The sequence below is a fragment of the Pseudopipra pipra genome, chromosome 17 (genome assembly GCF_036250125.1).
Source record: "Pseudopipra pipra isolate bDixPip1 chromosome 17, bDixPip1.hap1, whole genome shotgun sequence".
NCBI lineage: Eukaryota > Metazoa > Chordata > Aves > Passeriformes > Pipridae > Pseudopipra > Pseudopipra pipra.
The window spans coordinates 1172313-1295079 of record NC_087565.1 but is presented as its reverse complement, the minus strand read 5'-3'; the positions used below and the strand labels follow the sequence as shown (position 1 = coordinate 1295079).

The window sequence follows — 122767 nt, the reverse complement described above, 5'->3', positions numbered from 1 at the left end:
CCCTCCTGGGGTCCCTGCCCGGGACAGAGCCAGCAGGGGATGAGTGCCTGTGCTCCCGGTGTCCGCAGGGAGCCGGGCACATTTCCAAGGGCCGCTTTTGCACCAACACACTTTTCCTTGCTGACAGGGAGAGGCACAGCATGCTCCAGCCTGGGACATCAGGCTGGCCTCACACCTCCAGGCCCGGCCAGGGCACTCTGCCATGCCCAGGGAGAAAGCGGATCTGCCAGCAGCGACGCCGGGGTGGAAGATCCCTTCTGTGGGAGCACATCCCTGCCCATTCCATTCAACATTTCCCTGCTCAGCGGTGCACGGTATGGGAATTTAATTCGGCCAGGTCTGACTGAGGCTGTATAAATAGAAAGGATATTTTTACAGGCTGCATTGTTCCAGGCACGGGCAGGTCGGGAGCACAATGAGCCCCTTTCCCTCTCCGCTGGCATTTTCTCGGCTGCACCTTGGAAAGGCCCCAGAGAGTAAACGGCGCTGCTGCCAAACGCGAGTTTGAGCAGCCACAACAAAGCGCCTCAAAGATCGCAGCGGGCAGCAGGAAGCCCGGCTCGGGGCTGGCTGCCCAGAGGCTCCTCAGCTGGCTCAGCCACACTCGGGGCTTTGGGAGCCCACCCCCAGCACTGGGGTCACAGGGAGGTCCTTGTGGAGGAGCCAGGGATCTGCTCCAGGATCCTAAAGGACACCAGGCCTGGGCTGCTCTCAATGCCAAGGAGATGGAATCATCCCTCAGCCTCACTGTCCATGTCCTTGCCCAGCCTCTTGCCCTTCCCAGCCACGTGCCTCACTGAGGATCTGGCTACAGGACCACACAACCGACCACCGAGCCCCCGTGACACCACACAGGCAGCAGTGAGAGCTACCTGAGAAACAAGGGCAGCTTTGGCAGCTGTGGAAAGCATCATCCCTTCCCAGAGCCACAGCCAGGTGATGCCTTTCAGATCCCTGGCATCATAAACCCACACTGTTCTCAACAAAACCCTGATGAAGACACAACTCCTGGGTCACTGCCAACCCACCTGGCCCTTGCCCTGGCCTCAGCATCCTCTGCTGCACAAGGTGCCCAGCCCATCACCTCCTCCAGCACAGCAGCCACGGGGACCTCACAGCCCAGGGCTGGAGGTGAAAGAACACACAGACACCAACACTCAGTTAAGTTGTAGGAATTTATTTTAAATAACCTACAGTTGATTAAAAGGGAATTCATGATAAAAATAGAAGATACTTGTTGAGGAAAGGCTGCAGGAAATGGTCTTGCACACACACTAAGCTAACAATGCCTCTAAGACTAATGATTATAGCAAAAAAAGGTTTCACATTAAAATTCTGCCTTTTTAAATTTTTTAAAATTTTTTTACACAATTACAAAAGAAAAAAATAAAAGCCCTAAAATCTTGATTATTTTCCTTTTTGGACCAATGCTCATTTCCCTCGAAATTCATTGACCTGTGAAACTTCTTTTTACACAATAAAATCTTTCAAGTAAAAGAGGGGAGTGGGGCTTAGAAAAAAAGGGGGGAAAAAGGTAAAACAGTCTGACAAACCTAAAAAGTAGATAATTCTGGAAGTGTACAGAGCATGTTCAGAACAAAGGGTGATGGGAATGTCATTTGTTTCCAATTTCACTTGTCCTCAAATTCCACACACATCTCCCCATCACACGGCCCCCTCCCCCCACCCACTCCCCAAATCTACACGATCTTTAAGATCAAGAAAGAAAGAAAACTGTTTAAATATTTTAAAATAATTAAAAGAAATAAAAATTCACATTTAAAAAAAGGAACACTCAAGTCAGGAGGCCGATTTCCCATCACAATTTGCTCTGAACAAATGCAGTGGATATTTGTAATCCATGTTCCAATGCCACGACTGTTTCAAGTGACAAATTGAAAAAGATCTGGGTATTTCCATGACTATAGTGACAGCTGTAACAGGTGCGTTGGGTTCCTTAAATTTTGTTTATTTGTTAAAGTCTGAAATGGGGCGGGAGGGGGAGGGGAAGGGCAGGGGTTAAGGAGTCCATTTTCTATTAAAATATAGAAGTTATTGCAAAACCCTAACTGTAAAAACGCACCAATATAATTGGATTTTGTATACAGTAGCTAAAGATTCCCACGCTCTCAGTGTGATGGTGAATTTGCCTGGCGGAAGGTTGACAAATCCCCCATCCACTTGCCCTGCCTCAAGAGAAAAACCACACAAACCAGACAGCTAGAATTTGGATCTCTGAAACATTTTTAAATAAGTTGTCCATAGGACAACTGGCTCAGCTCCTTTAGGATATTTCCAGGTTATGCTTTCTGCAAGATGTTGGCTGTGTTATCTGATGCTCACTTGCCCCTTTCCTCCCCCTTCCCCAGCATCCAAGGACAAGTAAGGCTCACAGTTTATCAATCTCCCTAAAAACCAGGCTACTCCCTTTTCCCATAAAATTCAGCTCAATAAAAACAGGTTAAAACTCATAGTCTTCCTCTGCCATGTCGATAGCCCAGGCAAATTTCTCTCGTTGGGTTTTGTTATAAATCTTCTCTATAGGAATTCCCCACTTCTTACACCTGCAGGAGAGGAGATGCTGTCAGAGCTGGAGATGGAAGGGAAGGCCAGAGACACTGCCCTTGGCCACAGCCCTCCCCTGCCACGTGAGGGACACGACAGAGGTGAAGGGGTGGAGGGGATCACCCCAGCACAGCCCAGGCAGGTGCTTACCAAGCAACAGAGATCCTGGGGTCCAGATAGTTGAGTTTGGAGGTGCCCAAAGCAATCTGCTTGTTCTCCTCCCTATCTGTAGCCTGAACCTCCAGCTTCATCAGTTGCTCCTCAATCCTCTGCACTGCTTTCTTCTTGCTCTCCACCGACCTGGGGTGGGAAAGAACAAATCATTGAGTTCCTAATGCCCTGCCAGCCAGCACTGTGGGAACCCAAAGGGACTCTGCTCAAGGTAAGCAATGCCACCAGCCACACGGGGCAGCCGTGTCAGCACAGATGGTGACACAAAACACTCAGCACATGCAATTAAGAACTGACATTTTCGAAGAGGTAGAGCAGGAATCTTAAGCAGCAGTTTTGTTTTAAAAGGTTGGAAGCAACAGCCTGAACTGTTCTGATGCTACACCCACTCCCAAAGCAGCCCATCTATCCCTCAGGAACAGTCACGCTGTGATCCTGCTTTCAGAGCTCCCATAACTCAGCACCCCTGGGGCTGCTCTGCAGAGCCCACACGGAGCCCGAGCACATCGGCTGCTCCGTGGGCTTCCCACGGGGAGAGCGGGACTCGGGGAGGTGCCTGTGCATTAACTGTGTAACTCCTGGCTCCCCAGCCAGGCAGCAGCACTGCACAGGGGTCACTGGGCAGCTCTGGGGTGGGTGAGCTCTCTGAGGGTCAGTTCAGAGGGCTGGGCACGAGTGACCACGGCAGGACCTGCAGTGTCAGACCAGCCCCTGGGTGGCCATTTCTTCATGCACAGAAGAAAGAGGGGAAAAGATGGCCTTCCCAAATCACAGGCCAGGAAAATGGATGCAGGGAGAAGGACCCCTTCTGGGAGCATTGCAAAGCCCGGGAACACCAGCCTTACTTTTTAGATTTCTCATCCCTCCGGACCTTGGCATCAGCTTTGGCGCTTTTCAGTTCCCTCCTGGCATCAGCTAATTGCTCCTTCTTGGCATCAATCTAGGAGAGGCAAAACCAGACAGCAGCACTGTGAACAAGCTGCTGACAGCTGTGGCAGACACCCCTGGGCAGCATGACCAGGGAGTGAGTTTGTGACTGTGTTCAGAATGCACCAGGAGTCAGACCCAGCCCTGCAGAACAGCGAGGCCGTTGGCCCTTCACTGCTGCACAGCCCAGTGTGGGGAGAGATCCCCCAGGGCCCCACTCACTGCCCAAGACAAGGTGGTGCTGGGAGCTTTCTAACACAGCTACAACCAAGCAGGCAAAGGAATTGGCTTGGTCTGGCCTGGCCAACAGCCCCTCCAGGCAGCTTGTCTGCCTTCACTGTATCCTGCCAGTACCTCTCATGGAAACACAGAAGGACGATCCCTGTTCCCTCAGCAGGAATCAGCCCCAAATCCTACACACTGAAAGGTGTTAAGGCTTCAGGCAGTTCTTCCCCAGTAAGTTTAGGATTCAGGGAGATTTAGCATTTTGCAGCCCCTGTTCAACCATTCCCCAAGCTCTGGGATCTAGGGGGGAGGCAGCCAGGTTAGGTGTTATGGAAGCAGGGGACACTGCAGTGCCAAACCAGAACTCCTTATTGTGAAGGTTATTCTAAAGCCAGACCAGGAACAGACCTAACCCCTTTGGACCTCATGGCCTTCACCAGAAACAATCTGCAAAGGAAGAGGTTAAGTCAGAGGGGCATAATGTACTATGTGCACACTGACAGCGGCCTGAGATTCACACAACAGGGGTGGATGCCCACAGCAGGTTCTTTAGTGGACACAGATCAGAGCTAGAGCTGCTGCTTTGGAGTTTCAATGGCAGCAGAACACACAGCTATGGGATGAAGGGCAGAAAAAGGGTCTGGTCTTGTTCTTTACAAATAAAAGACAACTCACACAGTCCCTTCCAGCTCACTGCTCCTCTCCAAGCAGGCCCATCTCTGATGCAGCACTACCCAAATCCTGATAGGGAAAAGCAGGCTCTGCTTCCATTTCACCCCAAGTGAAAGGAATCCTAACTCCCAAGACACAGGACTTGGAGCCCTGCCCCGAGCCCAGAGCTGGGCAGGGGGGAGGTACCTTGCTCTGCAGGTTCATCATGGACTTCTCGAAGGTTTTGGGCGGAGCTCTCTGGTGGTTGCACAGGATGGCCACCGCTCTGTTGGCACGGTTATAGGAGAGGATCTTCGCTGGGATGTTGTCGTCCGCTGGCAAGGACAGCAAAGTGGTGAATGTGGGGGCTCTGCAGGGTGTGCAGCCCCAGCCCCTGCCCCACTGCCTGCAGAACCGACCCGACCCTCCCCTGCCACGGGCCAGGCTCAACATCATGCTCCAATTACATCCCTGGAGCCTGACCACATCCATCCCAGGCCCAAACTCCTTCTGGCAGGTTCTTTATTCATCACCATCGACACCATCTGTCAGCTCAAGAGAGGGGAAGCACAGCCATGCTCAGAGCAGGGGACAGCAGGCCCATACTGCCCAGGACACCACTGGGCTTGACAATCTGCTTTGGTAAGGGACAGGCATAACCTAGCAGGAACACCCTGGTGTGCTCACAAGTCAGCTCTTCCCTGCCCCAGTGACGGGCTGCTCAGCTGCCCCAAAAGACTATGTGGTAGCAGATTTTTGATCAGACCTCAGCTGGGTCCCAGCTGCACTGGGAGAAATGCAATGAGGAAGTGGTGAACAGATATATGACTTGTGGCCCAGGCAAGGAAGCCAGGTCTGTATTGCAGGGTAAGATCTGTTCCGCTCGCAGTTTCAGGGACAAGACTTACGGTTAGTGAGCTCCTTGAGCTGCTGCTGTAGCGTGATGGAGGCGTTGTAAGTACGGAATACCTTGGCTGTCAGTCCCTCCATAAGGTCTTGAAGGTGTTTATTTAAGATACTGGTCTAAAGAAGCAGAAAGGAGATGACAGTCAGCACCAGAACTGACCACAGCCTTTGTAAAATCTCTGGACCCACAGCTCACGACTGGAGCCTGCTGTGCTCAGACCTGACCACAACAGAATAGCCACAACATTACTGAAACCACAGGAAAAGTGAACAAAGAACCAACAAGTATTAGATTGGTAACAAGTACCACAAGTGGCCAAAAAAGATTTCTTTGGTGTGGAAGCCTTGGTTTCCAGTAACTCTAAATGTGCCCGAACCACCACACTGCTCCCAGAGAGCCAAGTGTGCAGATGGGGATGGCATCTGAAAATCTGTCACCTCACACATTCATCATCTCTGAACCCTGAAAAACCTCCCCAGGTCAGAGCCAGGCTCGCCAGGACCAAGGCCCATTGCTTTGGGAACCTGTGGGCACAGTGGACAATAGAGACACCAGACTGAGACAGTCTCTCACTGCTTTTAGGCTGCTCTGGAAGAAAACTTCCACTGAACCCACTGCTGGAACAGAGCAGCTGTTACTGCCTGGGGCAGAGCAAGCCTGTTCAATGTGCTCCAACCCCCTCCCCATGAACTGTGTGCTTACATTGAGGCGGTCAAAGAGGTCGTCCTCAGGCTGCTTGTTCTCCATGAACAGCTGAAGATTCTTAAACACCTGCAGGAAAAGAAAACCAGGAACTTCAGGCACACACAGCAGACAGTGCTGGGCAGCAGTAAGATGTATGGAAGCAATACTGCCAGGGAGCCAGTCAAACTGTTTTCAGGGCACAGTGATGATCTTGGATGTTAGTTCCCAGCAGGCAAACCCCACCTCTCAGTGCAATGCTTGTGTCACAGGTTCCTCCCCAGCACAGGAGTCCTGAGCATTCAATGCCCTTATCCTCCTCCTTTAGATCAAAACTGCAGGAGACCTGACTCTGCTCTGGCTGAGCTGCCTAACAGAGAGAGAGACCCCCAGAGAAAGAAAAGCTACTGCCCTTTCCTTACTCTCCATCTTTACTCCAGCCAAAGAGACCCCATGGCTATTTCCCATGGAGTCCAGCTATCAGAAACCAACCCTTCTCATTGCTGCATTGTCTCACAGTTTCATCCCAAACAAGTCTCACTGGGGTAGGGAGAATAATCAAAGCATCTTCAGTTATAAAACAGACCACAAATCCCAGCTCTGCATGCTCCAAATCCCCAGCTTCTCAACAACACACGTTCTTCTACAGACACCCAATATACAAAGATTTCTAGTTCCACAATAATCAATTCCCCATTGTAAGCACTGAGGAGACATCGAGAGATGCCAACACCAATAAATTTAAACAGCAAAAATTGTTTTTCCTTTAAACAAGGAAGTAAGAATTCCAGCACGTTAATTTCTAGAGGAGCCATAGTTTGATTTTTTTCAGTTGTTTTGCTCCTCAAGAGCCCAACACTTACTGCTGACTGTTGTTAAAATTACCACAGCATTTCACATGGGGCACCTAATACATTGTGCTCACTGCAGAGCTGTGGGCCAGATGCAGAGCTGTTACACCCACAAAAATAAAAGTCTTTTTGGATAGTTATCTCCAGGTTCACACTGCTGGATGGGGATTTATTCTGGAATGAGGCCAAGCTCACAGCAAATATGAAATTGGTGGATGACAAAGAGATGAAAGAAGGGACATGGTATAAGAAGTAAGTCCTGGCTGGTAGATATCCAGGTTCAGAGGCCAGAGGTACCAGTACACCCACTCCATAGGCTCTGGAGCACCCAAGATCAAGACCTACCTCCCTGAGGGCTCAGCTCCAACATGAACCCAACCACTGAGACAGAGAAATGTGTATCATCGAGGCCCAAGGCAAACTGCTGCTCTAAGAGTGCTGGCACATGGTATTTCAGAACCTGTTATGCTGTTATTACATTATACATTATATATATATTATATGTATTTCATATTATATGGGCCTACAACTCTACCATCTCCAGGTGACAAAACTAACTCTGCTGACCAGAATGGGACCCAAGAAACTCTTCTAACAGGGCTGGCACGGTCATGTTATGCCAACTCTTTACACTGAGACCAGAAGGAAGAGCAGTAAGATGTTCAAACATCTTGGCTGCTGGGCTATGTCACCTTCCACAGCCCTGACAATACAGAGGTGGAACACTAATGGACTTATTGTCTGGCTGGGTATCTGACCAGGGACAAAGCAACCTGTTACTGGCATCAAAACTGTGCTGGCCCCACTTGTGTGCAGCTGAGGCTGTGGAGGTGCTTGTGGAGGTGCCTCACCCTCTTCTCCACAGGGACTTTGTTGTAGTATCGGATGGAGTCTTTTCCGAGGAAGTCGAACTCAACCACGTATTCCTGCCCATCCAGCTCCGGGTGCAGCTTGATGTGTTCTACTCTCAAAGAGCAGCAGCCCACGGTGTCAGCTGTCTCTCCTTCTTCTTTTTCATTACCAGCTCTCAGGGCAAGCTACATTGATGTCAAGACAAAAGAGGTTAAGGAACTCAAACCATCCCCAGAACACAGATGCTGCAAACTTTCAGACTCTGGCCTAGAATCAGCAGTGTCCAGAGGAGAAGATCTCCTTTCTTAAAGAGTTCAAGCCAAGATGTTTTACCAGCTTTTGCTCATTAAGGAATTCAAACTGTGAGACAGTTCTGACTAATGGAAATTCGTTTCAGAAAATATGGTATTTTTTAAAAATCAAATTGACTTCCATGTGAACTCTGCTTGAGACAAATCATACAGTTCAGTTCTTCATCTTCTGTGAGCTTACTTATTCACTGCACACTAAATATACTTCAAATAGCATAAAGGTTATGTAAATTATCTCGAGGCTACACTTGGTTGTGTAAAAACATGTATTTTAACAGGACTGGCTAAAGCCATTTCTAATTTTTGGAAAAAAAAATCTTCAGTGTTCATATGAAACCACAAGTATTCACATCAGAGCTCCCTGGTTTACATCAAACCATTTTGAACAAAACCTGTTAATTTAGTTGGTCAAGACACCATATGCTACCAGGGAACAGCTCTCTGGGAACTGGTTGTATGTTGCTTTAAATGCATCAACACAACTGCAGTTTTCTTTACGCTGTGGTGAAAAACTCAGCATAATTACAAACCCTCACAACTGCAACCTCCTACTAAAGAGGTGACAAACCAGCAGAAATTCCCAGCAGGAAAACTGAAACAGCTGGAGACAAAGGGCCCACACAAACTTCCCAGTAATCCAACTGGGCGATTCTGGAACCGGGCCGTGAATTTGGCCTGAACTAAACAATGCTGCCTGAAATAGCCCCGTTCAGCACAATGGGTTATTGCTCTGGATTCCAGGTACTGGGAAGGAAAAGGAGATGGGAGCCTGCCCTCCAGGAAGTCTCAGGATACCTTAGTAACTGGGCTCAATCCTGCCTTGGAGACAAGCACACAGCAATCCCAAGTAGCCTGGGCAGGACAGGGAAGGCCGGGCTGTGCTGGGGAGCAGCCTCACCTTGTCAATGAAGTACAGTGCCACCGCCCGCTGCCGCACTTTCATCTCTTTGGATTTCCAGTCTTCTCGGTACTGATTTCGGATTTTATCTACACACTTCTTCAACCTCCGGGCTGTCTCGTACTTCTGCCAGTCCTTCTCACCCTGCAGGGAGCGTTGGAGCAGAGTCAGCTCGGGAGAGCAGGCAAAGCACCAGTCCCAGTCTGCACCTCCAGGCTCTGCAAGCCCGGGTGTGCAAACGGTCTCACTGCACAGAGCAGGGAGCTGGTGCTGCTGAGCAGCTCAGCTTCACACTGTGCTGCCACACAGCTGTAGGTCATTCAGACTGCCATGATATTAAATGCTTCCACGGAAGCAACTGCAGACACACAAAAGATATGTCTTCCCTGCCTCTCAACATATAAATGGTTTCCTCTGCTTTGTTCAGATGACACTTATGTTCTTTCAGCTGTGTAATTAAACACCCATAGAAGGTAAAAGCAACATCAACAGTTCAGCATCGTTATTATATATTCAAGCCATGGCAAAAAGAGGGCAGGAATTCACAAGGAACAGAGATTCTTCCCCCTCCTCCCCCCACCCCCTACTTGTAGGACAAACTCTTTGTTTCCAATTCAGGAAAAAATCTCTTGAAAAAGAGTTGATGAGAACAGCTGAAATCCTTGCTTTTATGGACTTGTTATTTGTTATGGGCTGGTTATTTGCTCTCACAGCAGGTTTTGTTTTCCTTCAGTCAGGAGCTCCTTACCAGCCTTCTCAGCCAGGAGCCTGGCCAGGTTTTTAATTTTACAACCAACCAATTAACAATCCATGGTTATAACTTCACTACATGAACAGGCAGGGGAAGTTAAGGCCAAAAGTAGGTAAAATATCCACCAGAGCAAGTCTGTTCTTGGATAAATTTCTTCCTTTTAGGTTTACACTGGTTAAAGCATTCCTTCTAGGAATGACACAATGATGCTTTGCAAGAGACATTTTCCAGATTTCACCTGCTCTGTTGGGCAGTAACTGTATTTCTCTTTGTGAGAAGGAACAGAAGCACAGAAGCTTTCCTTATGTATTTCCATCACTGTAGGATGACACAGCAAGGCAGCTTTACCTCCTATCTCTCTCCTAACCCAGAGCCACATTTGCTTCTTGGAGACATGACCGAGAAGATTGTTTTGGCTTTTTATTTTTAACTAGATCTTTACCTTAATTCTTGAGCTAGGGTTCAACATGATGTATTTGATAGAGCCTTGGATGTTCTCAGTCCATGACACCAGCCAGGTAACCTTGTTATCATGCCGGACCTCCTTCCATTTGTGTCCTGGTGGAGGGGCAGGGATCTTGGAATCCCTACACAGAATTAGAAAACAGAAAATAAAAACTTTTTAAAGCAACTCCCACCAGCATCAAAACAGAAAAAGAATAGCATCACACAAAGAAAGTGCAGGGAAAGAAACTGAGGCAACGTAAGTACATATTTCCACCACCAGGAAACCAAGTGAATCAAAATGAACAATCAAAGATCAGGAATGTAACTGCTACCAACATGTACCTGCTGAAGAATTATACTAGAGGTGGGACCCACTTTGCTAGGACCAGCTTTGATTTGTGCACACATCGTGTGGACACTTATCAGGACTAGAGACTGAAGAGAAGCCCACCAAACCTTAGCCTCCAACATCAAGGAAGACAAAGTAGGACAACCTATCTAGAAGAAAATTAATTTCTGGAAATACTAGCAGGAAAGACAGCTTAAGCAGATGTAGGCTGTGGGCGTGAGGAAGAAAATATGTTGACAAAGTTCTACGTGAAACCCATGATTGCCTTGCTCAGTCTTTGCTCGTATCACTCCGTTTCTTATCCATATAAGAACAAATAAGCAGCATCCCTATTTCTGCCTGCTTGTCTATCAACCTACATAGGGTTTTAAACATAAGCTCTCCTATCTAGGAAGCAAAGCTGAGGTGTGAAGCCCCCAGTGCCCACTTGCTGCAGTTGATGATGATGTCCTCTGGCATGATGCGTCTCTTCAACATGCCCATCTTGGGGTGGTTCCCACGACCTCGGAAGAGACCTGGGGGTTCGATCTTGAAGTTGGCAATCCTCTCCTTGTGGTTGTCCATCACACAGTAACCATATTCCTTCAGTAGCCGCTCGTTCTCCTCTTTGATTTTCTGGAACAAGCCAAAAGCAAAGGTAAGGCACACACAGCACCACACGCACTTTTAAATGCCAGAACTTAAAGGATTTCTACAGTTGCACCGCAGTAATGGTGGAGACCCGACCCAAAACCAGATCCCCATCATGGCAAGTGTACCAGACTGGCCACAGAGCAGCAGATTGGCCAGAAAAGCATTAATAAAATGCCAGCAATACAAACAAATGGAAAAAGAGAAAGAACATGTGAAAACTCACTGAAAACTCGTATTTAAGGGAAACAGATGAGAGCTGGTGAAGGCAACTAGAATTCTGCCACAACAGAGGCATGCACCTCTACCCACATAGCACAGCTACAGGGGCAGTCCCAGCACAGTACTGTTGCTTTATATTCTGTATGGAGCATTTGGCATCCACCAGACTTCACATCTTGCTGTTTATGTATAAAAACTGTGTGTATAAAAGACTTCTGTGTTTGAACTGTGCATCGGAAAGCAGGCAAAGGAATGTCTCCAGGCTGCTGCATGTCAAGCCTGTGTCAGCAAATGGTCTCATAAGCAGAACACAGTCTCCTAAGAAAGAATGTGCTGAGATTTCACTGCATACTTCTGTGCCTGAACTCTAATTATACAGAAGGAAAAATAAAAACATTACAGCTCAAAATAAAACATCTGACCCATAGACAGCACTGCTGCGCCAGCTAAGAAACCAACAGAAAAAGCCACTTCTGCTTCATTGTAAGAGGGCTAACCCACATTTCTCAAATGGAAAAAGCAGTAAGACATGGGTTCTCTATTCTGGTGGAACCCCTCCAACCCCAAAGGCCATAATTCCAAGCTACCAGGGCTCTCATTCAAAGGAAAATTACTAGAGTGTCGCAAAAGATAATAATTCTCTCCCTACCAGCCACTATAGCCATGCTACTGGATAACAAAGTTCATTTGTTATTAAAAAAACCCAGCATTAACTGATGTTTAAGATTTCTTCTCTCATTTTATTCACTACTGGCATTACTGCATTTCTTCCACCATCCTTATCTATCCTTAACTGAGTATCCACTGCTCATTATTGTCCAGGGACCAATGAACCCACGGAGGCAGCAGCTCTGCTTCTCATTATTTACTTAAGCAGTTACTTAACTTTACTTAAGCAGTTACTTACTTAACTTTATTTACCTAAGCAGGATCAGCCCTATCAGTATATCATTTCAAATCAGGATGAGGATTCAGCTGTAAACACAGTGCTCTGCTCCACCTGAGGTGCACAGCACAGACTCCTACAGTTAACACAAAAGCAATAATCTGAAAGCAAGTGAGAACACTGATGTATGAAAGCAAGGCAGGCAGAGGAATGATTACACCAAGATGTTTACAAGCCAGCTAAGGATCACGAAGTCTCCTAGAATTCCCTCTGGTACCTGTTTCTCCTCCTTGGACATCTGTTTCCTAGCTTCTGTCTGAGCTTTGAAATACTGGCTCATGTGGGTGAAATCACACTTGCTGAGGCTGGTGATAGTGCTCTTCTCTTCAGAGGTCATTTCCTTGCAGAAAGAAAGCAGTGCTGTAAGTTTTCATACACAGTGAGTTCTGCACAGCTCACCCTGCCCCAGGCAGCTCAAACAGGACCAGCAGACAGGTTCTCACAGTAACCCCCAGAGAACCCCCAAATTCTTGCACAGGCTCACTCCAGCTGAGGTCAAAGAGGAAAGGGCAAGAAGCAGAGCCTATGGAGTCTCTGGAAGTGCTGGGCAATGCTGGACCATTTTCCAAATCTCTCTTACATCCAGCAGGCTGGGACTGCTGAGGGAGAAAAATCCAGAAACCCAGCCAGGAAAATGGCATCAAACTGATCCACAGGTTTGCTCTTATGGCAGATGACTGAGCTGAAGTCCTGAGTTTTAGGTCTTTGGAAGGTGTTTCCTTCTAATATTAAGCTGGCTCTTCCACAAGGCACATAACAGCCAGATCAGCTACCCCCCATCATGCTACAACAGACATATTTGGTTGGGAAAGCTGACCTTGTTGGTTTAGGAAGGTATTTATGATAGGTGAAACTACAGGATAAACAGGAAACTTCACAGCTAAGATCTGAAGCAGCTTTTAGTTGCCTCAAGACAACTTTTGTGTGCATGGAACAGCAGCCCCTTTTCACTGCCCAGTGCTGAGGAGACACTGGCCATGCCCACAGCCACTGCAGCCAGGAACATGCATACCTTCCTCCAGTCCTTGAAAAAGTTTTTCCTGAAGATCTCCTTTGTAGTGTACTCATGATCAAGCATTTTTGCAAAGAATGTGGCAACTTCTTCTGCTTTGGTACTCAGCTTCATGACTTTACCTACAAAGAAAGGTTTTCTTTTTAAAGAAAATGGTAAACAGGAATCAAAGCCAGAAAGAGGCCACAGTAACTAACTTAAAGGATTATATTTTTACCACGGAGAAGTTTTTCTTAAAAATGTTACATAATACAGCAAATTGAATGGATGAAGGAAACAGAAGATCACAACTGCATGACTTTCATCACAAACATTTTGAAAAAAGTTTCCTCTGGAATCTAAACATTAAAAAAAGCAACAGCAGTCTGATGTGAGACAGGTCTGAGGCACAGGGCAGGAAAGGGAAAAGGCCTTGCTGCAGGAAACCCTCCACTGAGCCACCCCCATGCTGGGTACACTCCTGGGGAGGCACTGCTGTTTGAAGTCAAACAGGCAAGGGGATTTTATTAAATCTCCTGTTCCAGCACTCAGACATATGGGAAATACAGTCCCTGTATTCCTCTTCAACCCACGGAGAGTCTCTGCCTTGGAACACCCCTTCCAGCCTTCAGCTATTTCTAGGCAGGAAGAGCCCTTCCTATGGATCCACTACAAACAGGCTGGAAAGCAATGCCAAATATTGAACTCTCCTCCATGGCAGGGAAACGTCTCAGGATGCTGCTAATTGTTCCCTCAGCTGTGGGAATGCACTCCTGCATCTCCACATCAGGCTCAAAGAGCCAGTCATTTTTAAGAAAGCCTGAGCTGTCGGGGAATGGAGGGGTCACATTCCAGCTCCTCTGCACGACTGCAGCACAAAATGAAACTGCTGCAAGGGAAGAGCAAAACACAGGGGAAAAGAGGCTGCTGCAACATCCAGGCTGTGGCTCCGACATCCAACGTTCCCACTGAGCATCTTTTTGTCCAGATTTCATTCCTGATGAAACATGGGGTGCCAGGGATCCCTGTGAAGGGTTTTGCATGCAGCTCACATCTCCAGCTAGTTGCAAGAAATATTCAAAGTTCCAATGGGCTGGCAGGCAGTCAATACCTGGGGATTTTTTAACAACCGTTTTACTGCATAAAAGTGAGCACAAGAAAATGTTCAGTCTATGCTCCTGGAAAAAAACCACCACGCTTTTGATTTACTACATATTTTCAAGAGTTGCATCATCTCCAAAATTAAAGCATGGGAGTCAGCTAGAAAGCCTTAAGATCTATAAACCCTCGTAAAACAGGACTTAGCAAAAGGTCCTCCCAATGATCTGAGAATATTCCACAATTAAATTAAACCAACAGTAACTCTGCCAATTTTTAAGCTGTAACCTAAAATACCACATTTGTTTGCTTATAACAGGAAATGGGGGAAGGGACAGACAGCAAGGGAAGCTGTTTTTCCAGGCTGAAATTTTAGCTTGAAAGAGGCTATCGAGTTAGTAACATGTTATGGGGCTAAAATGAATGGTATTTTTCCCAAATAGCTGAAGGCTCAGTCACCTTTATCTAATCACTTCAGAATATATTTCACTGGACTCAATTGCCTCCTTTTTACAAAGGTTTGAAAAGACTCTCAGTGACACAGCTGGACATTTGAAGGAAAAAGGGATTTATTCCAGAGGCATGAATATTTAAAAAACTGCAAACCAGAGAGCAATCAGGGGTCATAACGAGCAGGAGAGACCAAATGGCCATGACTGAAATGCAACTGCCACCACCTATACTCTTGTCTTGCCCCATCTACAGAAAAATACGCAAGTTTGAGCCACCTCTGGGCTACGAGCTTGTTAACTCACAGTACTAAAAAAAGATGGCTTTAGCATTTCAAGCTCCTTCCCCTTATCACAGGCACTAACAACAGCCCCAGCAGTCCTTATGAGACAAAAACAGGCAGTGTCTCCCAGGCCAGGGACAGATTCCTCCAGTGTGAGCCCACAGCCACAGCCTCATTATTGGGCTCCACAAATCATCCTGGGATCATCCTGAAATTAGACAATGCCTTGTGAGCACAGACAGCAGCTCTCAGCAGCTGCTCTGCAAATCTAACTTCTGATTTCTCGCCTAGTTTCTCAAGGAAGACTTATGTGATGTCTTTATTTTCCAGACATCCCCTGCCCACTCCACGACCGTTGAGCTTATTGATGAATTTCTGCGATGACAAGAGGCAGAGGTTCCAAAAATCCCTGCAGAGGTTCCACGAAATAGATGGCTGGAGAGACGAGGAGCTTATTGCTGCCTGCACCAAGGGAGAGCTACAGTGCAATCTGCCCCTCCCCTTCTCTAGACAGCAGGAGAGATCATGCATTTTTCAACAGAGCAGAACAATTTCCATCTTCTTGTTAAGTTCTTATCAAACCCCAAGAAAGAAGTGTGCAGACTTCCTTGATCGCTGTGCTACTTGCTTGGAGCTGGTCTTTAATAGGCTGCAGTATGTTTATCTCCCTACAATGATGTCACCTATTCCTCTGTATTTAAAAACACTGTGTCACCTCACATGAAAACAGCACGTTGCTCCTGGAAGAGTTCCATGTGCAGATGTCCCCTTCACCAAAAATTACATTTTCATCCATTTAAATACCTCCCACTTAATTCAATCCTGGGTTAATTTGATCCTTCATTTAACATGATCACAGGACTAAAAGGAAACACACGGGTCATCAAGTCCAGGCTCCAGCAGGCATCACATCATATAATCCCTTCCACATGAGCCTCTAACAACCAGTCAGCCCAGGATATTAGAATCCCACATCAATTAGTTCTACCACACGCAGTGGTCAGAGAGTGGGACCATGACTTACACCAGAGGGCTGTGTCCTTGAGGCCAGGGTCATCCCATTCACTCCTACAAGATCCTAATCATCTGTATCAAAATTCAATTGTCTTCTATTCTGCTCATGTCACCAAACGATCATGAATTTCATCACAGATGATGGAAGCTGCAATTCTTAAGGTTAAAGAAAACAGAGCAAGCCTAAAGGTGAGCAGTGATGAGGCAGCTACAATTACATACTCCACTGGTCAGACACTGCTGCTCTGAGGCATCAGACACTCACTCTGGAGAGTAACCTGAGAGATTCACCACCACAAGGGAGTGAGAACAAGTTCATCCCTGTGTCACCTCGGTGAGCAGAATTCAGCAGGCTCACTTTACTTCCACAGACTGTTCCTGTACTTTGCTGCTGAGGAGCTGCTTTTAAGCAAACCACTAAAACAAAACCACCTCCTCAGCACTCCAGTCCCCCGAAGAATGCCACGATACCCTGAGATGTTTATTTCTCTTCCTAGCAAGTGGAAACACAGATTAACTCACCATCATAATAAAACTTGACATTTTCAGGCAGAGGTTCATATGGTGGAGCAAATACAGGACCTTTGTGCTCTAGGAACTTCCATTTAATGCCTTCAGGGTAGCGCTCTTCTTCCCACCTTCAAGAGAGAAATATGAACCAATACAATTTTAAGCTCCTAATCTTCATTTTATTACTGTGTGGGTATGAGAGTATGCTAAAGAAAATCAGCAGGCAATCAGTGCTTTGCCAGGTACAGGCAAGAACAAATACTCAATGCAATGTCACTATTTAATTCCTTTTTTTTTTCCCCTCCCATTTTTTTTCAAAAAGAACAATCATGTCCATGAACAGAACACCTTGGGTCACAGGTTATCTGATGACACCATATTCCTCACCTCCCACTTGCTCCTCTTCTTGCAAAATCACAGAGCTGAAAATGCTTAGATCTTAAGAAAATGAAGAATTTGGCCCTGTAAAGCAGCTGGGATCGTGCCAAATTAGAGTCAGCTGTGATCTAACATCAGGTCCAGGATGCCTGCTCAGCAAAGTCAAACAATTGTGGTATATTGTGCAGCTGCTTTCAGATGTGGACAATATGCCATTAAGGGCAGAGATAAAGAAACAGATGTTCATTTATGACCTAAATGAGAACAAAGCTGCTTGGACAAGAAAGACTAAAACCTGCTCTGATATTTTAAATTCACTCCAATTCTCTGGGTAAGAAAAGCACACTTGAAGAAGAACAGAGCAGCACAGAAAACTGCACGTTTGCCTTAAAGGACCCCTATAAAAACACTTTGCAAATGATACTTTTGGTATCATAACACAGCAAGGTGGGCACCACCAATCCCACATTCCAGCTGGACAGGGTCAGCAATTCACCTGCAGAGAAAAGGGTCCCACCAGTATGGTCCCTCTGGCTCCCGGTTCCCTGTGCCTGAGCCACTGCCTCCACACTCCTCCCCTCCCTGCTCCTTCCACGATTACCTCAACATTACTGCCACATGCTGCTGGCATAGGATTCCCTGCTGGGAAAGGCTATTTCACCTTAGTGATCAATCAACTGGAAGACCATTAACCTGTCACAGCTTTCAGTCTCTGAATTGCCCAGACAACTTTGTTGAGCAGCCATGACAATAATAAAAAAAAAAAAAAAGAGTTTAAAGCTTCCATCTAATGTCAGCCCTATGGAGCAGCAGCCCCATTTCAGGTGCCACAGCAGAAGAGGAAGGATGTGCATGTACCACCTGCCTCTCAGGAGCTGTGATGCACAAATACAGATTGCTTCATCCCTACCGAGATAAAAGTCACTGCACAGAAGATAAACACTGCACGGGGACAAGAGTTTCTGCCAGAAGACACTCAAAATGCTTCTCTGGTGTCTGTACATCAGTAATTTAGGAACAGCATTGTGTGGCACACAGCAGTGGGTTACAGTTAGAAAGGTACCGTCTTTGACCACAGCACTGGACATGATGTTTTCTGATGAGAAGCACAGAAACATCTTTAACAGCAAAGTGCCCCATCCCAGCTCTCAGCACTGAACTGCATGTCAGACTTCACTCCCCGGCTGGAAAGAAGGCCTGAGTAAACTATGTTGATATAACAAACCGATATTGACACAGATTCCAAATATTTACATTCCTAATGATTGTTGTGTTTGGGTTTTTTATGTTATTATTTTTATTAATTAGAAGCTACAAATCCAAATGTTTTGTCAAACAAAGACTTAGGTTCTCCCACTCAGCAGCTCCTTTCAGCAAAATAAATCTAAAGCATCCACCTCTCTTCCCAGTCAGCATAAGTTTATTCTCTCTGACAATGAGTAATTTTATTCCAGTAAGAACAGAGTAAGGGGATCATTCACAGTAGTTACTACTTCTCAGGTCAGGTTTGTCATTCTTGCTTTTTAAAATTTATTCCTCTGGTACTTACTTGATGAGAAATTCTGTACCTCTATCCCTTCCTGTTCTTTTATGAAGGACATGTGTAAATGGAGTACTAGAAAGGCAGCAGTTTAAACAGACAGCTGAAGCACACTGTGCCTTTTGGGAAGTCTACAAATGAGGTGGTTTCTAAGCCCCAAACTCCCAAAAAGTGTGCCACAAAAAGACCACAAACCATTGCCATTCCCAACGTCACCTCCCTAAACCTCATATATAAGCATTAAGACAAAAGGTAAAAGTGAGCCTCTGGAGTTCAGCCAATTTTTCATCCTCATTTAGTATCAAACAGAAAAAGTGTAACAGCACCACTGCCCTTGTCAGCTTCTGGTTCTAAAGCAACATTCCACAAATGATTTTGTGGGAGCAAGAAGAATGCTGCTTATTAAGAAAGCTGCCTTACTGCTGAATTCAGCAACAACTGTGCTCATCACTCATAGAGGTTCCCTGATTCAATCCCATATTCCCATATCAAACCTGCCTGAAAATGCCAGGGTGGCTCAGGAAGGTAGAGCTGGGGAAGATTTTTCAAGTGGAATGAAAAGAGAGAAGATTCATAGGAAAGGACAGAATATACCTCAGGGATATGTTATTTCAAGGAAATGTACTTGCTGTAGCACAAGGTGGGAGAAGTGCTCACGAGGGGCACTCCTGGCTCTCACACTCCTCACTCCTGGCTCTCACACTCCTCACTCCTGGCTCTCACACTCCTCACTCCTGGATCTCACACTCCTCACTCCTGGATCTCACACTCCTCACACCTTGATGGGGCGTGAGAAGGAGCTGAAGGAGCTGCACACGGTGAGGAACGAGGGCAAGGCCTTGGGCTCATCCAGCATCAAGGATGCACAGAAGGGGGGGAGGAGAGTGCTCCAGGCAGCAAACACTTGAGGAAGCAGCCAAAAAAAGGTATCAGGCGTTCAGAAAATTGACTCAGATGGAACATAAAATGCCCTTAAGAGACACAAGTGAAGTGCAGATGAAACCCTGTCCAGTGAAGACACGCTATACAAAGCTGCAGATGGATGACAGGAGCATCAGCAGAAGGATGCAGCTTCCTAGTGCCAAATTTTGCAAAACATGCTTTCCAAGGCAGTTTTCCTCAGCAGAAAGCACAAACTGCAGAGCTTAACACAGCTCCCAGGCAGGTGAGGGGGGAACAGCACAGCTCTCAGTAAAGGTTTGCTGCTCAAGGAGACAGAGCTGGGATAACAGAATATTAAGTTAGACAGAACCAGCAAGGGCAGCTGAGACAAAGCCAAAAAGACAACGGATCATTAAGGCTTAAAGAGACCTTCTGTAGCTTCCCACTGCTTCATGTTCCTGTCGTTTGTTAAAGCACATTAAAAATATGCTGTCAAAGGGACTGAGAAAAAAATGGGATTGCTCAGGAAAAAAACAAACAAACAGGGAACTTCTGGGGAGGGCTTGAACCCCAAATTTCTAACAGAGTATACAAATATGAAAAAGATGCAAGGACTGATGTTCTGAGGAAGCTGTGACAATAAAAGAGAAATATGCAAAACTACAGACACCACAGAAGATTCTTTTCTTTTTAAAGATGAAGCGATAAGAGTGACAAGAAAGGGGTAACAGACTGAACCTGAAAGGATTGAAGAAAATTGTAAAGACATTTCCCAGCACCATAGATCTGTTAAAAACAGCCCAATGATCTGAGAAAAGAAAATGCTCAAGGAAACATCATCCCCAAAAGGTCATAAAAATACAATACAGGAGTGCAGAAAACACACATGCTTTTGGGAACTACATATGCATTCAACTGAGGGAAGTACTAAAGCTGAAACTTCAAAACACACAAGTAATAGCTCCTCAAATCCAGCAATAACAGCTCAAATGACTGTGGAGAGTTAAAAAAATCCAGCAGGTTTCTTACACAGAGCACTACTGATGCAGCACAGGTCTGTCTTCCAAATGAACCACAAAGTTTAGATTTATTTTACATAGTTTCTAAAAAATAAATTTAAAAGTGGGCAAAAGCACAACTTCAGTGATGTTACTTTAGGATACTGGGCAAGACAAGGAGTGTTTTCCACTGAAAACTTATTTTCAGGATTCATTTGCCAAACAGCCTGAGCTTAACTGGTCACTTGACTGACTTTCATTTGTGTGCCAGCAGCAGGAGCAGTTTTGAGGGGCACAGTTGACACCAGGCTAGAACAAAAAGGTGGGCACCCACTCATGCTGTACCCTCTATAAAACACAGACAAATTCTACCAGAATACTAGTTAATATATTTGCACCTATTAATATATTCCTGCTGACATCCCCAAGCCTACAAACTTTCATACTGCCCTGAAGAGTGTCAGCACGGAGCAGGTTCTGGGCACAAGAATATTGGTATCTGATCATTATAGGCAACCTCTACATGACACAGATAGGGAAAAAAAGCCATGAACAACCCCACAGAAAACTGACTTCCTCTTTTAGGGATATCAAAAAAGGTATTTCACTTCTACTTCAGAGGATGAACATAGTGAATGAGATATTTATTTAGAGCTTACCAGAACGTAAGCCAATTATTCAGAACAAATCCCCATGAATCAACAGAAGAGAAAGCCAGATGTGCTTACTCAGCCAGCATGGGAGGTACAGGGAGGTGCAGGTGCAGGGGGAGCCTACAGCACTGACATATAGTTACCATTTCCATTTCTGCTCCTCTTCTTTTTTCGGCTTCTTTCTCTTGTCCGCATCAGGGACTTTCTTATCTTTGCTTTTAATTTTCTTTGCTTTGCTGTCCTGCAAAATGCATAAGAATCTGTTAGTACGAGCTACTGTCTTTCCCCACTCCCTGAAAAGATGTGTTAAAACTAAAAGACTGTCTCTTGGGCTACATAAGTACTGAATTCCTGTGGCTTCACTGCATAAACGTGCTCTTAGATCATCCCATTAAGTCAGTGTGCTGATGTCCCACTTCAGCTTTAAGCCAAATTCTTTTACTTTACACTTGGGACATGCTAAGTGCACACAGCCAGTTTTTCTTTCCCACCTGATAAGGGGCAAGTCTGGGCCATGGTAACAGGATAGCTCAGTTACAGAACCTCCCTCCCTGGCCTGCACTGGTGTGTCTGGTCTGGCAAACGCCAGGCACACTGTGAGGTGGCTTCTGGGATTATACTGGTGTCTGCTCAGTGTAGAGACACCTCCTCTGAAGGGAAGGGAAGGTGCCAGGAGGTGCTCTACCATGTGCCTCCAAGGGTGTCTTTGCTAGACGTGGAGTGCAGTTTTTAGTCTCAAATCATTGCTAACCTGTCTTTTGCAAGTCCCTCTCCAAAGAAATTTCTTTATGCATCCTTCTAATCTCTGTTTCATCTCCTCTGCCTCTGAACTGTGCCACATCACCAGTGCAATCACCACATTGTCAGTGAGGTTCCTCTGTCCTCTGACAGCTGCTTAACAGAAGGACTGTGAATTGCCTGGAACAGGCTGGAAGTTCATATCCAGGAGGCATCTTCTCCAGCTCTTGTTTTAAGAGTAGGAAAGAAAGTTTCCCTGACTTTTTGTACATTTTGTACATTATGGTTCATCTGCCCCATAGGTGGGGATCTACCACATGCAGCTGTCCCAAATGAAATTCCCCCTGCTCTGTATAATTCTACACCAAATAGCCTGGCTTTTCTTGATCATAAACTCATCTTTCATATTACCTCTTCTTCCTCTTGTTTCCTTTTCTTTGCTTTCTTGATGTCTTCTGTTTTGATTTTCTTGGGTTTGTAGTCAGCACTAAGAACAAAAAGACTTGCTGATAAAAGCAATCCATTTCCCAGTACAAATAATAAAGAGAAGTCATACATATACAAAGTTTGTGTGCACAAGTTCTCAGTATTTCTAGCATGCATAATTTCTAAAGAAAATCATTTCATGTCCCACTCTCTCAGAAGACTCAATAATCCCCATCCAGTACAACAGCCTACAAAACCTAAATCCATGAGCTGTTACTGTCAATACCTCTCCATAAGTTTCAGATGCTGAAGCAAACACTGTCCTTGATAAAGAATCAACTCAAAAGCATTATCAGCCACCCAGTGACTACATGGGATGGGATAAATGGGTAAAACCTTAGTGGCATGATTTATCCCAATTCTTTTTCCAGTCATCGGTGTGGGATCTACCCACAAGGCTCACCTTTTGCATCCCCCACTAGTTCAAACAATAGCAAAACTGACTACTGGCAGATTACATCATCACAGAAACACAACCTAATTTCCAATTACATTGGAAAAGACTTCTGAGAGCACTGAGTCCAACCCATGACCAAACCTTGTCAACCAGGCTTGGCTGTTGCTTGGGAGAAGAGCCTGACCCCTACCTGGCTCCACCCTCCTGTCAGAGAGCTGTAGAGGGGGACAAGGTCACCCTGGAGCCTCCTCTTCTCCAGGCTAAACAACCCCAGCTCCCTCAGCCATTCCTCACAGGACTTGTGCTCCAGATCCAGCTTCCTTACCAGCTGCAACAGGAAGTTCTCTTCCTCACACTCCAGGAACCTCCTAGACTGGCTCCTCTCTGCTGTCTTGTGTTTCCAGCAGATACCCAGCAGCTTAAAGTCTTCCACAAGAACAAGGGCTGATGAAACATCAGTCAGCTGCTTATGGAATAGTTCATCCACCTCTTCATCCTCGTTGGGAGGTCTATAACAGACTCCCCCCAGGATATCTGCCTTACAAACCTTCCCCCTGGTTCTCACCCATAGGCACTCGACCTTATTGTCACTTTCCAAGAGCTCTATACACTGAAATCTCTCCCTAATGCACAGAGCCACCCCAATGCTTAATCTTTCCATTGCAGACATGAGATGGGAGGACACAAAACTAAACAGAAGGCATCAAATGATTACACAAAAGGAAAGATGTCCCACCCATCTCTCTTGGAAACTGAGACACACCACATAGGGACAGAATGCCACCATGGTTAAACCCTTCCCACCCTTTAATCCCTCACTGCTAATAAAGTCAAACTATCTGAAGAGCTGGCTGGACACAGTGACAGATCACAGCAAGATGTAAATGGGCCTGTATTTCACTGGGTAGGTTCCTGTATCAGGCAAACATCATGTGTGCTTTTCTTTTGATTTAGAGATAACAATTCTCACCATAACCCATGACATATTCAGACTTCAGGCAAACCACGCCAAGAAGTGCAGGCAAACCTCCCCCCACCTCCAAACAGGCTGACAATGCATTTTCTGCCTCTTGTGCAGTTATTTCCTTGCCCAACAGAAACCACTGCAGCCACTTAGCTACACTAACACCTCACTTGCCCACATTTCTGTTTTACAATCTTCATCGCTGTCCTTATCTGCCTTCTGGGTTTCTTCTTTTTTATTTACTAGTTCTGCAACATTTCCCAGCACCATCTGCAGAAGCAGGTAATGGCTTTTTGCCTTGCACACCACAAATACCATCCCTGCCCTGCTCAGATAACCTGTAACAGCATAAGGAGTCTGGTCTCAGACCTGCAGTCACCCAACTGAACAAGTTCATGCTGCTGACCTGAAATCTCACCTGCTGCCTCAGTGTTCTCTTTTTGAAACTAAACAAACATCCAAGTCACCATCACCCATGACTTACTCATCATCTTCTCGAGGTCTCTTCAGGGGTTTGGAGTCCTCTTTAGGAGATGCATAAAACCCATCATCATCTGGTTCATCTTTAATACGTGGTGGACTACAGGGAGAAACAAACAAACATGGTTCTAACTTCAAAGAGGATGTTTCTTGGAAACCAGCAACAACTCAGTTTTTAAGAAATAATCTTCTGCAAAATGGGCATGTCTTCCATGGAATGTGCTGCCATCTTAAGACCCCAAGGACCTGGGAGGTGTCATTCTCTGAATACTCACAGGCACTGTAAAGAGTTATTCAATAGCTATTGAATTGCCATTTCTAAAGCAACATCAATTTCCACAGCTCAGAGTTCAGTTTGTTTCTTTGAGGTTTTCAGTAAAAGCAACTGTAGCTTCCAGCACTTTCAAATACACTTCAAACCAAAATGCGTGTGTGCAGTCAAATATAGGATGCTACTTAGTTTCAACTCAGTATCTTTACTGAGCCTTCTAAGAGAGAAAAATACTACTGCCTAAACAAAGGCTTGAAAGCTATTCCCTGGGATATTTTCGCAACTAAATATTGAGGCATGTGAAAACCAGAAAAGGAAACAAAGATTTGGCAAAGTTCAATTGATCAGTCTCTCTTTACTGTCCAAACTGTGGGAAGCAAACAATCCTGTCCCTTTCAACAGACCACAAAGTTAGGCTCAATGTTTTCAGCCATAAGGTCCCAAGACATTAGTAAAACAAGAAAAAAAAGCAGAGTATGAGTGCAAGAGAGACTACTCCCTTAGACAAACTCATTATTTCTAAATTTCACAGAAGCATTGCACTGATCTTCATAAAGAAAAAGATGTCTCAAAGAGTCCAAAATTACATCTTGAAGCACTTAGTGCCATGTTGGGCTTCCTTACTCATGTTCCATCATCAATTTCTATATCAAATGGACTCTGCTTCCAAGTCAACATGCGGATTTTGCAACTGGATGGAGTGGGAGAAAAAAGCAGCAGCATTTTCTGCTTCACAGACCACAGGCAGCAAGAGGCATTCTGGAGTTTCATGTCAGCTGGCAACGTGTCCACGAAGCAGAACAAGGCAGTTTGCTCCTGCAGAGCTCTAAAGCCTCTGCAGTGCTGGAAGCTGCAGCCCAGGGGAGAGAGACACAAACTGCTCTCAGAAACCATCTCTGTTGCATCGCCTGTAATTAGCTCAGACACGAGTCTGCAGCACGGAGACAGCTGCAAAACATCCATGGAAAAAGAGGTGTTTGTCCCATTTAATGTATTCTCCCTTCCAGGCAGAAATGTAGAACTACTGTGTGTAAAGTTGCCAGGAATTTTATCTAGTCTATTTTAACACTGAAATACTTTGCAACATTCTGTAATGGGGGAAAATAAAATTCTGTGAAAAGAAAGGAGATGTATGACCAAGCTGAACCTTGCCTTGCATTGTTTCCAAGGCTGTAACATTGCTCATCATACCAAGTCCTAAGGAAGAAAATCAAAACCATGTGAGTGAGGACATTTTTTTTTCTGGAGAACTTGTAAAAGAACATTTGGGCAGAAAAAAAAAGAAAACAAATACTTTAATCTTAGCCAGCATTTGGCCCTGAAGAAGGCACAATTGTGATGGCTCCTCCAGGCTTTTCTCAAACACATGAAAAATTGCTCTGGGACCTAAAGAGGAATCAGTTACCTTGATAAGGGAACATCCAATGTCCCCGGTGATACTGGCACAATTGTGCAATTCTGCTGAACAGCAAAGGCTAGAAAGCCATTAACTGTCTGCTACACCATGAAACACCTAAATGTCATCACATGCACTTCCAGAGTATCCCCCCAAGGGCCTGGAGATGGCGCCTCTTCCCTGTGCCAAGCCCAACTCCTTCCTTTGCATTTTTAAATAGGAGCAGGGAAACGAAACAGATGGAGGAACTCATGTCAAAAGGGCACGTTCAGAACACAAAGAATAACTAACAGGCTTGGACCAGACAGGTGTCTTCTCCCCACCTCTCTGCATCCACAGAACATGCTAAGACTGGAAGGATTTTGTTTGTTTTGAAATTTTTTAAAGTGATTAATAAAACTAGACACGTGACTGAAAGCTTTTCCTGACTAGCAAATCTGGATGTCTGCACCCACCATACCACTGACATTCAGTTAGTCAGTGGACTGGATACAGCACCTTAAAAATTACCAGTGGCTGCATTTAAACAAGTCACAAAGATCTTGGTCAACTATCAAGAAAAAAGTACTCTTCTATCAATTACTTACTTCAGGTTTTTAATAAGACTACTTAGTATTGACTGATAGAACACCAAAGTCCAGGAGACTATTGCAGGAATTTAGTACTAGAGTAGGACATCTGTGCATTTCCTGAGGTACTTCTGATTTTACACATCAGTCCTTCCTCCTCACTCCTTGCAAAGGCTTTACAAGGCAGTCCCGTGCAGCAGAGGCAGTCTGGACTGGCTGTGCTGGGCCCTGTCTCCAGCAGACTGCCTGCAGGGGTCAAGTCCAAATTTCACCAGAAGTTCTTTCAAATCCAGCTACCAATATTCCCACAGTTCAGTCTGTCCTTGGCTGGGAATTCAGCTCCTTAACACTCAGACAAACCCAGCATGCGTGGGCAGACACCAGGTACCCCCCAGCTCCCACCTCCAGGTACTGGGTGAGCAGATCTACCAAGTCCCATAATTGAGAAGAACATACATATCTTCTGAAGGGGTTAAAAGTGTTCCAATTTTTTCCCAGGACCAAGTGAGAGGAGTCAAACACTGAGCATCTAAGAAAAGTCAAACTGCAGCTTTCTGCAGATCACAGGCCTGATTTCTTACCTGGAGAAACCATTTTCCTTTTCCTTCTTTATTTTTATATCACCTGAAGATGATTTCATCTGAAAAACACAAGAAGTAGAAGCTGATTAGCATTGCCCAGAGCACTTTATGTTTTTCCAACATACAACACAGGCAGGGTATTTAATCTGCAGAAGGAACCAAAGGGCACTGTGACCGTGTTCATCCCCTGTAGTCCGTAGTGACCTACATGGACAGACCAAAAAGGCAACATTTTCTGCAAGTTTTAGTCAATTTAGTATATTTTGGCCCTCCAGTTTCTACAGCAGATTGGAGTTAAGTATATAGTTTGTCCTTCCATGGACTGAATGTGATCTAAGATTTTTCTGCCTTGTCTCTGAACCAAAGCTTGGCAAAGTGAAAAGTAAGAGGGGAAAAAATGTGGAGCCAGCAGACACAGCTCCACTGTGGAACTGTTTCCACTCACAATACCTGCAGTAAAGCCCTTACGAGTTCATATCTAGCACTCCACAAAACAAGGGTCTGGGTAAGCACTGGGATAATTCTCTCCAGGCTGATAAAAACTTGGAAGTATAAGCTACATCTAACCCACCGAGTCTGTACCACTCAGCAGCTTAAGCCAGACCCATCCTCTTGTCTCTCCCACAGGAGACACCCACCTTCTCTTCCTTTCTCTTCTCCTTGTCTTTATCTTTGTGTTTGTCTTTGTGTTTCTCTGAGCTGCCATCTTTGTGTTTGGTTTTCTCCTTGTCTTTGTGTTTCTTTTCCGAGGAATCTTTGTGCTCACTGCAAGACAAGAGAGCATGTTTGCAGAGGGGAACACAAGGAGATTTGACTAATACAGGCAATTTCCAGCGGTAAAGAGTCACGGGTTTTGATGATTACAAACCCTAGAAAACAAGGGATTGCCTTAACAGGAAGATCCACCACAGTCTCCTGTCACCCATCATCCACTCTCCTTGGGAGAAGGGGAACAGGAGAGGAACATACCACAAAACCACAGCTGCCAAGCCTCTGCTCTGGAAAACCCCCATCAGCCTGGACTGCTGAGGAAATCCACAGCTGCAACACTTAAAGCTCAACACTTTAGGATGAATTCCCACTGCCTCTGCTTTCCCCCTTTCTCCTGCTCCATGTAAAAGGTCACTGGAACAGAGCTGCCAGTCCCGGCAGTGCCCGTGTCAGCTTTTGCTCAGACAACAGTTTGTCATTGTAGCAGCTCTCATCTCTGGAACTTGAAGAGAAAACCGCTGATCTCTATTATTCCCAAACAGATGGGAAAACCAGAGCAAACAGGATATGTGATGTCCTTGTGTTTATGCAAAGTCAAACAGAAAAGGCAGGAATAATGCTGCAGTCCTCAGCCGGAGCTCTTCCATCAGCTGTGCTCAACACCACGGCCAGCCCAGCTCTGCCTGGCTGAGACAGCCCCATCCTCGTGGCAAGAGCCCAACAAAGGTGTTTCCAACTGAGAACTGGTCTGCTGCTACTCTGGTGTTATGGATAACAGCACTGAGAGTTTAAATGCCTCAATTCTTTAGTCAGAATAGAGGAAAAAACGCCCCCAAGGAGAAGAAAATCAACCTTTACTATTTTGCTTCTACCCCCTTCTGATTTTTGAGACATGGGGGTAAATTTGCATCACATTTCCAAGCTTTTCTTATCAACCAGAAAGACACATACATGGTTGTTTTCAAACAAAAGTGAGGTTTCTCACAGGATGACTTTGACCCTTGAAGCCAGAAAATGAGGAAACGCTCTCAGGAGACTCCAGATAGAGACGTCAAGAACTGGCCACAGGGATTAGCAGCAGTGGTGTGGATGCCAAGCAGCAAGCCTGGCACTTCTACAGGCCTTCAATACACACTTATAAGGTTGTGTGGACTTGTGAGGTCACTCTGGGCTTTAGCAAGCCAAAGGCATGGTGTGAATCAGCGTGGACAGGCACCAAGCAAGCTGCCTTCCTCACGTGGGCTGCTCACAGTCTCCCTCCTCAGCACCTGACTCCCATCACTACAGTTCCCTGGGACTCCCTGCTTCTCCTCCGGACCACACAGAGCTGTACAAAGCTTTACTAGAAAAAGGTAGTTTCCTTGTTTCAGTTATTTTAACGCTCAAGTGCAAATCCAAACCAATCTGGGTGAGCACAGCCCTGAAAAATAGCAGGCCTGGAACACCGAGTAAGAGCATGATTTTTAAAATTATACAGTCTTTGAGACTTCGTTCTCTCATAAAAAACAGACTGCAAAGGGTTGGATGTTCAAGGGCTACAGAGAACAAGTAGCACATTACCCTGCTCTTGTAAAGCCTGAGTGTGATTAAGAGCAAGGGAATCACAGTCACAAACACACCGACCCACACCCAGCTGTGCAGCTGCAGAGTGAAGTCCTATGTGGATGAATGGACCTGCCAAAGGTTTAAATAATTCAAGCTCAGAGTAGCTTGAATAATAACACTCCAATAAATATACACTGAATAAATTGATAAACCCACTGCAATAAATACACACGGGCCTTCCAAGGCCATGCAGTGAAAGCACGAAAATCCATCTCTGAAGGAAATCAGTACATTCACATACTGTATCACATTAAGAGATCAGCAGGAGGAGAAACCAGCTTCATTTTAACTCTCTAGCACTCTCTTCATACAAGACCGTGAAAAAATATCTAAACATCAACTGACACTCCAGAAATTCTTGCAGACAGACACACAGCACCACATGTTGCCTGTGAGCAAAGACTCAACAACTGCAGACTATTCTTGCCCAGCAGATCGTGTTGGGCACAGTGTGCTCAGGACATGTGGGGACATACACAGAACATCCTGACACTGAGCTGGGAAATCCACGCTGTGCCTGCTCACATTTGTCATCCCGGTTTCTGTATCCTGTTAATTCATCAGTATGTCAAGCTCAAGACACCTATTTAATTTTCTTTTGCTCCAACTAGATTCACTGACTGTCTGAAAGCACAAACCTCACAGGCTACTAATAATTTTTAAACTTAGGAAGGTCTGGAAATGCTGAGCTGGTATCTCTATATTAGGTACCTCATTTGCCAAAGATTTCAGTTTAACTACTGAAGAGGTACTTCTCAACCTTCTCATATATCAATCAATATTCATAATAATAATATTCAATGCCAATAATCATCCAGCCTTCGTGTATCAATCCAAGGTGTGGCTGCCCCATCTCTGGGAGTGTCCAAGGCCAGGCTGGACAGGGTTATGAGCAACCTGGTCTACTGGATGTATCCCTGCTTATGGCAGGGGGTGGAACAAGATGAGCTTTAAGTCCCTTCCAGCCCAAACTGTTCTATGATTCTGACATATGTGAAAAATCATAGCAAACACACACACTCAAGGCTCAGGCCCATTTTGTTCTCTGTAAGTCTGCTTGTGTTTATTTTCTGACTCTTTCTTGTTCTTATTTGATATTTAAATCCTACCTGAAATAACATGTTTAACTCAGACACTAATTTGCATCTTCAAAGCACGGTACAGGTACACACTGCAATCACTGGAGTTGGTGCTTTAGGGTAAAGTTCATGGCAGTGGCTGTTGCTTGGAAGTTCAGAAGAGTAAAAAAAAAAAAAAAAAAAAAAAGACAGACAAACGTTTAGCTTTTCCAAAGAACTGTACTCTTTCTCAATAGCAGCCAAAAGCTCTACCTTTCAGTATGTGAGCCCTGGGATGTACAGAAAGCATGATTAAAAGCAAATTAATAGATGACAATCTACATCTGCAAAGCTAAGATTGAAACAAAGAGACAATCGCATTGGCCTACAGAAGCAGAGACACTTTTTGTGTGTGCTGAATGCTTACAGACTACAGCTGGAATAAAAAAGTGCTAAAACCTTCAAAACCTCAGGGTTGCTTAAGCAGATGCTCAAATAACATCCCTCTTGAGAGTGAGTAAGTGGCCACCATCGAAAAGCTGTCATGTAATCTAATCTAAAGCTCAGATTTTTCAGCATCAGAGCCAGAATCAAGAAGTCTGGATTCCTGACTCAGTCTTGGTTTTTGGTTTTATTTTGGTTTTAATCACAAGACTATCTTTCCCCTTTGCTCTGCAGTGAGCAGTAAATTTCTCACCCAAGCAATGTGGGCTCAGATAACCCAAGGAAACTCTGTCTCCAGTTTCACTCTGCAGCTTCGTTTTCCAAAGATCAGCACTGGCCTGGCCCTGAGGTCCTGCTGCTGCTGCTCCTGGTGCCTGGAAGAAATTCCCTAGATAAAAATCTGATTTTGTGTACTACTAGCTACAATGTTAAGAAAGAGCACAAATTTCTCTCCCTTATTTGTCAGCAGCCTGGCTTGTCAGTCCTACATGTTTTGAGACACTGGACCACAGCTCTGACTTCAACAGCTCAGTCCCAAACTTGGACGTTGTGCATCAAGGCTTGTGCTCCTCCTCCCTTGGAGGGCTGGAAATCTGCATCTCCCAGAAAAGCTCACTTGGAAATGAGCTGATAAAGGCCTGGAGCAACAATCCTGAGAAGAGAAACTTCTTTCCTCTCCTGCAGCAAGTTGCTCAGATATTGACTTCAGTCAAGCTGAGCTGCTTTGGTCTTTCATTTGGCTCAGATACGTATGTGAGCCTCCAGGAACACAATTTAACCACCACACTAATCTCAAAAGAAAAGGGAAGGCAACAGCATGCCAACCTTACCCTGAAGAAGGAGTTTCAGCCTTCTATCAGAAAGCTATTTCCAGAAACCCCAAAGCTATTATTAGGAGGGACTGGGAACAATTTAAAGACCACAAGTCTGTCTTCCTGGTCAATTCGAAGCTGGGGGAAAAAAATCACTTTTCTTTAAAGAAACCAAGCAAAATGGTCTCAAGACTGCATGCACACTGCTAATTTCATCTTCATTCATTTTTCAGGGCACTGTGGATCCTTTGTTACCTTTCCTGCACATACCTCCCTGCCAACAAACCAGTTTGGAGTCATGGAAGTAGGACAGCAAAACCCCCATAAGATAGAGGGAAGCTTCATGGGGAGTTAGCCTGAAAAGAGGACAACTGGATCATAGCAATTGCTCATTCCCAGCCCTGCTGACAAAATATCTTCCTTGTCCCCCAGACCATTGCAGTTGAACCACTGTAACAGTGCTCAAGAGTTTTGTACCTCTTGAAGGTGTTTAATGCTGACAAACCTGCACTGTTTGGGTTTTTTTAAGGTAACAAAGTATAGCAGGAGATCATATTAACACAGGCAGAACCAGGGATTACATCATCTACAGAGGTACTGTAGTAATGGCTTAGTTCAGACAAAGGGCAGGTGAGTAGAAACCATCTCCTGAAGCACTCCATCCTTTCTGCCAGCTTGCTTACTGCCTTCCATTTCGAGGCTTAGTGTGAGCAGGGACACCCAAAGGCTGTGAGGAGCTCAGGCTGAGGTGCATGAAGCAGTAACATATCAGAAGCAGCTATTTGCCTCGTAAGCATGGATCTATTTTCCACTGAGGGAGCCTGCAGGAGGGAGGAGAGGGAGAGGAAGGGAGCCCAGGCACCTGGCAGCAGCTGCTCAGGCTGCGGTCACATGGGAAAGTCACAAGTGGAAAGTGTTTCCAAGGAATGGCAGATGTGCAGATCACAGCTTCCTCCTCCAAGCTGCAACAGCTTTGCAGTAATTTAACACTGCATTCTTCAGGTGCCATTTATGCACGTTAATAATCCCTTCCCAGGCCCTTTCCATTCCAGCTTCAAAACCACAAGCTGGGAAGGATGCTTTATCTGAAGTGTCTCTTATTTCCTCTCTCGGCTGTAATTAGCTCGTGACTGGGAATCTGCTACGAGCCAGCTCCGCGGCACTGAGCCCACTCGGGGGCTGCTGCAGCACAACTGAGGCGTAAAATAAGGGAGCTGTGATTTCAGTGAAACCCAAAAACACAATGGGGACAGAGCACGGGCTACGCAGCCCATGCCTCGTTTGACGTAACGCAGCATTAATGGAAACCCGGGATCGCGGCCAGGCCAACGCGCACCAAGGGAGGGCTGCCCGCGCAGGGAGCACCTCCCGGGCAGAAGCATCCCAGGAAAGGACATGTTTTCAGCTGGCTTGCAGGATTTGATGTTGTTAGAGGGTTATCAGCTGGTATTACAGGGAACCAAGATGTGAGCGCCAATGGTTCTGCCGGGATTCCGGCAACACAACAGAACAACCTGAAACCATCGTTCCCCGCTGCGCAGAGGAGGCTCTGCACCAGTTTTCACAGATCGAGCCTTCAGCAAGAGGAACAAGATAAAAAGCTGGACTAATCAACAGATAAAAATTTTAGAAAGCAGAACAATCTTTGTACATTGAGACAAGGATCATGCTTAGCACATGCTCTCTATGGCCGTGTGATAATCAAGTACACTACTAAATAAAAATTCTTACTACTGGAAAGCAGTGTCACATTAGAAAGCTGATCAGGATGAACTGTGCACTCAAATGGGGTATAAAAACAAACCCACCCACGCTAGGGAACAGCAGGTGCTCAAGTCTTTTTATAAAATTGCCTTTTCTCCTACGTCAGGTATCCCTGCCTCTTCCTGCCCCCAACACACATCATTCCAAGCAGTTCAGCATCACATAATAAACCAGAGGAGGTGTACAAGAAGTCTGAGCGGAAATTTATCTTTATCCATGACTAGCAAATGCCTGAAATCTGTGTTTTTCCTAGCGAAACCATAAATCCTACAAGATGCCAGTGACGATCGAGTCTGTGAATCCCTTATGTGCTCCATGCCTCGGTTCATCTCAAGCTGTGATCACAAGAGATTTAGTAAATGGAGGAAATATGCAACGTGACAGAAGATTTTCTTCCTGCAGCTCGGATGCCTGTCCTGCTGACAGCACGGATCAGCTCCCATTCCCTGTCACAGCCATCCCTGCTCTCCTCAGGCTCCTGGCAGCCCACGCTCCCTGCTCGGAGCCCAGGACACCTGGCAGACAGACACCTGTTCCTGCCAACACTCCTGACCCCAGCCCTAACAAGTCTTGCCTTCAAAGGACCCATTATTCCATCATCTTACATGGTCTACTTGTCTGAAATACTCAGCTCTCACTGATCACAAACCTATTGCCACACGGGATTTGTTTCATTTTATTTTTTTAACCACTGACATTTATATTTAATGGATGTGTGTTAGATTTGTTAGGAGATTGGGAAGCACAGGGCTGAGAAAAGGAGCAAAACCACCCACTCTGCTATCAAGCAATCTCAATCAAGCAAAGGGGGATTATTCTTTGATACGGATTTTTCTCAAGTGGTCTTTGCATTTTCTTTCCTTGAGGGGTGACAGGGAAGATCTGAGGCACACAAATGTTCTCTCCCAGTTTACTACAGCTGTAAATGAGTGGTTAAGACACAGAAATGTCATCTTGTGAGTGGGAGCAGAGGAAAGCAAGAACCAAAATTAAGAAGTTCCACATACCACTCCACACACTTCTGTCATATGAAATCAAAATTGTCTATTTTAGGTATTTTGGAGACTTATCTTGGCAGTTTAGATCCTTCAAAGACTGGATACAGGAAACATTTATTCTCCTGCATTGGAGTGGTTCTGCCTTCTTGATGCAGGTTTTATTTTAAAAGCCTTTTTAAAGTACAGGACAGGAAATGAAACTGTCAAAGTATTACAGACAGATACAAAAATGATCTGCTTCAAACACAACCACACACTGCTCTTCACTGTGCACAGGGTGCACTGTGCTTCTCAGAATGCAATCAGGGACTCTTCACACATAGAAAATGTCACAGAGGTACAAATTCAAGTCTCCCAGAAAACAATGGCTTGGATTTCTGCTAAAGCACCACTCAATCTCTTTGAGAACCACCAAAGATATAGCACAGCTTTTGCAGTAACATAGTAGCTTTTCTGAAATACAGAATGGATTTTCTGAAGATTTACATGCAATTCTATAAATCCAAGATAAACTTTTCTAAAGGATTAATTCACAGCCTTTTATCAGGTGCTTTCAAAATTTCCCATACAGGTAAAAGCCATTGCAAAAACCCACATTCTTGTTACCTTGAGAATTTTTTCTTCAATTTCTAACAGATTAATGGCTATTTTTCCACTTGTTTTTCACTGTCAAAGGAGAAACTTCAGTACAAACAGGCAGGTTTTTTCCCTCCACACAATGGTCTCTTAAAATCTGATCCTCAGAAATTACTTACATTTATGGAATTACAGAATGACATTACAGGACGAATCAAGGGATTTAGTGAAGAAATGTTTACATTTCAATTATTTCTATGAAGTTTGTGTTAAAAGTCAGCTGGTTTTACACAGCAAGCAGCTGGGTATGACCTGTGCACGACTGAGCATGAAGGAGGCAGTGAAGACTTTGGAGCACTGCTGAAGGAGTGATCCAAACAGAGGACCCGTGTGTCCACGTATGTTATCTTCCCTGAGAACCACCTCAAGATCTAATGATTCAGCACTGTAATACACTCATTTTTAAGGTGGCAGTTTTGAAAGGCAGAAACACTACAGAAAACCATGACAAGGGCATGCTCGGTGGGGGGGGTGAAGTCCTACCTTGTGTAGGGGCCTGAGGGGCAAAGCATTATTAGGTGATCTCTCCCCAAAAACACGCCTTGAACAAAACCCCTGCAAGGAAGGCACCTAGTCACCCCACCTCTGAGGGGACCTGCTTTGGGACCCAAGGAGGCAGCATATGCTGTGCTCACAGGACAAATGAACACTCAATGGAGGCATGAAAACAACCTGGAGCATCAGGCACAGTGCCCAGAAGACATGAAGTCCTTCTCACAGGGATTGCAAGACAACACTGCAGGGAGGAAGGAAGGACTTCAAGATAAAGCACGTTTGTATATCACTTCCTGAGCTACACCTCACAAAACATCACAGCCATTCCATCTTCTTTCCACTCTGTTGGCATCTACTGTTTACAAAATCAGCTTCATGTTATGACCCATAATTAGTTCTTCCAGTTAAAAACACACTGACCGTTTTCAACTCCTACACAAATGAAGTCAAATCATTAACAAGTTTGGAAATTTAAAGACGGTGCTTACATTACTCCTTACAAAAGAATGCACTCTGCTAAGACTGCAGGGGAATGGTTTTTCAGTGAAGCAATGAACTTGTGGAAATACCAGGCAGTTAGTTTTGGGGTGCATGCCTGATGATCACGAAAATGAAAACCAGAAATCAATGTAATATAGATGTGTGAGCAAAGAAGAGAGCAAAGAATGTGTCCAAACATTTCATCCTTCTTGTGTAAGCCAGGAAATGCAAGTTATTTGGCCTAGATTTTTCCCCCATCAATCATTTACTTTAAAAAAGAAAAAAAAAAAAAGAAGACACATTATGGAACAGTAGGCTTGTGTAACTTCTCAAAAGGTCACAGAAAATTCAAATCAAGTGCGACCCCAATAAAACAAACCCACTGCTCAGCACAGACTCCCTCCTCCTTTCCAAGTTTCATTGTTAACACAAGCTTTTTTGTTCCTTTTTGGATGGTGTTATCACAGTTGCACAGCAATTGGTTAATACACTTGCTTGCCCACAGCATAAACACTCCCTGTCATTCACCAAGTGTCACACCAGACACTCACCCTCTGGGGACAGTTTTTCCAAGTTTTGGTCAGAATGGAGGCTCTGTGGCACTTGTGTGTCAGGACTTAGAAGGAGGAAAACTCCTCTGAGTAACATCCTGTTTGTGACAGACTTGCCTTGTGCTCCACCACACCAAACCATTCCAGCCAGACCTGCACATCCTGGTTCCTGCAGCTCACAGCCCAGGCCAGGACAGCAGCTGGACCATGGAATTCACCAACTCCAGAGCCATGGGCCATCCCAGAGTAACTTAGTGTTCATGTTCAGTGTGGGTGCCATGGTGAGGGACTGGCATCAAACACCCTCCCCACACAGTGGCAGGGCAGTGTATAAACCACACAGGACAGCACAGCACACCATCCTTTAAAATTCACCTGTGACCCAGCACAAGTTCACAGCACTCCCTCACTGAGTGCAGACAATCAGCCACTGTGGTGGCAGGCCAGGACATCACCACCCTTCTGGGGGATCATCTTTCCACACAATTCTAATTATAAGAAGACATAGTAGCCACCTGGGGTTCACTGTGGTACAGCAGTGGGGTTTATACCAACTTGTAAAGACCTGCACACTCCTGACAAACAACTGGAACCACACACAGAACTGATCACTCTGCAGGAAGGTGGGGTTTAACTAGTTTTCACCACCTTTGACAACACTAAGCTACAATAATCTCTCATATATTAATATTGGCTCACATTTACAGATACACTGCTTCAGTCACCCATATAAAAATGCAGGCAATGACAAAAATCAGGCTTAAAGCACCTACACTCACATAAACCCCACTCAAAAGGTAACAATTCTGTACACATTATTGGAATTCTTCTGCACATGCAAGACTGCATGTGCAATGCTGTTATTTAGCCTATGAGGACTTCATCAACTTTTTCCTTACCTGTTACTGTGCTTGGACTTTTCCCGGTCTTTTTCCTTGTCCTTCTTGTGCTCTTTGTGCCGGTGTTCTCGGTCTTTGTGTTTATCTTTGTGTTTGTGAGAATCTGTAAGCAGAGAAGAAGACAAAAGAAATTAAATTGAGGGAAAACTCCACACCTCCCCTGTGAATATCTAGATTTTTCCTCACCCTATACTAGTACTGCTGTGATTCAAAATTTGCAACAAAAATCTCAGTTTCAGAGGTCCTAAATGGATTCATTGTTCCTGCAACACAAGTTAATTCATCTTGGCAACAGCTGCATTTGCATGGTCTTTAGTTCAACGACCCTTAAATGCTTTACAGACCTGAAGAAATGCAACCCTTCCATTCACTAGGTACGTGTGGCTACAGCAAATTCAACCTTATTTGGCAGATGAGCAGCCTGGCCTCCTATGCCTCTAAGTATTTCATCCCAAATACAGGATAAGGACACTAGAACAGAGCATAAAGCTGAAGTGTTAGGTCTGCTCAATCCCAGAATTTAGCTGTTACTTCCACAAGTATTTAGTCTAGACAAAGCATCCCTCCCCTCTCCCCACTCGGAATAAAAACCATTTTATTCTTATCCCCAAGAGCACATGACATGACAGGCAGACAGCAAGGAAAGCAGGGAGTAAAGGAGGAAGATGAAAAGAAAGGGTGGAAAGAAAAGAGGACTAGGAATTCTCTCTTCCCCTTCTGCAGGAGACACCTCCCCCTGAAAACATCCCCAGCCTGACAGCAGTAATGAGTTGAGTTGGTGGTCACCCACCTACACAGGTTAGGGCTGGTCCCCACTGTGTGACAGGTCAGAAATGGGAGTTGGCACTCAAGTGAATCTGCCTGAACACAGTAATTTTATTGCTACCAGTTTCTACTGTGAGTGACATTTCCCATCCTCAGTGACAAACGCACTGTTCAATAAAGGCCTTTAAAGCACCAAGGAAGCGGATTCAGGACAGAAAGAGCAACGCAGCTGAACTGTAAATAAACCAATTTACAGGCATTTTTAGGCCCTTAAATGTTCTTCATAAGCAGATTAAAAAGCAGATGAGGCTAAACTAGGACCTCAAACCCACCTCAAGAGGCACTGCCATTTACAGTCAAGGTCAGTGTGATATTGGGGGTAATGTGTGCACACCCAAAGACTCACTCCAAGTTTTGTTTTGAACATGCTTCTCAAAGCAACCAAAATTAAGTAAGCCCCTCAGAAACACTGTGCTGGCTTTGCCATCTGTTTTGAGATACTACACCAGAATTTCCACCAGATACCTTGGATGTAAGGCAGTAATGCTTAATTAATTGTAAAGATGTCATGCCTCTGAAAAAGCTCCTATGCCTGCACTAAGAATAGGAAACTGCAACAAAAGGATTTTGTGACTTTCACAGGCACATGGGAAATGCACCACGGAGCCAGGAACAAGCCTCATCCTCCTGCCTCCAAGTGTTTCGCCACAAATTCATTTTTGTCCTTATCTGACAGCAGCTCTCGTAACTCCAAACATTCACATGGATTTAGTGGAAACAGACCCACAGTCACATTTCCACAGAACATGCTTTTAGCCTTTGGCTTTCTGTAACTTCAGGTATTGCTTTCAGACACCTGCAGTAAGACAACACAAACCTCCACGGGAGTGCTGACACTGCAGCCTCCAAGTTGCTTTCTGCACCTTCCCTCCACCCTCCCAAACCCGGCGACACTTCAAGAGCTTTGGTGCCCACAGTGCACACACTTAAAGCACAAGATTTAGTTTGCTGTATTTTGATATATAGGCACATGGCAGGTTATGTGAAACATCTGGTGTTCCAGCAGACAGCACCTGAGAGTTTTCAAGCCCCTAAAGAGCAAAATCTCTTCCACGGCAGGCAGGGTTTGCTGGCATCTCTGGCAAACTGTGTGGGGACCCGACACCCACCTGCTCTGAACTGCTAAGCAGCAATTTCTCCAAACCCTTCTTCCCACCAGGACAACACACATTTCACGGGCAAAAATGTTTCTGCAGTGCATTTCACACTTGTGATTCTTCAGTTCAGCCAGGAGCTGGAAGCTCTGGCTGTTTGCAAACTGCCTGGGGTTTATTCCACAGAGAGTTTACTCACTGATTCCTGCAGCGAACAGCCAGCTATTTACACTTGATGAATAGGTAAATTGCGAGAGAAATCATCCTGATGCTATACATAGAACTGGGTACAGGCACTGTATAACACACTGGCTTTTGAGGGAGGCACATACCAACACAGAATCAATTTTTTTTCTACCAACCAATCAATGGAAAACGTGTGTGACTGTGCTCAATGCTGTTCTCTTTAGAGCTTAGAGCCACATGATGACTTGTCACAAAAAAAAAAAAAAGAGAGCAGAAAACAGCACATTTACCTTGATCACCATATTCCCTTCCAGCTGAGTTGTGCTTTACAGCCGAAATTAATATTTGCTCTTGCAAAGCAGCTCCAGAACTATACCCTGGAAGTGCTGGAGTCAGACATTTATTTCCTCAATCCTTGGCTCTGCTTACAATGATTTGGTATTTTCAGGAAAACGAAGCAGCAAAAAAAGTGCCTGACCAGTTAAACTAGCTCTGCATGCTGGGATTTGTCATGGGACAGCTTTCCTACCACAGGATTTCTAGCAGGAAAGTGTTTCTAGCACAGAGGTGTTCTGGCTCAAAGATGGCCACAGTGCCTGGGGAACAGGAGGTTGTGCACATGGTCTCAAAAGAAGAAGGGAAAAGACATCAAGGTAGGGGTATTTGGTGTCTCTCACACTGGACAACGCTTTAAATTTAGTACTTCCATGGAAGTCTACCTCCCAGGCATGTCTCCTAAGGGTTAAATTAGTCTGAAATATTTGCCTAGAATTCAGACTCCATGATGTTGCTTTCTGACACAATGCCATGAGGTTGGTTAAGAATGAAGACTTCAAAAGACCTTATTAAATAGTCTTGAACTGACATATGTATGTCCTCAGAAGGCATTACAGCTCTTGGTCTTTTTTTGCTGAGGGTGGAGCTGGATAAAGTTCAGGAGACAGGCTCATTAAAAAGGACAGAATTCCTTTTTTTTTTTGGCATTCTACACAAAAAGCTTTGTCAGACTGGCTTTATCTAGGAGTGGAAGCTGATGGTTACTTGGTGGCTGACATGAAACAAGTTTGGCCAGTTCACTCCCATTTGTGTATCCACTTCCCAGGAACTGATGCAGCATCACCTCTGACTGAACTCCAACAGCCGCCTGCATTGGGAACGGGGCCACCAAGCCTCATCAGCACAGCAGCAATCAACGGGAAGTGCTCCTGTCTGTAATGTATCTTCCTCGATATATTTAGCGTATTGATTCCTAGAAGAATCTTCCAGCCTCCAGTAACTCTCTCCCAGCTTGCAGCTGATTAGCAGTTGACTACGTCCAGCCTCACATCAGCTACAGAAAGAGCTCTGACATTATCACACATCCAGACTTGTTTCCTGCCTTTTATGTCTTCCATTAAGCATGTCTGTTCCCTTCAACACTAAACAAGTAGATAAATACTACTCCTTCTCCAAGAACGTTAGCAAAATCCACTGCCTACTGTGAGCAAAGTTCAACACCTCAGAAGCTCGTGTGACATTTAAACATTTCAGAAAATGCAAAGTCTCTCTTCAGCACCAAGGTTACAGCGGGGACAGGGGTTATGCTCACTGGGCGAGGATCCATTACCCCTGAGGCTTTCCCTTCAGTATCCTCTAACCCAAACAGAGCTTTTGGCATCTCTTCTGTTCTAGAAAGCTTGATGTCTCTGGCACTGGATCTCTGTCTGCTAATGCTGAGCCTGGTACATCTCCAAAAGATTACCGCAGTCCCTGTACTATTCCTGCCATTCCCCTGCACCTCCAACCATCACGAGCAGCTCTGCATTTTTGTACATTGATTCATCCTTTAACTCTGCTAGATGAGAAGGACGCTGATTTAAGGATGGGAAATTGTAAGCACTGCTGGTCTGTGGCTCTGTGCTGTTCCCCCGCCCTCGCTCCAGCGCTGAGCCCCCGGGGAGGGCTGAGTCATAACCCTATTTGCAATACTTGTGTGTACGGAGGACTGAGCAGGGCAGTTTTACTCTTTATCCAGGAACGGAGCTCTAAAAGGTCAGGCAGCTCTAACTGCAGCGTGGCAAGAACAGGGAGGAAATCAAAGAAAGCCTTTTCCAGCAGGGAGTTGTCACCTGGAGAGGAAGAGTCCCAAGGGACAGCAAAGGTGAGCGGGTCCCCTTTCATAAGGAGAACAACCCCTGGTTTAATTAGTCTGGTGACAAAACAATTATGTGGGATTGTGCTGTTTTATTCATGAGCCAAATTCATTTGCTTTAAAAACATTTTGAACACCCGTCTCTGCCCACCTCCCAAAATACTATTTACATGTCACAGTCGAGGGAAGTCGGGCTACTTCCTACATTAATATTTCAGTTTTGACAGCAACTTTTCTAACAAAATACTGAAATCAGAGAGGGGTTTAAGTTCTTTTATGCCCAATCAGTACAGCTGTCAAGAGAGTATTGCTGGCACATGGTAAAGGATGCTACAGATGCCATTTTATTCCACTCCATCATTTTGCATTGGGGGAAAAAAAGGATGTGAGCACAATCTGGTTCCTTCTCATTTCTCCAAAATTAAGCGAGATAGCTGTCAAATTAACACCTGGTAACCCCAATTTCTGGTCAACAGTAGCTTTTCCAGACAAATATTAGCCTTCCAGATTTGCTGCCTTTTGGTTCACCCTTTAAGTTTTTGTGGGTACAATTTGAATAGCTCATTAATCTGCTTAGAGAGAGGTTTATTTGTTCTTTTGAAATGTTTTACTACATTCTGGGGACAAGTACTTTTTGTATTTTCCTTCTGGTTTCAGCAACATCTCAATTTCTTCTCCTCTCATTAGATAGCCTAGAAATGCCTCACTGCTGTGTATGCTGGTGTTTTATCTGTTCGAAGCTTCATCTCAATACTTCTCTACGCTGATGTCCAGAAAGGCTATTTAAGCTTTCTGGATTCTTGGGAACAAAATCTGTGCCCAAATCTGAGGGCACAGCATGAAAAATTCATCACATTACCAACTAAGGAAAAAAATTTTAACTTCTTGTTGCTGCAGTAATGCTTCTGCTTCAGGTGAGGGGCTGAAATTTCTGCCCTGAGTTAAGTCCAACGCCTCAATGTTAGTTATGTGTTACATGAGAAGCAAAGCAGCTCTCAAGGCTCTCAGGCTCACTGGTGTGTACAAGTATTGTGCTCTCCCTCCTACTCGACTGGAAGCACGAGCAAGAAAGCCCTTTGCTATCAGCACAGGGGACATGAAGGATGAAACCAGCAGGGTCTTTTCAGCCTCTCCTCTGGAAAGGAGAAGAGTCTTAAAAAAGACTTCTCCAGTTCCACTGCTAAATTATGCAGCTGAAAGGGAGGTAATTCTGTACTGCTGGATTAGGTTCAAAAGCTGGCCAAGTTCAAAAACTCCTGTCCCTGGAGGAATGGTCAGTCCCTTCTCTGCTGAAACACCATCTCCTTCTTACACCATGTACTCCACAACAGCCTTTTTACTATTTAGGTTGATTTCCTTCTCACCAGTTGCAATGCAAGAGTAAGCAATGGAAAAAGTCACTATATGGCCTAAATGAAACAATTTTAGTGATTTTTTTTCCTACCCCACAGGCTCTCCTCGTAAGCAGTCATCTTAAAATTCAGATTATCAGAAAAAGGCTTCTTACTTTCAAGTTACTTAAATCTTATAATTTCTTTACCATTTTGCCAAATCATATTACTTTTAGAGTTTTAACTTCTTATATGTTGGATATAAAGACTACTATTAAAATTATCACAGTTCAGTTGCTGAAATGATGCCAGGAAGGGCTACAAATGTTCAAACAAGTGAATGTAGTTCAAGGTGTCTAAAATATTATTCATATTCCTGGCAAAGAACATGTACTTTTGCCCTTGGCATCTGATCAGAATGATTTAGTTCTGTGCTAACTTCTACAATTCACAGATCCCAGCAAGTAGAAGGAGCGTAACATTCAGTCCTTATCCAAGATCTTTAACACAGATAGTGACAGGGTTACAGCAGATTACCTAAACAGGCAACAGTAATCCCATGTGAAAAGGTCACTCTATGAGTTCTGGTCGATTTATAAATCTCACCTGAGAAAGCAACTGCTATGCTGAGATAAAAAAGCCCCTTTGCAGACCCCACATGGCTCGGAACAAGCCCCATGTGGAGAACGTGGCATGGTCTGAGGCACAGGGGATCAGGACCCTCACTGTCAGACAGGTGATAACTCTGCATGAGTCACCTGACTTTACACGTTTTGATTGAACAATTTTAAAAGGATGTACAATAAATCCCACCTAACTAGCCTGGAAGAGGTTTAAACCTTTCTAAAATACTTGTATTCCAGTTAGAGGAAGTCATGTTATGATTGTGGTGTTCCAGCAATTGATTACACAACATTTCTGGAATTTATTTAAACATTTTATTTATTTAAAGACTGACATTGCTGTAGCCCAGAGAAGAGGGAGGAAAAGCTACTGGAGAGAAAACAGAGCTGCATTCAGATATAGGTGACAAGTCCTGTCCCTATACAGCAGGGCAGACAAAGAAAACAGAACTGTATGTATGAAAGCTACACAAACTGAGAAACCTCTGTAGGCAGCTACAAGTGTCAAAAGCAGAAAACCATAGCCAGAAGGCATTGTTAGGAGAGATGATGGTATTGTGGATGATACACTGGAGCAGAAAACCATAATCTAAAATAAACTTCCCATGTGACACGGGATGTGTCACTTACTGGCCCTATTTACACAACTACAGAATACACATAAAACATTTACCCTGGGAAGGGATTGCAGGTCTGTTTGCTGTGCTGGTTTATTTCCACAATAACTCACTGCAAAACATTTGGATTCCTGAAATGAGAGAGACTGAAACAGCGAGGCCATGATTTGAGTGCCCCATAACCTAAGCCTGAAATTCAATAGCAGAAGAAGGATCTTGGTTTTCAGTCAAGAAGGGAAAGAAAGTACAATGAAACTGGAGCAAGACTGTCTGGCTTCTGCTTCCTCATTTAATAATGCCACATTTAATGCACACATATACATTTCAAAAGCAACTTGACACAAACCCCTTTATCAGTGTTTCTTAAGACAGCTCCACAATCAACACTGCTACAGAAATCTAAATCCTTAAAATCCTTCTTGAACTCAAATTCAAATGAAATAAATTACTGTGCTATCACAAGCTTATTTCACTTCAGGTGCCTTGCTGGGTCAGATGCAGCAGTTCACACACTTCAGCAGCGCCCACTGTTTCTGTCCATAAAGCAGATAAAATCTGAGTTTTATATTTAATGAAAAACAGCTAAACTAACTTTGCCTGAAAACAAGGGGAAGGAATACTCTTGTTTGTGAAGTAGCTCTTGGTTGCGAAGCTTAGATCTGCAGTCATTCATTTTCTAATTATCCAAGGGAAGAAATGGGGGGGAAAATGGTGTGAATGTTCAAAAAGGGAGCCTGGGGAAGTACAGCAGAGCAACCAAACAGTTTTTCCTTTCTAAGGCAGGAACTTTATTACTAAAAGTAAAACTCCACCAGAGTGCATTCTTCCTTTTTCTAAGAGCTCAAATGAAGAAATATAGCATCACTGAATAGATTTGAGTCCATTTATTTTCCATATTTACTCTGAGAGAAAACCTGTTCTGGCCTGAGTCAGAATCGACCACACCACACGGTAACCAATTGTGGCAAAGCTTGAAAACCCAGTACTTTTGATAGAAACAGAGTAAAACCAATGACCTCACAGCCCCTCTCCACACTTCAGCAGTTACTTTAGGCCAAAGATACTACAGGGCCAGACATATTATGTCTTTTTCCTTAAAAGGACTGCTCTGGGAAACTTGGCTACAGAACAAGACAGACCCCTTAGTTACTGCATTCTTCATTAATTTTGTAATTTAAAGGCCCAGTATTCTTTGCTTTTGAACACAGAGAAACCTGTGGAATGACTTGGTGATGAATCCTGACAGGAGAATAGATGGATATAGAGAACAGGACTGTCTCCAGCCATGCTCTGTCCTTTAGAACAGCTCCACCAACTCCTCAAGGAGTTCCACTTATGCTCCAGAAAAGTTTTAGTATGCAAGCAAGGATATTACACTGCTTTTTAAAAACATGAAGTTTGCAAAACCAGCTCAATGCACCTTTTGCTCCCCGGAAAGCCCGGGGCACCTGCAGTCTGAGGAGGAGGTGACACAATGTGACAGCTCTGCCAACAGGGAGAGAGCGCAGCGGGCACAGCACCAAGGCAAGCTGGGCCACAGCTGCTTCACCCACCCCAGTGGGTAAAAACTTACCATGGAGAGGTTTGGGAGGCCAGAAAGAACCCTGACTGATCACTCCTATCTTGTGTGACCGAAGCCTTTGGGATATGAAGTTAACCTGAAGCAAATGTCACTGCTGGCATTTCATCCATCTCACCCAGCCTGCAGAGGCTGGGGGGTAAATCAAGACGTGCTGCAACAGCCTCTTCAGGAAGAGGACAGACACTCTTAGCCCTTCTTTGAATTTTTTTCAGCCACACTGGATTAATTGTTTATTTTCTGTGCACCTCATTTTTTCACCTGATGGGGAAGTAGCTAAAACTCTGTGGGTAATTAATGCTCAAGTAATTGAGATAGCTGGGTGGTACAAAGGGATGCTGACCTAAAGAAACTGCTACACTCCAAGCATTTTGCAGCAAAACAACGAATGGTGTAGACAGCAGCAGCAAGTTTAATGACTTGTCAGCACCTTTTAACAGCCTCTTCTCAAAGAGGTGGCACGTTCACATATGCCTGTTCCACAGCAGATCTTATTTGCTGTGTAACAAATGCATAAAATCACTGCAAGTAAAATTGCAGTAGACAATATTACACAAATGACAAGTCCAAGGAAGCCTTATAAAGCATGAAAATACATGTTTGATCAGCAAAGAAAGGCTAAATTAATAGCTGCTTCTTACACATGCCAAAGGGCTCCCAACCGAGAGGCAACAATGAAGTTTCAATCCATTATTTGCATTCAAAACCAAAAAAGTTCCATGTGAACAAAAACATGTGTTTCCAGGGATTCCCAAGATGTAAAACATTCTCTTGTAATTGTATAAATAAGAGTCAGAGACTGAAACCCATTAGTATGTTTCCACTAACAAAGCAGAATAAAACAGAACAGCAAATTAAAACTTCAGGGAAATGACCGGCGTCAGTGAACAGCTTAAAATGCTGCTGTGCTGGCATGAGAGAGAGGAGAGGCCAGAGTAGCCTCTAAGGAAATAAGAGCAAACCCACTCCTGTCCCAAGTGATATTTATTCTTATAAGGCTACACTTGCACGAGCAGAAGTACTTATTTTCCATCGCCTCCACCATTCAGAAATTGAATTCCATGCCTTCCCTTACTGGAGTAGAAATAGTTTCAACAATTTTTCCTATTGCTTTATGAGTCTACACCCACAAGAATAAACAGAGGTCTGAGCTGCATGTCCATTTTTAAAGAAGCAGCAAAACTGAAGATACACTTTTACCTCCAGTTTTAACAGCCATGGCCCATCACTTCTGCACATCAGGAGGCCAGGACGAGGCAGAGAGCAGGATCCAGGGAAAATGAGCTTGCTCATAGTTACCTCTTAGGTTTCAAAAGCCTTACACTTATTGCAGCTCCAGCTGCACTTCCATTTGTTAATAAACATGTACAGAGGACTGAGATCCTGGAGGACTAACAGGGATGTGTAAGGACCTGCAGTGAACGCGGCTGAGGAGAAACGGCTGTTACAAATCAACTCACAGAAAAGAGTTTTGATAATGAAGTAGTTACAGGCAGGTTCCTTGTGGATTTTAGATCTACTAATACTAAAAAACTTCTACTACACCATCTCACCTCAGGCTTTTCCAAATTCTCACCCGTTTCTTCCCTATTGCTCAAAAGGCAGTGAACTCAACCAGCACGGACGGACTCGCTGGGAAGGCCTGGACAGTTGTTCACAAACCAGCCTGGCATCCGGGGGTGTAAAACTAGTTTAAAATGATGAAAGAAGGTAAAACTTCAGAGCATTCAAATAGATAATGCAAGGGGGACTAATCCTATTTTCAGAGTCAGAAAGGAACCAACCTTTAGCACAGATCCACAGCTTAGCGCAGAAACTGTCACGCGGTGCTGTCACACAAAATCTTTTCTCAGGAAGAGACAAAGGGAGGGATGTACCCACTGCACTGAGGGGTGTATGTGCTGGAGACAGAGACAAAAAGAACTGCTCAGGGTCACCCACGAGTCGCTCAGCAGAAAGAACCAGGGGCACTCGCCTCTGGAGACCCAGGGCAGGAGGGGAGCAAACAGGGCAACCCCAGCATTTACAGCCCTGTTTAGACTTCGGAGCTATCAGGGACTGCAAGAGATAACCTATCCTTTACTTCAACGTTATCTAAAGTAAAATGGTTCACTTAACCCTTACTTTTCTGGTCTGCAGGACTCCTTTTCCTTCTGGCTAACAGATGGGCCCCAAGATTTTGGGGACAACACACTGCTCTTCATCAATCCCCTCTCACAAAGGATGTGCAAGCCAGGGTGGACTGAAACATCAAGTGAATGGACACCAGAGACACCTTCGCTCTTTGGCTGCTTCTGAGCTCTGAGAACCCCAGCTTGTGCTCAGCTGCAGCACAAGAACCAACCCCAGTTCTCAGGCGAGCCTGGCAGCGGCTGTTGCAGACACAGGCAGGTTCTGAATCACCTCCGGGAGATTTGCCCCAGGAACAGCTCAGTTACTTCAGCAGAGTGGGTCAAGAGCAAAGAAAATCCTTTGGTGCAATCTGTCACAACTTCACACTGCAGAGAACTTCATGTTCTGTCCTCCATCCTCAGACTGAGTCAGTGCCCCCAGCGCAAGCTCCTTCCGCCTCCAAATGCTCTTTATACCATCATTAGACTAGAAAGGTGCAAACAGCACAATTTGTCATGTAAAGTCAACAGCTGATTACTGAATGCAAACTTACAAGGTGAACCAGGAGAAAATAGAGACAAACAACTGTAATTCTTAGTCCTTAGGGAGGATAAGAGAAACTTCAGCCATGTTAAAAAATAGGTTGATATTTTGGGGCGTGAGATTTTAAATTGTAATGATTTTAAAACCTGCACTAAACAGGAAAACTGCTGTGCTGTCAGGAGTAATTACACTGCGATGATGTCAACTATAAAAACATTTTCCCTTGCTGGCTGCATAAGTCACCACTGCTCTTGGATTCACTGGAAAGAAGGTTTTTGTAATGACTACCTGAAATCCTGACAATTCCTCAGCACAGGAGTGATGAGCCAACAGAGGCTCACACAGAGCCTGTATTCACACCAACATCACACGAGGACAGGGCTGTTGTGTTTGACTGTCCTGGGTCTGACCCACAACAAGGCTCCCCCCAGGCAAAAATTTCACACAAGATCAAAAAATAGGCAGTTGCACTGAAGTGCCTCTCTGGCAGCAGTGGATGCCCAGGCTCTGTCAGCAGCCAGGCTCACTCAGTTTATACACATGGGAGTGGTGCTCAGCGTCCTCAGGGGAGAGGCTCTAATGGCATTTGCTCAAAGTCTTTTATTAACCATCCCTTGACACCACAGTGTGGCCAGAGCTGGTCTCCTGCTTGTTGTAGGGAGGAAAGGCTTAAGAGGCAGCACCCTCGAGAACCCTCTGTAATGGGTTCAGAGTGTAAATAAATTGAATCTGCAAGACAAAAAAGTGGTTGGTAGAAGCTTTAAATCACCTCTGCCAAGCTTTACACGCTGCAGTCAGATAATTCTCCTACTCCTCGTTTAATATAATCTCTATGAAGTTGAACTGATGGGGTAATCGTGGCCAAAGTCCTAGAAAAAGTTTGTTTCAGAAGACCAAGCACCTATTTTTAAACACGCTCAAGCTGGTTCCTCACTGTAGGAGCAACTCCCACACTGATCCCAGCTGGGTTTTGTTTGTTTATTTTTTTCCTAATTACAATGATTTCTTTCAAGTATAGGGCTGCACTGGATGGACACAGCCCGATTTCACCTCTGTCCCCATTGTGGGTGAGTTAAATGATCCCTCACCCACAGCAGGCCGATCCCAACAGTGTCTGCAAACACCTCATCAGCAGGGCCTGCCCTGCCACGAGCACCATCCAGGGAGGGGATGCAATTAGCACACAGGAAGAAACCTGACTCCAGATAAAACACTACAGAAAGTAAACACAAGGTAAATGTTTAAGGACAGTTGAGATTTTTGCACTTGCAACTGTACTCACAACTGTGTCTTCTGAAAGGAAGGGAAAGAGGACTAGAAAGAGGCATCAGCACAGCAGTGTAGGACACTAGCTTTAAAATAAGACTATGATTGCTATACTTTAGTAAGTACAGCTCCTAGCTATGGTGCACTAAATTCCACTGAAGTATTCAATTTACACCAGCAGACACAAAATGTTACTTCCAGTCACTGATTTTAATCTCTTCATGCGGCTGTAATCTGTTTATTTTGTTAAATCCAGGCCAAATCTCACTGGCTGGCAACTGTTAAATCACACCAATAGGTACCTGAATACAAAATGTAACCTACTGACAGAGGATAAAAGGCTGTGGTTACATTATTATGCATAATACACTCCCAATTTCTTCAATTAAAAAGCTCCATGCAATATATTACCAGTTTGGTGAGGCTCTTCGTTGGGTTCTGTTTGTTTGTGTGGGTTTGTTTTTTGTTTGTTTGTTTTTTCAACTAGTGGCTGGAATCCTTGGATGGAACGTAGAGCCAACATTTTCAGATTCCACCTTACACAAAAATCAAATCTGCCTCGAACGCGACATGAAGGGGAGAAAACATTTCTGTAATTTATTTCACATCTAAAGTCTATCAAGAGAAAGCAAGCACAGTCCTTAAAAATGGAACTGAATCAATTGCTTCTGGTTACCTTGTTCCTCCATTTTAAGAATACTCCTTTCTTTACCTATGCAGAAATAAGTATGTGTGAAAACAGCTTTCCCTTTTCAGCTTTCAAATGTCCTCCCCTGCCCCAGTCACTAAAAGAGCTGTTTGAACCAAAGGAAATGTGCAGAGTGCCATCAAAGGTTCATTTATCACTGCACTTCAAGTGCTTCACTAATGACTCCCATCATATCAGAGGTTCTGCTTTACAACTACTGTAACATGATCACATTCTCTACTTTTCAAGTTTCTGAACATGAAACCTAATATTATTTAAATAATTTTAACAGGTTGATTGGTGAGAGGGTTAGAAACATGCTCAAAAAACTATTAGAGCTACAGAAGCAACCACAGAGATTTAAGACTGTTATTCCTCTTTAATATAACCCACAGTAAGAAAACCAAGTTATAAAGCTTGTTTTCAGGGGTATTCCAATGGAAAAATTAAGAAATACTTATTGTTTCCTCTTGATTATTTGACAGCAGAAATAGGCAAAGGAAACAAGATGAACATCTAAGACTATTTACAATCTCCTCATTTATTCCTGAATGATTCAGCTATAAGGCTGGAAAATATTTTTAAGTTTCTTGGCTGCCAGTTTTATATACATCAAGACAAAATTAAATCAATGCATCTGTTAAAATTTATTATCAATTTTACATGAAGGACTAACACCACCCTGAAAGCTGCAGCCACTCCAGCTGATTTAGCAGTTTGCTGCTCCACAAAGAGCCCAGAGCAGCAGCTGCACAGTTCCCTCCTATCCTCCTCTTCCAAGTGTTTCAAGCCTGTGCCTGACAAAACCACTTCTGGGAGTGAAAGCACCATCCATGTACCCAGCAGAGCAAGTTCAGCTTTAACCAGGACTGCACAGCAGCCCCAGCAGTTTCCAAAACTGCAATAACTCAAACAGCTTAAATGTATTTGGGTTTCATGCACCTCAGCAACATTGTTTTGCAAGTTTTAAAGTGTACCAAGTTATTTTTGAACTAGCAATTACTTTACTTCCTGTACTCCAGTCCCTAGCAGACCAGGAAAAACTCCCTCTCTCTCCTGTGGTCACAACTGTGACCTGTGATCACCTTTTACTTGATCCTACCAGATGCAAAAAGGCACCAACAGTGAAACCCCAGAGCCCTAAGCTTTCATTAATGACTGTGGTAGTACTAAGCAAAGCCTGTAAGTGAGAAAACTACATGAGGAGTAGCCCTAATACCATCAGAAAAAGTTAATATGAATAACCTACTCTGAAAATCAGCAAATTATATGATATACTTAATTTCAAATGCTCCTCCCAAAACTAAGCAGCCCCATGGACAGATCAAGATACTCCTGGAGAAAGAGGTTTAATAAAATTGAAAACTAAGCAACAGCTTGTAACAGGAATACTTTTATTCTAATGATGGTGCACTAAATACTTTGTCTCCAGCAAATTTGGAGTAAGTTCAACCTGGTTTCCTAAGGACATCTGTTTGCCTCTCAGAGATGAAGCAGTTCAGTAGTCTCTGCTCAAGGAAGGATCTATGACCAGAGAAAGAGTTCAGCACAGGTTTTCACAACAAGAGACTGAGTATGAGTTACTTGAGATTAAAATATAAAACAAGACACTTTCTGTCACTACAGTCTCTGAGACAAGTACTGGAACCCTGTCTGCCAGCACTTCACAGTGAGACAGCTACCCTGAGACAGAAACTAAAATTTCCCTTTTTAAGTGAAAGCCATAAGCACAGACAAATAAAACAAGGAGACAATTTGCTAATACCGAGCATCATATGTTAAAAAATAAAAATCTAACTTCCCTACAGTGAGAAGTGTGCAGTTAAGGTCGAGTGCAGCATTTGTTCCATCAGAAGGTGCTTTATGAACTACGTGCACGTCTGATGTACAAGGGTAATTCTGGCTGGATTAAGCACAAGGGAAAACTGCAGTGACCTACAGGGAGGAAACATCATCTGACTCTGGGAGTACAAAGACACCTGACAACATTAAGTCTGAGGCCTTTTTGGAGCACCAATCTCCTCCAGCAATTTGATCTGAATCTAAAGCTGCATGTAAATAAAGCCACCGGGATGACAGGATTTGGGAAATCACATCCTGCAGTTAGCAAAGCACTAACCACACCAGGCAGCAGAACAGGTACTGTGTGGACACCTGGTAGTGATGGGCAGGAGACAGCCAAGATTTAAGCAAGAGCTCATGGGGTGAGGAACTGAGCAAGTGTCAGTGACACTTCCTGACCAAATGACACCAACTTCAGAACATGGAAATAACAAACCAGTGAGAAACTCAGAAACGACACAAATCTGCACCAAGTTTTAAGCCTTCAAATACTTCACGGATGCTTAGAAGAAAGCCCTTCAACATCAGATCTTTCCAGAACTGAAAACTGGTGGAAAACTTACCTTTCCAGCCTCTCAAGCTACTATGATAAAAATTACCATTATACTTGTTTGTAGTCCACATACTACAATATTTTTTAAATACTTCTTCAAGTACTGAGGAAAAACAACTAAAGAGAGGGCTTGTTTGACTCTGGCCACCTATAGAGCTAATTGTCAATGAATAATTCCAGAGCTCTGCTGAGATTAAACTGTTAACATACAGAAAAAGACAGTATATAAACTCATCTTAGAAAAAAAAAAAAAGAAAAATCACACAGTAACAAATTCCCTTTGGGATTCAAGTTTTCTTATTCTGGATTAGAGTCTGAGCACGAGGCTTCTGTGCCTAGGTGAATGGATGGGGTATTTACACAAATGGAGAAAAAAACACAAAAACTTAAATTAAAACCAAACTAATTCTGCCGTTAATAAGTGAGGTTCACATCTGTTTTGAACACTGTTTCATGTTATTGTGAAATACAGCTACAGGGGATTTATTTCACAAAACAATGCTCCACAGCTTCATTCCCCACAAAGGAAAGCATTTAAAAATACACACTAAGTTCAGCACACAAAGACTCAGCAAACCTCCCGATCCCTCCAAAACATGGCCACGGTGTCAGCACCGTTCCCCACCCTCACCAAGGGCACTGAGCAGTGATGGGCAAAGCCCAAGCACAGAGTAGCTCCCAGGAGATCCCAGGAGATCCCAAGAGATCCAGCCCCCCTCCTGAACTCCCTGTCCCTGCTGGCAGCACCAGTGCACCCAGCTTGCTCATGTGCACCCAGACCACGTTCAGTCAGTGTGCAAAGACAACACCGTCACTTTGAAGGAAAATTCTATCAGATTCCCCAAAGAGGTAAATACAGGGCTGCAAGAGAGGCCCACGGGCACAGAGAAGGAATATTTTAACTCAGGCTATGGTTCAATAGTAAAATCACCTTCTCCTGTACACAAGCAGCTCACGCTTTGACAGTGATGCAGAGTAAAACCATAACTGAGTATCCTGCATCAGGGCACAGGAGTCTCAACAACAGGGCTGGGCAGGAGGGAAGGGGCAAACGTGTCAGACACAAGGCAATGCTTCAAGAACAACAGCTTTACACCTTCATTTGGGAAACAAAAAAAAAAACTAGACTCACAAATTCAACTGCTTCTGCCTTTTGCCCATTGATGCAATTTAAGAATTAAATTACTGGGATAGCCAGTTTATTGCCAGCTGCAGCCTCCATCCCCTGCAAGACAAGCTACAGACTGGGGCAAACAAAACTCCACCGTGCTGGGCTCTCCCAAGACCACATGCTGACAACTAAAGCTGCCAAGCATAGAGCATCAAGGGCTAAGCTGTACTTTATTTAAAAAGTACAGTCTTTTATATAAAAAGAACAGTCTAAAACCCAGAAAGCAGCTTCCTTTAGACACAGGTGATGCTGAATAAGCCTACTTGATGATAAAAGAAAAACACTGTTTATGACAGCTACCAAACTCCAGAGAGCAGCATATTTTAAATTAGAAGACTGTATCGACTCATAAAAACAGGTATTTCAAGGACAGCTTGCCTGTGTTCCCTAATGAAGTGCAGGTGACATACACAGCTATGACAACATGACTCAGACAAGATGCTGGCTCTTCTGGGAGTCTTCTTGATTTTGGAGTAGGAAGGAGACAGGAGGACATAAGAAAGCAAAAGTGTAAAAGGCTTTTGAAAAAACGCATGTTCTCCACGTTCACTTCCAAAGGTATCCTGGACAGATGGAGAGATGTTCCATGTGATGGAGTAAGACAAAGTAACCCAAACACCTACACAGCTCCAGGATGACAACTTGCAAGTATCAGAGTTATCAGCACTGACACTCAGACTCTGATTTGTGCCAGTGTTTGCTTACGAACAAGATGGATGGAAAGGACACCTATGACAGGATGGGGCAACACTGCCCAAGTTAATTAAGGTCACTGTTGTTATGAGTTCATCTCTTGCCCTGCACTCGAGTTCACATGAACCTCCTGCCTCTGGATCTGGCCATTCACACCGTGCACTGGAACACAACTTGCACCGTGGTTTTTCTACTGCAGAAAGCACTTCACCCCTGAGGTGCACTGTGACCACACTGAAGGAATCTCATCCTCAGCTAAAACCCAGGCTAAAAGCCAAGTGTTGAGGGGAAAGCTAACTCTGATCCACATATCAAGGGCTTTGCTGTGCACAAGCAGCATTACCACAGATACAGCACATTTTAACGGCCTCAGTGACATTCCTGGTCCTCAAAAGAAAAGCAGGCGGCCCTTTATTCCCCATCTGGTGGTCATTAACTCTAGAGAACAAACCTCAGAGTACGTCACTAGTACTACTCCATCCCTCCATTTTGTACATGCTGCTTGTGTTGCAATGAATCATCCCCTCACATGGATCTCCAAAGAGTTCCAGTTTCCAGTTTCCCAAACGGCTACATTAAACTGGAGAGTGCTCGTCTAACTTGTAAGGTGCCTTCCTAAGGCAAGTTTAAACCAGTTCCTGCCCATCCCAGCTATTTTATCTCTCCAAAAACTGATCTTACTCACACATTTGCCAGCATTCACAAACTGGCAGAAGGCGTAATTTGCTCTTCCTATTGCTCCAGGCCCATTTAGGAGACACTCATACCAAGGTATGGTGCAAGAGAGACTGAACTACCTGATACCAGAACCCTGCACACAGACCAGGAAACCACTGTCTCCCTACTGTAAATCCAGTGATTTCATAAATTGCAAAACCCAGCACGCAACATTTGTAATTTGTATTGTATCATATGACCTCATAAAGTAATGCACACCTTAGCTCCCAGATGAGATCTGCATATGAGAAAAAATGACAACGTATGTTAAAACTGCAGAAGCTCCTTTTTTTTGTGCTGCCCTTTGCTAAGCACCTCAGTCTTCAGCTGGAGCGGGAATTAAAAATCAGAAACAAATGTCCAAGATGGAACTGAATCTCAGTCCTAGCCAGACAGCTTTGTATCTATTTCTGTGCTGGAAGAAATCATTCCCACCACGTTCTGGTTTCTCCAGCTCTGAGAAGAACACAGTACTCCCTCTTCCCCCACTGTGCTGCCTATTTAAACAATATGGCCTTAGGACAGGATAACAATGTATAGCACAAAGGACCTTAATCCCAGACACAGCATCCATGAGTAACAGAATGTCCCTCCCCAATGCTTCCTGCCCTCCGCTTCAAAAGTCTCTCTTCGCATTCAACCCTTCATCCCCACATGTCCTGAGCAGAGCACCAGGCACTACAAATGATGCTGACAAGGCAGCACTGCACAAAACCAGAAGCCAGAATAGGAATTGCCAGCTTACCAGCTACTAACCTCCCCAAGGACAGAACAAACTCCATCCACCTGCACCCACTGCAGAGCAGGTGAAGGAAGACAGCCCTCCCACTTGGCTATCAAGTCTCCAAACCACCTCATGTCACAAGCTCTGTAACAGGGTGTCTGTCCCCTGCCACCACCTGTACTTCCCCAATCCTAAAACTCTGCTTACAGCCCACAAAAAGACAAGTGTTTTAGTTGTGCTACCCAACTCCAGAAACCTCTGCATTTCAGCTCCAGCTACTGAAAAATCTGCAACAGACACTTAGTGTAGTTCAAATGGAAAAACCCACAGAAGTCAAAGAGCCTTCTCTCCTGAAAGGTCTTTATAGGCCACCTCTCCAAAACAAGAAAGTGCAGCCTCAGAGGAAGAGGAGCAGCTGTTTTGACAAGTCTGGCCTCTGTTCAAGGACTGAAATAAGACTTGAGTAGTAATACATTGCCATCAATAAGAAGTTCAACTGAAGTACACTGCCCTGGCCCTAAAGCCCAGGTCATCTATTCCACGTTACACACGCAGGAAAAACTACCAGGATGCCGTTCCATTGGGAATGTGTCCAGAAGAGAAGTGACCAATCAAAGAAAAAGTGTTCTAGAGAACACAAGTTCATGCTCTCATGTGTCAGAAGCAGTGTTAGGCAATAGAGCAGAGTAAGTGACAATTGCCAGGAAAAAATTAAAAAGCTATCTGTACTTGGGGATTGCTCCATCCCCAGGAATTATTTTCTTGGCTTTTTAACCATGAAGCCCCGTCTCCGGTCAATGCCTAAAAAAATTATTCTTAAAAATTCTTAAGATTATTCTATTTAGATACTGCCACACATCATCTAGCTGCAGCAAGCTGACAAGACACTTAGATGGAAACAAGACAACTTCCCATCCCCTGCACTATACACTGAGTAGTGGAATGAGCCAAACACTTTGAAAATTACAAAGCACTTGGTAAAACTCATTCCAGAGCAGCCATGCAAACAGTGCTCAAGCAGTGGGTTTCAGACAGGACAACATGTATGCAGCCCTATCCATGTTCAACATGAGACCTCATATTTCATTTGTTCTTATCATTTATTCCCAAGCACAGCAAAACAGTCATTACTGAGATCATAGATGCTTGCTGCAAAAATTAATAGGATTGTGCAAATCAATGACTGGGATTACAAAATGAGCAGCAAGTAGTAAAAGTCACCAGGGCCTTATTTTTAGAAAATCAATGAAAAATAGCATTATGGGAGAAAAATGGACATTTTGAAGAATCAGAACTATGCCTTCATTGAGAATCTAGGAGTGTTTCTTCCCTAAATAAAGCTGCACTATCTGCTGAATACTCCGTGTGTGTAAGAGACTGTCAGCTGTACAGTGCAGCTGATGAGACCTAACAGGCACTTAGCTAGTTGTCTAAACAACTAAAACATCAGTGTCTTACCAACATTATTCTCATACTAAGTCCAAAACACAGCACTGTACCAGCTACTACAAAGACACTTAACTCTACTCCAGCCGAAACCAAGACACCAGCACAGAGCACGTGTTTAAGGGACACTGCCAAACATGGGTCACACAGACTGATCAAAACATTTCAGGGAAGCTACAAGTACACTCCAAGCTTTCCTGAGGCAGAGATCAGTCTCTCTACAGTCATGGAAAGATACAGCCAGCTGCAGAATTACTCTGCTGCAGCACTGAATTCCATGAATGTCCATCTGTCTCTAACACAGAACAGTCTATGCTGGGCAGAACCACGAAGAAAAACCTTCATCTTTTGGTGGGCACTATGAAGCTCTGCAATCCTGAGACAGAAGGGAGCCATTGTCTTGATAACATTCCCTAAAAAGCTCCTTCGCTGACGAAGGTATGAGATAAAAATACATACAGGGACACCCACACAGCTCACAACTGCACAAAGCTTATGGCAAGATTGTGAACACGGACAAATAACTCACGTCAAAGATATCGATAAGGAATCCAAGAAGATCTACTCATCGGAAGCTTTGTGGGAAGCAACTTTTGTCTCTTTAAGACTGACAGAAGCCTCCTAATAAAACCATTTCCTAGCAGCCTGATGCTGTCCCTCTTTACTCTGCTCTCATCCCAATCTCAGAAGTCACCGCCTTCAAACTTACAAAGGAGTTTAAGGGATTTAAGTGCTTCGGGTGGAGGCACAGGCTGTTTTTTTGAGGAGGCACTGTCTGCCGAGGCTTAATGACAAGCACCTACACTAACCTTCCTGCTGTGCCTCCCGTGAGCCTGCACTGCCCCCATCCCATCAAGATAAGCACTTCAGACTTTTTCCAGCCCCCACCTCCAAAGCTTCCCAAGACAGGAGTAAGGAATGATCGACGCTGTCTGTCCTTGTGACCCCTTCACTTTGGAAATTGGCACATTCAAAACAGAGCAGCTGCCAGTGCAAGTCAATCGTCCAGACTGACCCTCTACTGTGACCACCTTCCAGAGAAACTGTTGGGATTCAAACAGCCACGAACAGAGAGACTTTTCCCAGGGTGAAGCAACAGCTTCAACAAATGTTGTATTCAGCAGGGCTGTCTGGCCATGCCTTCTTTTTTTGTGCAGAGTATTTATTCTAGAGGAGAAACAGCCCCTGAGATGATGGAAAACATCACCAGAACTCTGCGATAACACCAGCAAATTTGTGAGGCAATTCTTGTTTGAACCACTGTCTCTCTTCTACTCATCCTTCCTCATTACAGGACTCCATCTCTATTAATAGGGAACTAATTGCCAAGGTCTCCCACTTCCCCACAAGCATCAAGTCTGATCTCCACCAGCTGTGTTGGAGGATCTCCCAGAACACTGTTTGTTGCAAGGACTGCCACAAAACTGTATTTCCTATCACCGCTCCTGCTGACACAGGCTGAGGTTTAACAAAATCCTGCTTTTAATATCAACAATTCTCAGACTTCTCTGAGATAAGTATGTGTAACAAAAGAACAGGTTCCAGGAAGACTGCCTGCAGCTCCATATTCTCCTCTTTCATTCCCACGTCTGGAGCGCTCGCTTGTTCATCAGCTGAGTGGCTACAGAAGTCAAAATTAGAAACCGAATTTCAACTTGAAAATACGTACGTATGCTCATCTTTCTAAAGCCAGCAGCAATTTTCTACCACTCTTTATACCTTGCAGGTCACAAGAATCCAAAATTAACTTCGCCCTTTCTTTTCATGTCACCTTCCAAATGTCCTAACTCTCTCACTGTGACACCAGCAGGTATCACTGCAGCTGACTAAGATCATTAGTTTAAAAAGCAAACATTCAAGGCAAAAATATTTCTAACTATAAACCTCATTAAATCCACAGGAGCTATTTAGTATTTATGTCAGCCAGGACATTTTGAACAAATGCTGTGCTAAAAATACTGTAGTGTCGTACACACCGGGAAACCACCACTACAGTGTGTTGAGCTGAGCTAGGGAATAGCAGGAGCCTGCAGCAGAAAAGGCTCTCTCTGCTCTGCCCAGAACAAACAGCACTTCCACACCGTAGTAATTCCAGCGCTCAGCCAGTGAGGGACAGTGGGAACCAGAGCACACGTGGTGGGAGCTCCCTGGATCGGACACAATGGCAGAGTAAGGACAGCAGGAACTGGGAATGCTGTTCAAACAGAATGATCCCACTGTAGCCACAAATGGGGTTTTGAATTGATTTTGTTTGTTTGTTTGTTTTTTCAGAAGACCAGCAGCACACTCACTGCTGAAACGACAGCAAGCCCATACCCTTCTCCTGTTCTCTTAACAGGAGGAGCCACTCTGGAATCCAATGATATCCACATTTTGATGATCTGTATTTAAACACTGGCAGTGCTAAACGGCTCAGAATGAGAGTCCTGCAGGGAGAAGGTACAGCCAGGCAGATCTGTCACCTGCTCTGTCAGAAGGGACAGTCCCAGGAAAGCAAGTTGATAAACACTGATTTCTGCATCAAATATCCTCTCTCAGATTTGCAAAGCTAAGACACAGTCCTTCAGGACCCCAGGCAGGACAGAACACACAACACTAAATAGATTTTGCTCCCATGTTTCAGTGTGTGAGGTTTTCTGTAAAATGTGGGGCAGTTTCTATAAAACTGGCAGCTGCAAAGCCAATTCAATTTAATAAGCCAATAAATATTCGTGAATGACTGCATGTCTTACAAGGAATTGAGAAGTTACATCAGCATAACCAGCTCGAGCAGACTCGAAAGAGAAACTGCTCCATCTTGAAAAGCCATAGGAAAAAAAAATCTGCACTGATTTCCTAGGTTAAATTGTATTTTTCTTAAATAGTCACTGTGACATTAAAGCTCATCCCTGAAGTCCAATAACAAAAAAAAGATACACTGTCAGCGCTCCGCTGATTTTAGCAGAACTACAGCAACTTAAAACACCAGGAACAATCTGAACTGGAGCCTCCCTCTAACAGGGCAGTGGCTTGTGCTATTTCAGCAGGTATTACTTTAACAGGAATCCAGTGAAATCATTAACAGAGGAATTTGAGTCAATGAGATGTTAAGTACTTGCTATAATTACATATTATTGCAGTTTCTGCTGACAGTTGCAGAAACCTTCAGGAGGTTGGAATTCAATGAACTATCTAACTAATATCTGAAGTCACACTTGTAAATGAAATTAAATCTGAATTGTGCTCAATCTCGTTTATGAGCTGTGTGTCTAATTTATGTGAAGCCATGCAAAAAAAGCACACTTCCACGTTGGTCCCCGGTTAAAAAATGTCATGTTTTACAAAGTAAACAAAGTAGTCCTGACAACACTCTAATAACAGCAGAGTGATTAACACTATAGCAAAAGGAAAAACATCTTAAGAAAACTTGCTAGAAGAAGGAAGCACACGGGCCATTAACCCCCAAAACACATCTTCCAGCACATTTAAGTAATTCTGCTGAGTTTTAACAAAAACACAAGTTGGCCGAAGCTCACAGAAGGGCACTCAACTCCCCACTCCCACAAGACACCCATTAAGTTTTAACCTGAATGCTGAATGTGTCAGAACAATTAACACAACAGACCTCAAGGTCTCTAGCAAAGCCCTTCTGAGGCTTCTGCTGGGAAAACAGAGGCAACCAACTCATGTAGCACATGATAGTTAAGAGCAGTTTACCAACAGTACGTCTATTTACATTTCTGAGAAGCGTCACGAATGATCGATTTGTCAGAGTATTCTCACTTATAACAATCTGAAGATTATCTGTTATATCCTACAAGCCCTGCGGGATTGCTGTGAACATACTGAAAATCATTGCAAAAAAACAAAACTAAGAAATTTGGTAGAGATTGGTGTCTGACGTGAAACACTTCTAAAATAAAAAAAAAAAAAAAGCTAAGTGGTTACAGACTTAAAACTACCCAAGCATTGTTCTGGGGCTGTGGGCAGCACTTCCCACAATGCAGGCTCATCACCAGAGCCGCAGTCTGGAGCAAAGGCAGGGAGCAAAGCAAGGAAGGAACAGGCTCCATTCTTCAGGATTCACATCTCCAAGTACCACAGAAAAGGCAAAGGACATTTTCAGCAGAGATATCAATCTGCACCTAAACACCATTAACTACCTTTTGTATTTGGGACCTCTTGCCAAGCACTTGACATTTAAAGCACTGGTGAGACGTGCTCCCAAGGAACTTTAGACAGACCTCCCTGACGTGTGACACACAGAACAGCACAGGCAGTGCCTTCAAGCTTCCTAAATCCGTGCAGTTTGTTTAGTACAGGGGCTCCAACAGCAGCGCTAAGGTACACACAGCCCTGTGCCAGAAGTGGCCCTGCTCTCCTTCAAAAAACGCTCACCCACCCAGAAGGCACCAGCAAAGCAGCAGCAAGGAAGCACAAATCTGGTCCTCAACAGACTGTTTCACAAGCACTGAGAAATCCTAAGGATCTCCGTTATGTTCCTTTTCAGTTTGTTAGCATTTAAATCACCCACACCTCTTACTGCACAGCTCTGGCACACATGAAACATGAACTTAATGCAAAACACAAAACGTGCTGAAATTCCTTAACTTGTAAGGCATTTGGCTGGGCACTCTTGTTGTTTAATTTAATTTCCCTCCTGTGTGTTCCCCTTCATGTTGTCACCCTGATAAATACAGAGGTGCCACATGAGCGCTCAGGCCAACATAAAAAACCTGCCAGCTCCTGATAAGATGCTGCAGCTGCAAGGGCTTCTTTTTTCCCCAAAAAAATAGTCAGTGTTAAAGAAGGCCCTCCTTCAAGCATGTTTGAATTCCAGAAGCCACCTCTGTGACGTATGACAAATTCACACTCGACTCCTGTTCATACACTGTAATGGTTCCTACAGTGATGCTGACCTCAAATTGCATCTTAACTTCATTGGTCAAATCAACCAGAGGCAAAAAGCACTGCTTGGGGTGATGTCCTCAGCTTCCACCCAGAGCAATTCTGGATTCTACACAAGTTCTGAACACAGGCTGCTGAACAGCCAAGACACTAATAGCTGTTAGTGGAATTTAGTAGCTTTGGAATGCAATTTGATTATTTTGCAAACAAAAGTCATTTTTATCTACTGAGCTCTGCAAACACAATGGGAGAGCTGAAAGTCAAGATAAATTGCTTTTAGTCTCAACATTGTCCTCAGTAGTAAAAGGTTGTTACATCCAACGTTACTAACAAAGCTCTTAAAGGCAAAACTCAACAGAATCCAAATCTGTGGAGAAAGGGTCATTTTCAATGTCCAAGCTGTACTTGGAAATGACAGCTTTGGACTCCATTTCCCTTCTACAACGGTGAAGACTCTGAGAATGCCACCTGTAGAAAAGGCTCTCTTTTTCAGCACAGTATGGTTCTCAGGATGGTCTGATAACAGGCACTGCTGGGACTGAACACAGGGAATTCTTTGAAAAGCGTACGGATACTAAAAATACAGCTAAGGTGAAAAAAATACCCACTACAGCCAAACAGGAGGGGGAACCTGGATATCTACACAGAATGCAATTACCCAAGTTGGAATTTGCCCAGGACACTCTTGCTTAGAGTGATCTGGCTACTTAATGACAAGAAATAGCCAGGAACACATATTTCCTGCTGGCACCCTCTCTCACACCTAACGCTACCCTGCCATCAATGAAACAGGCGTGTAACCAGATCCAAGCTCCCAGTTACAACCAGGGTGCTCCCTGGTGACCTGCCATGGGCAGATCCACCCACCTTACTGCAGCTGCAACAACTTGTGTGACCACAACCCGAGGTAGTGTGTCCACTGACCCAGATAGGAACATTAATAACAACAGGAAGCTTCAAAGTGCTTAAACTGCTCTAAGACTGATACACTATCCAAGAGTCACCTAAAACATTCTTTATTAACAAAAATGTTTACTGTTGGTACACTCAATATTTAGAATGAGTCAGTACCAGCCCTCAGAAAAGCTTCTCTTCCCGAAATGAAAAGCACAGGAGGCCCAAGAGAACACTTTGGCTCCACTGTGGAGTGCTGCCTGACAATAATCAAAGTACAAACCAATTCTAAACATCTGGAGGGGGGGGGGAAAGTACTTGAGATTCCTACAACCCACTCCTAATCTTTGCCACCAAATAGGATCAAAACAAGAAAATAAGAGCTGGAGCCTCACTGTTCTGCTAAACGAGAACCGCTGATCTCGGATCCGCGCGCGACAATTCCCGAGTGCACAGAACTCCTGCGTGGAGGAAACAAGACTGGGAGCAAGCAGAGCTGACAGGTTTTCAGGGAGATCAGTGGTGGTCACAAGGTCAGAGTGGACACTGTCTATTCAGCATTATTCCCTGAACAAGACTAACAAGGTTACACGCACCTTTCAGCGCTGAAAAGGATTTCGAGTTTTTCAGTCACAATGATGTTACGTGACTGCCATCAGTAATGACAACAGGAGGGAAAGGTGCTGATGCCTACACTGGTATGGAGCTGTTGGGTGTGCTTGATTTACCAGGAATTCAGTTTGTCCATCAAGGTGTCTTTGAATTTCTGTATTGAATTCCTCCAACACATGGTAGAAATAAAAACCGCAGGAGTCTTTAAGTGCTGTATGTCTAAAACTCTTAAAAGAATAAAACAGCACATGGTCACAATAGAGGAGAAAAATCCCTCTAAAAGGCTCATTGGAAGCTGGAGTGGAAAGGTCAAATATACATCAATTCCCCTATGTAAATCACTATATAACTAAAGCTGACCTGGGAGTGCTTTTCCCCAAAAAAAGATGATCCTTAAGCAAGTATTTCCCAGCATAAGAAGGTTACAAGTATTCAACTGTATGCTTATATTTATGTCGCTTTGAGAGTTACTCCTGTACTTCTTGGGAAATCCACTGCATCCTTTCTTTTAAGAATTATTCATAGAGCCCTGCTATAGATTCAGAATGGAAATGAAAGTTCAAAAACTGCATATTTGCTACTGCCTGCTCCTACTGAACACACACAATCACATTCCAATGAACTCATAGAAAGAAAGGTGCTCACAAACGTAGATCTGTAAATATTTACATGCAGTAGCTTACAAAGCACCCAGGCACGTGGACATCACGCAGAAAAGCATTCTAAAAATCAGTGTAACTAAGTCAAGCAGATATTTTCAACCACTTTTTTTCTCCTCTACCACCTCAGCAGTCAGAGGACAGCTCAGAGCTCCTCACACATCCCAAACAGTGACAGGAACACACACACACACAAAGGTTGATTGTACGTCCTCAACTCCCCTTCACCCTGCTTAAGCCCTTCAATTTGACACCTATCAGGTGAGAGGGGGCTTGCAATTAGCTTGCTACCTAGAAAAATGAATAAACAATCCAAAAAAGTTAGCAGCCATCAGGCTGACTAGAAAAGATAATAATGTATGTATATATACAAATATAAATATAAATAGACATGTAAGTGTAATCATACATAAATATATACACATAAAATTCATATATAAAATATATACATATATGAAATTACAGGACTGCTATAAATATTTCTGAATAAAATGAAGTTAGCTTGTAAACTCCCTGAAGTGATGCTGTCTACCTTTCTGGAATTGTCTACGCTATGGTGTGTTGTTTATTTTTAAAGTGGATTTTCATTCTAATTAAAAAGAACCCACCCAACAAGATAAAGTCACATCAATTAAACAGCAAGACAAGCAACGAGGCTGATCTTAAAAGGGATACAACAGATTCTTTTAAAGAGCAACATGTTGCAATCACCCTTCATTTTAGGGGAAGGGAGGGATTCCCTGAAAGGAACAGAGCCGGGGAGCAGAGTGGGGGGAGGGAGGCTGGCGATTTAAAAAAAAAAAAAAAAAAAAAAAAAAAAAGACTTGGGGGATTTTTAATTTTTTTTTTTTTTTTAAGCTAAAAACTTTGTTTTCCCCTGGGTTGGAAGGGGCTGGTGCCGGGGATGGCGGCCCCGGCGCCTCTGCAGAGGCGGCTCGGCGGCTGCTCGGGGAGGAGGAGAAGGAGAGAAAAGCCACAGAGAGAGGAGAGAAAAAGAAAATGGCGCAGAGACTAAGTCCCGACCGTCGACAAGGCGACTTTCCAGGGAGGAATCGGGGCCCAAAGGCGACCCGGGCAGGCCCGCAGCGCTCGGATCGGGGGCCTGCGGTGCCCCCACTCGGGGCGGCGGGGGCCGGGGGGGCCCGATCCCGGCGGGAAAGGGGCGCTCGGGGCGGCTCGATGGGAACAATGGGGCCGGTGAGCGCGGAGCCGGGACTTAGTCTCTGGGACGCCATGTCTGGTGCGAGGGGCGCGCCGGGGCCGCACTCACCGTTCGCTCGGAAATCCGCCTCGATCTGCGGGGAGAGCAACACAGGGACACACGGTCAGCACGGCCGGCCCCGCGGGGCTGGGGACCGCCGCACCCCCCGCCCGCCCGGCCCCGCTTTTACGGGAATTAAATACCGAATGGGAACAGCCCGGCGCGATGCGGAAGGTGATGGGGGGGTGGGGGAATCGCTCCCCCGGCGCCCGCACGGCCCACGGGGGGACCCCCCGAAGGGGAGCGAGCCCGGGGAGCGCGGCAGCCGCCCCCTCCCCGTGTCCGCCCGGGCAGGGGGTCACACCGCTCCCCGCTCCCACCGCCCCCGCCGCGGCGGGGGGACACCGCGCTGGCAGGGCTGTCCGCAGGGACACGCCGGGCAGGGCACGGCGCCCTCGCCGGGGTTACGGGGGTGTCCGGCCGGCGCGGCCGGGGCCGGCGCGGGGGGATGCGAGCACGGCGGCGGGGGTCCCGCGGGAGCGCGCCCCGCGGGCGGGCTCGCGGCGCTCACCTGGGAATCGTTGTGCAGCTGGTCGCCGCTCATGCCGGAGGCGCGGGAGCCGGGCGGGGCGGCGGGAGCGGGCAGAGCGGCGGGCAGAGGGGCGCCGGGCGCAGCGGGACCGGGAGCGCGGCGCGCTTGTGTAACAGACTAAGTCCCGTTTTCGGCGCTGTGCGCAGGCGCGCCGCATTTTATACCGGCGGGGCGGGGCCGGCCGGCGGGAGGGCGGGAAATGGTCGCGCATGGATTTGCATCCGAGCCACGCCCCCCGCGGAGCCGGCAATATTTGCATACGAGCCACGCCCCTCCCGCGTGCTCGCTCCCACCGCCACCCCGGCTCGCTGCTTTACATATCCGGTCACGCCCCTTCCTCCCGTTCCTCCAATGGCGCGGCAGAACCCGGCCCGTATTTACATGCGCGGCCCCGCCCCCTCCGCGCGCCGCCGGGCCCGGTGCATTGTGTAAGACCCGTGCCCCGCTGCGCGCGCAGCGCGCATGAGCCACCGACTATTTGCATACAGGCCCCGCCCCCGCGGCGCAGGCCCCGCCCCCGGGCCGCATGGCGGCGGGGAGGGGGCGGCTGTGCGGGAGGTGATCGCGGTCCGTCCCCGGGACAACCCGCACGGCCGCACCGCCCGCACCCCGCGAGACCCCCCAGCCCCTGGGCAGGACCTCTCAAGGCAAGCCCTGAAGGCCCGCTCCTCCAGACCCCCCATAGGCGCCAGCTGGTGGGCAGTTTCCAAGGGAGGCAGGATGCTCCTGTGGCAGGAGAGGAGCCGGGCGGGGTGTGGGACCTGTGCCACAGACCCCTCCTTATCAGCCTGTTACGTGTGTGGCTGAGCCCTCGTTATAGCCCCTGCACTCCACTGCACCAGGCGGGAGCACAGAGCCCACGGGAACCACGTGGAGATGCCACTGCCCTGCACCCAGCTGAACGTGATGCTCGGGGGGGATGCAGATCCGGCAGCTTCGGGCTCACTCGGCTTGTTAAAGTCAAGGACAGCAGTGGTGCATTGCATAAAAGAGCTTCAAAAAGGGGATCAGACAGCAAGGTTTTTCTTCTGGCATAAACAGGGCCTTTAATTTCTTTCACAAGGAAATGGAGGGTAAAAAGGAACAAAAGGTTTATTTTCTTTTAGCAAATGTGATAATGAATCACATAGCCCACCAGATAAACACATCCCTGCCCCAATTGAAATCTGGAGACATTTATGTCTGTTCTGCAGCAGCTCTTATAAACGGGTTTTCTTCCCGTTGTGCTAAATGGCAGGTTTAGTATGCATGGCTGGTACATGTCTCACAGGACTGCCTCCAGTCTTCTTGGAGCTTCCATCCTCTGCTGCAACACAGACTGTACCTTTCCTCAGCTTCTTTACACAACCAGAGCTTTGATTTGACACTAAAATAACCTGGCGCTGCCAGGCTATCTGAAGAGATACATCAAAATGTAAGCAGCGACAGCAGCCACCTATTTGCACTGCATATTTATATCCTGCAAAGGGAAAACTCTGTCACTTGCTTACAGTCTTCAGAAGAGGATCTGAGGACTTCCTTTTTTTACCAAGAGCAGGCAAATATTTCTGGCTCTAGAGCTGTTTATTATGCAAACTGCTTTAGTCACTGTTAGATTTTTAAATATAAACATAATGAAAAGGCTGTTTCAGACACCAGGAAGAGGTGTGTGCCCCTGGCTCACAAGAATGAGATGAAAAGGGGCTTTGCTCTGGGTTTGAGCCCCTCCTTGCTGCCATCCAGGGATGTGGAGGCCGTGCCTGTTGTAGGACAGCCTGGAAGTGGTCTGGCACCTCCAGCTTCCAACATTAGAAATTCCTGTGAGCGCTTTATTCGAAACAGCATTTTCACTTTAAACCTCACATCTCTGTGTCCCCAGGAAGCCCTGCTCAGGTGACTCTGCCACAAGGAAGGGACCTGACACTGCCCCCCACCACGCTGCATCTGCAGCCAGCCCTGCCCAGGGGAAGGGAGGGCGGCCTCTGCCAGGCCCTGCCATCCTCACAGGCGTCTGCAAACGCATCTGGTGGCAAAACAGAGCCCCCAAAACTGGTACAGGAGAGCTCAGTGCTGTGCTGCCTGCAGGAGCCTGCTGACAGCTGTCTGGGAGAGCTCTGGAGGAACAGGGAGCCTGGTTTGGTATCTCAGGGCTAATGATGACCACTCCCATGGCAGCAGTGCCAGGTCCATCAGTGACAAGGAAAACCTTGTGCCACTGCTGTCAAACACCACTGATACCAGGAAGGAAACATCCAGCTGAGACAGCTGAGCTGGAGCCAGGGTGAGCTGTCTCCCGGGAATCAGTTCCCATCTGCTACAGGGAGTCTCTGGAGATATTCAAAACCCACCTGGACACAAACCTGTGCAACCTGCTGTAGGTGAACCTGCTTCAGCAGGGGGCTGGACTGGATGGTCTCCAGAGGTCCCTCCCAAACCCAGCCATTCTGTGTGATCCGTTTGGTCTCCAGTCTCCATAGGGCTGTCCTGGGGCCTGCAGGGAGCCTCTGCTCTGCTGTTAGAAGCAAAGGGGCAGGGAAAAACACAACTTGTTCAAAAGCACATTAGACGGTTGTTACCACCCGCCCCAGAAAAAGGGAGGGGGGATAACCCAGTTTTTTATCAATAATTCCCTTGGGGTGGATTAGAGTGAAACAACACTGAATAATCGGTGTTTGAAAACATAAACTGACAAGGTTTATTTTAACAGTTCTGTATCAACAAGCATGCTAACAGTTTGGGTGTTGTCATAAAACAATGCAACATAGAGATAACTTGGGGGGGGGAGAAACTGTTTAGGGAAGAGGAAAACCAGGATGAGAGTAAGGGAAAAGAGAAGCTGAGAGTACAAAAGAAATGGACATAGTCACCGGCCACTGGATCCAGTGATGCTTGAGAGCGATGGTCTTGATTCGCAGGCGGTGGGGGAGAAGGAGAACCCAAATTCTCAAAGTCACCACTCAGTTTATATACCCTCAGCATGCTTTTGCACCTCCCTGGCATGAGGAGTTGTTTGCCTTTTAGGGCTTAGCACTGGAGGGAGGGATGGGCCCAATTGGCCACCTGAGGTACCTTCTTGCCTTTTTAGGGCTTAAGTCAAAGCCTGCAAACTCCTGGAATGCATAAATCATTAACTATTTCAGTCTCTGACAACAGTAACACCTGCACGGCCCCCCATGTGTTGCAAAGAACTGTGTGATAAAAAAAGCCTGATCTCCAAACCCATAACCTGCACCACCACCCTCCAGGAGTCTGCACCTCCCACGCTGGCATCCCTTAGGACATGGAAGTCTCTGCCAAAGGAAGGGGAAGGTCCAGTAGAACCCAGGGCAGTGGTCACAGCACCAAGCCTGACAGAGTTAGAGAAGCGTTTGGACAACACTCTCAGGCACACGGTGGGGTCCTGGGGTTGTCCTGCACAGGAGCTGGACTCGATGATCCTTGTGGGTCCCTGCCAACTCAGGAGACTCTAAGCAGCCCTTTCCGCAGCAGAGGCTGGCAGTGAAGGGGTTAACGTGCTCGGACCTGCCGGCCCGGCAAGGCCGTGCACACCCCAGCAAGATAAATGGGGGGAATTCACACCTCTGAGTGCTGAGCGCTCTCTCCGGGGCTCCCCGGGACTGCAGTCCGTCACCATCGTTAATGCAGCCGAGGTGATTGCTTGCAAAAAGAAACGGCTGGAAACTACGTGTTTAAATTAAATCATAAATCGTCCGGGATATAAAACCAGTAGAAAACCCTCCAGTTCTTGATCCTGGTGAATTGTGAGATTTGATTTATCTGGTGCAATCGAGGCTTCATGCTGTGCTCAGGATGCCTGTTTTGGGAGAGGGAGGGGGGTGCTGTATTCCTGACCAGCTTTGCAGTGCTGTGTCAGGATGGGATCCCACACACCTTGCTCCAGCCGGAGTTCCCACTCCTGTGCATGGACCAACACAAGGTAGGAAACTTCTACACCCAAACCCCAATTCCCCCCTAGCTCTCCTTCCAAGCCACTGCCTTGTTTTTAGCCTCAGGCAAAGCCATCCACATCCACATGTTCCTCCAGTTAATTCTCTTCTATATTTAACTTTATTATATGATGCATTTCAAGTTTGAAAATGAAACAGATTTGGTAATTAAATACACACATATCTTGATATTTTTGATTACAATGTCAAAAGTTCAGGCCTTAGACCCTCTTTCAGAGTGCAGGAGGAAGAACACAACATTGCAAACTCATTAAATTTTATTAGCAGTCCCACAGATTCAAGTTCACTTGTTTTGTTTTCCTTTATATCATTTTGTAAGAACCTACTTTTGTCAGAGGCAGCAAACAGTTTCTGATACTTATGTTTTAGGAGGAAAAAACCCCAAACCAACAAAAGCACCCATCTGAATATAACACAAGTGCATTCTGCTAGTGAAGAGGTAACAAAGGATCAGCTACAAACTAGACTTAAATCCAAAAATCTAATTTTTAAAAGCCTGTCATGATTTTTGAGTCTCAGCTCATTTGTAAGAGCTATGGTTTGGATACTTCTATCACTAGTCTACATTTCTTTCCACAGCCAGAGACCTGCCTGATGCGCAGGATTCCCAGCTGGTGTAATCCTGTAAACCTGCTGTCGCCAGAACAAAGTAACAGTGGTACAAAATAGGAACAGTCAGATACACGACTCCCCACTCATTTTTCATTAGCACGACCTGCTCAAAACACTCATACCTATTACGTACTGTCGGATATATTGAAACTAAATGATCTCAGTGCTTTGAAAGCTCTTTATTTTCCACTTTAATAAACTGCAGCAATTATTCACAGCTTTATATGTAAGACAGGGGAGCACATTAAGCAGAACCAGCAGATACCCTTGTAAGTGGGAGCTTTCAAAGGTCAGTCTTAATTACTGAGTTTCACCTGGGATGGGAGAAGCTTGCAGAAGTCCTGGGAAATTATTAGTCAGAAAACAATAGCTGATATCACTTGAACTTTATGATGTCCTCATTTGCCGTGGTTAAGGGAGCCATCGGGGGTAGCGAGGTTGGTGTAATGGGAAGAACATTTGGGTCATGATCTAAAGAGCACATAACTGCATTTTCTCGTGGAGCCACCCAACATCCACAAGCCCATCTGCTGCGATGGTGTGTGGCCATTGCACAGCACTGAACACAGCCAGGGACATAAATCCCACTGTTCCACAGTGCCTCCCTGCTCCCGGCATTGAAAAGCCACTGTCCTGCTTGGGAAAGCAAGGAGGGATCACAAACAGCACCTTGCTTCAGCCTGGCCTCCTAATTGTCCTGTGCAGAGCAGTCAGGGCCCTGTGTTTGGAGATTGCCCCACCCTGGGGCTCCAGCAGCAGTGTGGGCGCCTCGGGAGCCCCGGAGCACGTGAGAACAGCCACCCTTGCATAACGTGGCAGGCGTAGGAGGCAATAGGATGGCTCTTTCTGAGCATTCACATGTTGCAAATACAGCTGAGATAAGGAGCCATTTCATATAATCTGTGCCCCTGCTATGAATTTCTCATGGATTTAGGCTATTTGGTTTCTCTTTTTTTTTTCCCCCCTCCTGTAGTTGATTTCAGTTGCTGTTTCTCACAAAGTGACATAATTCTGTGAAGCAGATTCCTGACATTGCAAGGAAAGGGTCCAAACATTTCTCTTCACATCAGAACTGCTATTAAAAAATACCCAGAGTTAAATTTGGTACCCATAGTTAATAAATGGCTCTCCTTCCCAGTACAATAAGATAATATTTCCCCTGTCTCTAGTGTTTTCCATCAAAAGGAGAGAAGAATCCCCATTTTGGGAAAGAAACTGCTCACTTGGAATGTTTCCATTTCTGGAGTTGGACCACGTGAAGAATGCTGGGCCCAACTCCAGGAGATCTGAGGAGCCTAAACCCATCCAAAATCCATGGGAGCTCTGATACTTGTCACTCCAAATGCCAGTCCAGACGTATTCCAGAGACTGTCCCTGCTGAACCCAAGAGCACTTCAGAAACAGAGCCTTTAAAAACTCTGCTCAAGTCAGTGGCAAGCAGTGAAAATTCAGCAGAGACTCCTGGCACAGCTTCCATCCTCATGCCAGTCTGCCACCCCGCTGCTGCCCCACACCAAAACCCACTTCAGCCCGAGGGCTTTGAGACAGCCTAAGCTCAGCCTAGCCTGGAAAACTCAGGGGAAATGAGCCCCCAAACCACGGGGAACTGACCTTTAGCTGCCTTGCCTTGCAGGCTGGAGGGGAGCCTGGCCAAATTCGGGTGCATTCCGCCTGGAGAGCCTGAGTGAGGTGTGAGTTGCTCACGCCTCAGTCAGGAGGTGACATGTGGCCCCATTAATGGCTTTATTAGCTTTGGTGGCCCCATGCTGCTGGGAGGGCACTTCCCAGCGGGAAGGAAAGCCCCGTGCTCCCAGGGCTTTGAGGGCTGCTTGGTCCCTGCTCTGGCACAGGCTTTCCTTGGTGTCCGTGCTCACTGAACTGCTGAACAGCAGGGATGGCCACAACAGTGCTGCACCCTGCTTGGAGAACAGCCTGTCTGGGGCATCCCATCCTGCACCCCTTCCAGCACAGTCCTTGGATAGCCATCCTGGCATGGGCAGCTCTTACCAGGTGCCTCAGCTCTCAGCAGGGACTCCAAGGATTCCTGCCAGGCAGGTACAGCCTCTTCTCTGGCTCTTCCCAGGCTCTGGGTAGACTTGGTTCCCTTTCAGCACAAGAAGAAAATAAAATAGGTGGTCTGTTGCAAGTTGACACTTGGTAAAGTTGAGATAGAGACCAAGCCTACTTTGGGGGCTGCAAACCCCCAACACTGAGAAGGGTCTGCTAGAGGTTATCCTGTTTTTCAGGTCTCTGTGCATCAACACATCACCTGGCAAATGAGGCTCGTGGCCCCTCCCTCCAGCACGGGTGATGGGCTGTGAAATGCGGGCGGGGTCCTCTGCTGATCAGGTGAGAGCCACTCAAAGGAGAGGCGGCATTTTCAGATCTAAGCTCATCAGGGTGATTAATGCCCTTACTGAGCAGAAGTAGCTTAAGGCAGGGTCTTCTAAGGGCCACCCTCTCCCTGGAGGTGGGTTAGACTGTAACATCCCCTCCCAGTCCATCAGACCGTGTCTGAGTCCAGCCTGGGTGCAAACCCTTGGCTTAATATCAAGGTGCAGCAAACCATTGGCAGAGGCAGGGGCAGAACATTTTGGGGCTGTTCATTCGGGGCAGGACTGCCGTGGGTCACCCAGCAGAGCAAACCCACGAGCCAGCACTTGCACCCGTGGGTGCCACCCACAAATGTGATGTCACAGTGTCACCTCAGGCACATCACCCCAGGCTGGAGAGGTTTTGGGGGGATGCTTGTGTCTAAGCCTCATGCTGGCTTGCTGTCAGGCTAAGGCTGCTGGCTCTGAAAATCCAATGATCAAATTTGTACATTGGATAGCTCTGTATAAAAATGTCCATATCGCTGGTTTTAAATTTATTTATTATGGTTTCTGCTGGAACATAAATCTTTCCTAAAATAACTCGTAATGTTGGTATTGTAACAGAGCTACAAAAGCCAGAGCGTGAACCCTTGATCAGGAAATCCACCAAAACCTCAAGTGGAAATAACTACTTTAAAGTAATTTTGTCAGGGAGGAAGTAATGAAAGATACTTCATAGGGAAACAATAATCAATCTCAAATAATGCATAAAAATTACCATGAAACTGATTTTTAAAATAATGAGGTTCTTTTTGGCTTGCCTTTTTTTTCTTTACTTTTAAAAGAGAGTTGTCATCTTCAATGGGCTTCAGATTTTTAAACTCCCTAAACCCTTCTGGAACATTAATAAATATTTGCATGTCCTATAGAGGGCTGCATAAAATGTGAGATGAATAGTGTCAATGCCAAGGATTTCATATCCCCCTTCAAAACTCCCCATCCCAGAATTAATGAGATGGAATTTAAAATAATAAATGTAACTTTCTGTTCGAATTCTTAGCACTGATGTCTTGAAGGTGCTTTTTATTACCATTTTTTATGATGAGGTGGAATAGAAACTTAGGCCTGATCTGCTCAATATAGCTGCACTGATTTAACACAGTAGCAAATCAGTTTAATTAGATCAGTGATTAGACCCTATGTGAGCACTCCTCCATGCTAAGGGAGGCTTGCACTGCTGGGGAATTACATCTTTGAGCCAGAGAAACAAACTGCTGGCTTTAAATTGACAATAATAAAAAGGTTTTTCCTTTAATACAGATATTCTTCTGCATGAAGCCAGAGAATGGAGCAGGTAAGCAGTGAGAAGGGAAGGTGCAGTTAGCCCCTGTGTCAAGGTGGCCAAGAAAAGGTGATGGGATAAACTTCTTATGGTGGTAACCTCTGGACCCTGATCAACAACATGTCCAGGTCTGGTTGGGCAAGATGGAGCAGGGCAAATCATGTAAAACATAACTAGCAAAAGGACTCTCCAACAGATCTAGTCTTGGGTCTGTATCTTTTATATCTACATCAACATCTGTGTCTGTAGAGAGATAAATCATCACAGCTTTAGAGAGCTCAGATGATGTGGAGACAGCACAGAAATGTGGGTAACAAGCTCTCTAAAGGAATATTTAACTTAACCCAAGGCCTGCTGATGAGGATGCTTGTGTTTTACTCCTGTTCCCATGGCTTGCAGAAGCTCTGTGCAAGCAGCCCCTGGTGCCTGCCTGGAAAAGGGGGTGCAGCTGGTCTGGGCACACACACAGGCAGCGGGGAGCAGAATCAGCCCTTCTGCTCTCAAGTCAGAGATCCTCTTGTGGTGTGTCTGAGGGTTTCTCCCATGTAGCCCTGAGATCTCCTGGCAGCAGCCTGTAACACACAAAACAGATTACTCCCTAAGGCCTTTATCAGGATTGTGCACCTCTGAATCCATCATGGAGATGTGTGAATATTAACTCTAGGTAATAACGTAAGGCTGTGCAGATGCAGCTACAGAGAGAGGCTTAGCCAGCCCTGAGTAGGTGGTTTGAAATATAGGTTTAAATATCTTTCCATACAGTGAACATAAACAGGGTGTTTATAGGAAAGCAGCCTGGTGGCAAAGCAAAGCAAAGCATAGCTCATATCACAGCCCAACCACAAGGATGTGAAGCAGCCTTAAAAATATATCTGTAAGTAACAAGGAGCTCATGGGAGAGTGTCTCTGGAGCCCGGAGCTGGTGTGGGAGGACAGCAAAAGGGTTTTTGTCCAGCTCTGGGTCTCCCTGAGTTTCTGCTGCCATGGACTGGAGCTCATATTTCCCTCCAGGGACATGGGAGAGGCCCCATGAGCCCATTGCAGCAGCTGCAGTGGGGAGCAGCCTGCAGGGAGATTGTAGGGGAGATATAAAAAGGAAAAAAGGTTTAGGAGAGGATGGAGATGCATGGCAACTGCTGTCTGCTTTGAGGCACCAGTGAGAACCCATCCAGGTGGGACCAGCTCCCTCCCCACCTCCCAGCTGAGCCCCATCTCCAGTTGCTGCCTGCCCCCTTCCATTTGCCAAGACCTGCCAGAGGCAGCAGAAGGATCAGAGCTGGGGATGGGGCTACACAGCCATGAAGTGCCAGAGAGCAGCAATTTCCCTTCCTGCTGCCCCTGCAGACCACAGCCCCTGCAGTGCTGGGAACTGGCTTTTGATGATCATACTTAGAGCAATCAAGATGCAGAAGAAATAAATGCAAACACCCTGGGCCAGCCTCTGGCACAGTGCTGATCCAAAGCCACTCAAAATCAGCAGGAAAGGTTTGTTATGGTTTACAGGGCTCCAGGAAGGGTCCCAAGCCAGGCACACAGAGGGGAGGGGACACATGAGACCAGAGTGGCTGCTCAGCTGAAGGGAACAGTGTGGCCTGGGAGCACAGGGTGAAATCCTGGCTCCTGGGAGGCTGTGGGTGCCAGGCATCAACTCCAACAGCAAATGTTTGAGATATGAGAGCTCAGTGCCTGGATGATTGGATGCTGATGAGCCCTGGCCTGGCTCAGAGGTGCTGGAAGGGTTTTCCAGGAGTAGAGGCAGAGCTCTTGGGCACACAAGCTGTTGGACAAGCAAGCAGGCTGTCACTGGCACTTTTACATGATTTACCTTGAGCATGTGATGCTGCCAAGTGCTTCCCCAGCTCCCTATCTTCGTTTTGCATGAAGTGTGTTGAAATCAGCCCCCCTTCATCTGTGCCGTGCTCACTCAGGGTACAAACACGAAGGGCTGAGCGTGCCCATGCAGAAGGGCTACAGGCAGCTGCTTGCATTGCCTGCCTGCCCTAGCTCCCAGTGCTGCACTGGGGATGCCTTTCTCCAGGAAATCCCTGCCATGGCCAGAGTTTCCAGCCCAGAGCAGCAAAAGGAAGCAACGCCAACACGGGCTCTGCTGCTGCGCCAGGACGGGAGGGCTCAGCACTGTTTCCCCTGCAGTGGTGCCAGCTGGCAACCTGGCACAGGCAGCTCACAAGTTATAATCCCAAACAGTGCCCAGCAAGTGGGCATGGGGCCAGGCTGGGGCTGTGAGGGGCACAGCACCGTGCCCTCCACAGGGTGTGCACCCCAAAGCTGGGCCATCCCTGCCATGGGCTGCTCCCGACGTCAGTGAGATCCTGCTGTGCCTCCTGCCTGGAGGGAGCCACCCGGGCTGGCAGGGCCTGCTGCCACCAGGGCAGGGCACTCATTCATAAATCCAGCACTGGCTGGGATGGGGCTTGGGGAGGAGCTGGGAATGCAGCAGGGAACAGGGACTGCTTTGTTGGGATGGAGCTGGCGTGGAGAGCATGTGTGCAAGGATGGAGCCGGGGCAAGAGCATCCCTGGCTTTGTGCTTGAAAGCTCACAGTCAGCTGCTCCTTGCACAGCTCGTGCACAGCTCAGCCCACTCGTGGCTCCCAGCAGCCCCAGAGCCCCTGCCTGGGGTCAGCACACCCCAACAGCCCCTCTGCCCTGTCCCTCCCAGAGCAGCCCTGGCAGAAGGGCTCACAGCAAGGAATGGTGCTAGGAAAACTTCCTTCTGCCAGTGCACAGGACAAACCCCAGACACTGCAGGCTCTTCTGGCTGCTCACTTGAGGTTGCTCCTCTGGGCCTCAGTTTCCCTGTCTGAAAATGGAAGGGGTGATGCTGTCTCCTTTAACTGCTTCAGAGGGAAAAGCCTGCAGGAAAAGCTGGCACAGGACTGGAGCTGCCATCAGCATCACTAGAGCAGGGTGGAGTTGGGTGCTGAACAAGGTGAGAGGGTCCCAGGTGGTAGAGGGAGGCATCCCCGAGCTTGGCAGTGGCTCGTGGCTGTTTATGGGAGCCAGGCAGACAGTGGGGCAAGTGCTGCCAGTGCCCATGGCCATCAGGCAGTGCCCACAGTGCCTCAAAGGACCTGTTCAGGCATCCCACAATGGTGGTGTGAAACCCACAGGATGTGAATGGAGAGACTGGGGCAGGTACCACTCCTGGGTGCTCCTGGAGCAGCACCAGGCCCAGGCATTTCCATATCATGCCCTTCCTCACTGAGATGGGCCAGGTAACTGCATCAAGGATGGACTCTGTGACCCTTCCCAAACCCCATCACATTGCCAGCACTCATTGAACTCTGCCTCTCCACCTCACCCTGCTCTGCCCACCCTGCACCAGCAGCTCTGGAGTTACTCCTGATTTACACCTCATCTGGCCTCATTTTTTTTTCTCCTTTGTACCAAATTGCCAGTGTGTGTCTAAGATCCAATTATTTTCATGGCTATTATAAAAGCTAATAAACTTCAGCAAAGCCTCTGGAAGCCCCAGTGCCCTGTTTGCTTGTCTGTATGGTCACCAGGGCAGGAAACATTAGTGCTGTCAGCACATCCAGCCCATAGAGCACCCCCGGGACACTTGGATGTGGTGAGGCTGCTTAAGGCCACGTACTGCAATTGCCTGACAGGTAAGTCAAGTATAATGCAGCTGAACAGCATCAAATTGCCATGAACAGGAGACCAGAAGGGCAGGGCTCCAGGAAGGGTTTTCTGCTTCAGCCAGAAAAGGGTCTCTGCTGGCTCTGAGCATGAACCCAAATCTGTGGGTGAGAAGGTGCTTTTGCCCTTTTTGTTCAGTCTATTCCTGTTTCATGTACCAGTGTAGGCAGGACTGTCCCATCGCACCCCTGTCCTTAGGCAGGGATGGAGACCTGGCCCTGGGAGCAGCTGATGGTCACAGTCACAGTCACTGTCAAAGGCAGGAGATGCCCCAAATACAAGTGCAGCAGGTTGGAAATCTCCTCAGCCCTCAGTTCCATGACCCCTGGGGCCCCCAGTCTCTGATTAGCATGGGCTTTGTGCTGGAAGGGGCTTTGCTGGGTCCTAGTGCTGCTGCCCAAGGGAGGCCCCTGAGCCTGGCTGTCTCCACTGCCCTTCCATCCCTGGTGCTGGAGCAGCTCCTTCTGGCCATGGATGCCACCACTAGCTGGCTCAGCCATGAGGATGGAGCATCCAGCCCTCTCAGGTCCTGCCCTCTGTCCTCCACCCACCCACACACATCCCATGCTGGCACTACACACTAGAAAGTGAATTTTTAGGGGAATCCCTTGAAATGGGCAGCTCAGATTTGTTTCCAAATTACTGTGCATGGCTTCCTCTCTCAAGCTGGAGTGGAGGGGCTGTGGGAGGGGGCAGTGGTTCTGCAGAGTAGAAATCTCGAGGTTTTGTGACACTGGTGAGGCTGATTGTCCTCAGAGCCCTGCCTACCCCTCCTCCTGATCATCTCTCCCTGGTCCATACTGAGGCAAGGGACTAGAACAGTCACAGCACAGTGAGGGGCTGGGGGACTGTGTGAGGTGGTGCTGTGGGTGGGGGCACAGGGCTGAGCTGCCCTTGCCTTCTCCCACTTGGTGCTTTAACTCCTGTTCTGCTGGTCTCTGCTGCAGCCTTCTGTGACAGGATCTGCAGCCTTCTGTGACAGGATTGCAGGTCAGATCTGCCCTCACAGCAGCTGCATCAGCAGCCTTAGAAGCCAGGAATAAAGAGCAACAGCAAAGCAGGTAACGTGTTGCAGGTCTCCCCTGATAATTAAAGAGCCCCACAGATGAGCAGGTTTGTGTTGTCCCACGTGTGTCTGCTGAAATTTTCCACTACTTGCCAGCAGAAGAGCCTGCCTTGTCAGTGCTTGCAGCTGACAGCACCTGCTTGGATTTTCATGTTTTCAGATTGGTCCTTTTTAGATTTCAAAACTTGCAGCCTATTTTATTTTTTTATGTTTCATTCATCTTGGGCACTGAAAATAGCCTGCACAGTTTCAATTCCTTTTTTTGTTCTTTGTTTTATAAACCATCGGTTTCATCCTCAGACAATCTCTCTGTTGAAAAGAAAAAGGTGTCTTCAGATAAAGAGCTCTGTCTTGGTTTAAAAGCTGCTCTGCTGAGAGAATGGCCCGAGTAAGTGCTACCCCCATGCACTCTGTGACCATAAATCCTGCCTGTGCTCCCTGGCTGCCAAGGTCTCCCACAGGTAGACAAATTCATCCTGAGTGATCGATATCAGAGGGCGTATTTTTACAATTAATAAATGGATTAGCAGTTGTGCTTCTGAATTTCCAGAAAACTATCCCTGGGAGCAGGGAGTGGAGCTGTGCACAGAGGATTGTGTTATGTGCAGGATGAAGGCAGCCCAGGGACTGTGGGCTCAAACCACTGCACCCAGTCCCTGCCTCTTCCAAGGACACACACAGACTGCACAAAGTGTCTGACTAGAAAAATTAAAACTGAATGGTATGTGATTTCAGATGAAAATGTATATACCTGTGTGCATTTGTGCAGAGGCCACAAACCACACCCCAAACAGCCAGCACTGTGGTGTCCTGGGAGGGAAAGTAATGCGGCTGTGTCGGGTGACGCAGGGAGGGAAGGGATGCAGTCGGATACTGGAGGTGAACAGCAACAGTCAGGACTGATGGGAATCCAAACTGTAAGAAATCTTCCCTGCTGGGCCCACTCCACACACACTTCCCACCCCAGGGCTGGAGTGCACTGTGCCTGGAGAGCCAAAGCCCCCAGTCCCCTCCAGGGCAGGCTCAGGGCTCACTGCAGGGCTGTGCTGAGCTCTCAGGGTGCTGGGTTAGTTATTACTCACACCATACAGAGCTGCTGCCACCCTTCACTTTGCATGCTTGAGACAGGATTAACATCTGGCAAGTGCCACCATGAGACTCTCCTGAGCCCCAGCTCCTCACCCTGTTCCTCAGCTTGTCCATTCGGGCTGGGAATGGAAATAGAGAATCACAGCTCTGCTGCCAGTCAGAGAGAGGGGATGGCTTCAAGCCTCACTTGGATTTGGTTACAGCAGCAACAAAGTCATAGCAGGAACTGATATTTTGATTCTTTTCATTTGCATTTGAAATGTCACTCTAGGGACATTACCATTATTGTTATTGCAAATGTGTGCCTTGATCTTTTCCAGTCCTGCCCACGTTGCACACACGGACACTGAGAGTGATCTCTTGCCCTGCAGAGACCAACCATCCAAATTTCACTGCCCGACAGGAACTAATGGGGTGGGAGGGAAGCAAACACTTTTCACCTGAGGAGCAGGTTACAGATCCACTTCTGCACTCGGGTACACTTTGGCAAGCTCTTAAAATCAGCTTTGCAACACTAAGGTTCCTCCCGAGTGTTGTGATTTATTAGTGATTAATTCCTACATAGCCCAGAGCAGAGGTTTCTATTTTAAAGAAATTCTTGTTGCTAGTAATTTTGGAGGAACACCCATGGGAGGGCTGTCACAGCTGGGACTCTCTCATTAGGTGCTCTACAAACATGGGATGGGAGGATAATTGCAGCTAAAGTCTGGTTTTCTTGGAGACCTCACGAGACCCCTGCACCCAAAAACCTTATTGCAGCAGGCAGAGGGTCTCACACGAGCAGTGCGTGGGGCCAGAGTAGGTGCAGTTGTTATTTCACATGAAAAGAGTCTGGGTCCTGGAAATGAACCCTTGGATTTTTTCCCAGGACAATGTGCTAGTAGGAGAATAACAAACAGAAGATCACGGGGGGCTTTATCAGGTCATGCACCATCTGGCCTCTCATTCTTGGCTCCAGCAAGACTGAAGGGCTTGTCTCAGCCCACCATCACTCTTGGAAATGGTTAGCATATGTGAGGGCTCCTGGCAGGCCCCGGCGCTGGGCAGGGACAACAGGGCTTTGGGAGGAAACTGAGGCACGTGGAGGTGATCTGGTGTCCTCTGATCTGTGCTCAGCTCACCAAACTGAGCTGCTGTCCATCTCACTGTCTTGGATGGTGCTGTGATGTGGAAGGACGTGGGCTGGGGGGTCTGCAGCAGAGAAGAACCCGTTGCACCAAGAGGTTGTGACCACCAGACAAGGAGCTGCTCTTTCTACTCTCCTTCCCAGGCCTTGCCAAGCACCACTGCTCTGCATCCAGCTGGTGATGGCTGGTACCATCTGTCTCCCCATGCCAGCAGGGTTGTCCTCTCCTGGGCAAACCCACCCGGCTCCCTCGGGTTTTGCTGCTGCCGGAACTGTCCCAGCTGTGCTGGGACAAGCACCAGAGACCCGCTGCTGCACAGGGCTGGGATCTGCAGTGGTGCTTTTGTTTCAGATATTCACATTCCTTCTTCCTTGAAAACACTCCAGTTCTTCCTCCTCAGCAGGAGAAAAGAAAAAAGGCTGCAGGAAAGGATCTGGAACATGCTAATGAGCGCACCCGCCTCTCGGGGCACATATCAATCTTCCCATGATGTTCCCATGGAAATGACCCAATCTGCCAGTTCTCCCCTCCTTCTCTTCCAGAGCTCTTTAACCTGCTGCACAGGCAGGCAAAGTTTATGACAACAAATCTCTGCAAATCCAGCTTGCGAAAGTTCTTTTTGGAAGGGAGATGCAGGGATCAGGCTGCAGCAGGGCTGCTCTCTGCTTTGACACAGAGGGGGAAAGCAGTGCCCTGGAGGGAATTCAGCCCCTTGGAAGGAAGGGAAAGGCTCATCTACTGCTTGAGGTGTCCCAGGGCAGCCACGGGGTGACCTGCATCCGTGTTTTCCCTGACACATGTCACTGCCTGTCCCAGCTGCTTCCCTGCAGGCTCTGGAGTGAAAAGGAATGATCCCAGAGGGCTCCCTACCTTGGCCTCATGGCTACATCTGCTGAGGGGCTGATAACTAGGGACCAATCCCTCTCATGGTTAGAATAGGCCAGATGCTGGGACATGAGGACAAAATACGAAAGGAATGAGAAAAAACATGTATTTTGAACCTTTACTCAATGAATTCCTCAGTTTTTCAAGTCACTTTGGAAACTCTGGGGAAGGAAAGGCTTGGACTCTGTTGGCACAGGTTCCCAGTGATCACATTTGAGGCCAGCATTGCAGCATAAGAGCACTCTTATTTTTAAACATGCCCAGCCTATTGCTTCCCAATTTCTGATGGATGCACCCTGTCACTGATCAAAGTTTTAGGAAGAATCCCTAAACCCGTGGAAGCTGCAGTTCTTACACAGCTGATGTGGAGAGCTCAGAGAGACACCAGAGAGATGGACCAGAGTCCTGGATGACAGGATGAGATAATACAGCCAGGGGTACCCAAACATGGCCTGAACTCTGGAGCTCTTTCCAACGACAGATGGGTAAAAGGCTGGGCAGGGAGCAGAGGAGAGTGTAGAAACCATGGAAAGGACTCTTTGGATCTATATGTGGGACCTGACATCTCCAGGGGCCAGATCTGCCATGGCTTTCCCATAGGAGCCTCTTCCCTCACATTCTGTGTTCCCTGCCCCCTGCTTTGGTCTCTGCTTCCTCCCCTGACTCTGCCAGAACTCCCCTGCACAGGCTGAAACCCTTCTGGGTTAAAAAAAAAAATAAAATTAATAAATGCCCTTTGTATCACCCCAAGCCCCTGACAACACCATCATTCTCCTCAAGTGTGTGTTAAATATTCTATAGAAAAATAAAATGTATCTTTTCTGATGACACAGAATCCTAGTCTTAAATGTAATTTATGAGGGAAGTGTAAATTGCCAGTAGCCAGCATTGCTTCTGCTAACTCATGAGAAAAAGCCTTTGTTCTGAAATCCTGCCTATGGTGTTATTGGTGGTGATGATTCTTCCAAAAACCTCACCAGCTCGATCTGACCCTGCTTGCAGACACCCCTGGAGTCCCCATGTTGCAGAAGGCCCTGCCTGCTGCCATGCACTGTTTGGGTAATCGGGGTTTGGGCCACCACTGGACTGAGTTGGGCAGATGCCTTTTCCCCTTTTCTCCAGCAGAGACAGAACAGGGATTCATTCTGGTTTCACTCCAAACCCACCTGAAGTTCAGCTGCCTGGATCAAAAGTCATCAGGGATCCAGATGCAGTTAGCAGGATTTTTTTCCCGTGCTTCTCCCTCACCCCAGCAAAGAGCTGTGTGTTAAGAGGGGGTGAGGTTCAGCTTTAAAAATAGTGAATTTTCATCACATAAGAGTTTAATGAAATCAGATATTGAAACCTGATGCGAGGGGCTCTGAGTATCTGACTCTTGCTTTGTCCTTTGAAACCCCTCCCCTAAGATCTGCCCAAGCCACCCCTGCTCTGTTGCAGTGCTAACAGAATCCCCCAGCCCCTGCAGCCACATCTTTACACACACATCCCTCTGAAATACAGCACAGTCCAGGCTGGAATAGCCCGTGTGCAGGGCAGAGCCACTCAGCTCTGACTGCACACACTTGGTTTGACAAACACAGCTAAATCAGGAGGCAGCAGGAGCTCGAGCTTTCTGCCTCCAGCCCCTTTCAGTACCAGAGCTCAACACTGACTGACTCTCTGACAAGGAAAACTCTCTACTTCAGGAAAAAACCCCAAACCCTGGGCTGTAACTTCCCACATACTCTTTGGATGGTGCTCCTGAACATCCTTAGTGTGGGGCTCCACCACTCCCCATCTCCACCTCTCACTGTTCAGCTGCCTGCCCTCTTACTCCAACACTACAACCTGATGAATCCACACAGTCCAAAGATTTATGTTACTGATAAAGCCAGAGGAGTGACAGAACTGATGCTGAGGGGGCCTGGGCAGTAGCACTGCTGTGGGGACTTCACTGTCAAGTGGATAATGACTCGGTCTGCACTCTGCACAGACGGATGATCCTGCAGGGGTGGATGAGCATCACAACCTCCAGAGAACATCTCCAGCCTTGTTTTCACCCGGATTCCTTTGAACCCACTGGGTTCATGCTTGGAGCAAGGTGATGAATAGAGCTCTGTCCCTGTCACAGTCACAGAATGAAGGGATGCAGATGCTGTATGAAGGTGTGGGGTTCCCCCCCAGCTTGTAGTAGAGCAGCTGGCAACAGAAGAGTCCCCAGCTAGAGAATGGTAGAATCATAGAATGGTGTGGAAGGGACTTAAAGCTCATCTTTGTTCCCTGGGGCAAGGACACCTTTCAACGAGATCACGTTGCCCAGAGCTCCATCCAGCCTGGCCTTATGCACTTCCAGGGATGGGGCATCCTCAGCTTCTCTGGGCAGCCTGTGCCAGGGCCTCATCCCCCTCACAGGGCAGGATTTTTTTCTCATATCTAATCTAACCCTGCTCAGTGTGATTGCACAAGGGCCATGCCGGTCTGCAGAGGTTGGTCCCTGTGACTGCATCTCCCCAGACAGCATCCAGCCCAACGGGTGGCAGAGCTGGGACGTGCTGGATGGGTGTCATTATGGAGTGGGTTGCAGCAGAGGCTGTCACCCTGCAGACCAGCACACTCCCTGTGCCTCGGGCAAAGGTGTCACCCTTCCCTGAGCCACGGCGAAAACCATCGGCAGGGAGAACCAGCCAGAGAGCGAGAAGGAAGCCACGCCACGGCCAGGACTCTCCTCTCTGCTGGCCCAGGCGAGACGGGGGAAATCCCTGAGCAGGCAGAGAGAGCCCCGACAGCGCGGGCTGGTGGGGAAAGAGGAGCGAGAGCTCGGAGCACCATCGTGTGGCACTGACCGTGCCGGTGTGTGCTCCGCGCATCACACACGTGTCGGGGCTGCCCTCACATCACACACGTGTCCCTGCTGCCCACACATCACACACGTGTCCCTGCTGCCCACACATCACACACGTGTCGGGGCTGCCCTCACATCACACACGTGTCGGGGCTGCCCTCACATCACACACGTGTCCCTGCTGCCCACACATCACACACGTGTCCCTGCTGCCCACACATCACACACGTGTCCCTGCTGCCCACACCCCGCTGCACATCCTGCACGGGGCTGTAGGGACTGGGCACTGTGGGGCAAACCAGCCTCTGTGCTGCTGGACATTCTGTGTCCTGCCCTAAGCACTGCCCAGATCGCCCTGCACCTTGTGGTACCTGCACACTGTGCTGTGTGTGCTGTATGGACTGCACAAGGAGCTGCTGGATGGACTGCAGTTCACCCCACAGCCTGAACCTGTGCTGCTGCAGGGGTGCAGTGGTCAGGGGCGGTGTCTCTTGACACCCCCTCACTCACACCCATCCACTCTTCCACACAGCAGTGCCAGGCACCAGGGAGGTGTTTGCCCCACCTTTACCCATGGCAGTCACTGTGCAGGAGCCAAACAGACCCACACGTGCTGGAAAGGGCAGTTCTTTGGGCTCTCACAGGCACGGGGGCTCTGGGCCAGCCTGGCAGCACCCCCCGTGCCACCACCACTGCTGGCTCTGGCAGGCCTGGCACAGGCACCTGGTCCCTTCCACTGCCACAGATCAGACCTCAGCAAAATGCTCTGGTGAGCTTTACAGAAAAAGAAACTAAAGCCTTTTTAAAGTCTGCAAGGGGGGCACTGTCCCCACGGTACGGCCTCTACCTCCCTTCTGTGACACACTGACCACCCTCTGCCTGCAGCCTCACTTCCCTGGGCTCCAGCTCAGGAAATTTGTTTTGAGTAAACAGTTTCATTCCAGTTTGCCCTCCACTGGGATTTGTCTAGGTGTTGGTGATACTCCAGGTGCATCTTCAAGTGCACAGTTCTGGAGTTAAATATTTGTGCCAAAAGAAAATTATTTATCCTTAATATAAAATTAGCACAGAAAAGACAAGGAAGGTTCCTGTTCATTATTTGATGCTAGAAAAGACCACAGATTAAGAGCAAGCCTGGGGCACAACTGCTTCTGGGGGCACAACCCTCTTGGGTGTTTCAGAGGCCACTGAACATCCCAGATCCCTCTGTGCATCCCAGAGCGTGCAGAGAGGCTGCTTTAGTTCGTGCCTCTGCCTCAGCTTCCCCCCTGGACAGGGAGGAGCCCCGCGCTGCCCCTCTGCCTGGGGGTGCTTTGGTACCCAGCGGTGGGAACCGAGGGTGAGGCTCAGCGTAGTGAAACTTCTTCCTGTGGAATCGAGATTTACGGCTCAGCTCCGGGATGCTGCGGAGAATGGGATGCGGCTGCGGGCTCCCAGAAGATGGCACTCGTGGTCTGCAGATCGAGTCCCACTCTCTGAAGATGGCTCCGGCGAGGGAACCCATAAATAGCCCTGGACAGGCTGTCAGGATGCCTGATTTAAGCACCAGAAATAGTGAAACTGTGGAGGTTTCTCAAAAATTAATTTTTCTAAAATGGGAGAAAGATGAAGCCAAGCCATTTTTTTCCTGCTTCCCTTGCAAGCCTCTTCCCCACGAGGAAATCAGATTTAACTCATTTGCTGCTGCCCCAGCAGGGTCCAGGTGGCCTTTGGTGGGGATGGATCCTGCCTGTCCTGCCCCTGTGCATGGGATGCTGTCACACTGCTGGGGGATGTGCCCAGAGGGACACGGGGTGCTGAGCCCAGAGCACCCACCCCTGCCCCTCCCTGCTGCTGTCACAGGGCACAGCTGGGTGACACTGCAGCCGTGCTGCTCCACGGGATGGGGCAGCAGCAAAGCTGCCATCCCTGTCACCCTGAACACTGGATGTTAGGAAAAACTTCCCCACTGAAAGGGTGCCCAGGTGGAACAGATTGCCCAGGGAAGTGGTGGAATCATCGTCCCTGAAAGTGTTCAAAAAACACTTGAAGTGGTACCTGGGGATGTGGTTTAGTGTTGGACCTGCCAGTGCTGGGTTCATATCTGGACTCGATCTTAGGGGTCTTTTCCAACCTTAATGATTCTACAATTAGGACAGGGCTAATTTAGGAAGGAAGAGGTGATTACCATCCCCCTCCCCTCTCCCTTTTAGATCTGCAGGTCCTCAGTCTGTTTTACACATCAGCTCTAGAGACACACTTTAGCTTTAAGTTTAAGCATAAATACTGGCCTCCTGTTCTTCCTCACCATGATAACTTAGGCACAGTTTTACTGAGAAGGCCACAGGGTGATCTCCCTCCTCCTCCACATCAGGGAGGCACCTAGCCCAAAACTACAAGAATTCTTTAGCTCCTGTTGTATTAAGACTTTTTTCTCTTTAGATCTCATCCATTATAATTCCCACTGCTCCAGGCCTCGAGGATGATGACAGGTATGAGGTGCCAAGTCTCTCCCAGGGCACAGATGTGCTCAAGCCACTGGGACAGGCTGTTACAATGCATGAGCTGGGTTGGAGTACAGGCTTGGAGGATGCTCAGAGCTTCTGGTGTAGGAGGGATGATGTGGATTAATCATCAAGAGGGGAAGAGCTGTGCCAAGGATCAGAGCAGAAAAATCTGAACTCTCTATCTGAAAGAATCTGCAAAATGGTCATTATAAGCTTGTGCCTTTAAGGGGGAGATGGGAGGGATGTGCCCAGCCCTGCCATGGTGAGTCAGGGCAGCTCTGCCTGCAGGAGCATCCTCTGAGCTCTGGGACAGACACTCAGGAAAGGAACAGGGAACAAGGAACAAACAGAACTGCCTCTCTCCTCCCACCACCAAAACCCACTCAGTGTAAATTATGCTCTAATTATTGAGCACTGACTGCCCCCTATAAATTACAGATCTGTCACTGTGTGTTCCCCCAGGAGGTGCTGGGTAATTTTTGTGGTGTCTCTGCAGCTGCACTCCTCACACAGCAGTGCCTGTGCCCATCAGCCCTGCAAAAGCGTTCTCTGAAGGGGATTTTCTTTTTTTTTTCATTATTCCTGCTTTGCTTTTAAACAACTCTTAATTGTGTAATAATTTAACAATTATTTGCTGCTGGTTTGAGTGTTCCCTCTTGGTTATGGATCCTGTTGTTGATGTGCTAATCACATCTACATCCCCTTGCTTCCTTCCACTCTTGTAATCCAGGATGGTGTTGCTGTTTTGCCTCCTGTACTCCAGCATGGTGCTGCCACGTGGTGCTCAGCCACTGGTACTATGTGCCAAAGTGCAAGATGGAGTCATAAAGCAGACATGTATTACTGGGGTGCAAAAAGAGAGGTTTGGTTTGAGCTCTCACAGACTGTATGAGACAGAAGATGATACTGTCCCAAAGAACATTTGTGCTACACCTAATGTTTTTAGAGTAGTAGAGCAATGAGACTTGGACAGGTCAGCAAAGTCAATAAGAGGGCTGGGAGCAAAGTACCAGCTTGATGGGAAAATAGCCATTATATACTGCATTTACATGAGGTTCTTAATTACAGAGAGCAATCAATATCAAAAATAAAATCCCATATGATCTATACCTATGTAAAACCAAAAGACAAGGCAGTCCAGACCTAGAACATTCACTGACCTAGTCTAGTGATGGAAAAAGATGAGGAAAGCTTCTACAAGGCAATGGAACATTGTTCTTGCTAAGATAAATCATATTTTTAGTAAAAGATCATAAGAAAGAATGGACTCTCTAAATGCATCAAGGTGAAGAAGTTGAGGATGGTTCTATTCCAAGCCCAGAAGGCTGGAAACTGGATTATGAGTATATTTGACTCTGCTGCACAGTGACAGAGGGACAACCTGCACCCAGAGCCACCCCAGCTTTGCCCAGGTTGTCCTGTGGTGCCCTCAGCCCTCCTCCTGTGGGAGGCAATTGGCACTTCAACCCATCCTCTCAGATACTAAAGCAAAAAACTGGAACAGCCTCTGCCTGAAGTGAGGCTCAGCAGAGCTGCAGTCTGTCCGGGTAGCTCTGATGCCCAGGAGAAAAATAAGGACATGCAAGAGAAAAATGGAAACCAGGAATTCCTGCTGAACCCCTACTATCCAGCCCAGGAAGCACCAGGTTCAGCTGTGATGCTTTGGAGAGTCTCTGCCTTTTGTGTAGCTGTTTTCCAAGCAGAATCACAGGAAGTTTCAGGTGGGAATTTGCAGAGTGCTTCCCAATTGATTTTAATAAGAGAAAAACGACATTGAAACAGAGCAGCTCTGGGCACTTGGTGTCTTTTATGGCTCCCTAGTGTGAAAATGCAAGTGGGCTCTGCAGGGTTTCTTAGGGAGAGACCCCAAAATACACAGCCAGTCCAGTCACTGCAGAGCTGCTCTGGCAACAGCATCACTTCAGTGACACATTTCAGAGCATCTCTTCCCTGGAGGGAGAGGGGATCACACAGACCTGCACAGCCTGCCACGACAGCACAGAGCTGTCCAATGTGTCATTTGAGACTCTGCTTTCTCCTTGAGATGACGCAATTACCAGGTATAATTGTTTAATAGAGTCACATCATCGTCCTCTCGTGCGAGGCAAGGGGACTGACCACATCTCTTTGTCAAGACAGAAATCCTGGGAGTCTCTATTAGCCAATTACCACAACCTACAAGCGTTGGAAAAGGCACTTTTGATGGATGACACTGATTTAGAGGCCTGATAACTTGTCATTTAAAAACAACCAACCAAAATTTTCCCTTTTATGATGGCTGGAGAAGTTCTGATTTTTGTCAGCTCCCCACCTCTGTTACAAACCACAGCGAAGCCCCTTTTTGCTGCATTTGTGGCTGCTTCTTATTCTGCAGACCCTGACACTGAACATGCTGCTGTGAGGTCTACTGAGGGCTTGCAAATGCCTGTAAAAACAGCCAAGCTGGGAGTGTTTCACCTGATCTGGGTTACATGGTTGAGACATTTGTGGGATGTCCAGTGCTGGAAACATGAGAGATGGACTCGTTTCCTCTGTGTGCAATTCCAGGACCATTCCTGACAAACGAAGCCATCTGCTTACCTTAATCAAGGCATCTTGTTATGGGCTGGTCCTGGGAGCAAGTATTAAACATACTGTACTGTGGCATTATTTATGACTCACACTGACACCGCATCACTCTGTTATCCATACTTATAGAAAAAGACCCACTGTAAGTATAATTAGTTAATAAATCACCATGAGTGATAAACAGAATGATGGATGCAGGTTTCAGTTGATCACTTTTTTATTAAGGAGAGATAAATCAGCATCATATTGTTGCTGTAAACCTTTCAAATTGGTCAAAAATCTTGCCATGCTGAAATGCAGCAGGGAGGTGATTAACGTGTCAATTGTGGAGCAACAAATTGTACCTGATAATTGATATCAATCAATCCTTTTAATTTCTCTCCAATGTAATGGGTGTTATACATCATCCTGCTCTCCTGCCTCTTCAGCATGGCTTCTGCAACCTTTCCTTCACACCCAGACACCTCTTCAGGCATCTCCCCTCCAGCCTCAGCCCATCTCCCTGTGCCTGGCTGCTGCAGCTCCTGCAAAGCTTTTCAGCCTTCAACTAACTCTGCACTGCTCTTGGGTTTTTGGGCTCTGGTCCCACCTGATATTAAAAAAAGGACAACACAGCCACCACACAACCTTCTGGTTTTAGTTTTGCTAATAACATCACTGCGTCAGAGCTACAAGGCTCACTAATAAAGGTTGGTTAAATCTTCAAAGGGCAGAGGCTGGGGAGCAGCAGATGTGAGCAGATTAAGGCGGGTCCTGCCATCCATCCAGACAATCACTGCAGGTTGACTCAAAGTCTAGAAGCTTTGATCTGTGTTCTGTAATAAGGGGGGAAATTGGTAATAAGGGAGCAGCAGCCCTTCCTCCCAGGGAACAGGCAGGGCAGGCACAGAGGGGAAGCACTGCAGCTGTCTTAGAGGAAGGAGCTGAATCAGAGATGCAGTGAGACCCTTGGCTTTGTACCAGCAGCTCTTTGGTCTCTTGGTGATCAGCCACTAAACCCAAGTTAATCACTATTTCCTTAAGGCAGGGCTCACAACTCTGTTCAGTGTTTTCATGATACCAAAGGAAAAAACCAGAATTTAACCCCACTCCCTGCACATAATGCAGTTATTTTACACAGTGGTTGTACTGCATGTGAGCCATATGCTGGATCCCTGATCCACAGCCTCTGGATTCCTCATGGACCACTAGCCCAGCAGTAACCCAAACCCTGCTGGGTGGGCAGGAGCAGGCACACCCAGCCATGCATCCCTGGTGCCAGGGAGAAGTGCCTTCCCTGCATCCCTTCCTGTAGTCCTTGGCCACACCAGTATCCCACATGCCCTGTGCTCAGACACAGGCGGGGGGACCAGGAGACCCTCCCTGGACTCAGACACCACAGGGTCAGGGCTTGCAACGAGGACGCTGCTTTAACCCACATCTCCAGTCTGGAAGGGGTTTGATCTCTGTCACCAAGTCAAACAGTTTCTAGTGCAAAATCCTGCCTGCAGCCAAACGCAGAGGGGGGAAAAGTGCTTAGGAGTTACTTTCAGCTACAATTTTGCCGAACTAAACCATGGAAGCTTCCTTGGAGCAGCTGAGAGCTTGGCCTGCGCTGCAGGTTGCGAGGAGTCAGATGTGCAGCAGACAGGAGCAGTGTGCTGTGCCAGCTGGAGCAGCTCTGCCAGCACCCAGCTATATTTAGCCAAGTGATGTACGTGCCTTTCTGCCCTGCTCCTGAGAGAGTCTCCTACTTCCTCTGTGAGACCACAGCACCTTTTACAGCCCATGTGCTTGCATGGCAGGGTCCAGCCCTTAGGCAGGATATTATTGGAAGAAATCATTTTTCTTTGCAACATGGCCATACATTCACAGCTCACGGTGGTTGAAAACCTCGATGCCACTTGTACAACAACCCACCAGAATTACCAGGCACATTAGTGCCCTGGATTTCACTTGTCCACTGAACAAAGACAAAAGCTGAGCAGCTCTCACAATGAGCTGGTGGGGAGTGGGGCTTGCCCTTGAGCCACAAGTGGATCTCCAGGGCTGTGATCACCAGATCATGTCCTCAGCTGGTGGGTATCCATGTGGCTCCATGGAAGTGGTGGAGCAACTTCAGCTTCCACAGGTAGAGGACATGGGTGGCATCTCCCACTCTCACAACTGCCCCTTCTCCTGCCCAATCCACATTCAGCCTGTGAGTGGCTATTCCTGCCTTTTTCTGTTTCCTCGTGGTCTCCCCTCAGTGTACACTGTATCTGTCAGGTCTCATATCCCCATGACATAGCATCCTCTCATATTATACTTGCCATAATACAGGGAAGATGAATATTGCCCCATAAATGCCTCTTAAGTTAATGTAAAACCACATCTCGCTACATCATGTATTCAACAAGCCATCATTTTCCTCATAAATTTTGAGGAGCATTTTACCTTCTAGAAACGATTGGCTTGTGCGTCCGGCCGGGAAATAATCCCAGTCCCTGGCCTGGGCTGGCTGCAGGGGCTGTAAATCATCCCAGGGCTGAGCAGCCCTCCTGCCCTCCCCTCCCCAGCACGCCTGTTCTCTGCTGACTGGCTCTGTGGGTCAGCTCAGGGGGAGTGACCCTGTTCCACAGCCAGCCCTTCGATCAGCACCAGGCAGCTGCCACTCCACAAGGAGAAGAGCCTCACTTTTTCCTTGGTATGGAAAAAGAAGATTTTTCTGATGATGTAGCCTTGATCCACTAACAAAAATCAGCACTCAGGCACACATTAGACACTAACTTGCCTTCTGTTTTACTGGGATATTTCTGACACTTCCACTTCTGCAGTGGTGAGTACACAGCACTGAAGGCATTCAACTTCTGAATACTCCCCAGGTTTTCCATTTTGTCACGGGACCACTGAGCCCAGAGACCTTCCTGCAGCCAAGAGTCACACTCCAAGGTGAAAACTGTGCTATCCCTTTTCACTGGGCATGGACCAAAAGGGAGGAGCTCTTACTTGGGATGCTCAGCTTGAAGAAGGACTTTCATTTACTCATCAGACAGGGACCACTGAGCATTTTAACTGCACTTGCTTCAAACTGCCCTATGTAAGAAGCACCACAAGCTGTAGAGATGCCCAACCACTGGGATGGACTCACCTCCTAGAATTAAGATGATCTGCTCTCTCCCATATTCTCCAGGGCTGAATAGAGACCAGGGAAGCAAAAGCAGCCCCTTCCCCCCCAGCACACACCAGACCCTTCCTCTGGTAACCACCACGACCTTTAAACCACAGCAGTGGGCTGAACGCTTCAGCAAACGAGTTTCCAGGCCTCCCTTGGCAGCCATTCCCCTTGACAAAATCCATCATGTGCTTTGGCATGAGCAGCCAGTTTCAGCATTTGGTTTAGGGGAGGCTTGTCAGGAATGACACCGGATAATGGACACTGTATATGCCTGAACTACACTTAGATGCATCTTGGGATTAAATCCCTTATTTTTCCATACACAGCTTTTGCTGCCAGAGGCAGAGGAAGCCCAGCTAAAGCCAAGTGATAGCAGACTAAATGCTCTTTTCATCACATTTTTCCTCCCTGACAAGAAATCCCCCTCTCCACAAGCAGGGTCAGCCTTGCCCTGGAGCTGGACGTGCCCGTGGTCCTCAGGCAGCAGCTCCCAGTGACCCCAGTCCTGGCCATGCCATGTTTTCCCTGGGCAGCTGAACTGCCTGGAGCCTCCCTTGGAAAAGGAAATGAATTTCCTCCCGGCCACCACTTCTGTGCAGAATTGCCTTTTGGGAAGCTTCAATAACACCAATTCTCTTCTGCATTCAAGTACCCCTGAACGAATGACCCTGCTAGTGGTGCAGTTTTTCCCTTCACCCGTCCCCCCCCTTCTCTCTCTCCCCCAACTTTGATTTGATCAGGCCAAATCTGAAATGATGTGTGAAAGTAATGATATTTTGTAATTAAATCTCTGGTGATGGCGCCTCTAATTTGTGGTACATGCATTGTTCATAAGGAAAAAGGCATCAATTCATTTTCTGACTGGCTACTCCAGGGACTCGTAATTAGACCCAGTTCATCTCTTGCTGCCTTGCATATTAAAGAGCTACTGAAACGCAAAGGGAATTTGGGAAAGGTTCTTTTTTTTTTTTTTAACCTTCTAATAATGTTAGCTCAATTAGAAACACTCAGGAATTTAAAAAAAAAAAAAGAAATTTCTGGATCATACAAAAAAAAAAAAAAATAGATGCAGAATTTTGAGCAAGTGAACCAGGACAGGGCCTTCAGTGACCTGCTGCCAAGACCAGGGACCAATTTTACCTGTTCTCTGAGAAGTTGTGATGCTCTCAGTATTTTTTTGTAAAAGAAAAACATGTGGCAATACATGTCACAGAATCCTGTCTTGAGACATTACCCTTCTGCTCTGCCTCCAGAACAAAAGGGAGAAAACTTTGGTTTTCTACAATTTGAAGAGAAACATCAAGGAAACACATGAAACAGCACAATGTTGTGGAAAGGGAAACAAGGCAGAGACAAAGGTTATTTTACAGGGTCAACGCTATAAATGTGCATTTTCACACCACATTATGCTACATGGGGAACATTTTAAAGAAGTCTCAGGTATAGAATATGCCCAGTTCTGTCATAGTTACCAAATAATATAATAAAAGCAAATTCAGCTGGTACTGGCAGTAATGAGCAACAGCACCCAAAGATTCCCTGAGCTTCCCACTTGCAGCAGCACGAGAAACTACATTCCCATCCCACAAGGATTTTAAGAGAACAAATTCCCTCCCTCAACCAAAGTCTCAAAAGCACTTATGTCCTGGTTATCCAGCAAAAAATGGTCACTTGGGTCAGAAGTGTTTGGGTTTGATCTCTTTCACACTTTAAAGAAATCAACTTAGCCTTTGCTTCCCAATGGGAAGTTGCTTCCGTATGAGAATCAAACACTAACAAAGATGCTGAAAACAAACACTGATGTTTTCAAAACTTTTTTTCTGCCTTCACATTCACATTTCAAGAAAAAAAAGACTCCAGGAAAAGACCCACAGCTGGGGAATCTGTGTTTCCTGACAAAGCAGCAGCTTTTGAGATCCCTTCCCAGCTCCTGGGTCCTATAGCAATGGTGGTAATTCCTTGCCCACTGTGGTGGTGTCTGTTTTGGCAGCACCAGCTAAAACAGGTCCTGGCCATTTGATCCATGCATATGAAGCATTTTAACAATTATTTTAGGCACCAAACATCCCTGTCACCCCAATTACCACCCTCTGGGTCTCCTGATGCACCCAGACACACCCCATTCCTCAGAGCAGCACTCCCTGCCCAGCACAGGAGAGCAAACCCACAGCTCCTGCTCATGGCAGGGGATCTGTGCTCACCCTCAGTGACACCCTCAGTGTCACAGGTGGCACTTACCCTGCTCTGACACCTGCAAAGCCTTGAGTGGAGGGAGGGGAAGAGGCATCTGGAGGCTTTGAGGGACACAGGGCAGCACCTGAGTGGGGTTTTCCCTGCACACCCAGCTCTGAAATGCTCCTGACAAAGGAAGCAGAGGGAAAGGAGCAAGTGATGGAGGAGCAGATGAGAAACCTCCAGGAGTTAGGATCCTCTCTGTCAAGAGCAGCCAGGCTGGTACATACCCAGAGCACAAACACCAGCCTGGAATGCTAGTGCTGGATATTTACTGAGGGACCTTTTTGGGTACAGTTAAAGTGCTGCACTTTTTGCTCGTGGGAAAAAAGCAACAGAAAAGCAGTGACCAGGCTTCACCTGGGAATGCACCCTGACCTTTCAGCTAACTGGGTGCTGCAGAGGTGAGCAAATATCTTGACAAAATCCCTTACTCAAACCCACACTTTTAAAGAGAGCTGTTTTCAGTCAATTCCTCTGCTTTTATGGGGAGTCCCAGCACCTGTCAGAGCCTCCCAAGCCCCTGCCACGCTGAGCTCAGCTCCTCTGGCTGGGCAATCCTGCTTTGGCAAGAGAAGCTGCAAAGACCCTGCTCCATGGAAGCAGCACGAGGGTGGGAACCCCCCTCCCCTGCCCACCCAAACCCCACACCTATGCCCAGCCAGGGCCATGCTGAGGGTTTGCTCTGTGCCAGGCCATTTCTAACAGGGGAAGGGATCAACATCTCAAAACAGTTTAATTATTCTGAGAATGCTTAGCTATTAGCAAAGACAAGAGAGCTCAGGGCTATTTTTCAGCATTAATTTTCCATTTGAAATGAATTCCTTTTGGTTACACTTTTTAAATGTTTCTTTTAATTAGACGCAATTACTTCAGAAGAATTGCTTTTATTTCTAAGCCTGAGATCTCAATGATAAAGCTGTTAACTGGCTGAGCTGAATGCTGTGTATGGCTCATTTAGCTGGTACACTAAAGTATATTGAACTAGGAAATTATACAGTGAATCAGCTATTAATTCATTTTATGATCCTTTCACTCTAACATCGTGAATGAGATCTTCAGGGGGAAATTTAGTCACAATACATATAATTGTTCAACTATATATATGCCACTGGTTTACTGCTCTAAGGTTACAGGCACTGCAGAGCTGATGGGAGTGAGCTGTGCAAACAGCACTGACTCCTGGCTCTGGAGCTGCAGGGACCATCACTGCAGATGGCCAGGCAGGGGGACAGGGAGGGCCTGCCCTGGGAGAGGCAAGGGAGAAGCCATGGATGTGTCCTCTGTCCAGAGCTGGGAAAAAACAAACCTGCAGCTTTACTGTTTGAGGGTGCCAGGAATCAGTTTCCAGGTACACCCCCACACCCCAGTGCTGTCAAATAAAACCTGTGCCTTCCTTTCTGGGCCCACCTGTATGACCACAGTGCCTGGGGCAGCCAGGAGCTGCTGGGGAGAACCAAGGATGGGTCATGTGGTGCTGGCTGAGCATCAAACTGCTGCAAACCACCCGAGAACTGCAAATGAGGGCTCCATCCAAATCAATACATTTCTTCAGACCTTGTAGTACCTGAATCACAGCTTGTACCCTTCATACTAGTGGTTCATTAAGCAGTTTCTGGGGCAGCAGCTGATCCTGTGTGGGCAGGACCAGCCCTGATACAAAAAAGTGTGGCCAATACTGCACCTTGCAACACAAGGATACCCCTCCTGTGTCCAGTTCTGTGTCCTGGCAGCACCTCATCCTGCAGCTCTGCCCCTCATTTGGGTGCCTGCAAGGCTGATCCTGCTGCAGGGGTGCTGGGGCAAAGGAGATGTCACAGTGGGAACACACATGTGCCACCAGGCAGCAGGAGATGGGCTCTGACCCTTCACCAGCTCCTTGGAGCCTGGGAATTCCACACCCTTTTGTCTTAGTCTAAAATCCTGCTCATGTCACTGCTGCTTTTGAAGCCCCTGATGGGCTCCAATGCTGATTTAAACTCATCCCCACGGCTCAAGAGGCTGTTAACAAAGTCTGGTGGCCTAAAAGAACACAAGGATTTGGGCTTCAACTCCCGACAATTTGCCTGCAGGGAACACCTGACTGCCATCCCCACCCCACAGCCAGTGTGGGAACCCAGCAATCCCATATCCAGAAAGGGATTTTGCAGCATGTCCAAGCCTGGCATTGCAGCAGGGCTTGGATGCATGTTAAGCAGTTGTACATACTGCAGACTCACCATATGGATATCTTTGTAATTGAAAATGTAATGTAAACCTTGGCATTCAGGCCCTTCTTCTGGAGAAATCATTGTGGAAATGTCATATAATTAATGAATTGCATCAGCTAGCAGGGAAAAAGACATTTTAACCATGGGATCGTGAGACTTTATTACTGTAGATAGACTAAATCTGTATCTTCCAGCATAGATCAGTCCTGACAAAAGTCTGAGGTTGCCAACTGGCCAGGTTTGTTTTCACTAACGTAGCTCTCTTATTATTTTAATGAAGTCCAACTGATGCAGCACAGAAGCCAATTTCTCTAAATCCTGCCAATAAATTTAAATAAAGATGTTGTGTATGAAGATTGGCAGGTGCCTCCCTGCAGATTTTATCAAGGTTCCAAGCAGAGCCTCTGCTTCAGCAAAAAGCCATGGCCAAACATTGCCTGTGGAAAGCAGCAAGGCAGTGGAACTTGGAGCAATTAGCAAAATTGTAATTAGTGCCAGCTCAGAACCTTGCAGCAGGGATATGCACAGAGAGGGTCCCTTGGGACCATTGGGATGCAGCTCTGGGGCTTGCAGTGAGGGCTTTGGGCTGCTGTTACAGCCTCTGTGGGAACATGGGATGGGTTCTCCTGCCCCAGGGCTTCAGTCACATTAGCTGGAATTTCACCATATTCCAACTTGCAGTGTGACCACTGACAGGTCTGGTACAAAAGGCAGAATTCAGCAACCCCCCCTCCCTGAGGGACTGAGCCCCTCCTGCCCACGAGCCCAGCGGTGCCCGTGAGGAGGGCAGAGCAGGGCTCTGGGGCTGGCAGAGAGCTCAGCCTGCAGCACTGCAGCTCCTCCTCTGGCAGGAGGGGAACCAGCCGAGGCTTTCCTGGCCTGGGAATTCAGTGGCAAAGTGCCCCTGTCACGGGGGAGGGAGTTGTTGGGTGAGTGCTCCATTGTTGCTGCAGTCTGGGCTTCCCCAAGCACAGAGCTCTTGTTCTTCAGAGCATCTACCAGAGGTCAGAGCACTCACCCATCCTCTGCTGGAGAAGGCTGCTGGATGCAGAGCAGAGTGGACATCCCACCCTGCCCTTGGCACGTGGCAGCCCAGCCCCCCAGGGAGGGAGCCTTGGGCTCTGTTGTCCTGCCCAAAGGGCTGTGACACCCCGGTGTCCCCAAACCCTCCTTGCTGACACGCCTTGCATGCATTCAGTTTCAAGAGACTTGGTACTTTGTTGTTTAAAAGTGTTTGCTTAATCCACAGAGTGTTAGTATCCAAAAATGTGCTGCCCTGGAAGCAGAACTGCTGGGGTTATGGCAAAAGTATGCATTAGTATAAATTGCTCCAGCTAATTAGCCATATAAATGAATACTAATGTGATACTCTTAATTATATTTATCAATTAACAAAGCAGCTTTTCAGTATCACCATTTCCTACCACTTCCATACATTTAGCTTGTGATAAGTTTCAGTAAAATTTTTTGAAAATTCAGAAAGACAACTGTGCTCAAGCCCTTCTGCCACCTCCAGGAATCCATCCCAGCTGGGATAGCTGTGCCAGAGCTTTTTGCTTTGCACTTTCGTTTCACTTACACCTAGGAATTCAAGCTTATTTTGGCCACCTGAAAAGATTTTCCTATATAAAAAAAATTAAGCTACCTGAATTATGCACAACTTTGCAGCTGATTGAACAGGCCCCATCCATCTCTAGTGTGACAAAGTCTGTGGCTACTGAATCCCACACCTGTTATCACATGTATCTCCATCTTATCACCCTTTTCATAAGACAGAAGTGGGGAAGGTTTCACAGGTTCAGTTGGAAGCTCAGCCTGCCCTGCAGAATCTGCCCAAGCCCTGCCTGGTCTGTACCCACCAAGAACACTCCTCCTGATTCATGGTGCTGCTTGACTTCACATCAAGCAGAGGATGGATAACTTTTTATCAAGAGAAATAAAACATCCCCTCTCTGCAAAGGGCAGGTGAACAGCCTATTGAAGCACACAGGTCTGCTCTCCCTTCTTGTGTTCCTGTTACCCAGAAACACACAGCAGCAAAAGATATGATTCAGTAAAGTTATTGAGTGCCAGGCCTTCACATTTGTCTTCCAGTGACTCTTAAGTCTTCCTTTTCTCTATTGAGTTCCATCTCATTGACTTCCTATAAACACTAATACAGAGGCACAGACCTGCAGACATGCCTGGAATACAACCCACACCTCCCAGACACTGCCAGGGGCTGGGCTGGGCTCAGAAAGCCCAGGCTAATGCAACACAACTAGTACAGTATTCAAAACCACGACTCTCCTCACTACCTCAAACACCCCAAGCCTATTATCAATTCCTCTCCTGTTCATCTCTGAAACTCAGGAACTTGTTCTGCTTTTTGGGATTTTTCTTTCCCTTATTTTTTCCCCCTCAAACAAAAGCTGAGATTTGCACATATTCTCTCGATTCCAGATTTTTTTTTTTAGGAAACCCTCCCTGTGCTCCACATAAGCCCAGACAATGAAATCACCAGGAGGGACGACTCCCTGCACAACACAGAAACTGCTAATGCCAAACCAGGTGCAGGATTCAAAGTGTGCCTCTAATTAATCACGGGTTAACCAGCTCTGCCGGGCACCATCTTCCATCTTGTTCCTGACACAATGGGCTTCCTCCCCTTTTGTAGCCACACACGTTCCTCTTCCTCTCAGGCTTGACAACTGCCAACCTCCTCACCCTGTGCTGCCATCCCACCCCTATCCAGGGCCCCGGTGGAACATTAACCCTCGGTGCTGAATGGCTTTGCTGACTGGGACACAAACAACTGCCACGGAGCTCCCTCTGCCCCAGCACCAGCCCCCTCCACAGCCCAGGGTTATCCCCCCTCAGCCACTGCTGGCACAGCAGGAGAATGGATGGACAGAGCTGCCAAGGAAGATGAGCAAGATAAAGAGCAGGAGCAGAAACAAAGCTGAGGAGAGGAGGGAATTGCTGAGGGAGGGAATTGCTGTGGGCAGCCTGTCTCCAGCAGCACACCCTGCTACTGCTCTTGCTGCTCCATCCTTTCTGCTGGATGAACCTCATTACTGGCTCATCTTCCCGTGTGTCCTGCAAACCACTGCCCCCCTGAGCACATCACTTGGGGGATATTATACTTCAGTATTCACTCTAATCAGTATTGCTGCTGCTGACCTCTGGTACAGGTCCTTTACAGAAAGGACATTAAAACCTGCCCTGTTGGACTGGTGTGCTCTTTGGGTTTGTGTGGTGAGATGCTGAGAAAATAAACCCTCTGCCTCCTTTGGACCCCAGACTCAGCCCTTGTGCAGCTCATAAGTTTTCATAAACCTCAAGTATTAGCCCAGAAAAATCAGGAGCCACTCAATGGGCTCAGAACTCCCACATGCTGAAGTTGGACCCTTCAGCACATTTTACCACAGGTCTCAACCTTCTTTGGGAAATGATTAGGAAGTGGTGTCCAGCCTGGTCGTGGCAGAGGTGAATGTAGGGGTTTGCCTGTGATCCAGGCAGCTCATCTTAACCTGCCTGGAGGTTGCAGTGGATCCTGATCCCTGGCTGGCAGCAGGGACAGCCAGCCTGCTCTGAAGCCTTGAGCTTCCCAAAAGCAGTGTTGCAGTCTGAAGCACAGCTGGGCACAGACCTGCTCTTCAGCACGGGCACTTTCTGAACCCAGTGCTGAGTGAAGCAGCAGCCTGGCAGGGAAGCAATGCTGCTACCTGTGATTTTTCACACCTTCACAACCTACACCAGCTCCCACGCTCTCCTCTGCTTCCCAGCCACTCTTTGTGGGATATAACAGAGAATGTGATAAAACATCTGATGATGCAGGTGGCACCATCTGCTCCCTCACCAGCTGCTGCTGCCACTTAACCATCTTTCTCTATGAAATATTAGAAAACCAAGGTGACCACACATGAAGCAGCTTTCAGATGGTCCCAGCACAGGAGAGAGCATTTCTCTTGTTAGCAAGTCCTGAACCTACAGCCACCAACTGTCATTCCTTTCCTATAAGCCAAGTTCTGGGTGTGATATAAAACTTGTCACCAGTGAAATTTAACCAGTTCCCAGAGTGTCCACTGTGCCTCTACCCACAGATTTATTGCAGAGCTGAACATCAGACCCTCCACATAAATCATGAGACTGTGCAGTGCAGGGGCTGGAGTGACCACACTGAGGAGCACTTCAGCCTCTGTTCCCCTGAGGAGAGAGAATTAGGCCTGTTCTACACTCTGGATCTGTCAAATTGATGCGTGGTCTCTGGGCATACAGCCTGCTCAGACTTCAAAAAGCATCCTTAGCTGTTGCAATGATTCCACATGAAGTTCTTGCTGATGTTGTCCTTCTGCAGAAACATGTGTGAAGCGAGTCATACCTTACCCATCACCTGAATTTGTCATTCCCATGGAATCTAGTTTTGATCTCAGATTCTACTGTGAAAGATCAAGGAATTGAAAGCTGGAAGAAGGTAGCAAAAAAGCTGCTAAAATGAAGAGTAAACCAAAGCCTTAAAATTTAGGGGTGACGTAATTGCATAGTTTTTAAACATAAAAAAAGGTGTTGGTACTGTGGTATCCAAGGTATCCTCAAGGGCAGAAACTGGAATGGGTCTTGGGCTTTTCCTGTTGCCTGTATATCCAGGATATTTCATATCGAGGCAGGAATGGTTGAAATGGTGATTAGTCATTATTCAGATAAGACACTGATGATATCATGCAACATTTCACAGTTATTTCAAATATGTCTGGTCTTAAGGGCAGATACAGTAATTTCTCAATAGTACAGCAGTGGCTAGACCCTGACAGCCCATCAGGACAGAGTCATGTGCTTTCCTCTATTAAAAGGAAGTTGGTGTGTAGCTTCACCTCTTTATTTGCAATTTTTCTTCCTTTAAGAACAGCCTGGCTTTCATCCCACCTCTGCCAGCATCTCCCTTTTGCTGACTCCTCTCCAGGTGTGCTGGAAAGGGAGCCTGAACTGCAGAGAGCTCTTGCAGTTAAGTTTGAGCAAGCTTGTCAGCCAGATTTCAACCACACGAGCATCTACCAAATCCAAACTGCACTCTGTGAATGCAGCTCACTCAAAACCAGAATGAAATTATTTCTCTCAGTCTATCTGGGTAAGGCTGGATGTGGTTTATGACAATTTACAGAGCATTGTACCATTTGATTATTGGTTACCAACACCAGTGCTTCGAAGTCTGCTGTGAGAGGACACAAACACAAGTTAAACCAATTCCCACCTCATCAACACCCCTTTTCCAACAGTGGGAAGCAGAAGTTGCTCATAGAATATAAAGTTAACAATCCTTCCAGACTCCAGCTCTGCAGCCCAGGGACTCCCTGAGCCAGAAAGGATCATTCTGTCTAATGGACATGGCTCTGGATAGTTCTCCCATGCATTTGTGTAATTGCATTGGAAGCTCCTTAAGTTGCCACTGTGGTTAAGGAGCTGAGCTGGGATGAGCTCCATCAGCCTCAGCTCAGTCCCTGTGGGAGGGCAGCACCCACGTGCCACCACCTCACCATGCAGGGTCTGGGGACACTGCTGGGACCTTCAGTTCAGTGACTGGAGCTCAATGGGATGCCAGAGCTGCCAGGTCTGGCACCTGAACTGCTTTGCAAGAGCAGTGTGTGCCTAGAAAAGAATATTACATGTGCTGGGATCAGAAGTGTTGCTCTCCAACAGTTAATCTTGCCATCCTCACTAACTGCAATTCAGGGTGAGGACAGATCAATGGACAACATGTTTTATCCTTCTTTAACAAACAGCCCAACCAAAGGTAAAAGATCAGTTACATCCCTGGGCTAGAAAAAAATTGCCTCCATTTTAAAACAAAGCCAGAAAAATGTAAGACAATGCTGAATTTTATGTTCAAAGGCTTTTCTTTGAGAGGTGGAGTGTAACCAGATAAAAGTGAATAACTAGACAAATGTCTCTCCCTCTCTGCCAGACTGACCCACTGGAGCTCTGCCTGGCTGGATACCACTACACCAGCTTTTGGGAGACAGCTTGGAATGATCCTTTTTAAGAGCTCCTATTCCACTCAAACAGGGGGCAGAGTTTGTACCCTGAGTCCATGTGCTCAGGGAGATGAAGGCTCAGCCCACCCCCTGTCCTGGCAGTGCCCAGAGCCCCAGCCCTAAGCCAGCACATGCAGAGCACTGGGAGGAGCACAGGGCTGAGCTGCTGCAGCCCCAAACCCCCCATCCTGCTCCCCCAGTGCCAGGGCAGGCTAAGAGCCCCCCACACCAGCCATCCTTGCCCAGGACACTGCTCCAGCCTCCTGGATTTCTCAGGCAGAGCTTTATTGCCCCTCAGCACCCAGCTGAGCCTCCCAGAGGAGGATGAGGAGGCACCAAACACCCCACAGACAGGGCCAATTGAGACAGGGAAGTCCTGTCTCCTCAGTTACAGTGTCTTCCTGCAGACCAGCATGACCCTGAAGCTCAGTCACATCTGAAAGTTGCACCTTCGGCACCAGCACACCTCATAACCCTTTTCCATAAGGAAAACTTATTTATGTGGAAGACTTGTCCCACAGGGGTGCTAATCCCATCCCCAGGAGGAGAGCAGAGGAAGGATAGTACCTGGGTTTGCCACCTTTTGTAAACAGCTGCCAAATTCATCACTCAGGAGTTTACTTGTGATGTATTATTTAATAATATCTAGAAAATACATTATAGATGCAGGGTCTTTTCTTTGCCAGCTGATTTTTATGCTATTGATTATTCTCAAAATCACTTATTGTGATTTTGCTCTGAAGCATTTAGTCTTTGGGCAAAGGTACCAAAAGCAGCTTCCCAATTTATACTCACAATTTTTGCTTCAGCAGCTCATAGCCTGAATAAACCTTGCCTTTTGTCTACACCAGGAAAAGCAATTTTTTTACATGCAAAAATGCCAGGAGGTTTGAAATGCTTTTAGAAATCATCCTCTATGTGAATGTGGGCATGTACACAGACACTTGATTAATCCATCCCTCTTTTGGAGTTTGATTTTGAATTCACCTTATGTGAAAAGATGTTGGAGGAACCTTGTGAACACTGGGCTTTCCTTCTGTTTTGAAATATTAGCAAGTTATCTAATGGCTTATTGTATTTCCCCTGTTATTAGTAGAACACTATTGAATTTTCCAGTGCCAGCACCTGAGTCCTGAGAGCTGCACAGAACGAGCCTTGTGTCTCCTCCTGAAAGACACTTTTGGCAGGTTACCCTAAAGTAACAAGCTGCTTCCATCAAAGGGCTTGTGACAAAGCAAATTAGTACCTCTGAAGGACTAGGGCAAACCAAATACTTAAAGCCAACAAAAACTTGATATAACATATAGCCAGGTTGTGGAGCTGCCCATTACAGGGCTACAGAAGTGACTAGTTTTGAGTAAATGATCCCTCTTTTCCCATCTTCCTGACTTTCCCAATCTTTATGGTATTTGCAGCCTTTTTCTGGCTGTTCTGAAGGGTTTTAGCTCCAAAAGGGCTGAAGGAAAAGGAGCTTTAAGCTTAAAAGCACTTCTAGTTCATACTCCAAGGAGGAGATCTGTGTTCTGGGTGCCTCTGCATTTGCTTCCCATGCTGAAGAAGGCATATATCCCCAGGCTGTGGCAGTGCAAGGGTAGCCCAGAGCGTCTTTGATCTGTACTGAAGGTTCTCTGAAGCTCTTTGGAGATCTGCACCCCAAAAAGCAGCACTGAAATACCACCTTATCCAGGCCACCACGTTGGTGTGCCCAAGTCACATCAACAGCTCAGGAGGCTCTGGCATTGCCAGCAGCCTCTCTCAGCTGCTTTGCTCTGTCAGAAGCTCCTTCCTTTCCCTCCCTCCCTCTGCACAGGGATCAGCCCGTGCAGAGCTGTGGTTTGCTGACGCTGCACTGGGAATTTCCTCACTTGCAGCTTTGGGCAGCTCTTTGCAGAAGTTACCAACGTGTGGCTGCTCCAGTGGCTTCCTCAGAGCCTTGCTTCTCCCATCCCCATCTCCTGGCTGGAAAGCCTCAGTCAGCTGCCTGAACAGACAACTTTAGGCTCCTTGCTCCTGCTGGTCACAGCCACCCCACACCCCAAGCCGAGCTGCACATGCCTGTGCACACCAAGAGGTGCCCACAGCGAGTGGCACCAGCCAGGTGATTTTCCAGCCATGGTAAGAGGAGGAAGCAGGCTGTTGGGGTCAAAGCAGAGGGAGGTGGGTCCAACCCCTGTTCTTTTCAGCTGTAGCTATTGGAATGCCAGACTAATAAGCAACCCTAGGAATGCTCCTTTCATGAAATGCACCCCATCCTTGCTCTCTCCATTAAGAGTGGTGATACCAGGGGGAAATGAGCTTCACCCATGACCCACAGGGCTGAGAGCCTTTTCCCCATGGTTCTTGCTGTGTCAGGCTGAGCTGGCACAGCCAGACCCAAGCAGGTAACACCACTGTACACACATCTCAGAATGGTCTCTGCTAGACTGAGCCTTGGTGATCCCTGCTGTGATATCCCCTCCTAGCATCCTCTCCTGACTGAGCACAAAGCCTCATGGCTCATCTGTTTTGTCTGGGCAGTCAAACTGCAAGGCCAGCACTGATGCAACAGCCCCACCATTGTCCAGACACCTCCCCCCCTCCCCAGAGCACCCCCTGCCCACTCCCTGCCCACACAGAGCCTCTGGCCTGTTGTTCTTTACACCCCCCCAGCATCTCCATCCTGCCTGTTCAATGATTAACCTCTGGAGGTGCAGTTGTGAGAGCTGAGAGTTGCCACTGTCCCACAGTGAATAACAGGAGGGGATGAAGGTGCTTTTACCCATCAGCTTCAGAGAAATGCTCATAGCTCAAGACTGAATAAAACGCTATCAATTTAAAAAACATAAGACTGAGGGATATTTCCCTAAGATTAGCAAGGTCCAGGAATCAAACTCAGCACTGGAAAAGCCAAAAAGCCCTGTTATGGCCAGTCATTCACAACTCCAGTTTGTCAGGAGCTAACACCACCTACACTGAGCATCATGCCCTTGGTACATGCCCTCGAGGTCTGAAAGTCCCATGAGAACCAATTCCCAGCACTGGGAGGCTAAGTGGCACCTTCTGCTGGTGCTGCTTAGCCAGATTTCTGGCAAGGGTAGGCTCTTAAAAGTATATTGCACTGCCAGCATCATTTATTCACAGTGGTGGGGATGAATGGGGGCTTGAACACCCCTCCAGCACCCCTGTGCCACAGGACCTATTGCAGGGAACCCTCCAGCTCCCCCAGCAGGAACCTCAGCCAACTTCTCCCAGGTACAAATCATGTCCTGACACTTCATGCACCCTCCTCAACCCCAGGACTTTGTTCTGGACCTGGGAAACACTGAAAAGCAATGCAACAAACATTTCAGAGTCAGAGAAGGTGTCTGCAGAGGATGTAAATCTGCAGAGTTGCTGGAGCTCTCTTGCTTCATAAGAACCAGCTCATCCATCTTGAGCTGATTCACTCTCCCACTCCTATTTCTGCTCCTCTGGAGCTGTTGCCTCTCTAAGCCTTCAGAGAAAAGTTAGACAAGACTTCAGATTTGTCCCCAGAGATAACCTCTAGAAACATTTTTAATCCCTGGAGCACTTTGCAAAACATTATGAGTGTTGTACTGTGATTACACTGGAGGCACAGGAATGAAAGAATAAGGAGGTTTGGGTACTTGGAAAGGTCTAAATATTGTTTCAGTCTCATGCCTGGGGTGTTGAGCCAGCTCTGGTGAAGGCAGTGCATTCAGAGGGCACAGAGCAGTGCCACACAACACCTCAGTCCCAGGGCAGAGCAGTTCTTCAGCCATTATCTGATATGTGTGCTCAGCATCTCTTCTGCCAGGGGGAAGTGGACCTGTTACCTACTGCAGGTTGTTTCTGGAGCCACCACTGATCCCTTTCCACAGCACCACACAGTGGGGACACACTTGAACAGCCCAGGGACACAGACTCCCTGTCTCCTGGGCCAGAAACCACAGACCTGAGTGCTGGGGAAGAACCTCCTCCCCCCAGTAAAAATCTCTGCCAGCTAAATTGCCGTGTGCTCCTCTCCTTTGTGTCCTGGTGCCTGTGTCTGCCTCCAGACAGCAGCTGCCTTGGGAAGGCTCCCAGCACTGGGCAGAGCAGGCAGTGTGTTCCACTGGCATGGTGTGTACAGTCCAGGGCACTGCTGGAATCACAGGTCAGTGGGAGCTGCAGGAATCCTCTGCCTCTGGGAAAATATATGCAGGCTGAAAGCAACTTCAAAAAACACGTTTAACCTGAACTCTTATCTTTTATCCCTTTAAATATCCAAGCAGCCACTTTTGCAAGCCTGAAGCCTGGACTCCAGCTACATTTATTTCCCTCTTTCATCCCAGCTGCAGCTCCTCAGAATTTATCTCTATGGTTAACTTCCCCTTTCATAATATTAGCACAGTTGAAGCACTTGCTTTCCTGTTGCAGGCAGTGATTATATAGCAAATTAACCACAAGCTGTTCAGTCCAAGTCCAGCAGTTGGAAAGATGCTCCTCTGAGTAATGGTTTGTGTAGCTGATGTTTTCATCTGTAATTTGCATTTGTAATAAATGCAGAAATAAAAAATGGGATCTATATTTTAAAGAATAGCCTGGGATGGCGGGGACAGGCAGATGAGCTGATGGGGAGGGAGAGGCCTCAGGGGTTTGGAGGACTGTGTTCCAGAGCACCACAGGGAGGGGGATTACACACACATGCTTCTCTCACACAAATCATGGGCTTCCTGCCCACCCTGATTTTACACAAGGAGAAAGGGCACAAAAAATTACAGCAGAAGTCCTTGCATGGCTTGTACTGACAGTGACACAGCAGCAGTTCCCACATGGGGCAGATGGGCTGTGTGCCCTCACCCAGGGCTGCAGGGACACAGCAGGCAGCCCCGCTGAGTCCTGCACACCCTGTGTCCTCCCTGCTGGTGATGGGGCAGCACAGCCCCTCTGCAGGAGCCAGGCAGGCTGTGTCAGTGCTGCTGAGCACAGGGAACACCTGAGCCAGCTTTGCCAAGCTCCAGCCTGTGGGAAGAGGGTCACTCCAAGGGCAGGAAGCTCAGCAGGGGCAGGCTGGCCCCACTAAAGAGCAAACCACCCAACCTGCAAGCCAAGCACTGCATTGCCTTGAGAAGCCTGCCCAGCACTGCTGCCACCTCCCCACACACTGGAACACCTGAGCAGGGTGACATTTAACCAGGGGCCAAGCTGAACACAAGGCTAAACCACAGCGGAGAAATGGTGAAGGGACAGTAATGAAAGGACAGAGACTCCAGAGTGCCTTGCTGACCCATCAGAGGTGCCACACGGCTGGTGAGACCCTGGAAAGGCATTTGGAGGAGGAAGGCTCTTCTGTGACAGCACTGGTCCTGTCTGTCTCTCACCTGCCCTCAATAACTGTTTATCACTGCTTTGATCCCAGTTTCTCCAGTGTAAAACAGGCCATGGTTCTCAGCCAGCACTGAGGAGCACACCAGGGCATGAACAAACACCTGTGCTAGTGATTCCTGCCATCACAGCAGTCACAAAGGCTGGCAAAGCCTTAGGCAGCACCAGCTCCTTGCATCCCTTCATCCCTCCTTCCCTTGCAGGTCTTCAGTGAGCAGCTGCCCTCTCCCAGGTTATCCCACACACTGGCTTGGTGTTCACCACTCAACACAGGACACCCCCAGTACCTGTGCCCTGCCCCAGGGAACTGCACTCTGCCTGCTGGGGAAGGGGGTCCCTGTTGGGTGAAGATGGTCACAGCCCCCCTTGGATAACTCCTGGGAGATGCTCCCATTTACCCATAAATCCCAGGTTTTGGGGCACAGACCCACAGTCTCCCAGCTAAGGAGAGAAGGGAGAGCAGCAAACACCAGATTCCCTCCTCCTCCCCAGGGACAGCAGCAGACAGGCAGCCACAGGCAGCTCCCCAGCCCAGGCTGCAGCTGTGCCAGCCCACACAGGGAACTCCAGCCCTGGGGCTGCTCTGGAGCTGTTCCCACGTCCAGGACGTGCAGCCCCTGCTCATTCACTGATGTGGCACAAGGCAAGTGGCTCTGCTTCCTAGAGAAGACCCCAGAGTGAAGGGAAGGTGCCTGCCTCTGACTCTTCTTCCACAAAAAAAAAAAAAAAAAGACCAGGTCACTGTTTATTAAATAAGAAGGAAAGTCCAGGAGAACCACTTTCTTAATAAGATCTTGGAACATAATTATTTGCTACAATTAGGAACTGAATGAAAATGTTCCCTTCTCACACGTTGGAAAAGGCCAGCATTTTAAAGCTGATCTCTCTGATGTCAGGGACCAACTTTATCTTTGCTTCTGTGCAGCAGTGAGCACATTTTTCAGCACTGTACTGAAGCTGTTACTGAAAAATCACCGCAAATCTACATGTTATGGAGCTACTGAAAAAATATATTAGCCTTCCTAGATGGGTAACCCCAGACCACACTGCACAGGGCTTGAGCCTCCCTGCAAAACAAAATTCTCCTCCTGCAGTGATGCTGAAGTCCACACAGCACTGGGACATGCTCCACTCTCCCTTCACCTGGCTGCAAGAGGGCAGCTTGCAATGCTGGAATAGCTCATGTTTCTGGGCCCCTCCCCGGCCAAACACAAAACCCCAGGCTCAAAAGGTCCTGCAGTTTTAAGGACTTTCATCTGAGTTGATATGAGCTGAGCAGAGCCCTCCAGCTGCAGGAAGTCCAGGCAGAGCAAAGCAGATACATGTGGGATGTGCCTCCTGCACTGGGAAACAGGGGTTCTTCACCCAGACACCACCCTTGGTGGTCCCACATCTCAGTTCTACACAAAGTTATCCCAGATAATGCTCCTTCCTCCTGCTCTGCAGCTTTTAGAGGTCTCATGCTGGGGAGCTCCTGCTTTGTGGCCTCAACAAGTCAGAGGGCAATAAGTAACAAGGAGGTACCTGTGCAAGGGGACAGAAGGGACATGGGAAGGGAACTGTCCTAAGAGGCCTCTGGGGGCACCCCTAAAGGAATAAAGGTAAGAGATGGATGAACAGCATATGCACAGGAGGGAAGTTACACACATTGCACAGAGGGGAGAGGGGGAAAAAGAAGATTGAATCTTCCTGGAGACCAGTGAGATTCTATAAACATAATCAAAATGTAATAGAAACTTTTTGGAAATGCTGTTAGAAGGAGAAAGCATCAATCTTCATGGAACTCCACTCAACAGGCTTTCTCCAGCTAATCAATCATGGTCAGGACATGGGCCGTCCCATCTGTCTGTGCAGGGGACCAGGAGGAGATTGCAGAGTGCCTGGGCTGGAGCTACCATCTCAGTACCAGGCCATTCATCATGCAGGGAGGGGAGGGGGAGAAGGGAGAGAAGGAAAATAATGTATAACACTAATAAAGTTTCTCCCCCCTCCTTCATTCCCAACCAATTTTTAGTACAGGAGCCCAATCCAGAGGGGTTGTCAGCAGGGGGGTGGGAAGGGGGATATGCACTGGGAAGGTCTCTGGGTACGAGGTGCACTCCAGCAAACAGAGACAAAGCCATCATCTGCATTCCAGCCCCTCAGCACAGCCCACACTGCCACCCCAGCTGTGGGCAGCTGCACAGGGCACCCCACAGGGCTGGTGCCCCTCTGCTCTGGAGCTGGGGAGGACAGGCAGGGACAGCACGGCTGGGGACAGGCAGAGGAGAGCCCAGGGAGCCTCCCCAGCTCCTGCTGGGTGGGGAGGCCAAGGCTCTGCATGCAGAGAGCATGCACCTCTCCCTGCCATGCCATTGTAGGGGGGCCCTGAAAACGGGATAGAGGAGTTCAAGGACCTGCAGCACACAGCCTGTTCCACCTGCAGCACAGAGTTCTTCATGGCCTGTCATACCAACACGTATGTGCACAGGTGGAGACTAGCTCTGCCAAGAGGGAGTCCTGCACTTCACTCAAATCCCTGCTGGCTCTGAGCTGTTGTCCCAGTCCTCCCTGTGCAGAAGTCCCTTCCTTCCCCAGCTGCTCACTCTCCCTTGTGCTCACCCACCCTTTTTGGAGCCCCAGCATGTGCCTTACACAAATAGCCCAAATCCCAGGTGCCATCTCCCCTGCACACCCTGGCAATGATGCAATGCAGCATCACCCCCTTTCTGTCCACCCTCCTCCTTCTAAAGATTGAGGGTTTCTCCCTTCCCCCAAGTTTTTGAGGACAGTGAGCACCTAAGAACATCCTTTGCCAGAGCCAGTGCTGGTGATTTTAGGTACCACTGACAGCTCTACATACAGCCCAGGTTTGATGTGTTTTGTGCTGCTCTTCTCATCAGACCTCAGGGACTTGTCAAAACTCCCCTCACATTTACAAACAAGTAGAAAACCACCACAAGCTTTCTTCAAGGACTCCTTTGACCTCAGTGCAGACTCAGTGCTTGCTGCCATTTCCAGTCTTTCCCCTGACATGCATCTGAACACAGTACTGATTTCTGTATAAAGAACTTTTTGGGCCTCATTTTAACTACACAACTATTTTTTCTATTAGTGTTTCAGCCAACTTTTGAAGAGATTCTTGTGTATTCAGCACCAGGTGAATGTGGAACCAGCACAAATATTCTCACATCAATTCCTTAGAATAAAAGGCCATTTGAAATAGAAAACAAACAGAAATTTACGCCCTAAACATTTTTTGTTGCCCTAAATTTAATCTCGTGGATTGCTTGGGCTCTACAGGTGAAATTCAAAAAGTGGCAGTAAATAGGTAAAAGATTTATTTTTTTTCAGAATATTTCTTCTTCCAGAGCTATGACAACCCCACACCTTCCAGTAAATGTCAAAATTCTTCTCTTCCTCCATGGATAAAAATAGATGCCACTTAAACATGCAGCAACACAAGATTTTAGCCTCTACCGTAAGTGTAAATATAGAAACAAATTAAGTAGAAACATCTAGTGAATAATGTTGACATCCCTGAAGGTGAAGTTGCTTCAGGTTTAACTCTTGCAGGCTGGTCTGTGACCAGGTGGCAGGAGGACTTGGTTTAACCATTCTAAAGGATTTCCTCCAGGTTGCTGATCCCACCTTGTGATGCTGTTTTTCCTCCCCCCTTCCAGCTCCCCACAACAAAGATTCCAGACTGAAATTTTCCTGGGGTTCATCACCATGAAAACACAACTCTGCTCAGGCTACAGACACAGCAACAGAGAAGTCACAAACAGCTCAAAAACGTGGAGTTGCTTAAAATTTACCAATTCATCAGTTGTCAAGAACTTAAAGCACTAACACGTGTCTCACAGCCACTTCACCCACTCCTGGATGTGCACAGACTTTTTCCTCATGTCCCAAGGTGCTTTTAACCATAGGTAACAGTTCATCAACCCTGTACTGCCACAGCCTGAATATAAGACACAGCTCAGCAAAAACCAAGCTAGAGAGACCACCAGCCCTGCAGGAGGTCCACTATTCTTTGCTGAACTCAGGTCATATTCTCCCCAGCTCTCACAATATAGTTTTAGAAGAGCTGCCACCATCAAGCCCTGCATAAACCCAAGCCAGGGATCATTGTTTGAGCCAGACCTCCCAGTTGTCCCTCAGAGCCTCATTTCAGAAGGCACACAACCCCGGACACTTCCTTCTCCGACCCCAAAGCCAAGCACAAGTCTCTGGGGTAGCAAACAGCCAACATGACCATGGCTCTTACTCAGACACTCACATTTTCTTCTTCCAGGCAATAAAAGAACCCACCTCACCCCAGAGAAACCAGAGAGGACACCCAGCACAGGTTCAGCCTTTCAGAGCACAGCATTCCCCAAACACTGTACCTCTCCTGAAGATCTGTCCTTCCTGCAGCTCCTCTCCAAGGCAAACCAGCCCTCTGTGCTCCAATAACTCCTTTATATGTCATCCCACTCCTTCCTCCACCTGGGAGGGCCAGGGACCAGCTGAGGTGGCCCCAGAGCTGCCCTCCTGGGGGACTGGGAGCAGCTGCTGCAGGGTGTGTGTCTGCAGACCCTCTGCATCCCAGCTGAGCACGATTCCAGTTTGCCAGCCTGGCATGGCCAATTTAGGCAGCAGTGTTAGGGACAGGTTTCCTGCAATAAAACCCTTCTTTAGTTGCTATAACCTTCTCTCAAACCATAACCTTCCTCCCTAATTGCCATGAACATAAATGACCTCTGGTGTAAAGTTTATTATAATGGTAATTGAGCTGCAGAGTTTTAATAATAACCTCCTGGATTTTCCACTTGATTTCCTGATTTGCTTTATATTTCCAGGAACACATATAAGGGCCTGAGAGTTCATCAGACTGTTTATATCAAGTCTGACCATGACCCTTACTGGTTTGGGTTTCCAAAGGGTTCCAGGGATTGTGGCAGTGTGATATGGCTTTCACATACCTACTGTGGGATAGGGATAGCTGACTCCTCTTGGCAAACTCAGCATTTTACTTTCCATCTCAACATGGGCAGCTGAAGTGCAGATCCCATCCTGGTGGAAGGAGGGAACACATCCAAACAGTGACATGGTTTAACTGGGAAGGAGCTCAGTATTGAAAAGTCAGGCAACTTATTGCCCTGCAGAAAGCTGAGAGAAGAAAACATGTCATGTAAACTGCTGGAGGAATTTAAAGAGAGTGGATCTCCAGGCTCTGTTGGACTTGAGTCCAGAAGGAAATTTTCATGGCAAGAAAGGGAGATCCTCTCTCCAGCCCAGTCCAAGCCATCCCCATGCAGAGATCTCCATCTCAGGTGAAGACTTGTCCTGTTTTTTCAGGAAGCTAAACAGCCAAAAAAATCCCATCTTTTTTAAAGATTATTTAGTTTAAATGGAAGACTGTGTTTTTACATTATTGCTAATAAAGAATACCAGTAATTAATAAATGGTAATCTTGCCCCAAAGCTTTCCCTTTTCCATGTGTTTATTTCTGTGTTATAAATGACATCCATTTTCCACAACTCACTAAATTGGTGGATGAGGAAAAGAGTCCAAGAAGAGCCATAATCCTCAAGGGGAAGAGCAAGCTGTTGTTCCAATCAAGATGTATCCTGACAAGTCAAGTTGGTGAAACCCATTAATTAGCACTTTTGGAAACAGTTGCAAAGTTAATTATTCTTCTTTGAGATGAAAGAAAGCTAATTTCTGGCATTTGCTTTGACAGTGACACGCGCTAACATTTTTAGAGCTGACATCCCTCAAGATAAATGATGCTCTGAAGTGTGCGTGCAAACATTTTGACTGGGAGCTACTGTGGGGAGCTGACAGCACTGGCACCTCTTACTGCAAATATTTTGCATCTGCTGGGATTGTGATCAAAGTTTGGAGGCTGAGAGGAGGGTGGGGAAACTTCCTTTTCAACTTCAGGGAGGGTGTGGGTGACTGGCTTTGCTTGGGAGGCGATAACATTGCGCAGGCAACACAATCTATTCTATCTAGGTAACACCAACGGGGAATGCAGAGCTTTCTAGCTAACTGTGCTGGCAAGAACAAATCCATTTTTACACTACTGGAATTGCTCTGTTCAAGGATCATCTCCTCTTCGTGGGTTGGTAGCAGCAGATGAAGCAGAAGATCTCCAAAAGGAAGTTCTCTCCTGGTGTGATCAGGTGTCAGGATCAGCTCGTGTGTATTTGAAAAGGCAAGATTTGGGATGTGGAAACTCAGTAAAACTCTTATGCCAAACCTCAGTGTCCTCAGTGGGAAGAACATCAGTGTGGTTTGGGATTTAGTCCCAAAAGCCCTTTTGCAATTTTGGAAGCTGCCTTGATCACGTCCTGCATGTACAAGGGCAGTGAGGGGAAGGGTTTATCTGCAAGTGAAGTCATTTAGGCCTCCTTTTAAGAATGCATTTTGATCCAGGATTGCACCAGAACTCCCACTCTGCTAAAACTCCAATATATGCCTGAAACCTGGCCTTCCCTTTGCAATTTTTAGGGAGTTACAGATCCTCCTTTTTTTCACTCCAGCTCTTTCTATCACTGGCGTGACTCCATGACTGACCCAGGCTGAATTCTGGGACTCTGGTTTTCCAGTTTCAGTTCTCATCTCTGGAAGTCTGAAGGATGGATGTGAGGTGAGTGAGGACAACGTGCCTGAAACGCAGGAACTGCTTTGCCCAGGAGTTCATTGCTGGAAGAACACACTGCACCAGAGCTGCTATCTGGAGAATCCCAGCGTGACAAGCACAAGAGCTAAATAACTAACCTGAGAAGGTCAAAGTTCTTCTGATGGGTTACAGAACATCCTGCTCCTCTGAGCCGTGCCCGGGCTGGGTTCACCGTGGGCTGGGCTGGCAGCGGAGGATGCTCTCCATTACATCCCCTCAAGTGTGCTCAGCAAAAAGCACTTTGGAGCAATCTTGCCCTAACAGACAACCCTTAACAAATTCTCAGCCCAGTTCATCATCTGGGGGCCAAACCACCACTTCAGGAACCTGTTGCTCCTTTGACAAGATTCTTCAGAAATAATAAGTGCAGGCGAGTACATGAAGAAAGGAAATTGGTGGTAGAAAAAGTATTTCATTTGCTTTTCAATCAGCATGTGGGGGGAAAAAAATGGAGCTGGGAAGGTGATCTAAAGGACTCCTTAGTTGGTATGTCATTCACAGGCTGCAGGGCAACCAAGGATGCGGAGGTATTGGGTTCAGAGGGCTCGGTCCGACCTGGGAGGCAAACACTACCTTTTCCTTCAGGGAGCCAAAAAAAATGACAGGAGCTGGCACGGGAGTCCCTGCAGACGAGGCGTGCTGTGCTGAGGCGGTTTAGAGAGGACAAGGCACGAGGAAACAGAACATAACAAAGCCGACGAACAATCGGTGCTCCGGCGCTGCTCCGGGCAGGGAGGTGGCACTCCTGAGCCGAGGCTCAGCCCTGCCGCGCTCCCCTTCGCCTGCTCCTCCGGCCTACAGAACACTCATCGCCGCGCAAATTGCAGGGATTATTTCCTCTTAACTGCTAATGGTTTTAGAGACTGTAATTGGGGGTAGTGCCTGGTAATTTAGTGCCAGAGGGGGAAGGTACCCGGACGGGAGAGGAACTTTCTCTGCGGGCACGCAGAGTTACGGCAGGGATGTTGGCAAAGGGGGAGATCACTTACCAGTTCCCCACTTTTCTGTGCTGTACTGGAAGGTTTAAGAGCTTTGGAGCATTTTTCAGTCAATGTAAGCAAGAAAAGATTTGTTCATTTATCAACAAATCTAGTCTACTCTGTCTCCTTTTGCAGCATTTGTGATAAAACCAGAGTTCACTTAATAGCTGCAGGAGGAAAGCTTTCACTCTATATAGTGAAAAAATAATCAAAGATTAAAACAATTTACTTATTATGACTGCTGCTGCGTTGAGTTATGCCCTGAAATTATTACTTTTAAACCCACTGTCTGATAATTTGCCCCATTTATTTAAGTATGATTTAAGTCAGAATATTTACCAGCCTTGGATTAGGGTATTAGTGGTTGATTTATTTAGCAATGCATATATTTATTTACATTTTAGCTTCCAAGTGAGTCATTCTTCTGACTTTGCAGTCAAAGGTTAAACAGTTTGATCCATCCTGGGGCGGACACAAAATGTGGAATAAACAAGTACAGGGAAAGTGCAGGCCATGAAAAGCAGGATTGACTCTAACAGACAACACTCATTCTGTGTTGCAAAACCAGTCTGTACAGTAACACAATTTTTGTACCTCCAGATAAGCAAATTACATATTGTAATTCTTGTGGTGGGGTGAGAAAAGAAAATACGTATGAAATTCAAGGGGAAACCAAAGGTAGGAGGAAGAAATAGATGTTGCTGTGGTTGGAAACCCTTGAAAATGTGAAGCTGGGTCCAGAATATGGAAGGAAAATAAAGCCACCCCCAGATATGTTGTGATTATTTATTTTTTCAGGCCTCTCAAGTCCATGTCCTGGTGTGTGGAGAACATTCTTGTGATTTTTTCACATGTTTTGGGCTGTGAGGACCAGCACTGGATCAGGAGAGTGAGTGCTGACAGGCAGCATGTGTTGGGCCACCTCTGTCCCCACCACGACGCAGGCACGGGGGTGGCTCCCACCTATATGAGCACATCTCAAACTGCTGTCCAGCTTCATGCTGTCTGCCTCCCTCCTCTGCCCAGAATTCTGTTTAAAAGATGACAGAGCCCAATTAACCTTCCCTGTTCAAGTGGGGCAGCTGGAGGGGGACAAACAGCTGAGTGTGACACAGGGAAGTGGCTCCACACTGTGACCAGCCCTGCTCTGCTCCTGCGGGGACCACTTCAAAGGACAGAGCAGGGAGAGGGCAGTGGGCATCCAAGGAACCATGTTCCCACCATTTTCTCCTCCGTTTGGTGCTGTCCGGGGCAGCCTGGCTGTGCCTGGATGCTCAGAGTTGGGGGACACCAAAGGGCAGAGGCCACGAGTCCAGGTACTAAGTGTCAACTCTGCTGAACAGCTTGCAGCCAGCCCAGATGAACTCAATGCTCTCAGAGTTCTTTTCCAACCCAAATGATGCTATAACTCTATGGTAGCACTGCTGTCCCCAAATCTTGGTGCCAACCCAGCTCCTACAGCTTTTGGCTGCAGACTAGAGGTTTGGGAAAGTGGATGAGTGCTCTCCAGAAGAGGAGTGGGAATCAAACTGGAGCTGTTCAGGCAGGAATGGAGAACGGGTCTCCTGAGCTCCTGCCTGGCACTGCTATGTCACGATGATAATGGTTCCCTTTGGGAATACATCAAGGTCTATTTATCAGTGTTTGCTGAGAGCTTTGGGATCCTTGAACAAGGTGCTCTGAGGGTTGTGATAAATGGCCTTCCTCACACTGGGCTGTGGTGGCAAACACGTTTCTCTTCTGCAGTTCTAGAAATAAACCTCAATATTTTGTCAATCTGGAGTCCATTTTATACTTTATATATACATATATTCCTCAATATAGTTCCAGTAATTAACCATTAGATATTTTATATATCTTTTTCTCTCTGTCTAATTTATTTCTAATTAGCACAGATTAAGGATTGTATTCATTACTAGTGCAGAGGGTTACTTATTTCTACTTGTATAATTGCAGTCATGTCCTGGCTCTGACCTGGACCCTTCTCTGTTGGATAAAAGGTAAAGCACAGAGAAACATAAGTCCCTCTCACTGATCTCTTGTGCACAGAATTCAGTGCTTTGGAGGGATAGTTTTTCTGTTAAAATCATCTTATTGGGTTGTGCATGACTGAGCAGAACCTGCCTTTCTTGCATACACAGAATCCCAGAATGGTTTGGGTTGGAAGGGACCTTAAAGCTCATCCAGTTCCAGCTCCTTGCCACGGACAGGAACACCCTCCCCTAGCCCAGACGTGATGACTGTAGACTGTCCTCTCTGCTCACTGGGGATGTTGAAACCAGCCTGTATGTGCCAGGAAAACGAGGATTCCCTGGGGCTGGCCCCTCCAGGTGTGTATCAGCCCAGCTGGGCAGGTACAAGGATCAAGTCTGGCCCAGGAGGGATAGCAAATCTTTCTCCTAGGAAGGCTGTTTCTATCCCTTTAGGAGCCAGGCCAATTGTCCATGCTGAGGCACAACCCCACCTGCAGGGATGAGCTCTGGGTGCTGGTGGGGGCAGCCAGGCAGCCCCAGGTCCTGCTCCCACCCTCAGGACTGGCTGTGCCAGGGGGAGCAGCCATGACTGGCAGAGTGTGAAAAAATTCCAAACAGGCAAAATGACCCAAGGAATCTGGAGTGAGGAGGAGGTGGCCACATGCACAGTGCTGGGCTGGGAACCCGATAGCAGCAACAGGGGCTGATTTCAGCAGGCACAATGGATGCACCGGGGTGTAAATCAGGAATAATCTCACCAGGATGAAAGGGAAATCAGTACCAGGCAACATCAGAACTGGCCTGCTGACTGACAGGCATCCCTCGCTTTTGGTCCTCTGTTAAAAGATCAGTTTGTATTATATTGCAACTCCTTTCACAAGGGAAAAAAGAAAAGGTCGCTCTGGTTTTCTTGAAGGGCCTCAGAGATAAAGACTGATCACATTTCGCAGTAATTGGACCTTCATATCTATAATTGCATTGATTTCTCCTAAGTTTCAGGCATTGACTCTGGTGAGTGAGAGCATTGCAGCAGGGTATGGCTGCCAAGAATCCTTCTGCATTTGGGAGGTGTCAGGCTGGGAGGCTCACTGTAGTTTGGTAACTGGCATTGAAAATTGCTTTATGAACAGTTTAATGCATTTAAGAGGGTAATAATTTCAGATCCTACCACACGATTTGTTGCAGTGGTGCAGAAGCGTATCTAAAAACTTCCAGGGTGAAGGGAGGTAGGGGAAGGAGGGAGGAGAAGGGAAAGAGAAGGGAGGGAGGCATTGCAAGGGGGTGGAAAACCTAATTGTTTTAATCATGCTTGATATTACACTGTGAAATTATAATTAACTTAAGAAGTCAGTCAAAACCAGTTAATAACTGTGGTGCAATGTGGCTGATTTGAAGTGGTACACGGAGGGGAGAGGAGACGATGGCAGCAAAGCTGCTGGGCTTGACCCTCACAGGCTGAAGCAGTGGAAGGGCCCCCCAGGCAGTTTGGAGGCTCTGCTCGAGCAGGGACCAGCACACACATCACCAGCTAAGCTGGTGTCACGAGTACTTATTCCCTCCAACACTCCTGATGGTGGATTGGGAAGCACTTTCCAAAGGAGGATCACCAGCAAGCTTCCCAGCAGATGGATAGGGGAAACTGAGGCACAGAGAGAGAAAATGGTTTGTGAAATGTCAGCAGACCACTTCTGGAGCCAGGGAAATGGATGGCAGCTGATGGCAGGAAGGATCAGGCCTGACCTTCAGCCTGTGCTTATGTGGCTCTTAAACGGGAGCCTCTGGAGATTACTCAGTTTGTTCTTTAAACATCCCTTTTCTTTTCCTCATCAGAGGGTAAATATTTTCCAGTGGCTCCGTTGCAGTCAGAAGAAATGCAGGCAGAAGAAATGAGAGTGCACATGTGGGCAAATTCCAGACTTCTTCACCCATGCAGCTGTACTAAAATATCTGGGAATACAGACAAGTGGGAGCAGTTAGAGCCGTGCAGTCTTCATTCCCCATATACTGTGTGCACATGGGTATAACAAGGGTTAATGAGCAAGCAGGCTGGGATAACAAGAGTGTCTTGGTGGTATTAATATCCCAAAATACATATATAGATGTGGGTAGTGCTGAACCCTATGGGCGGCTGACAGTGATAAGGGCAGTGACACTGCGACTGTTTACGAGGACTGGAGCAGAAATATTTGTCACAGGGAAGATGCACCCAGGGGAGCTGTGTGTGTGCCAGATATTCCTGTCACTGACTGCTGTAGCAGGGCAGCAGCACAGATATTTACAGTCTGGAGGATATATTGGGAGTGCTGGGTGGTGGCTAGATATCAGCATGGACAGAAAAACAGGAGAGGAAGGAATTAGAGAGGAGTGTGGGAACAGGTCTGAAATCTCTCCTTAGGAGATGTGTGCTGGAAGCCTGGAGCTGATTTGTGGGTAGCTTTTACCACGTAGGTGCTGTGGAGGAGGGAGAGATGCTCTGAAATGGTAGCAGCACTCCAAGGTTTGGGTGTTTCCCACAGCCAGGTTGGGTGAAAGGCAGTGCCCAGGGAGCTGAGTGTGCTGGGAGTGCCACCTTCCCCTCGGGCCGTGGGCAGGGCTGGGCACCAGAGCAGCACAGCTGGGGACACTGTCCTGTGTCCTGTCAGCCCTGCTCCTGACAGCAAGGTTACAGGGAGGACAAGGGGAGCTCATGGCTATAATGTGCAAATATGTTCAGGTCAACTTCCCTTACACTGGACTGTAACGCCTCTCTGTGAGGGGAGACAGTTTTGGATGAAGCAGGGACAATTCCATGGCCAAGGCATCTGCCCCTGATGGCAGCAGCTGTGACTCCTGCTCTGGGGCACCCATGGAGCAAAGGCATCTGCTGACATGGGGGGAAGGATCTTTGGACTGTGTTAAGAGCTGTGCAGGCTCTGCCTCCCTGGAACATCTACAACATGCTTTGGCCTTGCTGCTCAACTGCTGGAGAGGAGGTGGAGTGGATTGTTTTGTTTTATGCATTCTTTATCACCTTTGGAAAATATTACAAACTATAGCTAATCTATTAACTTAGAACATATCAACAATTGGAAACTTCCTTGGAAGACATCTGTCTGTCCACCTCCATCCTACAATTGCTTTGGTTAGGGACTACTGGTAGGAGAGCCCAACTGAAACCAAAAGTCTTAAAAACATCAAAGGGGTTCTTCTCCATCCTGTCTTTTTTTTTTTTTTTTTTAATATATTTTATTCACCATCAGTATTTCTGTGACAACTCAGCCCCAGCAGCCCCAGGGGACAGGACAGAGAGACGAGGAGTGGAAGTGCCCTTTGACTAAGCGGGCATTAAATGCTGGCTAACAACCGAGAGACGCCGTGAGACTGGAGAGGGGGGAAAGTTAAAAAGAAAGAAAGAAGAGCTTTTCAATATGAGCATTCATGTAGTTTTGACAGGAGCAATTTATCATGGCTAGGAAAGGCGGCTCTGCCTCCAGCACTGAAAGACAGCCTGGTTAAACTTTTACCTGCCCCTCTGAAAAGGGAGCTGGGCCCAGCCGGGAGGGGACTGCTCCCTGCTCCGGGATGCATCTGTCCCGGCTCTGGGGGAGGGAGGGGAGGTGGTTCCCAAACAGCTTGTGCCCATCTGTTCTGCACAGAAAGAAACCCTGACAGGGAAGGGGGAGGGAGCGTGTGAGCCAGCGAGACGGGGCCTTTCCGGATGCCCGCACGGGGTTGGGAATGTGGCAGTGGAATGGGGACAAGGCTGGGAGCTGCCCCCCAGGAGATGCTGCAGATTAGCCCTGAGGATCTCACCCCCCCCTTGGCT

General features: G+C 47.0%; 1 protein-coding gene and 1 long non-coding RNA gene across 2 annotated transcripts; one reads left to right on the top strand and one right to left on the bottom strand.

Moving 5' to 3' along the window:
• Window positions 1-1161: 1161 nt before the first annotated feature.
• On the bottom strand, window positions 1162-66644 carry TOP1 (DNA topoisomerase I). Its single transcript, XM_064673612.1, has 21 exons — window positions 66482-66644; window positions 65980-66004; window positions 37517-37619; window positions 27702-27828; window positions 27064-27122; window positions 24251-24346; window positions 22331-22406; window positions 21325-21422; window positions 16743-16858; window positions 13397-13518; window positions 12602-12724; window positions 11014-11201; window positions 10233-10377; window positions 9040-9183; window positions 7830-8015; window positions 6149-6217; window positions 5448-5562; window positions 4747-4874; window positions 3582-3676; window positions 2716-2865; window positions 1162-2564 (listed from the first exon to the last, which is right to left on the bottom strand). The coding sequence occupies exons 1-21, from the start codon at window positions 66512-66514 to the stop codon at window positions 2462-2464; spliced, it is 2301 nt and encodes a 766-aa protein (XP_064529682.1). The 5' UTR covers window positions 66515-66644; the 3' UTR covers window positions 1162-2461.
• Window positions 66645-115996: 49352 nt separating this feature from the next.
• LOC135423826 (uncharacterized) lies at window positions 115997-117227 on the top strand. Its single transcript, XR_010434973.1, has 2 exons — window positions 115997-116379; window positions 116595-117227. It is a non-coding gene; the product is annotated as an uncharacterized LOC135423826 (long non-coding RNA).
• Window positions 117228-122767: the final 5540 nt, after the last annotated feature.

What these genes read in the sequence shown, in the direction of transcription:
- TOP1 (XM_064673612.1), bottom strand. Translation starts at nt 66,514, where the DNA reads ATGAGCGGCGACCAGCTGCACAACGATTCCCAG. An exon ending in AGAAGAGAAAGGAAGAGAAG is followed by an intron (nt 27,123 to 27,701) that starts GTGGGTGTCTCC and finishes TGTGTTTTTCAG; the next exon opens with ATGAAATCATCTTCAGGTGA. An exon ending in GCTCAAGGAGCTCACTAACC is followed by an intron (nt 4,875 to 5,447) that starts GTAAGTCTTGTC and finishes TGTCCTTGCCAG; the next exon opens with CGGACGACAACATCCCAGCG.